Source organism: Geotrypetes seraphini, chromosome 1 (genome assembly GCF_902459505.1).
Source record: "Geotrypetes seraphini chromosome 1, aGeoSer1.1, whole genome shotgun sequence".
Lineage (NCBI taxonomy): Eukaryota > Metazoa > Chordata > Amphibia > Gymnophiona > Dermophiidae > Geotrypetes > Geotrypetes seraphini.
In genome coordinates, this window is record NC_047084.1 from 14,323,265 (window position 1) to 14,467,443 (window position 144,179).

The 144,179-nt window shown below is 42.2% G+C and overlaps 1 long non-coding RNA gene across 1 annotated transcript; it reads right to left on the reverse strand.

Moving 5' to 3' along the window:
- Positions 1 to 23,028: 23,028 nt before the first annotated feature.
- LOC117368174 lies at positions 23,029 to 54,949 on the reverse strand. The gene is made up of 4 exons (XR_004540918.1): positions 54,895 to 54,949; positions 53,408 to 53,505; positions 52,214 to 52,369; positions 23,029 to 23,402 (listed from the first exon to the last, which is right to left on the reverse strand). It is a non-coding gene; the product is annotated as an uncharacterized LOC117368174 (long non-coding RNA).
- Between the last annotated feature and the right edge of the window lie 89,230 nt (positions 54,950 to 144,179).

Below are 144,179 nucleotides of genomic sequence, written 5' to 3' on the forward strand. Positions count from 1 at the left end.
AGAGCAATGTCATCCATTCAAGCTCCGCATTGAGCCCAAAAGGTTCCACATTGTTCAAACAAAAAATCCAGTTCTGTTCTTTATAGTTTATATATTGAAAAGTAGCACTGATAATGCAGATCCATGAGGTACACCTCTCCCAACCGGAGACTCCTCTGATGCTGTACAATCATCATACACTCTAAAAGTATGGTCAAATGAGTATGATTTAACCCATTGTAAAACACTACCTCTCATTCCTAAATTTTCCGGTTTTCTCAATAACAAATTTAAATCAGTGGAGTCAAAAGCACCAGAAACATCAATTGAAACCATGCAGTATGTCACATGTTCATGCATGCCCTGTCTCAAAGCATCCACAACAGACATTAACAACAGTTCTACACTATGGGCCTTTCGAAACCCGAACTGATGATGATTTAAGCCCTCATTCTGATCAACAAATTTGACTAACTGGCTTAACACTATTTTTTCAAAACTTTTCCTAAGAAAGAGATTGTAGATATTGGGCGATAATTAGTCATCTGGTTAACACTTACACCTTTTTTCTTCATTAGTGGCTTAATCGTGGATTGTTTGCATCCTTCTGGATATACTCCTTCTTCTAGAGATTTATTCACTAATTTCAGAACAAAACGAGCTACTGAATAGGCATCCATCAGAGTTCGCATTGATGTGCACCCTTTAATAACCTTCAATATCTCACCCTGCACCACATGATCAAACACACTCCATGATTCATTCACTGACCCCCTTGTAAATCAATAAGGAAAAATATTTTAAACTGTCATTGACATGCTTCAATATATTTTTCAGAAATTCCATGTAACAGTTATCATCAGGGCGACTACTACCCTCTTGGTCATCCCTCCCTTTTATCAAATAATGAACAATGTGATATAATGCTCTCGGTTTATTAATCACATTTTTTATTTGAGTTTGGAAGAAATTATTTTTCTCCTTTTCACATAGATTCAAATATTCCAACAGCATGATCTTATAGCTGTCATAATCATCTATGTCCCTAGTTTTTCTCCATTGCTATTCTGCCTTCCTCACTGTTTGACGGACCTTACAGGTCACCTCTGTTCTCCATGATTGAGGCATATAAACTTCCTTCACGTTGATATACTTTTCTGGAACAACTATATTCAATACCTTAATCAAAGTTGCATTCCAGTGTTCTATCATTTACAGAGGCTGCAGTTTCACATTCAAGTAATGGAATCCATTCTTTTGCTAACTGTATTATATCAAAAGTCAGGCGAACAACTATATACCGGTAATTCACTTCCATTCTCTTTTCCAATCCTGGTGTTAGATGGAAAGTCAGTAGTGAGTGATCAGACCATGTAACTTCCTTCACCTCAACATATACATCTAACAGTTCCAATAGACCAGCAGCTAAAAAAATTAAATCCAACATAAGTGCTATTTAACTTATTTATAAATGATCTGGAAATTGGGACGACGAGTGAGATGATTAAATTTGCAGATGACACTAAACTGTTCAAAGTTGTTAAAACGCATGCGGATTGTGAAAAATTGCAGGCAGACCTTAGGAAATTGGAAGACTGGGCGTCCAAATGGCAGATGAAATTTAATGTGGACAGATGCAAAGTGATGCACATTGGGATGAATAACTTGAATCACAGTTACTGGATGCTAGGGTCAACCTTGGGGATTAGCGCCCAAGAAAAGGATCTGGGTATCATCATAGACAATACAATGAAATCTTTCACTTAATGTGCAGCGGCAGCCAAAAAAGCAAACAGGATGCTAGGAATTATTAAAGAAGGGATGGTTAACAAGACTAAGAATGTTATAATGCCCCTGTATCGCTCCATGGTGCAACCTCATCTGGAGTATTGCATTCAGTTCTGGTTTCCTTATCTCAAGAAAGATATAGTAGTGCTAGAAAAGGTTCAAAGAAGAGCGACCAAGATGGTAAAGTGGATGGAACTCCTCTCATATGAAGAAAGACTAAAGCAGTTAGGGCTCTTCAACTTGGAAAAGAGACGGCTGAGGGGAGATATGACTGAAGTCTACAAAATCCTGAGTGGAGTAGAATGGGTACAAGTGGATCGATTTTTCACTCCGTTAAAAATTACAAAGACTAGGGGACACTCTAAGTTACAGGGAAATACTTTTAAAATCAATAGGAGGAAATTTTTTTTCACTCAGAGAATAGTTAAGCTCTGGATTGCGTTGCCAGAATGTGGTAAGGGTGGATAGCGTAGTTGGTTTTAAGAAAGGTTTGGACAAGTTCCTAGAGGAAAAGTCCATAGTCTGTTTTTGAGAAAGACATGGGGGAAGCCACTGCTTGCCCTGTATCGGTAGCATGGGTTTTGGCCAGGTACTGGTGACCTGGATTAGCTGCTGTGAGAACAGGCTACTGGGTTTGATGGACCATTGGTCTGACCCAGTAAGGCTGTTCTTATGTTCTTATATGACCGGCTCTATGTGTACTTTGTTGTATTAACTGAGACATCCATAGCACAGATGTCATTGTAAACAATATATTATCTAGATCAACATCATCACTTGGATCTATGGGCACATTAAAATCTTCCATTAAGCATAGTCTATTAAAATAAACTGATAATGGCATTAAAAATTCTAAAAATGGAGAAACCATACTTTACAGCCAACCCTGGAGGTGGGTACACGACACACAACCTCATATACTTAGTCTTTATCACCAAACATTCACCCAACTTATTCACCAACTCACCCACATATCTAAACATAAGCAGTGCCTCTGCTGGGTCAGACCATTGGTCCATCATGCCCAGCAGCCCGCTCACGTGGCGGCCTATCAGGTCCAGGACCTGCATATTAATCCTCTATCTATACCCTTCAATCCCCTTTTCCTTCAGGAAAACATATAATCCTTTCTTGAAACCCAATACCGTACTCTGTCCTACCACACCCTCTGGAAGCGCATTCCAGGTGTCCACCACCCTCTGGGTGAAGAAGAACTTCCTAGCATTGGTTCTGAATCTGTCCCCTTTTAATTTATCCAAATGCCCTCTCGTTCTTGTAGTCTTCGAAGGTTTGAAGAAACTGTCCCTCTCCACTTTCTCTATGCCCTTCATTATCTGTAAGTCTCTATCATGTCCCCTCTAAGCCTCTGCTTTTCCAGGGAAAAGAGCCCCAGTTTCTCCGATCTTTCAGCATAGGAAAGGTTTCCCATACCTTTTATCAATCTCGCCGCTTAATATAGACCGATAAAATATTTGCTACTCCTCTACCTTGCTCCCTGCATTTATTTATCTGTTTCAATTCATTTATATTCCACTTGAATCTGAAGCAGATTGCAAGGCCCCAAAGTGTGGAATAACCTACCCTACCTATGTCAGATTGATTACAACCACTTCAGAAGAATGTTAGACTCATCTCTACTCTATGTTATTCACATGTTGCATATTTGCTCTTGCCTCCTAAATCCCTATTGTAACCCATGAACCACTCTTCTTTGTAATTGTAAACCATGATGAATCCTAGCTGAAAATCTGTGGGGTATAAGAAACTGTATGGTATAGTATGGTACAATAAAAATATACATAAAATTAACACAATCCAGTCATCCAATCTATAATCAATTAAGCATGTGCACAGGTGCTGGATTATTGGTCTCAGAGATTTGAATGATGCTTGTTTGTGTATTCCTTTGAGAAATTGGGAACAGACTATTGCATCTTTCTGAGCACAGTAAGGCACCACATGGTGGCACTGTTAAACAAAAAATCAAAACCAAAAGGGATGGAGTGCTGAAGTACATACGTTATTTTAGAATTCTAATTAATTAGGCTGCAATCAACTTTGGAATTCTACCAAGAGGGGAACTTCAGTAGTTTCTGCTATTCAAGAGAAAGAAACCTTTAAAATGCAAGATATGAATCTTCTTATATAGTATAAGAGGCAATTTGAAAAAATTGGGTCAGGTGCAGCTGCTTATCCTGTCAGGATAGCACAGTGAATTTTTTTGGCACCAAGTAGTGATGGTGGTGGTGGGGGTATGATAAGGAGTGTTCCAGATTATAGTACCATAGCTATGAATATTCCAGATTAAAGTACCATAGCTATGAATATTTTTTCTGTGATATTAGAGAATGACACAGGCACCAAATTTCCCTGACCCTGTGAGTTCTTTTCCTGTCCCTGCCCCATTCCTGCAAGCTCCATTTTCATTTGCATAACCCTGAAACACTTAAAATCATAAGTGTTCGAGGCTTGCACAGTTAAGGCAGAGTTTACAGGAAAGGGATAGGAACAGCGAAAGCAACAAAACTCACAGGTACGGGATGGAGAAATTGAATTCCTGTGGAGACAGGGACAAATTTGTCCCCATGTCATTCTCTATGTGGTATAGTGTTTTTGTGTGTGTATGGGAAAGAAAATCTGGAAGTCTTTAAGCAGATATGTTATCTAGAGCCAGAACAAACTCATAAGTCAGTTTCTTCATGCCTGGCACTGAGTATATGTTGTTTGGCAGTGATGATATCTGATGTGATATTAGCTCCCACCACTACCATTGTCAGCTCATGCTGATACTAGTCAGATTGCCAAAGACTGTAGGGAAGAAGAAGGTGTAGTAATGCTGGATTAATACAGCTTTGGAACAGAACCCAAAGTACAAGTTGTTGCTTTTTATATTCGTTTGGCTCCAAGGCAACTTGAATGCCAAATACAGTATAAGACTAGAATTATAGAAGGAGGGGAAGGCTGAAAGCTGACCCCCTACAAAGTGATTTCTAGTAAGCTGATCTATATATATATATATATATATATATATATAAAATATCTATCTTTTGGTAAAACGTCTTGTACCATTATTCAAAACAAGTAATGCATTCACTGGTGGGCAGCAAAAACATACCCATAGCTTGCTTATCTATGCATTTTAAGGTTTATTGACTTGATTAATTGCCTTCCATCAAAGTCAACAAGTAAGTTCAGAGGGGAGAGAGATGCAGTACAAGAGGCATAAGACTGAATACAAACACAAAACGAGAAACACAAGGGCAACTAATGCAGCCAGTATAAACCTATTATGGTAAGTAACTGTGCTTTATCCCAGGACAAACAGGCAGCATATTCTCAAGTAAGGGTGACCTCCAAGCTAACAGAAAAGGGATGGTGGGAGTATTGGCCTTTAGGAAAATAAATTTTGTAATACAGATTGGCTGAAGTGCCCATCCCATCTGGAGAAGAACTCCAGACAGTAATGAGAAGTGAAGGTATGAACTGAAGACCAAGTGGCAGCTTTACAGATTTCCTCAATGGGAGTAGATCTGAGGGAAGCCACAGAAGCTGCCATAGCTTTAATTTTGTGGGCTGTGACACGACTCTCCAGTGCCAGCCTAGTCTGAGCATAACAGAAAGAGATGCAGTCAGCCAGCCAGTTGGAAATCGTTGTCTTGGAAACAGGGTGCCCCAATTTGTTTGGATCAAAAGAGATGAACAGTTGGAGAGATGTTCGATATGGCTTTGTCCGGTCAATGTAATAGGCCAAAGCCCGTTTACAGTCCAAATATGCAAAGCAGTTTCTCCAGCATGAGAATGAGGCATAGGAAAACACACTGGTAGAACAATTGACTAATTAAGATGAAATTCAGTGACAACTTTTGGAAGAAACTTTGTATGTGTACGCAAAACCACCTTGTCACGATGAAAAACTGTGAAGGGTGGATCTGCTACCAAGCCTTGCAACTCACTGACCCTCCTGGGAGAAGTGAGAACAATAAGAAAGACAACTTTCCAGGTAAGAAACTTGAGATGAGCTGTGGCCATTGGTTCAAATGGTGGCTTCATCAAGCTGGAAAGTACACATTAAGGTCCCTGATGACAAGTGGAGGCTTGAGAGGTGGTTTCACATTGAAAAGTCCTTTCATAAATCTGGAGACCAAAGGATGAGTAGTAAGAGATTTTCCCTCTACTGGCATGTGAAAAGCTGTAATAGCACTAAGATGGACTCTGATAGATGTAGATTTGAGCCCAGTCAGACAGCGAAAGTAGATAATCCAAGACTAATTCCACTGACAAGAAAGTTGGATCATGATGATGAAGAAGACACCAGGAAGAAAACCTACTCCACTTTTTTTGGTAACACTGCTGAGTGGCTGGTTTCCTAGAAGTATCAATAATATGTTTAACAGGCTGAGAGAGGCGTAATTCAGAGGAACTCAGCCCGAGAAGAACCAAGCTGTCAGCTGGAGCGATTGCAGGTTGGGATGTAGAAGTGATTCCTGATTCTGAGTAAGCAGAGTAGGAAATACTGGAAGAGGTATGGGCTCCCTGGAACTAAGCTGAAGTAGAAGGGAGAACCAATGTTGCCTGGACCACCGTGGAGCAATGTGAATCATAGTGACTGCTTCTTGCTTGAGCTTGAACAGGGTTCTCAACATGAGAGGAATATAGAAACAGACCCTCCAATCAAGGAGAAAAACATCTGCCTCCAGACGGAGAGGAGAGTAAAGCCTGGAGCAAAACTGGGGCAACTGATGATTGTGAGGAGCCGCAAACAAGCCCATTTGTTGGGTGCCCCATTGAGTAAATATGGACTGGAGAGTTGCAGAGTTGAGAGTCTATTCGTGAGGTTGTCTGCTAGGGAATTCTTCCCCCCTTGAATATAGACAGCCTTTAGGAAAAGGTTGCGAGCTGTTGCACAAGTCCAGATGTTTTGGGCTTCCTGACATAACAGGAGAGAGCCTGTGTCTCCTTGCTTGTTAATGTAATACATTGCTACTTGATTGTCCGTGCAAAGGAGGAGAACTTGGGGACAGAGAAGATGATAGAAGGCCTTGAGGGCATAGAACATGGCTCTGAGTTCCAGGAAACTGATGTGAAATTTCTGCTCCTTGGCAGACCCTGAGTCTGAAGATCATCCATATGAGCCCCCCAGGCAGAAGGGGACGCTTCCCTTCGTGATTACCTTGTGATGAGGGGGTAAGTGAAAAAGAAGACATCTGGATAGATTGGAAGAGGTAATCCACCATTGAAGTGACTGTAGAAGAGATGATGTTACAGATATATGCTGTGAGAGACAATCTGTCACTTGAGAGCACTGAGAGGCAAGGGTCCACTGAGAAATGCGTAGGTGCAGTCTTGCCAGTGGTGTCATATGGACAGCGGAAGCTATGTGGCCCAGCAGAACCATCATATGCCTTGCTGAAATGGAATGAAGAGGAAGCAGTTGCTGACATAGGCGGATGAGAGCCTGAAGGCGATCTTGAGGAAAAAACGCTCTCATGAAAGTGGTGTCTAGGATTGCCCCAATGAACTGCAGATGTTGAGTTTGAAGAAGATGTGATTTGGGGAAGTTGACTTCAAATCCTAGAACCTGAAGAAAAGAAATGGTCTGAGATGTTGCTTGGACCACTTCTGGAAAGGATACCACCTTGAACAACCAGTCGTCCAGGTAAGGAAAGACTTGAAGGCCATGTGATTGGAGAGATGCAGCCATTACAATCAGGCACTTCGTGAAGACTCTGGAAGAAGATGCCAGGCCGAAGGGAAGAACCTTGTACTGGTAATGACATCGATTGATCTGAAAATGGAAGTACTTCCTGGAAGTCGGATAAATTGGGAAATGTGTGTAGGCTTCCTTGAGATCCAGAGAGCAAAGCCAGGCATTCTGATTTAGAAGAGGATAAAGCAAGGTGAAGGAGAACATCCTGAATTTTTCCTTGACTAGAAATTTGTTGAGAGCTCTGAGATCCAGAATGGGTCTCACTCCTCCCGTCTTCTTTGGAACTAAGAAGTAATGGGAGTAGAATTCCTGCTGCTGCTGATCGAGAGGAACTTCCTTGATGGCATTCAGCAAGAGAAGGGATTGAATCTCCTGGAGAAGAAGGGAGGACTGTGCAGGGTCCAAAGTAGACTCTCTTGGAGGATGGTCTGGTAACAGAGTGTGAAAATTGAGAGTGTAACCCTAGCGAATGATGGTGAGGACCCAGAGATCTGATGTTATGAGCTTCCAGAGAGCTATGAAAAGTTGGAGATGGCTGAGGCAAAGTCTGCAGAATGGCGACGTTGGCTATGCTCTGAAGAAACACGTCAAAAAGGCTAGGTTGGTTTTCGGGGGCAGCCTGTGGTTTTTGCTGCCAATGTGGTTGCTGTTGTCTCTGTCTCCTGGGTTGAGACTGAGCAGGAGTCGCCGGTTTTGCAGCAAACCTTCTCTGACAGAAGAAGCTGGTCTGAAGGGACTAGAAGGTGGAGGCTTCTTTTTTGTCTTGATCAGAGTGTCCCATCTGGTCTCATGAGCAGACAACTTCTTGGACCAAAAAACTCGTCTCCTAGACAAGGTGCATTCGCGAGCCTGTCTTGATAGTTGACATTTAGCTCAGAAATCCGAACATTTAGCTCAGGCCAGGCGCCTCATGGCTACCGACATTGCTGCAGCACGTGAAGTGAGCTCAAAGGTATTGTAGGTGGAACGAACCATATACTTTCTAAGCTGGAACAGGTCAGAAATAAAATGCTGGAAGGCAGGAAGCTTGCGTTCTGGAAGACATTTCTGGAAAGTAGCAACTTGTTTGACTAAATGCTTCATGTAGAAGGAGAAATGAAAATTGTAATTGCCAGACCGGTTGGCTAACATAACATTTTGGTATAATCATTTACCAATCTGATCTATGGCCTTTCCCTCTCTGCCAGGAGGTACAGAGGCATACACACTAGCCCCCAAGGACTTCTTCAAGGTAGATTCTACCAGGACAAACTCGTGTGGAAGTTGGGGTTTGTCAAACCAAGGAATAGGTACCACCCTATATAAAGAGTCCAACTTGCGAGGAGCCACAGGAATAGTGAGTGGCGTCTCCAAATTTTTGTAAAAAGTTTCTCGCAAGATATCATGAAGTGGAAGCTTGAGGAGTTCCTTGGATGGTTGATAGTAATCCAAGGCATCCAGGAACTGTTTAGATCTTTTAGAATCAGCTTCCAGAGGGATGGACAAAGTCTCAGACATCTCCCGAAGAAACTTGGAGAAAGAAGACTTTGCCGCAATTAGGTCTCTGGAGTCCCATTTCTCCTCCTTCCTCTTCAGGCCAAGTTCGACCCAAACCCCCATACGTGTTGGCATGACATCACAACATACATATGTGTGATGATGTCATACGCATGCACCAGGGCCAGGCATCAGAATCCGGTTCCTCCCATGGCCCAACACATGCCTCCTTCCCTAGGGCCATAGTCCAGGCCCCCCAATTTGACTCCTGGTGGCTGCCCAACACTCCAGCCCTTAAATCTACATGACTTGAATGCAATGACTCCCAGATCTAGCGTGAATGCTGGATCTATTGCTGGACCTTTGGTTACAATAACTCACTTATCTTTTCTAGTTTGATTTTTTACACTTTAAACTGCATCATATAGCTGCTGCTTTCTGAGCAATTCTCATCAGAGAGTCTATCAAGCTAGTAGTAAAAGTCATCCCTCCCTCAGGATTACTGTATGTTTCTAAAAGGCAATGCCATTTTGCCAAGAGCAATTTGTATAGTAAGGATAATTAGCATCCAAGCTTTCAGTCCTAAAGACTATTAGAAAGTTAAAATAATAATTAAAACATAATTAATTCCACTGAAGCAAAAATGCTTTAGACTTATCTGTCGAACATTACACTTAATAGTCTAATTAAGAGAAAAATAGTTTTATAGATGCTCATTTGGTAACCAATAAATAATGAAGATCAGTTACTAAATCGTTTTATTTCAGTAATATAGGGAATGGTAATGTTCATGCTTTAATTGGCTCAAGAGTTGATAAATTGCATAATTTAAATTATGCACAAAGTGAAAATGCTTACTTTGGATGCCATTAGCAAGAGACAACTAACAATTTTAAATGCTCATAAATTATTAATGTACTAATTACTAATCATAATATGAAGCAGCAGGACCAAGAGAGACCTCAATGTCATGTGAATAAAACTCAAATTACTGTAATCTTTCATTATTTCTGGTACATATGGACTAACAGTAATAAATTCTGCAGTGCTATTGAAGTTTTGAAATTCACATCATTTCTTTTCCCTGAAATGCAATAATCCTTATTGTTCAAGGATTTTCACCCCAGAATGGTGATGGCCAGTTAGTGGTGATGAGCTGCAGTGCACCAACTAGTTTTCTGTAGTCCATGGTTTTTAGAGCTGGGAGTGGCTCCAGAAGAATGGAGAAGGTTGGATTATGTCCCTTTCCACAAAAGTGGAAATAAGGAGAAGGTTGGAACTTGGGAACTCAAGGCCAGTTAGTCTGACTTCTGTGGTAATTAAATTAAAGGATATACATCTAAAACAGGACAATAAGGTTTCTGGAATCCAATGGATTGTAGGAACAGAGGCAGCATGATTTTACTAGAGAAAATATGATAACATAAGAATTGCCACTGCTGGGTCAAACCAGTGGTCCATCGTTGTGGTAATAGCGGATAGCGTAGCTGGTTTCAAGAAAGGTTTGGACAATTTCCTCGAGAAAAAGTCCATAGTCTGCTATTGAGACAGACATGGGGGAAGCTATTGCATGCCCTGGATCGGTAGCATGTAATGTTGCTACTATTTGAGTTTTTGCCAGGTACTAGTGACCTGGATTGGCAACCATGAGGACGGGCTACTGGGCTAGATGGACCATTGGTCTGACCCAGTAAGGCTATTCTTATGTTCTTATGGATTGAGGGAAAACCCAAAATGTGATGTATCGGTACTTAAGTTTCAGCAAAGCTTTTGACATAGTTCCACTTGGACAACTTATAAATGAAATGAGCACCTTTGGTATGGGCCTCAAGTGATTGACTAGGATATAAATAGTTGAGCGTTTTTTAGCGCCAGCCATGGTGGTCAGAGCTGTTACAACTGTGACTAAAATCCACACTACAGTTTTGTAAAAGGGGGAGGGATTAGTTTGTGATGACATTCCATACTAGGCAAAGGTGTTTTCTGTGTTTTGTGTGTTCAAAAGACATGGTTTTCTGTTAGGATTGATCTGTACTAGTCTGGCTTGTTTAGTTTTACAATGGGTGTATTGCTGTTGTACTTCTCACTGCAGTATGTAAGATGCTGCCTTTTCCTAGGTACTCATGTGTGACTGTGTGACGTGTGGCTTGTTACTAAAAATCATGTTTTTTGTATAAATAGGGGGAGGGGGGTGCCAAAAAATGATGGGCCCCGGGTGTCACACATGCTAGGCATGCCACTGCCTTTTACTAAGCTGTGATATAAAGTGGCCTTGGCGTATCCATCCGTAGGTCTTTTCCATGCATTAGGGCAATTTTTACTGCAGGTGGAAAATGGCCACTATTTTCTACTTTTTGCATTAAAGGCCATGTACTAATTTTGCCATTAGTGCATTGCCATGAAAAAATATTAGTGTGTGAGCACTTATCAACATTTTACCCCCCCCCCTTTTACAAAACCATAGAACAGTTTTTAGCACGGCGGTAACAGCATCGGATCTGTTACCACCACAGCTGGCACTAAAACCCACGCTACGATTTTGTAAAAAAAAAAAAAAAGGAGGGGGGGAGGGTAATTTGTTGTTGGTAAGGGCTTATGCACTAATCCTGTGTTAATCAGTTAGCACACAAAAATATAGAGGCACTAACTTATTAGCACAGAAATGACTGCTCTCTGCTGTCAGACATATTCCCTCCGCACTAAAGAATAAAATATTTTTAGTATGTGGTTTGAGTGCAAAGATCCAAAAATTACCACAGGATGCGGGAACGCATCCAACAGTAAGCCTTTTTGGGTCAGATTCAATAAACAGTGTCTAATTCAGTAGGTGCCTAGTAAAGCAGAACCTACCACATGTCAATCAAAGTTAGGCACTATTTGTAGAATCACACCTAGGGGTGCCTAAATTTGCTTAGACACCAGTATATTAAACCGGGATTTTCTTGGCCTAAAATACTGGCACTTACCTCAATCCACACCCAAACTCTGCTCCTTATCCACTCCTAATCATGCCTACTTGCTGGTAGGTGCCTCATTGTAGATGCCTACATCAAAGTAGTAAGTGCCTACTGGCAAATTAACCCCCTCACCCCCCCCCCCCCCCCCGTTTACAAAATCGCACTAGCGTTTTTTATTGCTGGTCGCGTCAGTAATAGCTCCAATGCTCATAGAATTCCTGTGAGAGTCAGAGCTGTTATCATTACGGACAACGCTATAAAACGCTAGTGTGGTTTTGTAAAATGGTGTGTATGTGTAATTTTTTAAATCATTTTTTGTTTTTTTAAATAGTATTTTCAATTATCAGTGTCAATTAAAGAAATAAAATTAGGCGCCTAAATTGGCTAGGCACACCAATTTAGGTGCCTAACAGTAGGCATCTTTTATAGAATCAGGGTCTTTAAGCTGTGGTAGATTAGTAAAAGGATCCCAAAGTTAGCATTACTATATTATTCAATGTTAACATCCAAAACTTTCTATATTACATATTGTAAAGATCTTTGTCTTAGAATTTTTTTTTAAGCTAATAGAATTAAATTCCACTCTGGTCCCTGAGGAACATTAACAATTAAACCACATTCTGTTTTGTTTCGTTTTCTTCCATAAACAGTAAATATTAAGAATATTGCTACACTCATTAGTACTAATGGAAAACATTCATTCTTCCTACTTGTGCTGTACAGATTTGCAAATGGGTCAAATGCTAGAAAATGATTTGCATATTTTCATTGTATGGATGAGTTCATTGTGATGTGGATCATATTCTAATCAGTTCACTTATCCTTAAGTTGTTAAAACACAGAACTGTATGCCCATGCATAAAAAAATAAATATTTTCTATTTTTAGTGCATAAACCATTCCAGCCTAGAGTTATTTTATTTTTAATAAATCTACCTGGCTAGCTGCTATTTGGTCAGAAAATTGACATGTGACAATCTTGAACTGGTACTGTAAATACTGTGACTGGGTAAGACCTGGACTGGAGTAGCCTGGACTGGATGACCTGGGTCATCTAAGCCTCAGCTGAGTGGTTGAATGCGGTATGGAGGGGTAGAGGGATATCTGCATCAAAATAAAAAAGGTCTAGTACAGGTGTTTAGTGTGAATTTTATGGTGACTTTATTTTCTGGTCTTATATTGTAGTGCAATTCAAAAACATACAAAACAAAAACTCTCATTGGTGGCTAAAAAGCTTGCTAGCCCACCATGCTTTATTCACTAATAAAGTTCAAGAGAAAAAACACAAAAATAACTTTTTAATTTGAAGTCCTGGAACCTGCAAGCTGCTTATACTACTTGGTCAGGTTCCCCACAGTTCTCCTGTGATTATGAAAATTCAGAAACAGTGATTCTTAACTCTTCTGTTATTCTTTATTACATCAGAAGCAGTAGTTCCTGATCCTTCTGGTATTCTTAATTCAATCAGAGGCAGTAATTCTTAACTCTTCTGGTATTCCTAGTTTTGTGAGGCAACACCATCTTATCTGAAACAGCATTTTTACTTTCCCCAAACTCTACTTTGTATTCATACTCTCAAATAAGCATGACTCCTCAGGTTCCATTTCAACATCATTTGCAAGCATTTATTCTGGCATTTCTGTATCAAATTTATCATTATCTTCTGTCTATTCTTGAGTAATACGTTGTACGTTTATTATTTGCATTTTGTAATTTGCTGATTGTCCAGCTCTCTTCAGTGTGAAACACCTAGAAATCATCTGATCATGGCGGTATAGAAGAATAAAGTTATGTTATGTTAAAGAAGTTTCAGTCCTGAGGTTTACTCCTTGCCTTCCGTGGGGAATGCTGTCTTCTGTCTTCTGAATCCTTGCTAGCACAGGTCTGCTTCTTTCCAAGGATTCAGGTATCCTGTAAGCTTGTGGCTGCCTCTCCCTCTGCTTCCTTTGGCCTAGAGAACATACTCTTTTCCCTAGCATGGGCTGATTGCCCCTCAAAACACCTGTGATTCTCTGGTGCTTTGCTAATGAGCCTGGATAGCTTCCCTGCTCATTAACCCTGCCCCCAGCAGAGCTGATTGCAGGAGCTAATCCCTTTGTGGGTTTTGCTATCACCTGCCTGGTGCATGCTGGTCCTTGTAGTTCTTTGATTTTAGCACTTCCTACACTAGAACCGGGCAAGTATAATCGGATCACTTATGGGTTATCTTTCACTGGGGATAAATTCTGCAGGGCAGTTTCCCTAACCTGAAAGATTCTAGGGATAGTTTTAGAGAACTGCAGGGCTTCTTCCAGTGTGACAGGACTTTCCCTGTCACAATACTCAAATATAAACCAAGATTTTTGGGCTCAAAAATTGGCCCAAAAATGGAAGTCTCAGTTTATATTCGGGCCAGCACCCAGCACCCACCCATCCACCTCCCAGACTTGTTGCAGGCCTTCACCGGGCCACTAGGCTCTGTAGCCTGCATGCCGCGTGCCTTCCGTACAACCTGCATACCTGGAATCCTTGTGGTCCTTAGGTATTGTAGGCAGGAGTGAGCTTTCCACGATCCTGCCTCACTGTTGAGCTGATCGCTACTGTGAGTTCTGGCGGTTCAGCTTTACTGTGCAGGAACACGCTTCTCGCACTGCTGCTCAAAAATGGGGGTCTCAACTTATATTCGAGTATATAAGGAAGTTATTCATCAGTGAGACTCATAAGAACATAAGCAATGCCTCTGCTGGGTCAGACCTGAGGTCCATCATGGCCAGCAGTCTTCTCACGCTGCGGTCCAACAGGTCCAGAACCTATGCAGTAATCCTCTATCTATACCCCTCTATCCCCTTTTCCAGCAGGAAATTGTCCAATCCTTTCTTGAACCCCAGTACCGTACTCTGCCCTATTACGCTCTCTGGAAGCGCATTCCAGGTGTCCACCACACGTTTGGTAAAGAAGAACTTCCTAGCATTTGTTTTGAATCTGTCCCCTTTCAACTTTTCTGCATGCCCTCTTTTATTATTCGAAAGTTTGAAGAATCTGTCCCTCTCTACTCTCTCAATGCCCTTCATAATCTTGTAAGTCTCTATCATATCCCCTCTAAGTCTCCTCTTCTTCAGGGAAAAGAGACCCAATTTCTCCAATCTCTCAGCGTATGAAAGGTTTTCCATCCCCTTTATCAGACGCGTCGCTCTCCTCTGAACCCTCTCGAGTGTCCTTCTTAAGGTACGGCAACCAATATTGGACCAATATCCTCCCGATACAATGGCAGGATAACTTATTTCGTTCTGGTTGTAATACCCTTCTTGATTATGCCTAGCAAATCACCTAGCAAATCACAAAATACTCTCTGTCATTTTAGTGGTGTGTTTAGTATAAATGAATTCTTCATTTGTGTGCATACTGGACTGTGGCAATGTGTGAAAAAAGTCTCTTTGCACAGTAGTATTAAACATTTTAAAGGGCCCTCTGGTCTTTCCAAAAACATCTCCTAGATACTTTTCTCCCCTAATCCAGGCACAAGGCAGGACTAAACTTTTAAAACCTTCACCTGTGAAGCCCCACCATTATCAGAAATCCTGCCCCTTCCCAGTGTAAAGAGCTGACCTAGCACCTCCTGATTGCCTCAGTACCCCGACTCAGCTCGAAAGGTCAATGGGGTGATGGTGGAAGGATCAATCCTTACTCCTGCTCTGGTAGCTGCCTATCTCAAAATGGTGCTGGTTGACCATAAGCAATATTCTCATATCACTCTCATTAAGGATCAGATTGCCAAATAAGGCTGTACACTAGGGATCAGTTGGGGCCATGCTAAGATAGGTAGCCACCAGAGCAGGAGTGAACGAGGGTGAGAGATGCTCCTCCCTTGTCTCCCCCCCCCCCGCTCCTTCCCTGATCCCCCTGCTGCATGCGCGCCCACCTTCCCTTCCCGTATCTCTAGTTGTTTGCTGGGGCAAGCAACAGGAACTTCAATGTGCGCCTCGCGACCCTGTCGTGCTGCACATAGGAAGTGATGTCAGCTGGAGAGACGACATGTCTCGAGCACATTAAAGTTGTTGCTCACAGCGGTGAACAACTAGAGGTATGGGGGAAGGGGGCACGCATGTGGTGAGGAGAGGAGTGAGAAAAGGCGGGGTGGAGATGAGGAAGGAAGGGTGCCAGTGCCCCCACGAACATGGTGACCGGGGAGGACTGCCCCCCTGCCCCCCCCCCTATAATCTGCCACTGACTACCTGGACATCTTGGAATGATTCGTGGTGCCGGGCCATTCTTTTACATCAAGGGGTTTCTGAAAGGATTAGGGCCTCTCCAGGAGCTGGAAGTGTCTTTTGCAGCTAGTACCTTGGAATCCAATTTGCAGAGTAGAGCGCCTTTGGAGGGTTTCCTGCTGTAGCTTCTTCATCCTGTGAATGGAGTGAGAGGGTGGTTACCGTCAGTGGCGTAGCGAGGGTGAGACATGCCCGGGGAAGAGGTACCCCTCCCCCACCCTCTTCTACGCCCCCCTCCACACACTCCTTTCCCACCCCCTCCTGCTGCACACATGCTGTTTCCCTTCTCCCATACCTCTTTAATGTTCCTGGCATGAACAGCAAACCCAACCTACTGCTCGTACCAATGTTGTCTCTTCTTCTGATGTCACTTACTGGACCCATGCCTAGGAAATGACATCAGAGGAAAATCCAACCCTGGCACGAGCAGCAGGTTGGTGTTGTTTATGTTTATTAAAAATCTTTATATACTGTTATACGGCCAAAAAGCATCAAAAGCAGTTTACAATGTAACTTTCCAAATATATAAAAGAACTCCATTTTAAATAGGAAAAAAAAGACAAAAAAACAAAAAACACAATTTCTAAACATAATAAAATTAAAAACTAAGGTATTAATACTAGTTTAAAACATGCACTTTAAAATCATATGAATGATCGAATAAATGCTAGGAATGCTAAAGAGGTACGGAGAAAGGGAATGGGCGTACGCAAGCAGGAGAGGGCAGGGAATGTGCGGATGGGTGTGGAGGCGGAGAAGAGGGTGGGGGAGGGGTGTCACCACCCTGGGTGCTTTTCACCCTCACTAAGCCACTGGAGTCAGTCCAGAGAGCTGCTACAAAATTTGTTAGTGGTCATTGTCATAAAGCTTATGAGAACAGACTTAGGTACTTCAATATGTATACACTAGAAGAAAGGTGGGAGCAGTGGCGTACCTAGCATATGTGACACCCGGGGCCAATCATTTTTTGACCCCCCCCTATATGAAAAATATGTTTTTTAGTAACAATCCACATATCACACAACAGGAGTGTACCTAGGAAAAGACAGAATCTTAAACACTGCAGTGAGCACCAACACATACATTGTAAAACTAAACAAGCCAGATCCTTAACAGTCAATTGATCCTGTACAGTTGATGCTATCAGAAAACCATGTCCCTTTCATACACACAGACAGATACACCCTCACCCAATATGGAATAATCACAAACTAAAAATAGAAATATGTAGACAAAAGTTAAACTGAACTGCTAAGAAACCAGACTCTGCATAGAATGCAACACCACAACACCACAAAAACAGTAATACATGTCCTCTAATACTGTGCAAAATATAAAGACAGTAGATGTAAATTTGAAAAAACTGATATATAACAATCACCACTTTACAAAGTAACAAATAAAAATAAAACAAATAATGAGAAATAAGAAAATACCATTTTATTGGACTAATCCCCGTAAACTCGGTCCCCATCTCCACAAACCACCTGATTCCATCCGCACAAGCCTTGAATTGTTTTATATTGAACTTATGATATTAAAGTATAAAAAGAAACAATATTCTGTACAATTGTCAATTTATAAATCAGCGTCTTCTCCCCACTCTCTCTTTCCCATTTCCCTTCAGCATCCTCAGCCCACTATCTCTCCACTTTTCTTCAGCGCACGCACATAAAAACAAGCAAGTAATTTTATATCATTTTCATTCTATTCATTCATAGAAATTAAAGTCTAAATAATGCCAGTCATATAACAAAACATGATTTTACAAAAATAATTCCCTGCACAGTCAAGCCTGCAAGGATTACTAGATGTCTTTCAGCAGCTCCCCTCCCTCCCTCCCCCTTACCTTCATGGCCAAGTCAAAATGATCTACCAACAATAAAATTTTAAAAATACAAAGCACACTGTAAGCAGAGAAAATGTTAATTATCATTTATATTCCGCGGGTTTTCAAAGAGGTCATGACAGATGACTTTATGCAATGTCACCTCAGTAACAAATATACAAAAATAGACAAATATACCCCTTCCTTTATACTAAACCGCGATAGCGTTTTTTAGCGCAGGGAGCTGCACTGAATACCTCATGCTGCTCTCAACGCTCATAGGCTCCCTGCGCTAAAAACCACTATTGCGGTTTAGTAAAAGGGGGCCATAGTGCAAAATATAGACAGCATATATAAATTCTCAAAACGGACACATTTTGATCACTAAATTAAAAATAAAATAATTTTTCCTACCTTTGTTTGGTAATTTCATCAGTCTCTGGTTGCACTTTATTCTTCTGATTGTGCATCCAATCTTTCTTCCCTTCTTTCAGCCTCCTGTATGCTTCCTCTCCTCCAAACCTCATTCCCTCCCCCAACTTTTTCTTTGTTTCATCCTTCCCCCTTCTTTCTCTCTCCATTCCCCCTTTCTTTCTGTATGTCTGTCTTTCTCTCTCTCTCTCTCTCCGTGCCCCATTTTTTTCTTTCTTTCACCCTGCCCCCTTCTTTCTTTCTCTCTCCATGCCCCCTTTCTTTCTCTATGTCTGTCTCTGTCTCTGCCTCTCCGTGCCCCATTTCTTTCTTTCACCATGACCCCTTCTTTCTTTTTCTCTCCCCATGCTCCCTTTCTTTCTCTATGTTTGTCTTTCTCTCTCTCTCTCTCCGTGCCCCATTTCTTTCTTTCTTTCTTTCTCTCTTTCTTTCTTTCACTCTGCCCCCTTCTTTCTCTCCATGACCCCTTTCTTTCTCTGTCTGTCTTTCTCTCTCTCTCCGTGCCCCATTTCTTTCTTTCACCCTGCCCCCTTCTTTCTTTCTCTCTCCCCATGCACACTTTCTTTCTCTGTTTGTTTGTCTTTCTCTCTCTCTCTGTGCCCCATTTCTTTCTTTCTTTCACCCTGCCCCCTTCTTTCTTTCTCTCTCCATGCCCCCTTTCTTTCTCTGTCTGTCTTTCTCTCTCTCTCCGTGCCCCATTTCTTTCTTTCTTTCACCCTGCCCCCTTCTTTCTTTCTCTCTCTCTCCCCATGCCCCCTTTCTTTCTCTGTTTGTCTTTCTCTCTCTGTGCCCTATTTCTTTCTTTCTTTCACCCTGCCCCCTTCTTTCTTTCTCTCTCCATGCCCCCTTTCTTTCTCTCTCTCCCCATGCCCCATTTTTTTCTTTCTTTCTTTGTTTCACCCTGCCCCCTTTCTTTCTTTCTGGCTCCCTGTCTCCTCCCTTTCTTTCTTTCTTTCTTTCTTTCTTTCTTTCTTTCTTTCTTTCTTTCTTTCTTTCTTTCTTTCTTTCTTTCTTTCTTTCTTTCTTTCTCCCTGCCCTCCCCCATGCCACTGCCATTGGGAAACATACTGCTGCCACCGCCGCCAGGGAAAGGCTGCCACTGGCCATCGGGAACAGGCCGGCGCTGAGTTCATCCTGCTTCTCTTCCCCGCGGGGCCGACCAACTCTCATCACTCAACGTCAGTTCTAACGTTGGAGAGGACGTTCCGGGCCAGCCAGGCAGCAATTGGCTGGCCCAGAACGTCCTCTCCGACGTCAGAATTGATGTCGGGCAGCGAGAGTTGGTCGGTCCACGGGGAAGAGAAGCAGGGAGGGAGAACTCGGTGCCGGCCTGTTCCCAGTGGCGGCAATGGCAGCCTTTCCCCGGCGGCAGCCTATTCCCCGGTGGGTGGCCAGCTGAGCACCCCCTTGGGGTGTGCACCCGGGGTGGACATCCCCCCCCTTGGTACGCCACTGGGTGGGAGAGAGGGGATATGATAGATACGTTTAAATATCTCTGTGGCATTAATGTACAGGAGGGTGAGCCTTTTTTCAAATAAAGGAAAACTCCTGCATGAGAAAGGATACAAGAGGTCATAGGTTCAGGAGTAATCTATGGAAATACTTTTTTACAGAAAGGATGGTAGTTGTGTGGAATAGTCTCCCAGTAGAGGTGGTGGAGACAAAAACTATGAATTTAAGAAAGCATGGGGCAGGCACGTGAGATCTCTTCGGAAAAGGAGATATTGGATGTTATGGATGGGCCATTTGGTCTTTATCTGCCATTATGTTTCTATGTTTTTAAAAGAGGATAGTATAATTTCTGGAATCCAATGGTTTACAACAGGGGTGCCCAAATGGTCAATTGCGATCAACCAATAGATTGCAAAGGCAAAGCGAGTTGATCGTGTTGCCTTTGTGATCTTGTTCTTCCTTCCTCCCCGAGCCAGGCCAGGCATGTACAAGCACCGGACCCACAAGACTTCATCTCCGATGTCAATTCTGATGTTGGAGAGGAAGTTCTGGGCCAGCCAATCACTGCCTGGCTGGCCTGGAAATTCCTCTCCGATGTCTGAATTGATGTCGGAGGTGAAGGCTTGTGGGCTCAGTGCTTGTACGCGCCAGGCCAGGCTTGGTGAAGCAGGGAGAAATTGGTGTGGTGGCTTAGGAGGAGAGGGGGGGGGTGCAGAGAGAGAGGAAAAATAATCGGGGAAGTGGAGAAATTGGCATGATGGCTTTGGGGGGGAGGTGGAAAGGGAGATAGAAAGAAAGGCAGGCAGGGGGAGAGAGAAAGAAAGAGAGACAGAAAGAAAAGGGGAGGGGGCATAAAGAAAGAAATATTGTATTTATAGAAGAAGGAAGTAAAAAGGTAGGAAAAATGATTTTATTTTCAATTTAGTGATCAAAATGTATCCGTTTTGAGAATTTATATCTGCTGTCTATATTTTGCACTATGCTCTCCTTTTTCTAAACCATGATAGTGTTTTTTAGCATCAGGAGCTGCGAGGGACATTCAGTGTAGCTCCCTGCGCTAAAAACCGCTATCACGGTTTAGTAAAAGGGGAGGGGGTATATTTGTCTATTTCTGTATAGTTGTTACTGAGGTGGCATTGCATATTTTAAAGTCATCTGCTTTGACCTCTGAAAAAAACCCTGAATACAAATGATAATTAACATTTTCTCTGTGTACAATGTGCTTTGTGTTTTTTAAAATTTCATTGTTGTTCAATCATTTTGACTTGGTCATTTTAAAAGTAGTTCGTAAGCCAAAAAAGTGTGGGCACCCCTGGTTTATAAGATCCAAGGTAGCATGGTTTTGCCATAGGTAGGCTTTATCAAACAAATCTGATCAATTTCTTTCATTGGGTGACCAGAGAGTTGAATCAAGGGAGAGTGCTAGATGTGGTGCGTATCATGGCCTTTGACGCTGTTCTGCATAAATAAACATAAATAAACTTGGTATGGAATCTGTCTGACTGGCCTAGAAAACTGGTTGAATGGGAAGTAACAAACGGTAAATGGAGTGTACTTTGAAGATAAGGCATTATTAGTGGTATGTTAAGAGATTAAAAAATGAAAAAGTCCAACAGAATAAAATCCCACAAAACACACAACAGACAGAAACAGTGGGATTGGACAAAAGTCTTTCCTAATGAAGGAATGCGTAAAAGGATTATATAAAAAGGTTTATTGTATAGATCCATGTAAATGATGACCCAACACAGCATTGTGTTTTGGTGAATAGTATACATGCCTCATGGGTCAAAAATACACTAAAACATACAAACAAAATAACATGAATAAAACATAATATGTGGAAAGTTAATAAAATATACAAAAATTATCACCAAAGTAAATATAGAGTAGTAAAAAAATATAGTACTAAAAACCATATAGTGAACACCAAAGCAATAAACCTTTTTAAAGAATCATTTTTGGCTCTTCTTCATTAGGAAAGACTTTTGTCCAGTCCTACTGTTTCTGTCTGTTGTATGTTTAGAGACTAGTCTTTGCTTTAGCTCTTTTTAATATTTTTGTAGGTGATAGTGCATTGTAAAATACATCCTTTTATTGCACATGCAAGAAAAATATTTTTGACTAATTGTAGAAAATCATATTACTTTTACTACTGAATTCTACATCTGAGATTCAAATCCTATTAGATTCTGCCTAAGCCCCTTTTACTACCGTTTATGTTCGATGTCGAAGGCTGAGGCACCAGTGAGACTCACTCCTCCTCATTCTGTAATGTGAGAACCTAAATGTTGTGTGCTCACATTATAGAATACTACTTATGTGCATGGTAATATTACAGACTCATGTGTAAGTGTTCGCTGGGCAGCGTTGAGCAATAATATATTACTGGCAATATATTATTTTTAAAAAGTAACGAGTAATTGTAATGGTTACTTTCATGCAAAAGTAATGAGTAACTGTAATATATTATATTTTTCAGGCTAGTGCTGTTGAGTTACTTGCATGCCTGTTTAATGCTGTTCTGAATAATCCTTTGGTCTTGCACTTTTGAGAATAAGATCCTCTAATTCAGACCTCAAACCAATGTAATAACAACTCTGACTTTTATTTCCTTCTGCACCACTTTCCCATAGGCAGTGTACCAAGAGCAACATTTTTCTATGCACTGCTTTTGTTCATTTCTACCTCCACCTCCACAAATTCATTCCCAGACATTTGCCTCATATAAAAGGATCTGTTTATACCTTCTCAGTGCTATGCTTTATATATATGCATATATACTTTATATATGATACATACATGCTTTATATTTATTTATTTATTCATTCAATTTTCTATACTGTTCTCCCAAGGGAGCTTAGAATGGTTTACATGAGTTGAATCAGGTACTCAAGAGCATTTTGCCCTGTCTGTCCTTGTGGGCTCACAATCTATCTAATGTACCTGGGGCGAATTGGGGGGGGGGGGATTAAGTGACTTGCCCAGAGTCACAAGGAGCAGTGTGTGTTTGAACTCACATCCTCAGGGTGCTGAGACTGTTGCTTTAACCACTCTGCCACACTCTCCCACATACATACTTACAAGAGGTGCTTGGATTTAAAATTTACTTTATTTAGTTCAAATCAAAAGTAACATAGATCAACAATCTTAATTAAGGTCAGATTTAAAGAATATGTATAAAACTTGCAATCTGTGTCTCAATAACATGTTATGTTTCCATACAGTCAATATTATACATTTACTCTAGCTTATCCCATGTTTAGTGAATGGACTTGAACTTTGCCAGTTGCTGTCAGGCTAGTGCAGCTCCAAAAAGAGTTTGACTTAAAATAGAATTTCACTGTAGCAGCATATCTGATGTAAGCTCAGATTGAATCAAAATTTCTCGCCTCTGCCCTGGAAGAGGTTGTCGTTCTCCTCCTTCCTGGGAAGGCATCCTTCTCCATGGCACATTTTTCCGGTTCCTTTACAGCAGTGGTCTCAAACGCAAACCCTTTGCAGGGCCACATTTTGGATTTGTTGGTACTTGGAGGGCTGCAGAAAAAAATAGTTAATGTCTTATTAAAGAAATGACAATTTTGCATGAGGTAAAACTCTTTATAGTTTATAAATCTTTCCTTTTGGCTAAGTCTTACTAATAATATTGTAATTTATAGCTAAAGAGACATATGATCAAGAAACTGTTTTATTTTACTTTTGTGATTATGATAAACAAACCAAGGGCCTCAAAATAGTACCTGGCGGGCCGCATGTGGCCCCCGGGCCGCGAGTTTGAGACCACTGCTTTACAGGGATTGAAGCCACCAATTCTCTCTTACATTCTGTCATGCTCTCACTCTCTCATTCTACCTCTCACTCATACTCAGATCTCTTGCATTCTTATTCTCCTTCTATCCATTGTTATATAGAATTTGTCTCCATATCCATTAATGGTGAGTCCAATCATTGGTTGTTGCCAGGCTAACATGGAAGTAGTGGAGCTTGACAATTCATGATTGGTACAGCTTATTAAGGATTAAGTCATGAGAATTGTTCTTATGATACAAAGGTCTAGTCAATTTAAGCATATACAACCATTATCTGATAGGCCCATGAAAAGGGAGGAGGGGGTGTCACAACCTTCTGACCACCTTCATAGGTGGGCATAATTGTCACAGATCATCATGACCTAAATGACCTTCCACCATAGTTCTTCTGTCCCATGATCTCACTTAGAATAACCAAGCCAGTTCCATGTTGCAATGTTTTTCAATATACCAGCTTGGATTAATAATGCTAACAGCTTAATTCTCTTTTAAAAAATGTACAGTTTAGGCCTGGTCTGGACAGTTATGTAGCAAAGACTAAATTTAGGCCCAAAACCACATCAGGTCCAAAACCACTTCAAGACTAACGTTAACAGGAGACTGTTTTAGTTATATTTAACAGCAAAATTAAAAACAATTAAAAATATAAATCTGACTCATGCATTCAGTATCAAGGCTTAAGAAACATATCTTTAACACTGTGAATACTCAGGAAAAGAATATGGAAAAATGATTTTATGTTTATGAATTAGAAGTAGCTTCTGGTATAATACCCTTTCTTTCTTGAAATGCTAGATCCAATGTCTAAAAACATAAAAAGGGGGGGGGGCATTTTCAACAGGATGTCTAAGTATGACTGGATGATTTGAGAAAAACGCTTAAAAATAGGGTGGAGAAATTGTCCATTTTCGAACCCACAAGATGTCTATATATATATATATGTCTATATATATATATATATATATATTTATATCTATATCTATATCTATATATATATATTTTTTTTTTAAATTGCCCCGCTAAATGTTTTGCCCAGCTAGATGTCTAATTTTTTTTTTTTTGGCCATTATTGGAAAAAAAATGTCCAAATAAAAACATTCAAAACAATCCATTTGCTTGGCGGAAGGGCCAGCATGTTTAATGGACTGGCCACACAGACATGCCAGCAGAGCAGCTGGGCACCTAGGGGTCATTGCTGTGAACTTACATTATAGATGCCAGGTACACCTCTCATCATAACCCTGTTCATTATATGGTAAGCCTTCCAAGACTCCCTAAAATCTATTGGACCCACCTGTCTACCACCCAAATAGCCCTTATGCCTGCAGGTGTCATTTATATGGCAGTACAGTGGGTTTTTGGTAGGCTCACACTTTCCACCACAAATGTTCTAGTTAGAGTGGTATATGGTCCTTGGTCCCCTACTCTGCAATCCATTCCACTGCCTACCAGGTTACTCTAGAGACCTGCTTGCGGTTGTATTAGCAGCTGTCATAAAGAAAAGTATGTACCATTTCATGCAGATATTTGGGGAGTGGGAGAGTTCAGTGACCATTGGGAGAGTGTGTGGGAGCCATATTTCCATCTCTTCAGTGGTCATCTGGTCAGTTTGGGTATCTTTTTGGCCCTTATTCATTTTAAAAACTGGTCTAGTCTCACCCTGACATAAAAATTACTGAAGACCCTTGATCAAGATACAGTGGAACCTCAGTTTGCGAGTATCCCGGTTTGCGAGTGTTATGCAAGATGAGCAAAACACTCAGCAAACTTTTGACTCGCAAACCGAGCACTGCCCTAATAAACGAGCACTTACAGTCCAGGAAGCGCCGCTTCGGGGGATTCCTCTTCCGTCTTCCAGCCAGCCTTCCATGTCGGGTGCCTTCCGCAGGTTGGAGGACCTATGTCTGGGCCTGCGCGGCCAGGTGCCGTCCCGCCTACGCGTTGCATGTGATGCACACAGCGTCAATCATCGGCGTTGTGCATGTCGTGCAGGTGGGGCAGCGCTCGGCTGCGTGGGCTCGGGTGGAGGCTCTCCAGCATGCGGCGGCATCCGACGTGGAGGGCTGGCCGGCGGATGGAGGAGGCATCCCTCTGAAGTGGCACTGCGGGGTTCTCTGGCGGCTGGCAGACATTAGAGGCATCCCCCCGAAGCGGCACTGTGGGGTTCTTCTTTGATGACGGACGGAGGTGGACAGAGGAGACGGCGCTGCAGCACCTGGCACCCGACAGGTACAGACCCCGGGTTCTGGAACGAATCTTCGGTGTTGCCATTATTTTCTAAGGGGAACTTTGCTTTAATAAACACATTTTGGATTACGAGCATGCTACTGGAACGGATATGCTCGTAATCCAAGGTACCACTGTAATTATTTTACCTATCTTTGCTCTTCCCTGAAACCAGCCTGCAAATATACAGATATGGAGTATCTTTTGGGGTGGGGGATAGGTTGTGGTATAGGGGAGAATACAGTATTATTATTTTGGGAGATGTTTTGATTATGTGTATTTTTATTGTGCTGTGCTTCAAATAGAGGTGGCATATATTACCATTAAATGGCTATTTAATCATTGAAACAGTTCAATATTAACTGCATATTTTTGGAAAATGTGACCCATATAATGTACGTAGTTGACTAATGCCTAGTTTTCATGTAGGGATATGGTCGGGTTTGTTTTTTCCAATGGGAACTATATCAGTGTTCTAGGGCTTGGCCTAATATTTGCAGTGCTGCCTTTTCATAGGTGGGGTTATGGCTTTCTGTGCCCTTGGAATTAGCAATTTTGTAGTATAGCAGGTTGGCTTCATAGATTCTCAATATCTTTATTTATTGTTTTGCATGAAGTGGAGGGGCATTTTTGATATGATGTCTAAACCTGAGTGTAGACTTATTGCGGAATATGCACAAAACTCCAGTAGCGAACATGACCATTTTCCAAACAGAAAAATGTCCATAGTTTTTTTCAAAAATGATCATGTCTCAGAAGTTTGTCCTCAGTGCATCTGTCTTTTTGAATCATTTTTGAAAAAAACAAAACAAAACCATGTCCAAAAGAAAAGCGCACAAACAAGCTTTTGGGATGTAGGAAGGATCAGCATCCCAGATATCCCAGCAGAGCACCATAGGGCACTTAGGGGCACCTTAGGGGGCACTGCAGTGAACTTCACACAATAGGCCCTAGGTACACATCTCAACATTACCCTCTTATATTATACTAGTCTTTAAGCCCATTACATTAAAGGGTGCTAGAATAGATGTATCTGTCTGTCTGTCTTTCTTTCTTTCTCTCTCCTTGACCGCTTTCTGTCTGTCTGTCTGTCTGTCTTTCTTTCTGTCTCTCTCTCCTTGGCCGCTGTCTGTCTGTCTTTCTTTCTTTCTCTCTCTCTTCTTGACCGCTTTCTGTCTGTCTGTCTGTCTGTCTTTCTTTCTTTCTGTCTTTCTCTCCTTGGCCGCTGTCTGTATGTCTTTCTTTCTTTCTGTCTCTCTCCTCGGCTGTCCACCACCACTCCTCCACCACCCCTTGCCTGTTCCTCCTGTCCAGCAGCAGCCCTTCTCCCTTCCTTTTACCTCCCCACTGTCCATAATATCTGACGCTTTCATACAAGCAGGTATGCACTGTTTCATTCACATCTTAGAAGGGTGGGAGGGGGTCATGCCTTCATTCTTCCTCTGATTATCTGGTCAGTATGAACACTTTTTGGCACTTATTTATTATTAAAACAGATCTAGCCTCAAAAGTCCAAATTGTGCTCTGGATGTAGTCTACAATGTTCCATTATTGCAGAATGTCCAGATCAGAAGCCCACCCAAAACACACCTTCAACATGCCCCCTTGAGATTTATACGCATTGCTGACATATAGCATAGAAATCTGTTTACAAAATGGATTTGGAAAATAGTGATTTGGAAGGTTTGTCGACAAAAACGTCCATCTGCCCGTTTATGCCACTTTTTGGATGCTTTTCTTTTTTGAAAGTGAGCCCGTTTTTGACAGTTCACAAAGTGAGTAATCTTTAAACACATTTCACAGTGCTGCTTATGTCTAGTAGTGCTATAGAAATGATAAGTAGTAGTCAACGAGTAAAACACTATTTTACTCACAGAAATAAACTTTTATAAAGTTGTACAGTCTATATAGGGTTAATTCTGTCACTGAATGTCTATAAATAGATGTGCCTCAAAAAAATATCCAATTAACAAAAAATCTAGGGAGGGTAAGACACTAATACTTAATAGTAAATCCAAAAACACTAAAATGTCTCCCAACTCTTTGTGTCAAGTGGTCAGTTGAACTAAACCAAAAGGCTATAAAGTGGACCTCGAAATCCAGAAGGATCAATGCTCTAGGACGCAGGTGTCAAACTCAAGGCTTGCCTGGCCGTTTTATGTGGCCCACGGTGCGATGTGGCGTTTTCATTGCCACCCCCGATGTTATCTTCTGGCCGGCTCCCTCCTCCTCGCTGCCGCAGTGTGCACAAAAGCCGTGGGCGGTGGCTCCTACACCTGAACCGGAAGCTTTCTCTCTGACATCGCAACATCAGAGGGAATGCTTCTGAATGAGGTGCAGGACGCACGAGGAGCTGCCGCCTGCCGCTTTTCTGCACACTATGGCAGCGAGGAGGAGGGAGCTGGCCAGAAGATATCACCGGGGGTGGCAATGATAATACTTCATTGCACCTGGCCGCATAAAATGGCCAGGTGGGAGCCGGCCAGAAGGTAAGATACCCTCCGGAGGGAGGCACCTAGTTGAAACACAGAATGGAGGGAGGGAAACAATAAAGGTAAGGGGAATTATTTTATTTTCAATTTAGTGATTGCATTGTGTCATTTTTGAGAATTTACATCTGCTGTCTATATTTTGCACTGTTCAGGAAGAAATGCATTTGTTTCTATTTCTTTGGGGTTGTACTGCACGCAGAGTCTTGAATCTTAGGGTTTTGTTTGTATATATTAGTACTTTTAGTTTGTGGTCCCGTATTTACATAGGGGTTATCTGTAGGAATGAATGTTGAGAAGCATACAGTGTGCTTTGTGTAGTTTAATTTTGTAGTTAACCATTATGTGTTGTTAATAAGATTATATTGTGTGTGTATATATGAAAAATGAATGGAACATAAGAATTGCCACTGCTGAGTCAGACCAGTGGTCCATCATGCCCAGCAGTCCGCTCACGCGGCGGCCCTCTGGTCAAAGACCAGCGTCCTAACTGAGACTAGCCCTACCTGCGTACGTTCCAGTTCAGCAGGAACTTGTCTAACTTTGTCTTGAATCCCTGGAGGGTGTTTTCCCCTATGACAGACTCCGGAAGAGCGTTCCAGTTTTCTACCACTCTCAGAGTGAAGAAGAACTTCCTTATGTTCATATGGAATCTATCCCCTTTCAATTTTAGAGAGTGCCCTCTCGTTCTCCCTACCTTGGAGAGGGTGAACAACCTGTCCTTATCTACTAAGTCTATTCCCTTCAGTACCTTGAATGTTTTGATCATGTCCCCTCTCAATCTCCTCTGTTTGAGGGAGAAGAGGCCCAGTTTCTCTAATTTTTTGCTGTATGGCAACTCCTCTAGCCCCTTAACCATCTTAGTCACTCTTCTCTGGACCCTTTCGAGTAGTACCGTGTCTTTCTTCATGTATTGCGACCAGTGCTGTACGCAGTACTCCATGTGATCCCCTTGTTTATCATTCCTAGCATTCTGTTCGCCCTTTTCGCCGCCGTCGCACATTGCGTGGACGGCTTCATCAGTATTCAACAGCACTGCCTGGTTAAGTGCTGCAGAATATCAGTGGCTGGCCCACTGTGTGCAATTTAAGCAGGCAGCAGTGCTTTCTGCCCACTTAAATTGCTTTGAATATTGGAATCTTCATTTTGATCTAATAATGCACGGAATGCAGTCATACTAAAACTGAGGTTTGACCTCATATGCTCAAATGGCCCAAAGTTAAAGGTTAGTTACTACAGGGACCTCTTGAGGAGGTAGGGGAGTGGAGACAAGGAAGCAAGGACTGAATATTTTTGGTCAGAAATATATGTGGAGGTATCTTACCTTGGTGGGAAAGGAGGTCCAAGATACCATATTCATGCTTTTAGTTAGCAGATACAGTACAAAGCTGGTGAACGTTCAAGTTAATCATACATACTTAGGAGAGTAGCCTAGTTAGTGCAGTGAACTGATATCCTGGGGAATTGGGCTCAATTCCCACTGAAGCTCCTTGTGACCTTGGGCAAGTCACAAGCACCCCATTGCCCCAGGTACAACCTCCCCCCCCTTAAATGGTAAGTCCACTGGGGGCAGTACCTTCTTATAATATGTATAGCACTGTGTATGTCTAGTAGTACGTCTACAGTAAACTTATCAAAAATGGTTTGAATATGCCATTCAAGTCTTTATCTACCGTCATTTATATCATTTAATTTCATTTCATTTACTATGTCACATTAAAAGGTAAAGGGGGATGAGACTTTATATACCGCTTTTCTGTGTAGTTTGCATAATCAATGTGGTTTACATGGGGCAATAAAGTGTTAAGTAACTTACCCAGAGCACAAGGAGCTGCAGTGGGAATTAAACTCACAACCTCAGTGTGTTAAGGCAGTTGCTCTAACCACTAGGCCACTCCTCCACTACGAAATACAAATTAATTCAGAATGCTGTTTTCAGGTAAAATAGATCTTTTCTTTAAGAAAGATAGATATTTCTGCCCACTTGATGGCATTGTTGTTCCATGAAAACATCTCTATAACTGGCTCTATGTAGACTGTAGGGAAAACAACACTGTAAACCAAGGGAGTTAGTTAAAAGTATAATTATCCTTAAGTCATAACTTTTCTCTGTGGACAAGCAGGAAGAATCAGCCTGGCACAGGTGATATCATCCAGTTCCAAGGATGGATTAGTTGACTTTAGAAGTCAGAAAAACCTGGAACCCCTATCTTGCAGGCACAGAGGTCATTGTAATTAATTCTCCACCCCTTCTCATCAATGGACATTGCCATGGAATTCTGGGGTTCTGGCACAGAGGTACAGCGCTGAGCTATTGGTATTGCAAAGAGTGTTATCTTATTTCGTTAAATGCCAATTTGCTGAAACAAAATTCTATGTTTTCACATTGTTTCAGATCATTGATTTTCACAGAGCCATCTGAGCCCTGGATAGCAGAGCAGAAGGGCACTCTAAGGGGTACTGCAGTGACTGTCACATTTCAAATTCCCAGGTACACGTCACTATAAATTGCTTACATGCACGATGGACCACTGGTCTGACCTATCAGCGGCAATTCATATGTTCTTATGTGAGCCATCTAAAACCCACCCAAAATCTGCTGTACCTACATAAAGATGACACCAGGAGGTATAAGAACTATTGTGGTGTACAGGTGGCTACAGTAAGTTTTGGATGGGTTTTGGAAGGCTCACTATACAGTGTAAGCAGGTTATAGGGACTTTGAAATGTAACATTCACTGCAGTACCCCCTAGAGTGCTCAGCTCTCTGTGAATAGTTTGCTAAGAATGCTGGCTGCTTTGAGGACTGAAAAACTTTCTTTTGTGCGTTTTTCATGTAGACATCTTTATATTTGAGAATGGCCCAAAAAGATGTATTAAGGACCAAAATATCTAGATAGATCATTAAAAAAAAGAAAAGATGTCTTGCTGTTTTGAAAATGGACATTTTCTCTACTGGATTTCTGGACGTCTTTCCCAAAACGTCCAAACTCAGACTTAGATGTCCTATCAAAAATGCCCCTCTATATGGCATTATCTTTGGTGGTTAACAATAGTAAAGGACTTTTCTCTTTGTTCACTGCAATGCAAGATGCTTGGAAGTGCCCTCAGATATTTGCAGTTTACCACATATTAGTTTTGTTAGCTTCGATGCAGTAATTGCAAAATCTCACCATAGTTTAGTAAATAGGCCTCATAGGATTTTTGTCTTTTTTTTTTCCAATGAAGCAGCAGAATCCCTAGGAAAACCTTTAACCATATGCATTAAATGAAGGGCCTGCAGCTAGTCAGAGCTGGCCCAGTCTTTAGGCAGACTTGGGGCAGCAAACAGCAATTGCAGTAAAGAAAAACAATAGAGATAACAAGAAACCCTAATAAATTAAGTGGAGACAAAGGGCTCATCCTAAACATAGCATGGCAACTGCTCATCCAAAAGGAATGTAGTGTAAAACATAAGAACATAAGAATTGCTGCTGCTGAGTCAGACCAGTGGTCCATCGTGCCCAGCAGTCTGCTTCCGCAGCGGCCCGTAGGTCAAAGACCAGTGCCTTGAGTCTAGCCTTACCTGCATACGTTCTGGTTCAGCAGGAACTTATCTAACTTTGTCTTGAATCCCTAGAGGGTGTTTTCCCCTTTAACAGCCTCTGGAAGAGCGTTCCAGTTTTCTACCACTCTTTGGGTGAAGAAGAACTTCCTTACGTTTGTACGGAATCTATTCCCTTTTAACTTTAGAGAGTGCCCTCTCGTTCTCTCCACTTTGGAGAGGGTGAACAACCTATCTTTATCTACTAAGTTTATTTCCTTCATTATCTTGAAGCCAAATGTCTTCTCCCCCCCTAAATTTTAAAATATGACCTACAGAACTTCCCCCCCTCCAGGATCGGAACTGTTCCAAAGAACTGGTTGAGTGGAAGGCGACAGAGGGTAGTGATCAATGGAGATCACTCTGAGGAAAGGGATGTTACCAGTAGTGTGCCTCAAGGTTCTGTTCTTGGGCCTGTTCTTTTTAACATTTTTATAAACGATATTGCTGAAGGGTTGTCAGGTAAAATGTGTCTCTTTGTGGATGATACCAATATCTGCAATAGAGTAGACCCACAGGATGGTGTGAATAATATGAAGAAAGATCTGGTGAAGCTTGAAGAATGGTCTGAAATTTGGCAGCTAAAATTTAATGCTAAGAAATGCAGGGTCATGCATTTATGCTGCAGAAACCAGAGGGAATGGTACAGTTTAGGGGGTGAAGAACTTATGTGAACGACGGAAGAGCGGGACTTGGGAGCAATTGTATGTGATGATCTTAAGGTGGCCAAACAGGTTAAAAAGTTAACGGCGAAATCTAGAAGGATGCTATGTTGCATAGGGAGGGGTATGGCCAGTAGAAAAAAGAGGTATTGATGTCCCTGTATAAGACTTTGGTGAGACCTCATTTAGAACATTGTGTACAATTCTGGAGGCCGCACCTTCAAAAAGATATAAAAAGGATGGAGTCGATCCAGAGGAAGGCTACTAAAATAGGATGTGGTCTTCATCATAAGGCATATGGGACAGACTTTTGTATACTTTTGAGGAAAGGAGGGAGAGGGGAGATATGATAGAGATGTTTAAATACCTACACAATGTAAATGAGTGTGAGTCGAGTCTCTTTCTTTTGAAAGTACACTCTGCTATAAGAGGGCATAGGATGAAGTTAAGAGGTGATAGGCTACAGAGTAATCTAAGGAAATACTTTTTTACAGAAAGGGTGGTAGATGCATATAACAGTCTCCCGGAAGAAGTGGTTGAGACGGAGACTGTCTGAATTCAAAAGGGCCTGGGATAGGCACGTGGGATCTCTCAGAGAGAGAAAGAGATAATGGTTATTGTGGATGGGCAGACTAGACGGGCCATTTGGCCTTTATCTGCCATCATGTTTCTATGAATTTCCAGCCTCATTCCCAAAAGAATTTAAAATTGTGACTATCTTATTTTCCTGTCAAAATTCTAATTTGTGACCAGTGGACTCTCCCACCTCTATGTCCATTGAAAATCAATTCAAAACCCAGCCAATCGGATTTGAGAACTCACTGTATACTGCATACTGTATATACAAAGACAAACTGCAGCCCTTACAGTTAACCCTGGAGAAAGCCCCATGATGGCTGAAAAGGTTCCATTTACTCGGACACAGCAAGCCCTGGACAACTGCAACAATCATGATGCCAGCTGGGAAAGCCTAAGAGAATAGGTCTTGATTCGCACAAAAAACTATCAGCACATACATTTAGCGGTATTTTTATAGGATTTTTGTGTGGTGTTTATGATTATTGAGTTTAAGTATCAAAATTTTTAAAAAAGGCTGTAGGTAGGTGTCTGAAAGTTAACTGAGCAGGATGTAAGACTGAAGATTCACCTAGGAGGCGTTTGACTGGCTCTGCTTGTAGTGTCTTGTACAAGTGGTAGTGATTTCAAGAAGTGAAAAATTTCTAGACACAAACTTGGGTGCTCATTAACACCCCTCTTTATGAAGCTGTGTTAGGCTTTTTTATTGCTGACCATGGCAGTATTTTAGCTCCGACACTCATAGGAATTCTATGAGTGTCAGAGCTTTTACTGCCACAGCCAGCGATAAAAAAAAGCTTAACGCGGCTTCATAAAGGGGGCCTAAAATATTAGGGTGCTTTCTGCTTTGGTTCTGTTTTCTTCCTTTATCCAAAATCATAAGTTATTACAAAATGTCCCATGTAGTTGAACTGTGCTTTTTTTCTGGCCCAGTGTTAGAACCAAAGCTTAGCCTATCACAATTGAGTAACAACAGTAGATGAGCCATGAAAGAAGGATAAACATTTCCCTGCACATTATTATTATCCCATTAAACTCAGAAAAACAGCCCAAACATATTCCTTTATAAACAAAATGGGCATTTATTAAGAGTCTGTTTAGTTTGCTGAGCTCCATGGATATTTATTCATTAAGATGTGCTTATATAAGTGTATTTTAGTAGTGTATTATGTTTCCAGCTCTTTAGAAATGCTGTATAACCTATCCTTATCTAATGAGACTGACTTAATTATATAAATGAGCTCTTTCCTGGCTTTAGTGAAATTGGCCAGCTGCCACTGGAAAAGCTTAGTTTTCCCTGTTCAGTATATTTTGAGTGTAATTGTTTGGCACAAACTATTGTTTTTTATGGATGCTGTACCAAACTGAGTCAGAGACAGAACTTAGGACTCTGTACCAAGTTCGGGGTCAAGTACTCTATAATAAGGGGAAAAGAACAAAAATAATGAAGGAAAGAAAAAAGAATAATATTTTTTATCTTATTCTGGCATTATACCACATAGAGGGCTATTTTCGAAAAGGCCATCTAAGTCTGATTTGGACATTTCCCACTAAATATCCAAAGTCGAAAACTGCTACTTTTTAAAAATAGTCTACTTGGAGGTCTAGGTTAACAGGACATCCAATTCTTAGAACACCTAACTTTATACCCCATTTTTGACCAAAGAAACGTCCAAGTTGAAAACATCTAAATCCAGACCAATTGGATGTGAGAGTGGCCATCATTGTGATGGACTGGGCACACAGACATGCCATCAGAACAGCGGGACACCATAGGAAGGCACTGCTGTGAACTTCACATAAAGTTTGCCAGAGGTTGAAAGAATGTTTTATTTTCATTTTTCCCTTTTCTACTAATTATCTGAATTTCTATGGATACTGTTGATTTTAATATGATTGTTGTATATCATAAAAAATGTGAAATTCAAGAAAGAATAAAGTATAATAATAATAATAATAATAATAAAAGTTTGCCAGAAATACATCTCAGCATATACCCATTATAATTTAGGCTGAGCCCTGAGGAGATCAATCAAAGATGGCGTCGGAAGTGAACACCTGAGAAGGAAGCTCCGTACCATGTTCTGCTGCAACTTCTTAACAGCCTTCTCCTGCCTGATGACATGGGGAAGAGGAAGGAAGCCCTTCGCGCTAACCCTCCAGCGACAGTACCCCAGCAGCAGTTAGTGCAGATGACGATAACGGATGTCTTTTCCGGACTAGGCTAGTCTGCACTGCATAATACGGGGGAGAGCCTTATTCTCTTGGGCAAACCCGTGCAAGTGGAAAGGGCGTCACTGAGCCCGGAGCAGCAGATGACACCACCCCAACCCAGAAGCATTCTAGTAGCAAGAGAGCTGGAGACGCCGTCGTCCAGGATGGAAACTGCGGCCCCCAGCTTAGGAGGGATTCCAGCGTCGGCCTCGATAGTAGAGGAAGAGCAGGGCAGAGGTGAGAGCAGTTTCGGAAGGGACTAACATACAATATGGGGTGTTGGAGAAACCTGCTAAAATAGATATGGAGGTACTATGGCAAGCCATATCTGTTATGGATGCTAACTTAAAATTATCTTTTACTACATTATCTACTAACTGTGGGACTATCTTCTCTAAAGTTCACCAACAGGATTTGGCTGTTACTCAAATAAAAGAAAAAATGGAGATACAGGAAACAAAACTCTCTGAAATGAAGCAGGTGGAATTTGAATTGTTAAAAGAAAGAACATATATGGCATGAAAGATGGAGAGTTTTGAAAATCAACTAAGAAGAAATAATTTGAGACTTTTGAATTTTCCTAAATCCCCATTGATCTCTCTTATTGAGAAGGTTAGGAAATATCTTATTCTGCCGGATAATTTACTTCCTATTGTTAGAGTTAATTACCTTCAGATGAAAAGTTCTGTGGGAGTACAGTCAAACCTTGGTTTGTGAGTGACGCGGTTTGTGAGTGTTTTGCAAGACGAGCAAAACATTCCTGCAAATCGTGCCTCGCAAACTGAGCATTGAGTCAATATGCGAGCCCCCATCCAGCATCTCCCCCGCGTCGCCCCTCCCTCCCCCCCCTGCAATCTGGCATCCCCCGCCTGCACGCCCAAACACAATGCACAGGACGTGCTGATGCCCGAAGATGCTCCCTATTTCCTGGGCTGGGCCTTGAACAGCTGCTCATGCTCAAGGCCTTCTGGTTCTCGCTATCTCTGAGATTCTCGGAGATCTTCCGGAATCTTTCTTGATTTGATCGACAGATTGGCTATTAGTTGAAGCAGTTCAGCTATGATCCCTTTCAGTTCCTTGATGACCCTCGGATGGATGCCATTTGGTCCCGGGAATTTATCGCTCTTAAGCCTATCAATCCGCCTACACACCTCCTATAGACTGACCGTCAATCCTATCAGCTTTCCATCTTCGTTTCCAGCATATACCTGATGGGTTCCGGCATGCTGTGTAAATCTTCTTCAGTAAATACAGACGCAAAAAATGTGTTCAGTTTGTCGGCGATTGCTTTGTCCTCCTTTAGCGCTCCCTTTATTCCACGGTCATCCAACGGTCCCACTGCTTCCTTCGTGGGTCATTTCCCCTTGATAAGCTGCAGGGGAAACAGGACCAGTAGCTTAGGAGACACCAACCTTCCATCCTGCTTTTCCCTGAAGTCCATTAGTTAGGCATTCCTTAGCCAGTCATTAGGCTGCATGGAAAAGCGGAAGTAGAAGCAGCAAAGTCACAGCCTTTCTTCCTGCTTTCTTCTGCAGCTCTAAACTAAACTAAACTAAACTAAGCCTTAAGTTTATATACCGCATCATCTCCACGGAAGCAGAGCTCGACACGGTTTACAAAGCTTAAAAATACAAGAAGAGAGGGGAGAGAGAGTTTACAAGAGCATATGAAAAAGGGGGGAAGTAAGCAGGAGATGTTATATATTAGAGAAAAGCCAGGTTTTCAGTTGTTTTCGGAACAGTTGGAGGGAGCCCAGATTCCGCAGCGGGATAGTGAGATCGTTCCAAAGGCCCGTGATTTTGGAGAGGAGAGATCTTCCCAGTTTGCCTGCGTGGGGGATGCCATGTAAAATCGCCGGAGCGGGGCATGCCAGTAAAATCGGCAAAGGGAACCCGGGACAAGCCCTCTCTCACCCCCTCCAAAATGGCGGCGGAACATTCAGAAAATTCCAACTGTGATGTCTGGGCAGTGCTGCAAAGAATATTGGGGTTGCTCTAGCACCCACAGTACCTTCAGAACTGGCACCTTTGAAGATATTTAAATGTCTCTATCTTATTTAGCTTAAACCACTAAGGGCTCCTTTTACTAAGCTGCGATAGCGTTTTTAGCGCGCGCTAAACCCGCTCTACGTGGCTAGAACTAACACCAGCTCAATGCTGGCGTTAGCGTCTAGCGCGTGCAGCAATGAAGCGTGCGCTAAAACCTCTATCGCAGCTTAGTAAAAGGAGTCCTAAAAATAACGCCAAAAGCTGGAGAAAATGATATGTTATCAATCTTCACTAAGCACAGTGCAATGATCACAGTTCAAGTTTCTTATTAAATATACCTAGTAACAAAGTTTCAGAGAAAAGCCTCCACATACAGTTGTGTCTTCAACATTTTTCTAAACTGTAAATCAGGGCTGTCCAACCTTTTGGCTTCCCTGGGCCGCATTGGCCGAAATAATGTTTATGGGGCTGCGCAAACGCTGCAGCAAGACAGAGGAGGGAGCTGGCAAGATGGTAAACACTGCATCGCCCTCGACTGGGGCCGCACAAAATACTTCACGGGGCCGCAGATTAGACACCCTTGCTGTAAATGGTCAGAACAGATCCTCAGAATGCCAGGGAGGGAATTCCATAATTTTACTCCCACCACGGACATCATTGCTATTCATGTTCTTCCTCATATTATCATGTTATCTAATACTCATTTAAAAAAAAAAAAAAATCAAGTTTGAAAAAAAAAAAAAATCATACTAGAATGTGCAGAGCACAAATTAAGGCCTCTCTCTCTCTCTCTTTAAAAAAGAAACCTCAAAACTCTAGGACTGTTACTTCAAATATGATTGCTGTCCACATCAGAGTCCAATATTACCACTGGATTCTCAGCTGAAAACTCTCTTTTGAGTAAAAGATCATCTTTTCTGTCTACACGCTTTCGTAATTTTTCCCAATTTATAATGAACTTTGTAAGATTTATTTGGTATTTACAATTAAAAAGCTACTTTGCTGTGGCAGAAATAGGTAATAAGTCTTGTTCAGATGTTTGGAGTAAAAGTTCCTGAGCTCCTCTGGGTCTTATGGATCTGGCTATACACAATTTTCGCCCTTCAGGATGTAGAGCAATTAGAACAAATGCTCATTTTGTACATCAAAATTTGTCTAAACAGCAATGAGCTGCAATAAATAAGGTGAGTGCTGAAATATCTGTAGTGATTCGGAGGGCTGATAAAGGAGGCGTGGTAGTGGTATGGAATAAAAGATTATATATGGGAAATTTATTGTCAGCTTAATGATGTATCTATCTGTTCTCTTAGGCTTCTGTGGCTGGCGTCATGATTGTTGCTGTTTTCCAGCGGGTTCCGCCCATCCCCACTTAATCTAAGGCCAATCAGGCCTTAGATTAAGTGGGGATGGGCGGACCCGCTATGCCGAAGGCCTGATTGGTCCAGGCTTCTAAAGCCTGGGCCAATCAGGCCTTAGGCTTCGGCGGGATGGGCCGGGAAGGGGCAGGCCCGCCTCATTTCGACGAGGCATGCCTGCCGGCTGGACGTGCAAGACCCATCTGGCCGTAAGAACAGGTTTGGTGGAGTGGAGGTTTGGGGGTTGTTAGCGCCGGGGGGGGGTGCGTCTTCGGGCAGGAGGGATTAGGCACCCTCCTGCCAGCGATCAATATTGTCGGGGGGGGGAGATCGGTAATGTCGGGGGGGCGGTCGGTAGTGTCGGGGAGGGCATCTTCTGGCAGGAGGGTTTGGGCACCCTCCTGCTAGCGATCGGTCAGGGGGCTGCAGCCCGCTATACTTATAGCGGCAGAGAGATCCCTTGCCGCGATAAGTGTAGCGGGCCGTGTCTAATCTAACCCGATTCTCTAACCAGCGTCTGTAACGCCTCTTCCGGGCGTCCTATACAGAATCAGGGCCTAGGTGTCTTGCGGGCCTCGCCTTCAATATAGGTGGCCTGCCTGGGGAGCATTTTTTTAAAAAAACGTGCATCCCGATTGGCTGATTAGACAGCTGTAGGACGCCTACAGCTGCCTAAAATCGGGACGCACTTTTGGAGAATCAGGGCCTGAGTGTCCCCTAGCCTTTGTAATTTTTGATAATCATTTTGTTATTGATGAAAAAAAAAATTTTCAATTAGTGGATATCGTTCAGGAGCCTATTTTGCTCGTACAGGAGAGGGGGCAACACACACAGCTGTAGTCTATATAAATATGGTGGAGGAAAAGCCTCAGAAACATTCAGTGCCTTAAAACAATTCAGTTTCAAATGCCACCATTCACATAATCAAAGGCATAAAATACTCCACCAATCAGCAAAAAACAAGCAGTGTAGAACAAGTCTCCCACCTGTTGTTTTGTCACCATTGGATAGATCTACTGATTTGAAAGCCCTCAAATCATTCCTAGGATTTTGTAGCTAATACACAAGGTTCATATATAATTATTCAGCAATAGTATGTTCACTTACTGAGCTCACGAAAAGTTACCTGCCTGAAAAGAAAGGAGGAGGCAAAACCTAAAAGTCAGGGCTACCATACTTTTCAAACCATCAAAGCATTTTGGATCCAGATAGACACAGGAGTGTGAAGAGGCTTTCAAGAAGATTATCCACTGTTTGAAGAATGCTCCACTGTTGACTTTTGCTTTCAGTTGACTGCCCTACATTCTGCATACAGATGATAGCTAAGAAGGGTTAGGTGCAGTGTTGTACTGGGAGAATCCAGAGGGTACGAGGCCTGTCTCTTTTGCCAGTTGAGAATTATCTGAACCTGAAAAGAAGTATTCAGCTCACCAGCTGGAATTCCTGGCATTAAAGTGGACTGTAGTAGACAAAGTCCATCACTATCTATATAGTGCCAAATTCACAGTATGCGTTGACAATCCACTTACATAATAATAATAATAATAATTTTATTTTTTATATACCGCTATACCCTAAGTTTAAAGCGGTTTACAATGGGAGTCGTTCCGAGAGAGAGTGCAGTGTTTACAGCTAGAGACAAATGTTTACAACAAGATACATATGTTTAGAATAAGAATAAGTGCTGACTCCCGCCAGGCTCAATGCTACTATTCACAGGTGGCTTGCTGCACTAGCTACATATGACTTCAGTTTGAAATACTTCCCAGGAAAAGTAAGCATTGATGCTAATGCACTATCAAGGAGAATGTACAGCAGTAATTCTGACCCATGGGTGCAAGTACCAGAAGATAGGGTACGAACCTACTAGTGAGGGTGAAGCAGTTACCTCACTGGGAGTGTCTGCTACCATCCTACCTGTGGCTTATACCAGTGGTCTCAAACTGAAACCCTTTGCAGTGCCACATTTTGGATTTGTAGGTATTTGGAGGGCCTCAGAAAAAATAGTTAATGTCTTATTAAAAAAATGACAATTTTGCATGAGGTAAAAAACTCTTTATAGTTTATAAATCTTTCCTTTTAGCTAAGTCTTAATAATAATACTGTAATTTATAGCTAAAGAGACATATGATCAATAAACTGTTTTATTTTAGTTTTGTGATTATGATAAACATACTGAGGGCCTCAAAATAGTACCTGGCGGGCCGCATGTGGCCTCCTAGGCCACGAGTTTGAGACCACTTGCTTATACCAATGTCGCCAGACTAAGTGAAGACAGTTTACCTTCTTTAAGTAAATCTGACCTACAGAAGGCCCAGAGAAATGATCCAGGTTTAGAGCCAGTGTGGAAAGCAAAGACGTACCGCAAACCTATTGAGTCTATAATGCGAAATCACCCAGAAGTACCTCTTCTACTTCGTGAATGGGACTGTCTGGTTATGTCAGATGATTTGATATATCGAACTACCCAAGATGCCACTAACTGCCCCAAAAAACAGTTGGTGCTGCCACAAAAATTTTGGTTCTGTATTAAGAAGTTTACATGATGAGACAGGCCATATGAGTGTGGATTGCACTACTGAGCTGATCAAAGCAGGTTCTTCTGGCCCAGATTGTCTGTTAAGAAATGTGGGAAGTATATTATGAGAAAGACATTGCCCACTCGAGCTGCACCTTTAATGCAAAATACCAGCAAAGGACCACTAGACCTAGTGTGCATTAATTTCCTGTGTTTGGAAAACAACAGCTGAAACATTGGTAATATTTTGGTGGTCACTGATCATTTTACCTAGTATGCCTAAGTCTACCCTACAAAAAAATCAATGAGCAGACATAGCTGCAAAAGTGTTATGGGAGAAATATTTTGTACACTATGGGGCTCATAATAATTTAAAAAATGTCCATAAAGGGGCCTAAATCGGTATTTGGATGATCAAAAAGCCAGATCGTCCAAGTACCGATAATCAAAGCTTAGGCCTTTCCCCTGCCTCTAAACGCCTAGAGCATAAAGAGACATTTATAGAGGAGGGGAAAGGGTGGGAGGTGGGCCGACCTAGACTTAGTTGTACAGCAAGTATAACCAAAAACTTGAGCAGGGTACCCAGTTGGAACTTGTACGTTTTGACTTAAACCAAATCATAACAGGTATAAGTTTTGAAAAGGGGCTGCGATCAGCTCAGTGGCCCTTGCAACCTGCCCACCCTCCTCACCCCCTTGATCGCCCCATCCCCGAACTGCTGTGACCCACGGCAGGAGAGTTGCCCAATCTCTCTAGGGCAATGCTAGGAAGTTCTTCTTTACCCAACGTGTGGTGGACACCTGGAATGCGCTTCCAGAGGACGTTATAAGGCAGAGTACGGTACTGGGGTTCAAGAAAGGATTGGACAAATTCCTACTGGAAATGGGGATAGAGGGGTATAGATAGAAGATTACTGCACAGGTCCTGGACCTGTTGGGCCGCCGCGTGAGCGGACTGCTGGGCACGATGGACCTCGGGTCTGACCCAGCAGAGGCATTTCTTATGTTTCTTATGTCTCTCTTGCCACTGTTCGTAGCAGTTGTGGGAAAGGGGTGATCATGATCGCGGCAGGAGAGATGCCTAATCTCTCCTGCCACAATCTACCCCCCACCCCCGAACCAATACTGGCAGGAGCCCAACCCCTCCTGCCGAGGCGCGAGCCCCACAACCCCCCACCCCCCCTTTAAAATATGGGCAGGAGGGATCCCAGGCCCTCCTGCCCACAACACCCCTCCCCATGACCACCCCCCAAACCCCTGATCAGCCCCCCAACCCTCCTGGTCACCTCGGAACCCTGCGACTCCCGACACTCCCCGAACCCCCCTTCACATACATAAGTTGGCTGGACAGATGGGTCCCAAGCCTGTCCAGCCGGCAGGCTTGCCATCCTCCGAATGGTGGGCCTTAGGGCATGATTGGGAGGGGTGCCCCCAGGAGGGGGCACCTAAGGCCCCACCCACAGGGGACAGGGCAATCCGGGGTTCATGGGGGGGTCTATCGGGGGTTTGGGGGGGAAGTTGTGGGGGGGTGCATTGTGAGCAGGAAGGCCTGTGATCCCTCCTGCCCATATTTTAAGGGGGATGGGGGCTGCCCTGGGCGCAGGAGGGGTTGTGCTCCCTCCTGCCCGTATTTTGGGGGGGGGGGGTCACGCGGCTCGCACCTTGGCAGGAGGGGTTGAGCTCCCTCCTGCCGGTATTGGTTCGGTGGTGCTGGGTGGATCGCAATCGTGGCAGGAGAGATTGGGCATCTCTCCTTCCGCGGGTCATGGCAGTTCGTGGTAGGGGGTGGGGCGATTGTGATTGCAGCAGGGGAGATAAGCCATCTCTCCTGCCTCGATCGTTGTGGGTGTGTGTGTATGTGGATTCTGTAACCAGTGTTGTTTTTGACAGATGCCGGTTACAGAATCCAGCTTTTAGGCGAAGGACTGGCCCCTCCTTCACCTAAAAGGTCTTGTTTTGGACGTTTGGGACTTAGGCTAGTTTTGAGTTGATAATGTGTTGTTAGACGTAGTGGTGGTCTGGGCGTTTAAATTGCTGAACGTAGAATTAGGCCATTCTCAAAAAAAACTCATTTTGGATGGTTTTTTTGAGAATGAACATTTTCAGCGTTTAGGGCCTTAGGCCAAAAGGGGTCTTAGAAGATTTTTTTTATTATGCCTCTCCACAGATTTTCCAACAGAATCCACTCTACAAGCTGACACCTGGATAAATTTTTTGAAAAGTAGGGTTTTGATTTCTTTTCGAAAAGTTTTAAAGTCGCCCGTTGCCGTCAATAGGTTGGAGATGGAGTGGTTAAGTTTTGCTGCTTGCGTTGCCAGAAGGTTATCAAACATCTTTTTGCGCTGAGTGCCCTTGAGTGGAGGGAAGGCAAAAGGGTTCGGAGTTCTTCTTTGTCTTGAGGTGAGGATCTGGTTTAGGCGGTTGTTTAGATAGGGGGGGGCGGAGCCGTTTAGTGTTTTGAATAATAGACAGTAGAATTTGAATTGAATTCGTGCTTGCATAGGTAGCCAGTGAGAGTCTAGGAAGGCAGTTGTAATATGATCATATTTTCTCAGGGAGTAGATCAGTCTGAGGGCAGTGTTTTGTATAGTCTGAAGTTTGTTTTATCATGTTGGCAGGACAAGGTAGATAGAGGGAATTGCAATAGTCCAGTAGACCTAAGACTAGGGATTGGACAATTAGCCTGAATTGTGCTAGGTCGAAGAATTTTCTTATTTTACGTAGATTTCTCATAATTAAAAAAGCTTTCTGGGATGTTTTATTGATTTGGGACTGCATTGTGCAGCATCTGTCTATCGTTACTCCTAGGAGTTTAAGTTTCGGCTGTATTGGGTATTTGGTGTTTTTAATTTTCAGTTCTGTAATGGTGGGAGTTTTGGCCTTTTCAAGCAGAAGGAATTTTGTTTTATCTGAGTTTAGTTTCAGTTTGTGGTCTACCATCCATTTTTCCACTGCATCTAGGGTTATTTCCAGTTTTGCTGTAGTGGTGGGCTCTGATGGGTCGAAGGGGAGGAGTATGGTGATGTCGTCTGCATAGCATGCACTGCTTTCAATGCATATGCATTGGGGAAATCCTGAAAACCCAACTGGAATACGGCTCTCGAGGATCGAAGTTCCCTACCCTTGACTTAGGCGATTAAGTATGATACTCGGCACTTAACCGCATAAGTTAAACTGAAAAAATATATGCTTGATGTGGTCCTATTTATCTTGTTAACTTTTGTGATTAAGTGATAAATATTGGCACTTAATTGCATAAGTACCGATTCTGATCCTGGACTACCCACAAAATTGCCCACTATGAGTTTGGTGATTAGAGCAGATAACCCTATACAAGCAATTTAACCAGGCAGAATCCTTTCCTGCTCGCTTATACCACTTCATATACTGACCCCTTAGGGCCAGATTTTATAAACAGTGCCCTTGTTAGGTTCCCTAATTGCAGTCGTCTAGCAATGCCTAACTAAACTCCATGCACAACCTAAATTGTTTCAGTTAGCTTAAATGATGGGGTAACTGACCGAGCCATTGAAGTTAATTGATAAATAAATAATAATAAAAAACATAATAACCAATTAAGAGTGCCGTGTGGAACTCAGAGCAGTGCCTAGTAACACCTAAGTCAAGGCGCCCTCTGATAAATAATTATGCCTACCTGAAAATTAGGCATGGTTAGAATAGGCATGGCTGACTTAGGCATCATTAGGTGTCTGAGACTGAGTTAGACACTGGTAAATTAGGCCCAGTAAAACTTGGCCTAATGTACTGGTGCCTACTAGAGAGTTGCGCAGGGACAGCAATCCCACCCATCCCCCACCAGAATCCTGCCCGTCCCCATCTGTACCCGGCAGAATCCTGCCCATCTGTGCCCTTTCCCACCAGAATCTCCTCCATTCCTACCCATCCCTGCAAGGAATCCCCTCCGTCCCTCCATAAAAATTTCCTGTCCCCAAAAAAGGCAGCAATTACTTCTGATAGTTTTGATTTTAGTTTTAATTGAGTTTTACAGAAAATTCAAAACAAAGTCAGACATCTGCCAGAACAGGCATAAAACCAATACCCCTTCTCCCTCCCTCTCCTCAGTCGAGTGGGGTTGGCATATCAACAAAATGCTATCCCAAAGAAGTAGATTTAAGGCAGAATTTGATGAACAGAAAGAAGATGCCAGGTGCAGCAATTCTCTTCTCCTCCGCTCTTTTTTTTATTTTATTTTTTTATAGTTACATATTTAATGTTGGAACCTGCTGGTCTGAAGCAGTTTAATGCAGGGTAGTCTAGTTCCGGAGCTGCACAGTTATGCTACCCAGTCTCTCCCTTGCTCCTCTGCACAGCCACAGTGAGTGGTTGGAAGCTTGAGCCAACGAGATTCTTGAGGGGAGGTCTTATGCCAAGGCTCACTACATGGAGAGCTCTGCACATCCACCAATCTGGGAACACTTCTACAAGGAAGTGCTCATGATTGGCTATCAAGCTCCAGCTCTGTCTCCTTGGTGCGCTGAGTGATTGAAGAATCTTAGAGGGAACATTGGAAGAAAGGTAGACTGGCATTTCCGTGGGAGTCCCGGACAACCAGCGTCCATCCCCATGGGAGTCCCATGGACCTGGGGGGTATTCCTGTGTGGTAATCCCTGTTCCCATGCAGACCTCTAGTACCTGCCTCTATTGTGCCCTGCAACCCTTTCACTTAGGCACCGCTAGACATGATTCTATAAGTGATGCCTAGCAATTCTTTGACAACCATGTGGAGTGGAACCTACAATGTAGGTGCGCTTAGATGCTGTTTATAGAATCTGGCCCTTAAAATCTAAGTAAAAAAACCCTCCAATGAAGATTTTGATGCTGCTTTATTGCATGAGATTGCTAGTTTGCACAGATTAGGAAATAATCATCAAACTTTAATAGACTCTGCTGGTATGCACAGGACATTCTTCATTCATTTCTGTTTTTACCTATACTGTATACCGTATTTTCACGCATATAACGCGCGCGTTATACGCGTTTTTACCTACCGCGCATACCCCTCGCGCGTTATATGCATGAGCGCGGTATACCAAAGTTTTAAAACATAGTTCCCACCCCGCCCGACGCCCGATTCACCCCCCCAGCAGGACCGCTCGCACCCCCACCCCGAACGACCGCTCGCACGCGCTCCCATCCGCACCCGCATCCACGATCGGAGCAAGAGGGAGCCCAAGCCCTCTTGCCCGGCCGACTCCCCGACGTCCGATACATCCCCCCCCCCGGCAGGACCACTCGCACCCCCACCCCGAACGACCGCTCGCACGCGCTCCCACCCGCACCCGCATCCACGATCGGAGCAAGAGGGAGCCCAAGCCCTCTTGCCCGGCCGACTCCCCGACGTCCGATACATCCCCCCCCCCCCGGCAGGACCACTCGCACCCCCACCCCGAACGACCGCTCGCACGCGCTCCCACCCGCACCCGCATCCACGATCGGAGCAAGAGGGAGCCCAAGCCCTCTTGCCCGGCCGACTCCCCGACGTCCGATACATCCCCCCCCCCGGCAGGACCACTCGCACCCCCACCCCGAACGACCGCCGACTTCCCGACAATATCGGGCCAGAAGGGAGCCCAAACCCTCCTGGCCACGGCGACCCCCTAACCCCACCCCGCACTACATTACGGGCAGGAGGGATCCCAGGCCCTCCTGCCCTCGACGCAACCCCCCCTCCCCCCCAAGAACCTCCGACCGCCCCCCAGCCGACCCGCGATCCCCCTGGCGACCCCAACGACCCCCCCACCCCCCTTCCCCGTACCTTTAGTAGTTGGCCGGACAGACGGGAGCCAAACCCGCCTGTCCGGCAGGCAGCCAACGAAGGAATGAGGCCGGATTGGCCCATCCATCCTAAAGCTCCGCCTACTGGTGGGGCCTAAGGCGCGTGGGCCAATCAGAATAGGCCCTGGAGCCTTAGGTCCCACCTGGGGGCGCGGCCTGAGGCACATGGGCCCAACCCGACCATGTGCCTCAGGCCGCGCCCCCAGGTGGGACCTAAGGCTCCAGGGCCTATTCTGATTGGCCCACGCGCCTTAGGTCCCACCAGTAGGCGGAGCTTTAGGATGGATGGGCCAATCCGGCCTCATTCCTTCGTTGGCTGCCTGCCGGACAGGCGGGTTTGGCTCCCGTCTGTCCGGCCAACTACTAAAGGTACGGGGAAGGGGGGTGGGGGGGTCGTGGGGGTCGCCAGGGGGATCGCGGGTCGGCTGGGGGGCGGTCGGAGGTTCTTGGGGGGGAGGGGGGTTTGCGTCGAGGGCAGGAGGGCCTGGGATCCCTCCTGCCCGTAATGTAGTGCGGGGTGGGGTTAGGGGGTCGCCGTGGCCAGGAGGGTTTGGGCTCCCTTCTGGCCCAACTACCAAAGGTACGGGGAAGGGGGGTGGGGGGGTCGTGGGGGTCGCCAGGGGGATCGCGGGTCGGCTGGGGGGCGGTCGGAGGTTCTTGGGGGGGAGGGGGGTTTGCGTCGAGGGCAGGAGGGCCTGGGATCCCTCCTGCCCGTAATGTAGTGCGGGGTGGGGTTAGGGGGTCGCCGTGGCCAGGAGGATTTGGGCTCCCTCCTGGCCCGATATTGTTGGGGAGTCGGCGGTCCTTCGGGGGGGGGGGGAGGGATGTATCGGACGTCGGGGGGGGCATCAGGCTTTCAGGATGGGGACAGACCTTCAAGGGGGGACAGTGCACGGAAGTCAGGGGGGGTGAACGGAGAGTCGGGACAGCGCACGGAAAGTCAGGGCGGGCGAAAGGAGCGTCGGGCAGCATGCGCGGTATACCCGTGAGCGCGGTATATCAAAGTTTTTGTGCAAATCATCGTGATTTCTGCGCGCTATATCCGTGTGCGCGTTTTATACGGGTGCGTGTTATTTGCGTGAAAATACGGTAATTAAGCCTGATTTGGCATCAAACATTTTTGAAAGTGAAGTGATCAATGAAGCCCTATGAATAGACTGATTTCAGATATGGAGTATTTCAGAAACTTACCCTGCAAAAATGAATGCAAATTACTGCGATGTTCCTACGTATGGATAGTACCACTAGATGTCAGTATTAGATAATATATACATTTTGCAAAAGTCATGAATGTTGTGTGGTCTTTAAATGGCACAGCTGTAATGTTCTATGGCATTTTTCTTAAAGGGAAAAGCTATATTAAAAGCTCTCCAGAAGTATAGTGTAGTTAGACTATGTAAAAATACTTTTAAGATGATAATGTTGCTCATTCTGACATATTTCCCCTCTTTTACGAACGGATAGCACGGGTTTTAGTGCCGGCAGTGGCGGTAACTGCTCTGATGCATATAGAATTCCTATGAGCGTGGGAGCACTTACCGCTGCTGCTGGCGCTAAAACCTGCGCTATCTGTTCATATAAGAGAGGGATATTTCTTAAAAAATTTATTGGAAATTGTTTTGAATGAAAAGACTTTCAGAACAAAGCAAAAAATCAAAACAAAACAAAACACTTTTTGGGACAAAGAATTGTGATTTCTGTATAAACCTGCCCTTGGTATCTCACTCTTAGCAAGTTTAAACTTTGTTCAATCCCATGGTGAACTTGTGATGGTTTTTGACAATACAGTACTGGATACACTGAGGACAAATTCAACTAGACTCATTGGGGTTGGGAAGTAAAAGCCCTGAGCTAGGTGAAACATTAAATGCCTCTAAAGAAATGGGGAAAAACAAGAAACATCTGGAAAGCAATGTATACCAATGTTTATAATTTAGGAAATAAGGCTCTGGATCTAGAGGTTAGGATGGAAGAAGCTGATGGATTTAGTGGTGGCCAAAGAGATGTAATTCATGGAGAACCATGACTAGGACATAGTTTTTTATTCATTTATTCACATGAAGTTTTTACAACACTTTTCAATGGACATTTGAACTTGTTAAATACATTGTTGAAACAAGAAACAAACTTCTAACTAACTCTAAAAAGGAGCAATGATAGACATTGAAACACGATTGAGGGCTTGTACCCGTTTGTGATTTCTATACCTTCAATGGTTCTGAGCTCCTTTGTTAGTTATTTGAAATAGATTGTGTGTTCCTTTATTGTTATATACTAGGACATAGTTATACCAGGCTATAATCTATTTAAAAAGGATAGGGTAGGAAGAAAGGGAGAAGGAGTGGCATTACATGTTAAAGAAAATATCAAAATGACAGAATAAGTATGATATACAGGCCTCCTTCACAGAAAGAAGTAGTGGACAGAGATTTAATTTAAGAAATTAAAAATATAATTGTGAAATGGGAAGTATTATTAACAGTTGATTTTAATATGCCAAATGTCACTTGGGGTCGTCCTTTTGCTGGATCATCTAGAAGCAGGGAGATCCTGGATTCTCTATACAGTTCCATATAGACAACATATAAACTAAGGAGGAAATTCTATAATCAGTGCCAGTATCGGTGGCTGCCCAAGAAGCACATGTCAATCACAAATCAGCACCGATTATAGAATTTCAGGTTTTTGAAAAAAAATTTTACACTAGCACCTTAAATGTAGGTCAGCATTGTGGTGCAATGGTTAGAGCTACAGCCTCAGCACCCTGAGGTTGTGGGTTCAAACCCTGTATAGCTCCTTGAGACCCTGGGCAAGTTATTTAATCCTTCACTGTCCCAGGGCCATCAGATAGACTGCGAGTCCGCCAGGACAAATAGGGAAAATACTTGAGTACCTGATATGTAACCCATTCTGCACTCCTTTGAGAAGACAGGCTAAAAAAATCAAATAAATAAATAAGGCACCAGTGTCACATTTACAGAAGCACCTAAGGATACTTAAGGCCACAAGCCACACCGACCCCTAAGCACTTCTGTAAGCACAACACCAGTGCTATAAATGAAGGCACTATTCAGCACTAGAGAATGACACGGGGACTATTTACTGTGGTAAACCATGGTCACCGCAGTAAATCCGCAGGAATGGGGACAAGACCTTTCACCACCCCGCAGGAATGGGGACAAGACCTTTCACCGCCCCATGGAAGCGGTGAAAAGTCTTGCTCCTGTGGTAAAAAAAATTGCACCTTTGTCAGACTCGGCATCTCCTCCCCAGCTCCTCTTGGGCCTATTTTACCTTCAGAAGCCAGCCATGCCATGATGAAGACAGAAGGAACCCAGAACCAAAGCCTGAGACCAATGTGATTTGAAGAATAAAATTACCAGACAACAAAAGGTAGACAAAAAAAAAACAACTTTATATTTTGTGATTAGAATATTTCAAATCTGAAATATGTATTCTGCTAGAGCTGGTATTAGACTGGTATTAGCTGGTATTAACTGGGAACTGTAAAGCCCAGGCTGTGCTTCTTTAGCTTCCAGTTGGCTTAGTGCTCTCTCTCTGACCAGGGGGAAGTTGCTTTAGTTGCTCTCCCCAGTCCTGTACCAAGGGGGGGCGGGGGAGGGAACGCTCCGCCCCGGGTGCACGCTCCAAGGGGGTGCACAGCCAGCCGGATCCGGAACCTCCCGTGCTGCTGCAAACGGCACCTCAGCACGACTGCCGTAAGAGCAGAGTCGGCAGCTGCGCTGAAGTGAATGAAGGTCCCGCGATGACTGCGCCGTCTACCGCCTCTGTTCCAGAAGAGGTATGTGATGTTGGGGGTGGACCGGCAGCCGCAGTCATCGTGGGATCTTGCCGCAACTGCATCTGCCGGCCCAGGCCCCTACGACATCACTTATCTCTTCAATCCAGAGCAGAAGCACTCATCGTGGGACCTTACGGATGGAGAAAGAAAGGCTTTAACATACACTGAAGGTTTTTTGCCAATGAGGTGACCGCTCGACCACCTTTAACAAACCACTTCGGTTGAGGTGGGAAGGCCCTTTCTGAGGCTTTTTCCTTCATTTTTGAGTTATTTTATAGCCTATGTTGTTCTCATATCATAATATTGGACATCACAGCAATCACTATTGAAAGTGTTTATTTCTTTACATATGCTAGGTACACCACTGGCTCTCCCCTAACACTATTTATGCCATGTGTGACTAAAGTATTCTGTTAGCTTGATTTTTCTAAGTAGCATTCTGTAGTAATTTGGTTTGTTCAGTTTTCACAATTGTGAAAGGGAGAGGAGACAGGGGTTTTGTTGATCCTTGCTCTGTATTATTTGTGTTTATAAAATGACAATTGTACAAAATAATCTCTTTTTATACTTTAATAAAATAAGTTCAGTATAAAATCATAACTATTCGAGGCTTGTGCGGGTGGGATCTGACAGTTTGCAGGGCGGGGACAGGGACTGAGCTCGCAGGGACAGGGCAGGGATGGGGACCGAGCTCGCGGGGATGGGGATGAGCTCATAGGGATGGGGCGGGAACGGTGATTAATTTTTTCCCCGTGCCATTCTCTATTCAGCACTCTGAATGTGCTGAGCAGTCATCTCCCATCACATCACCAGCATATGTAGGGCTCCTAGCCAGGTTTTCTAACAACCTGTGGTGTGTACTTACATACATGTATACACGCTGGACACTCTTGGAAGTATAATGAAACACTTGTATTTGTTCCTATACCAGTTAGATAAGCAATGAGAAGCTTTTGAATGCATTAAAATTGCTTTTTTCGCAGTTTCCTTTGACATCTTTTGGTGATCACTGTTTCTTTCTTTCTGCCTTTCCTTTGGACTATAGATTTATATCTAATAAAGGGTAAGAGACCACAAATCAGAACAAGCTCCGATCCCGTATAGGGAGGAGCGAGGCCAAATCGGCCCGAAGCCGGAGCGAATAGATAGGAGGGGGGGGAAGGGAGGAGGATAGGAAACGCCAATCAGCGAGGGAGGGGGGAGGGGAGGGAGGGTTAGGAGATGAGGGGGAAGCGGAAGGGAGGTCGCCCCTTTTCCCGACGGCGGTCCAGGGAGATCGACGCGACTTCCCTTCCGCTCACCCACTACAGAAATGTGGGTTTTTTTCTCACCTTGCTGGAGTGCTCCCGCGGAGCCAGAAGTCGGCAGGGCATCAACAAGGCGCCTCCGGCTCCAGTATCCGTGAGCCATGTGTGGGCTGGGACGTTGGGCCGCTGCACACGCGGCCAGGAGCATTTCCTCACCCAAACTCTATGTCAATATTCAGTCTTGGTGACAGCAGAATTATGCATCGTGTTGAGAAATGGTTGAAAAATCATATGTTAGTTTTGAATAAGGATAAATCAGTTGTATGTTCGTTTACCGGTTCCTTACTCCAGCCTACCATTCCACTTAAGTTTTTTCATACTATTATTACCCCAGTTGTAATCTTTTGGTATCTATGGGTAATTCTTGACTCCAATTTTATCCTTTCTGCCACAGATTTCTAACCTTACAAAACTCAGGGCTCCTTTTACGAAGGTGCGCTATTGTTTTTAGCGCACGTACAAGATTAGTGCACGCTATAGCGCACGCTAGCCGAAAAACTACCACCACGCTAGCCGAAAAACTAAAAGGAGGCGGTAGCGGCTAGCGTGCTATAACCACTAGCGCACTTTTGTAAAAGGAGCCCTCAGTTTCTATGTCTTTTGCCAGCTGCTTGCTGCTTGTTATCTTTCTGAGCATGACCACTGCCATGCTCTCATCCTATCATTCTTTGTCTCTCAGCTTGACTATTGCAATGTTACTTATGCTGGTCTTTTTTGTACCTACCTAAAAATCTTCAGTCATTCCAATATACAGCCATACTTTATTGTGCTGAGCATTAGAGAATGACATGGGGTCAGATTTGTCCCCGTCCACACAGGAACTCAATTTTCCCAATCCATCCCGGTGAGTTTTGTCGCTGTCCCTGTCCCATTCTTTTAAGCTCTACCTTAACCGCGCAAGCTTCGAACACTTACGATTTTTAAATGTTTGAAGCTTGTGTAGATGAAGATGGAGTTTGCAGGAATGGGGCAAGGATAGGAAAATAACTCATGGGGATGGGAAAATGAGTTCCCGCGGGAACGGGGAAAACTTTGTCCCCATGCCATTCTCTACTCAGCATTATGATGTTATTCATCTTATGAAACAGGTTACCAGTCAAACAAAGATAATTTACAAACTTGTAGTACTTATATTTAAGGCACTTAGATTTGGTGTTCCTGGCTTATATCTCTCCAAAGAAAATAGAATAGAACAAAGTGTGGAAATGTCCAATAAACCTGGTGGATTCAATCTTCTTTAAAAAGTCCTTTATTCATCCAGAAAATCAATGACCCGACATGTACATGTTTCGGCCAGAACAGCCTGCTTCAGGAGTCTATACACATAGACAAAAATAAATATACAGACAATAATCATCATCATATAAAAATCATCATATAGAGAACACACAAATGACACACAACGGCAAAATATGAAAGATGATAATATATAGCAAATAACATAACAGATAATAATATATAACAAATAATAATATATAGCAGTGAGGAATTCTAATTAACCTAATATAGCCCCTACTGATACATACATAAACACATTTGATATACATAAACATAAAAAACACCAATCCCCAAAATCAATAAATGTAATTCATGTGATAAAAGATCATATGATTCATAAACTAAAATAAACACATTAATAAACATAATCTCATTTCAAAATAATTTATTTAAAAAATATATGCATATAGGGCTCCTTTTACGAAGGTGCGCTAAGTGTTTTTAGCGCATGCTATAGCGCGCGCTAGCTGAAAATCTACCACCTGCTCAAAAGGAGGCAGTAGCGGCTAGCATGTGGGGCAATTTAGCGCGCGCTATTCCGCACGTTAAGGCCCTAATGCGCTTTCATAAAAGGAGCCCATAATCTCATAGGAAACTTCACACAATCTCATATAGACATCTATAAGTCAAACAGGTATAAAAAAAAGCCATATACCATTTTCTATATCTGACATACCTCAAATTCTTCTGAATGTGGGAATATATATATATACCTTAAAAAAACAGTAACCGTAAACAGGCTACTGATGGTAAAAAAAATTGATGTGCAATTATTAGTGTTTAATAATTTAAAAACAAATGCTACTCATTGACCCACAAGGGCGGGAGGAGTAAAGTTCACACCAATGGCTATGCAAGTCTTATACACGCTGAAGACACTGAGAGGAACCCAATATTTATCCAACCGCTACCAAAAAAAGCATTTCAATATACCTAAAAGCTAAAAATAAAACACAAAACTTTAAAAGAAAGTGCAAAAGGAAGCAAGAATAAGCTTACTTATATCAACCTGCAGAAAAAGACTGCTGATATAGAACATATGCGTTGCTCGTTTGTTAAAAATGAATGCCCGCAATCTGACACATTTATGCTATGTGAGGTATCGAGAACCACCCCGAGCGGCGTAATGACGTCACTCCGTATTCATGTAATAAAAAGTATTGATAAATACCACATCTTAAAACACATAAAAGTTAATATAACCAATGAAAACTGCTGTCCTCATTTTAAAAAAGGAATGTAGTATGGAAAGGTGCATACAGAAAAACAAACAAGAAAGTATAATGACTGAGCAATTTTGGCTTAAAGTTTGTTCAAACTGTAACTTTTCCAAAGTTTGTCAAGCTGCTGACAAAAAAACATTTCAAAAGTACTTAACAAACTAACAATACTAAACAGGTTTGGAAGAATGGGAATGACAAACTTACTTGTGGCTATTTGTAGAAGAAATAGCTACTGTCAAAAAGACGTGCACGTTGCTTGTTTATTCAAAATGAATGCTCGTAATCTGATGCATTTATACAATGTGGTATCCAATGAACTCCCCCCAGGTGACGTAAATGATGTCACTCCGTAATCGTATTTGAAGATGAATTACTGAAAAACACACCCTGACACAAATAAAAACTAATATACTCAATAAAAAACAGTGCTCATTTAAAAAGTAGGGTACTCTCAGTATGCGATATTATAAAACAACACATGCTGGATGATGTGATGACGTCACTTAAGACTCAAAAACACATGTGATGCAGTGTAAAGATCACACCACACTAAGAAGAAATAAAGAAAAAATGTGTATAAAAAGGGGTTGCAAAGAAAATATTGTCCAACCCTGAATTTTATAAAAAAAAGTAGCTACATAGTGTGACCATATGGCTCCAGAAAAAAGGGGACGGATTGAGACATCTGGGTTTTACTTCCATTGAAAGCAACCAAGATGTCTCAATCTGTTCTCCTTACTTCCATTGCTTTCAATGGAAGTAAAACCCGGATGTCTCAAGCCGTTCCCTTTCTTCTGGAGCCATATGGTCACACTATACTTAGCATATATCTCATATGCTCTCTTCACTACTGGTTGTATGTTCACTTCGCAATTGCTAATATATTAAAAAAAAAAAATCCCAGAGGAAGTAGAAACAAAATGTTTCTTTAAAATATATAATATCTTTGAGATACGTCAGACATTTTTCTACTGAATACAAAATTTAAAAAGCACATTAAACTACAGGATAGATGTAATAAATATAAAAGAATATCATATGCAAAAAATGATTATGACCAAAAAGTGTCAAACAGCTGGAGAGAACAAAGAGGGTTGGGGTGAGTAAATAGGCTACAATAATAAATCTGCCAGGACATTTGGAAAAAAAAGCCCTATTGGGAGGGAAAAGTGAATTGAATCAAATGGAAAAATCAATTCAATGGACCAAATCGAATAATTTTTCCCTGAATTGGGCAGCACTAGTACTGTCTGGTTAAATCTGGTTAGGTGGTCACAAGCAATTTAACCAGGCAGGAACCCCTAGAACAGGGGTAGGGAACTCTGGTCCTCGAGAGCTGTATTCCAGTCGGGTTTTCAGGATTTCCTCAATGAATATGCATTGAAAGCAGTGCATGCAAATAGATCTCATGCATATTCATTGGGGAAATCCTGAAAACCCAAATGGAATATGGCTCTTGAGGACCGGAGTTCCCTACCCCTGCCCTAGAATATTGACATCCCCCCCCCAGACTCTATCAGTGGTGCAAAACTGAAAGAAGAGAAAAAAATGCATTTCCTTTTATACTGTGCAAAATGCAAAAATGGAAAGGATGCATATTTCCTAAAGAATTCACATTTCAATCATTAAATATCTAAATCAGGGGTGTCCAATGTTGGTCCTCGAGGGCCGAAGTCCAGTCGGATTTTCAGGATTTCCCCAATGAATATACATGAGGTCTATTTACATGCACTGCTTTCATTGTATGCTAATAGATCTCATGCATATTCATTGGGGAAATCCTGAAAACCCGACTGGATTGCGGCCCTCGAGGACCAACATTGGACACCCCTGATCTAAATACATTATTTTTGCCTATTCTATCTTTGTCTGGGCATTTTAGCTTTGTAGTCAGATTGGTTGCAGTTTCTTTTTTATACTTTTTTGGTCTCAATTTTCTCCTAAGCTCTTCCTAAAAAGTTCCAGTGAAGATTTGATTCTATTTTGAAACCTTCGTAAATGTCTCTCTACCTTCTACCAAAATGAGCTTCTGTGCTATGCACATCTTAAGCAGTCTGGAAAACTTAACAGCATCAGAGGGCACTGTGAGGTCTCTACTGTAGAGTGCAGGAAGTTCAGTGCTTGAAAATGTTTCAGAGCAAAATTCAGGGTCCCTGTGGAAGAAAGACTATAGGAAAGGAAAGGAATGGATAAGAATAAAAACAAACAAACATAAAAAAACTCCAGACATCCCACAGAGCACAGAAAGTTATCTGTGTTATGTACATCTCCTGACTCAGCTCATGGGTGGCCCTCAGCGCATTGAGAAACAGCAACGCTTTACTAGGGTTACCATATGGCTTCAGAAAAAGGAGGACAGATGGATACATCCAGGTTTTACTTCCATTGCTTTCAATGAAGTAAAAACCTGGATGTCTCAAGCCATCCTCTTTTTTCTGGAGCCATATGGTAACCCTACTTTAGTTCCACATCAGTTCATATCTAGAAGTTTCCAAGGAGGAACATTGCCAGGGCCGCCATCAGGGCAGTACTACCAGTCCTGCATTCAGGGGCCCGGAGGTGACAGGGGGCCCGGGCTCCCCCAGGGTCCTAGGCAGTATTCCCTCTAAGGCAGCGGTCTCAAACACACGGCCCGCTTGTGGCTCTCCAGGTTTTATTTGTGGCCCGCGGTCTGGAGGCGATCATTCTTCTTTTGGAGCAGCAGCCGGCTCGTTCGTTCAAAGCCGCGGGTTGGCGGCTCCTTGCGCTATCCACTCCTGCATCGGAAGCCTCTCTGACGTCACACCATCAGAGAGGCTTCAGACGCAGGCACGGATCTCGCAAGAAGCCGCCACCCGCGGCTTTGAACGAATGAGCCGGCCAGACACGCTGCTGCTCCAGTGGCGTACCAAGGGGGGGGGGCGGTCAACTGTTCTCCTTAGCGTACGGCTCGCGGCTCGTCTAGAGCAGTGGTTCCCAACCCTGTCCTGGAGGAACACCAGGCCAATTGGGTTTTCAGGCTAGCCCTAATGAATATGCATGAAGCAAATTTGCATGCCTATAACTTCCATCATATGCAAATCTCTCTCATGCATATTCATTAGGGCTAGCCTGAAAACCCGATTGGCCTGGTGTTCCTCCAGGACAGGGTTGGGAATCACTGGTCTAGAGCAGTGGTGCCCAACCTGCTTCCCTTCCCTTCTCACTGCTGCCATCGGGGATCAGGCCGGCACCGTGTCTTTGATCTCCCTGCTGGGCCGACCAACTCTCGCGGCGGCCCGACGTCAATTCTGACGTCGAGAGGACGTTCTGGCTAGCCAATCGCTGCCTGGCTGCCCGGAATGTCCTTTCCGAAGTTAGAATTGACGTCGGGCGAGGAGAAGCAGGGACATTTCGGCCTGTTCCCATTTGCGGCAGCGGCAGCAGCCCATTCCGCGGCGGTGGTGGCATGGGGGAGGCAGGAAGGAAGAAAGAAAGAAGGTGGGGGGGACAGGGAGCCAGAAAAAAAAGCAAAAAATGGGGCACGAAGGAAGGAAGAAAGAAAGAAAGAAGGGGGGGGACAGGGAACCAGAAACAAAGCAAAAAAATGGGGCACAGAATCAGAGAAAGACAGACAAAGAGAAAGAAAGAAAAAGTTGGGGGAGGGAATGAGGTCTGGAGGAGAGGAAGCATACAGGAGGCTGAAAGAAGGGAAGAAATATTGGATGCACAGTCAGAAGAATAAAGTGCAACCAGATGAAATTACCAAACAAAGGTAGGAAAATGATTTTATTTTCAATTTAGTGATCAAAATGTGTCTGAATTTATATATGCTGTCTATATTTTGCACTATGGCCCCCTTTTACTAAATCGCAATAGTGTTTTTTAGTGCAGGGAGACTATGAGCGTCGAGAGCAGCGCTGGGCATTTAGCGCAGTTCCCTGCGCTAAAAACTGCTATTGTGGTTTAATAAAAAGGATGGGGGGTATATTTGTCTATTTTTGTATGGTTGTTACTGAGGTGACAATGCATAGAGTCATCTGCCTTGATCTCTTTGAAAAAACCCAGAATAGGAATGATAATTAACATTTTCTCAGCGTATAGTGTGTTTTGTGTTTTTTTATTTTATTTTTGGTAGATCATTTTGACTTGGTCATTTTAAAGTAGCTCGCAAGCCCAAAAAGTTTGGGCATCTCTGAGCTAGAGCATTGAAACTGTGTATTTCTATTTTATCCCCCCTTTTACAAAACTGTGGAGCGTTTTTTAGCACCAGCCGTGGTGGTAGCAGCTCTGATGCTCAGAATTCTATGAGCGTCAGGGCTGTTACCACCGTGGCTAAAATCCACACTACAGTTTTGTAAAAGGGGGAGGGGTTCGTTTGTGATGACATATTCCATACTAAGCGAAGGTGTTTTCTGTGTTCTTTGTGTTTGAAAGACATGGTTTTCTGTTAGGATTGACGATGTAGGATTGATCTGTGCTGGTCTGGCTTGTTTAGTTTTACAATGGGTGTATTGATGTACTGCTCACTGCAGTATGTAAGATGCTGCCTTTTCCTAGGTACTCATGTGTGACATGTGGTTTGTTACTAAAAATCATGTTTTTCTTACAGATGGGGGGGGGGGGGTGCCAAAAAATGATGGGCCCCGGGTGTTACATATGCTAGGTACACCACTGTTTGTAAAGATACCAGAAAGCTGGCGTAGCAAAAACTTTAAGTAAATTGTTATTCTTCTAAGTTTTGAGTATTTAACCCTCCCACAATCTCACGGGCACTCATTTCAAGTTTCAAGTTTATTGAGATTTTGATTTAAACGCAATATCAAATATTTTCAATGCGTATAACAAAAATAAATTTGGGGAAATAAATAAAACCATTTGAACAATAAACATACAAACATATCCATAGATGATTAAAAATACATAAGGAGTACAAGGATAAACTACATTTGTTTAAAAATGCGTCCTCCGTGCCTGCTCATAAATTTGTGGAGTATGTAACTTGTCGCTCATGCATATTTTTTTTTGCACACACCTCATCAATCCTTAGAGGAAACATTGGTCCTAGGCCACCATAGCACAAATTCCTGTATTATGCTTCTGCTGTGCACAACAATAAACAATAAACACTGCTGTCATACTTTTTTTTGTCCCCTGCCGATTTCCTGATAGCACCCCCCCCCGGACAAAAGGGGGGGGAAGGGGTGCATGGGGGGGGGCCCAATAGGATTGCTCAGTAAGGGGCCCAGAAATTTCTGATGGCGGCCCTGAACATTGCTGATAGAGCTGGGCAAGAACAGCCCAAGATAGGAATGATGGCAGGTTGAAACCATGATGGGGGCGGAGGGGGGGGGGGGTGCTCTCCTAGGACGCTTACCCTGGAGAAATAGGAAGAAGAAAAAGAACATGAGATACTTTCCATCAAATCAGCCCCAGCCCATCATAATAACTGCTGTCAGCATGTTGCATACATCCTGCTGCAGCTGGGCATATGTACATGATTCCCACCTTTCCACAATTCACAGAAAGTCTGTGCAAGTGGTTAATCTGTCCACTCCTCCATCTTCCCACATTTGTCCATAGCAGTTCAAGCAGTCCCTCTCTGTGCTCCTCTGCATTCTTATAATCATCCAGGGCCTGGTATGAACAGTCCCTTTCCATACTATAAGTAGTTCCAGCTGCTGGCTGTACTTTTTTCAGTCCTTTAGGGCAGTGGTTCCCAATTCTGTCCTGGAGGACCACCAGGCCAATCGGGTTTTCAGGCTAGCCCTAATGAATATGCATGAGAGAGATTTGCATATAATGGAAGTGATAGGCATGCACATCTGCCCCATGCATATTCATAAGGGCTAGCCCAAAAACCCAATTGGCCTGGTGGTCCTCCAGGACAGTGTTGGGAACCACTGCTTTAGGGAGCTAATGACCTATGGAAATGATTTATACCTCTTTTGTCTCAGGATCAGATTATTGTCTGGCAATAAGAAGACTGAGCACTAGTATTTTGAAAATATATTTATTGGAGCATAATAAATATAGAAAACAAAAGCATATTTGGCAATATAATTCTTATTAGCATATTCATTGCAAATTATCTCCCTCTTTTTTAAAGTTGCGCTAGAGGTTTTTTAGCATGGGTCAGCGAGGTAAGTGCTCTGATGCTCATTGGAATTCTATGAGCAATGAAGTATTTACTGCGCTAAAAACCTCTAGTACAGCTTGGTAAAAAACAGCCTATAACTGTTAGCAACTAATGACAGTTTCCTACAACGAGTAGGTTTACCAAATCAAAATGAAATCAGATTACCAGCTCGTCCCTAAGTGCACTTTTGGAACTATAGAAACCTTATCTAGCTAACCCCTGAACTATAGGAAGATAAACCTAATCAAAAATTTAGATCATGTGTGGATGTTATTCAAAAATACCATCTTGGAAGCCCAGCCTAAATATTCCAGGTATTAAAAAAAGGAGGAAGGAAGAACAAATGGCATCTGGCATGGTTGACAAGTGAGGTGAAGGAAGCTATTAGAGCTAAAAGAAAATCCTTTTTTACGCCATCAAAAATTACAAAGACTAGAGGACATCAAATGAAGTTACAGGGAGATACTTTTAAAACCAATAGGAGGAAATATTTTTTTCACTTAGAGAATAGTTAAGCTCCAGAATGCATTGCCAGAAGATGTGGTATGAGCAGTTAATGTAGCTGGTTTTAAAAAAGGTTTGGACAAGTTCCTGGAGAAAAGTTCATAGTCTTCTATTAAGAGAGACATGGGGGAAGTCACTGCTTTCCCTGGATCAGTAGCATGTAATGTTGACACCATTTGGGTTTTTGCCAGGTACTTGTGACCTGAATTGGCCACTGTGAAGATCAGATACTGGGCTAGATAGACCATTGCTATGACCCAGTAAGACTATTCTTATGTTCTTGTCTTCAAAAAGTGGAAGAAGGATCCGACTAAAAAACAAAACAAAACAAAACAGCACAAAGAATGGCAAGTCAAATGCAAGGTGCTGATAAGAAATGCAGAGAGAGACCTTGAAAAGAGGATTAAACTGGAAACAAAAACATATAGTAAAATCTTTTTTTAGATACTATATATTAAAAGCAAGAAGCCAGGAAAAGAATCATTTGGACCGCTAGATCAGTGTTTCTCAACTTCTTCAAGCCAAGTACCCCCTAAGCCAGGGGTGTCCAATGTCGGTCCTCGAGGGCCGCAGTCCAGTCGGATTTTCAGGATTTCCAGGATTTCCCCAATGAATATACATGAGGTCTATTTGCATGCACTGCTTTCATTGTATGCTAATAGATCTCATGCATATTCATTGGGGAAATCCTGAAAACCTGACTGGATTGCGGCACTCGAGGACCGACATTGGACACCCCTGCCCTAAGCCTAACAAATACCAACTGAGTACCCCTGCCCAAGCTCTACTCCAGACCTGCTCAAACTCTACCTGACTCCACCCCCATAATAATAGTATTAATTGTAATGCAATTTCTTCCATTCATTTTTCATATACATACAATATAATCTTGTTAATATACAATGGTAACCACAAAATTTAAAAAAAAATACAAAGCACACTGTACGCAGCAAAAATGTTAATTATCATTTATATTCAGGGTTTTTTTCAAAGAGGTCAAGGCAGATGACTTTAAATATGCAATGTCACCTCAGTAACAACTATAGAAAAATAGACAAATATAGTGTAAAATATATACAACAGATATAAATTCTCAAAACTGACACATCACTAAATTTTAGTGTCCACTTCTTCTCTCCATTCTGCGTCCCATGTTCATGCCCCCTTTCTTTCTGTGTCGAGTTCATGCCCCTTCCCACTCCCTGCCTTCCAGCCTTTGTTCCATTAAGTTGCACCACCCCACACCCCTTCCTCCCTCCCTCCCCCGAAGCCGACCTGTCCAAAGAAGCTGCAGGCACCGAAGCCTGCCTGCCCCCCCAATAAAGCCTCCCTGCCTCTCCGCCCGCTGCACCTTCCCCCACCCCCGAAGCCGACCCTACCGACATGCTCCATTCCCTCGCTGCCGCAGCAGCAACAACAACTCCACATAGGGATGAGCCAGGCATGTTCAGCGATTGCATGCGGCTGGCCCATAAGCCTTCCCCCCCAACATCAACAAGTTCATGATATAACTGATTACCTCAATCTATCTCCAGACCCTAAACATTCCAACCAAATAGCTGTCTTGTAATCTGCTGGATATGACTAGAATCTCCTCTTTTTGTAATGTGCCTAGAATTGCAAAGTATTGGTGAAATAAAAGACACCAATGTAATGTAATCTCTCCCCTTCTCTTCCCTGTCCTTCTGTGGTCTGGCATCTCTTCCCTTCCCTTTCCTGCCCTTCCCTCGTCTGGCATCTTCCCTTTTCTTGATCTGGCATCTCTCTCCTGCCCTTCCCTGGTCTGGCATCTCTCCCCTTTCCTGGACAGGCATCTCTTTCCTTTCCTTCCCTCTCCATGCCCCTCACCCCTTTCCTGCTATTTCTCTCCTCTTCTTCCCAGACCTACCTTAAAAATACTGGTGGTCTAATGACCTCTTCAGGGGCAGGATAGATCCCACTCTTTCCTGCCTGTTGCTGCCTCTAGACTCGCTGATAATACATTTTCAAAATGGCTGCCAAGACTTCATGCTGTAGCCTCACAAGATTCACAGAAGTATTGCAAGGCTGCCGCATGAAGTCTCAGTAGCCATTTTGAAAATGTATTAGTGGAGAGTGTAGTGGTATCAGTGGGCAGGAAAGAGTGGGGATCTTTCCTGCCCCTGAATGGACCACTAGACCACCAGGATTTTTAAGGTAGGATTTTAAGGTAGGGCCCCATTACCATGGGATGATTGAAGTATTGGTTCTTGTTCCTGCAGCAATACCATAGAACGGTCTATCAGTACTGTGGTAATACCGAGAAATTTCCTGAAGTAATGGCTACCATGTCATTTTCTAGCCTATGCCATTGTTATTTCTGATTTTTATTGGTTCAGAAATCCAGGACTGGCCTGGCCTGCATGAAAAATATGGAGAGTATGGATCCATAGTGGTAATAGTCCCCAAGTGAATGCCTATCCTGACCTGGATCTACCAACAAATACAGAATTTTTGTTAAGTAACTTTTGCCTAAGGCTTAACGGTTAAAAAAAAAAAAGAGTTAATTATACTTTGAAAAAAGGCAGGAGAGGGGAGTTAGGATACAGAAATTTAAATATCTCCTTTATATAAATGCACAAGAGACGGGCCTTTTTCAATTGAACGGTAGTTCTGCAACTAGGGGGCATAAGTTGAAGGTGGAAGAGGATAGACTTAAGAGTAATCTAAGGAAATAATTCTTTAGAGAAAGGGTAGTGGATGTATAGAATGGTCACCCAGTGTAGATGGGGGAGACTAAGATTGCATTTGACTTCATGAAATCATGTGATGAGCACAGAGGATCTCTAAGGGAAAGGAAGGAAGATAATAGATGATTATGGATGAGCAACAGGATAGATCATATTGTTTATATCTGCTGTCATTTTCTCTATTTCTCTGTTTCTAGTGCCTTTTTTTCCCCACCACTAACTTTGTTTAGCCAGGGGAAGACAGCTGCATTAATTTTAGCTGGTCAAATTTTGACCAGGTAGAATAACATTTTTTTTTTCAGCTGGAACTCTAGCTGGTTAGGTTCTGCTAAAAATTTGCCCAAAAATAATTGACTAAAATTAGCCAATTATCTCTGCTTAGCAACTCTTTGGAAATGGACCTTTGTGTTACACAAATTGCTCCATATGCATGTTAAGGTTCAAGGTTTTATTTATTTCATAACTCATTTTACAGAATGATAGAGATACATATCACTCTTATTCTCAAAATGAGTGAAACAGCTCCAAGTTTTCGAGACCAGTGCGTCATTAAGGACCTAGAAGGCAGTACTTTATCTGAAAGCCCTTTCCTCCTAATGGTTCTATTTTGCATTGATGTGTTTAGGAAAGGAATAAAGAATTCAGTGTCAAAGAATAATAAGGGCGAAAGAACCTATTTAGCTTAATGAGAAACCTGGAAATTCCACCAGCCTTATGGTTTGAGGATAGTTTTAGAATCTCTTGGGAGGTTTTTAAAATATTGGGATATGTGCTTTATGAAGATAATAATTCAGACAACCAAGGTTGAAAAGCAGAATAGCCTCATGTATCAAATAGATACTTTTCACCCCAAAGTACTGATACTCTCAGGAAAACTGCTTCACTAATACTGTAATAACAATAATTTAAAAAAAAGTGTTATAGAATTGGTTTTACCTTAAGCACTTCAGTTCAGTGTGTCAAAAAACCACGCATGGTTTCCAACTGAATACAGAACTATTCCCTTATCTAATAACAAGAGCCGTATGAATAACTGCATCAAGGTATATGAAATCCTGTATAGTTATTTGCTAGACAGATCAGGAGAGATTTACAGTTATTACAGTTACTTGGTTTTGTACATTTTCTCGCACAGTGCCAACATAGGGCAATCTAGTGTGGACTGTTTTGGGCATTCTGTCTCCTGTTGGAACCAGTTCTAGAATCCAGGTCTCTCCTCTGAAAGCAAGTTGTACAGGGGGTAATTTTATAGAGCTTCGTTCATGTGGAAAGGGCTCTTATAAAACTGTACATGGGTAAACTCATGTAAACAGTAGAGCATGAAAAGAGCATCTGCTTTTATGTGGATCAAGCACTGGCATTCCCAGGACATAGCTGGACAGAATTGTGATATATATATCTAAAATACCCAAGTGTGTGGTGCAATGGGTTAGGAGCTACAGCCTTAGCACCCTGAAGTTGTGGGTTCAAATCCCACACTGCTCCTTGTGACCCTGGACAAGTCACTTAATCCCCCATTACCCCAGGTACAGTAGGTAGCGTGTGAGCCCACAAGGAGAGATAGGGAAAAATGCTTGAGTATCTGAATGTAAACCACTTAGGCCATATGTGATATATAAATATTAAAATACATGCACACATTTTCAGCTGACTCAAAATAGATGCAAATTTGTGCAAGAGGATTTCTGCTTTACTGGGCTAGTTCTTAGAGCCTATTTTATAATGGCACACTAAAGTATGTTGCCTTTATAAAATACAAATCTAAATTCACCTTAGAAATAATTATGAGTGGTAGTAATAATGTGGCCATATTATCAGAGGCTTCAAATTTATTCATATGCCCATCACATTAGAACCACCATCTACAATCACCACTCCTATATTTAAGCAAAATTATTTTCTTAACAACTGTTTTTTAAAATTATAATGCATAGATGTGTGCAAAATGAACAAGCCAAAGTGACAAAAATTCTTTGATATTATCAAAAAATGTGCATTCTTTGGATGATATTAGATAGTATGTGATAGATAGTATTCCTGCATTGCACAGGAATGGCAACTGTGAACAAATTTTAACTTATTGATATAGATATTAAAGGCTATCTAACCAGGAAGACTGCATGAAACCACTGAATGGTTAACTCTTTTATGACTGGTGAAATGGCTGTCATAGGAGTGATTTAAATTGGCAGATTCATCTGTACGTTTGTGTATGTGCTTGTGCATCATTTTGTTCTGGATTCTCTGAAGTCACTGGGTTGAAGATAGTGGAATCATTTAGTTACAAGTATGAGTTTTTGGGGTCGGTGTGCTTTTGAATACTGATTTTTTAATGCATGAATTTGATTTTATATTTTACGCATATCGGTTAATCATGAATAAGCCACTCTGTGGAATGCAACACCCTGAAGCAGACCAGTGCTCAAAATGTGATTGCATTGGTATTTTTTGTTTGCTGTAAAGTTAAGCACTTTCTATATATTTTTGGGACAATGAAGAATTTTTGTCAGAATGGCTTTTTCATTTTGCACATATCTATGTGTTATTTCTGAAAACGTTGTTAGGGAAAGAATTTGGCTAAAACATGGGGCTGACGATTATACTTGCAGACGATAGTTCAAATATGATGGACATGTGAATGAATTTTGAAGTCTACTACGACAGTCCCATTATTACTGTCACTCATATGAAATAATTCTACCCAATAAGTCATTGCACGATTTGATAAGGAGTATTTGGATTATTTTTTTAATTCAATTTTCTATACTGTTCTCCCAGGGGAGCTCAGAACGGTTTACTTGCATTTATTCAGGTACTCAAGCAGTTTTCCCTCTCTGTTCCAGCAGGCTCACAATCTATCTAACATACCTAGGGTAATGGGGGGATTAAGTGACTTGCCCAGGGTCACAAGGAGCAGTGTGGGTTTGAACCCACAACCTCAGGGTGCTGAGGCTGTAGCTTTAACCACTGCACCACACTCTCCCATCACCATTAATAATTTTTCTGAGTTCTTTCTTAAGTGCCTTTATGAATAAATAGATGCCTTTTTGGATATTCCACATAGGTGCCTTATTATAAAATCAAGCCCAAAGTGCTCTGTGCAACACTTTCTTTTTTTTTCCTCGCTTTAAAATATTTGCTTTTGGAATGCTTTCAACTATTGCTGGAAGGAGTTATTGCTCAGTAAACAATTCTTTTACTGCGGCAATAACTTTATTCCATGAAAAGAAACCAAAATGGAAATGAGCATGCAAATGAATGAACATCGTAAGTGCCTGTACATTAATGCCCTGCTACATTGCGCAGAATGCAAATGGCATGCAAATGTGGCGAGAGCACAAAACTGAGTAAGCAGGTGCTATTAATTAAAATGAGATAAGTTGTGAAAAGGCACGCACTGAAAATAATGTCAGGAAATTATCACCAGCTGCAAGCCGAAAATACAGCCTGAATAACCTGCTTTATAAAAGCGATAGGCCAGAGAAAGTTCCCTTTTGCCACTTCAGAGCCATCTGTTGGATGTTGTGTGCTCTTAGAGAAAGAAAGAGAGCAAACAAATAAAGGAGCCTAAGGGAAAGAGAGAAGAAAAGATTGACAGGCCTAGTCTTGGCAGAAATGGATGAGGGGAGTCTTCTGAAAAAATTTAGAGCCAGTTTTCCAAATGTCTGGATAGTTACAGCAGTGGTCTCAAACACGCGGCCCGGAGGCCACATGCGGCCCGCCAGGTACTATTTTGAGGCCCTCGGTATGTTTATCATAATCACAAAAGTAAAATAAAACAATTTCTTGGATCATATGTCTCTTTAGCTATAAATTACAATATTATTATTAAAACTTAGCCAAAAGGAAAGATTTATAAACTATTGAGTTTTACCTCATGCAAAATTGTCATGCAAAATTGACATTAACTATTTTTTTCTGAGGCCCTCCAAGTACCTACAAATCCAAAATGTGGCCCTACAAAGGGTTTGAGTTTGAGACCACTGGTTTACAGGATCAGCAAACTTTGACGGTTTTAGAGCTAGTGAAAAGGGTAAGTTAAGTACATGTAGACTCTGCAGCTGCTTTTCCTATGAATTGCTTTGCTTTCCTCGTGTTAATCCTGCCACATCCCTTTAACCTGCAGTAGGTGTGCTATGAAACAGCATAAGCACGATTGCTTGCCAAAAGAAGATACATTTTTGGTTTGAGGGATTCATCTGGAAAACTTTTTTGTTATCCACATAAATTCCTCAGGAAGAGTTGTGAAGGCTGTACCAGCTGGTTGATACCTTAGAGGGGGTACATAAAGAGTGTCTGGGTAGGAGGGAAGTGAGGTTGGAGCTGGAGGAGGCCCATATATGCCTTAGGGAGAGAGAAATGGAGGAGTTTCAATATCATCTAAAGTTGCTGCGTCAAACTTCTTTTGAGTTTAGCAACAAGGCTAGTAAGTTGTTGGCTCATAGGTTACAAGTTTGAAAAATAAAGAATATTTTATGAATTTGAAAGGTAGATGGGAGCTTTATGTAGAGCGAGCATGATATTTGTGTTCATTTTGTGGAGTTCTATAAGACTCTTTATACACCAGAAACATCGGTGGCTGCAGGAGAGATGCACCTTATTTAAACACTGTTCATTTACATCAGATAGATCTGAACAAGGCTGAACTTTTGGACAGGCTAATCACTGGTAATGAAATTCAACAAATGTTATGCTCTATGTGGTCGGGGAAGTCCCTGGGACTTGACAGGTTTATGATCAAGTTTATAAAAGATTTCAGGACTTTCTTTTTCTATCTATATTGTGACTTTTTAATTCCTTGGAGAGGGGAAATAGACTCCCATATTTTATGAGACTGACTGGTGTTATGGTAATCCCTAAAGAGGGGAAGGATCTGGCTTTTTGTGAGTCTTATGGAACAATTTCCCTCCGGGTGGTGGTACTCGCAGTTCGGCTAATTAGTGTGCTTCTCAGATTAGCATATCCGGATCAATCCGGTTTAATACAGGGTCGACAGACTAGTGATAACCTCCAGAGGGTATTGAACTTGGTTGGGAGGGCTAGGTCTTTATGGCAGGACCTGTATTCCTCTCTATAGATGCAGAGAAGGTCCTTAACAGGGTCTCCTAGTAATTTTGGTTTAAAGCATTGGGCATGATGGGCCTGGGACCCCGTTCGCTAGAATGGATTCAGGTTCTTTATTCTACACCTGTAGCTTGTATTAAGATCAAGGGTAGCTATTCTAACACTTTTGAATTATTTTGTGGGATGTGGCAGAAGTGTCCCCTCTTGCCTCTCCTGTTTGCTCTGGCTATTGAAGCTCTTGCAGGGACTGTGAGGGAGCAGCCTTCCAGCAGGGGCATTAGAATTTATGAGCATGAATATAAATTCAGCATGTTTGCAGATGATCTTCTTTTTACTTTATCTCAGCCAGAGGATTCTTTCCCAATGTGTATGCATGAATTGGAATGCTTTGGGCATGTTTCTGGGTTTAAGATCAATGTGCATAAGTCTGAGATACTTAATGTGACTTTATCTGAGTATCAATTGGTAGATATGCAGGCTAGGTTTCTGTTTTGTTGGGTAACATCCTCTATTCATTATTTAAATCAGTGTTTTTCAATCTTTTTACATCCGTGGAACGGCAGAAATAAAAGAATTATTTTGTGGACCAGCAAACTACTAAGACTGAAATAAAAAAAAAATATTTCCGCCTCATCTCCGTGAGCTCGGTCCCCGCAAACCATCTGATCCCATCTGCACAAGCCGCAGTTATGATTTTATATTGAATGTATTTTATTAAAGTATAAAAAGAAACAATATTCTGTTCAATTGTGATTTTATAAATACAAATATATACAGAACAAGGACCAACAAAACCCCTGTCTCCCCTCCCCTTCACATATATCCCCTCTACTATCAAGAAAACTGAACAAGCCAAGTTATTACAGAATGCTACCCAGAAATATCATGCTAACAGAATACTGCAGTCACACAGGAATAGTGTTAGGGGAGTGTCCACTGATCCAAGAGAGCCCTAAGCCAGCTGGAAGCTAAAGAAGCACTGCCTGGGCTTTGCAGTCCCCAGTTATGTCTCTAGCAGGATATATATTTCAAATCTGATATATTCTAATGACAAAATAGAAATAAAATTATTTTTTCTACCTTTTGTTGTCTCTGGTTTCTGCTTTCATCTTCTTTTCACTCTTTTCCTTCCAGCGTCTGCCCTGTCTCTTCAATCCAGCATCTGCCCGTTCCATCTACTGTCTGCCCTCTCCCCCTTCCATATGTATCTGACTTCTTTCTATGCCCCTCTCCCCTTTCCTTCCAGCCTGTGCCTCCTCTCTCATTTTTACATGATTCATTCCAGCTTCACTGCTTTCTTCATTTTTATCTCTCCTACACCAGATCTAGCATCTTTATCCCTCTCTCATTTCTCTGCTGACTCCCTTTCCAGCATCAATCTCTCTCTACTTTCTCATTCCTCTCTCTCCCCTTTCCCTCATCTGATCTCTCCATTCCATCCTGACCCCTTCCCCCCTCTAACCTCCCTGCCAGCTGTTTCCTTCCATTTTTCCTTCTCCCTTCCCCCCTCTCCCTATCCAACAGTAACTCTCTTCCCATCCCTTTCCCTCCTCCTCTCACAGCAACATCTCTCCTTCTACCTCCCTCCAGGTCCAGTAGCAGCTTCCCAAACTCCAACAATGGCTTCCTCCCCTTCCAACAGCTCTCAGTACTTGCCTGTAGCAGTGATTTACTTAGGCAGCCTTGGGTCCATTGCTGCCCCTGAGGAAAGAGGAAGTTGCCGATGAATCACTGCCCTGGCAAGTACGAGAGTTGCTGGGAGGGGAGACAGCCACTGTCGAAGGCTCCCCAGGATCTTGCTCCCGCACATGCTGACCATCTCCCTTCCACCTGCACCTGTAGCTCTCTCCCATACTCCTGCACCTTCCCCGCGGCCCTCTTCAGCAACTCAGCAGGGGCGACGATCAAGACAGGCTGCTGACATTGGGACCTTCACTCTCTGAGTCCCGCCTATTTTGTTTCAACTTCCTGTTTCTGAACAGGTGAGACTCACAGAGGGAAGGCCCCGACGTCGGCAGCCTGTCTTGGTCACCCGAGGCTGGGATGAATAGCAGCCTTCCAACACTACCGCAGTCGGCAAGAAATTTAACTGCTGACTCAATCTCGCCGGCCCTGTGCGGACTGGCAGAAATTTTCTGCAGACCGGCACAAGTCCATGGACCGGCGGTTGAAGAACAGTGATTTAGATGTTAATATAGGTGGTCCTGGCACCAGCCTTTATGATCTTAATTATGGCCCCCTTCTAGGTAAGATTAAGAAGACATTGGATAGGTGGAGTGTTTTTTGTATTTCTTGGATGGGATGGATTGCTACAGTTAAAATGATGACCTTGCCCCAATTGCTCTCTCTGTTTCACACCCTGTTTATTAAGATACCTGTTAAAAACTTGATGCTCCTTCAGCAGCTTACATCAAGATTCATATGAGCAGGCTGCCTCCCTAGGGTGCACACTATATTATATGTTTAAGTAAGGTGGAAGGGAGCTTGCAGTTTCCAGTATTAGAAAATATAATCATCAGCTCAGTTGAGGGATATTTTAGAGTGGTAGGTACAGGAGGTCAAACAGTGGGTAGATATTGAGCAGGCAGAAGGTTTAGACATACCTCTGATGCATTTACCCTGACTACCTGGTAGAAGGGAGACTGTAAAGCAGAAAGTAAGGGATTCCATTACTATTTTTACCAGGTCTATCTGGGCAGCAACTACATCTTGGCTGCTAGAGGGGAAACAATACTCATAGTAAACACCTCTCCGTTTTAATGCTGAGCTTAATCCAGGGAGGTAGCAGGATGTTTTTTTGACAGTGGGAAAATCAAGGGATAGTATGTGTGGGACAGGTGTGGAACCCAGTAGGTAAAAGGATATTTGGTTTTAGAGAGTTGCAATAGAAACTTGGATTGCCTTCTAGGATTCTGTTTCCTTATCTTCAACTCAAACACTATTTGCAAAGTAAGGAGGTCTTGAGAGTTCAACTTTGCTGAAAGGGGAAACTTCAAAAATTTATTGCTGTCTTAACATGGTGAGACGGTCCTCTCTTAAATATATGTATGATTGGGAAGTTGATTTGGGGAAAACGTTCCCTAGGAAGGTGTCAAAGGTGATAGAGTTCTGTTTCGGTGGTATATGATGCCAATAAAGTTATGTAAAATTCAAGGGATGGGGGATGGTTATTCTGGCAAGAGTATGGAATGCCTGGTTCATATATGCATATGTGATGGGGATTCCCCTTGGTTTACTGCTTTTGAGAGAGGATATTTTGCTTCATCTCTTGGATCTTGCATCAGCAAATTGCTATCTTCCTGGAGGTGGCACTCCTGAATGTCCCTATACCTGGACTGGACAAAAGTGAGGACTTACTCTTGTGTTTGACTATGGTAACTGCAAGACTGACTTTGACAGCTTCCTGGAAGCAGCCAATTAACCCTCCTATAGTGCCCAAACTAATTATATGCTATGAGATGTATTAAATGACTACACTTAAGTACAATAAAGTCCCGCTCTTTGAAAGGCAATGGAAAATATTTCAACAGTGATGCATGCATTCTTTATAGATGTCTAGTTTTGTTTCTTTAGGGGGGAGGGGTTCATATTCTGGGGAGATGGATTGGTGCATCAAAGGACAAACAAGCACTGATCATTGGTTTGGGGGAGTGTGTGGCACAGTGGTTAAAGCTACAGCTTCAGCAGCCTAAGATTGTAGGTTCAAATCCCACATTGCTCCTTGGGATCCTGGCCAAGTCACTTAATCCTCTTTTGCCCCAGGTACATTAGGTAGAGTGTGTGCCCACTAGGACAGATAGGGGAAAATGCTTGAGAACTTGAATATAATAACCACTTAGGCTATAAGTAGTATATAAATATTGTGAGGATCATTTTACCAAAAAATCAATATAGGATAGAGTAGTAATCAAACACTTAAATCAACCTAAAACCTACTCTCTTCTTTCATAAGGAAGGTCTTAAATATCAATCAACACTTTAAAATGGAGAAAAAAGGCCTCAGAATCATCACTTAGCCCTACCGTTATAAGCAAAGCTCATTTCAAACAGTAGGCAACAATTAATTCACAGGTCATAAAACCTCCACTCTTCCAAAATATCAAATATCAAATGTGGAAACCCAAAAATCAACTCATTAGGTCCTCCCAAACGACAGGAAAAAGTTCACAAAGGACTCCTCAAAAAATATAATGATTTGGACTGCACTTCTGCAACATGTTGGCTCCAAAAATCTGAAGTAAAGAATTGATAAAAGTCCCCAATAGACTCTCTCAGTCCCCGATGATAAAAAATCAATCAGTCCCAACATTCACAGCCATGCTGAAGTATCAAAAACAATGTCCATCCAAGATCATGTAGCACTGTAGCAACAAATAGTCCATCACAAGCACAGTCATTCATGCAAAAAACTGTATACTGTGTTTGTGATGGACTGTTTGTGCTGCAGTGCTACATGATCTTGGCACAGTTGTTAGACCTACAACCTCAACACCCCGAGGAGGTGGGTTCAAACCTCTCGCTGCTCCTTATGACCCTGGACAAGTCACTTAATCTTCCACTGCCCCAGGTACATTAGATCATGTGACCCTCCTACTATATAAAGCTCATTGGTTACCCATCAAACAGAGGATTTCTTATAAAATCACCATATTAACCTTTAAAACACAACAAACAAAATCTCCCCAATTTATTAACATAGTAACATAGTAGATGACGGCAGATAAAGACCCGAATGGTCCATCCAGTCTGCCCAAACTGATTCAGTTTAAATTTTTCTCTTCTTAGCTATTTCTGGGCAAGAATCCAAAGCTCTACCCAGTACTGTGCTTGGTTCCAACTGCCGAAATCTCTGTTAAAACCTACTCCAGCCCATCTACACCCTCCCAGCCATTGAAGCCCTCTCCAGCCCATCCTCCCCCAAACGGCCATATATAGACACAGACCGTGCAAGTCTGCCCAGTACTAGCCTTAGTTCAATATTTAATATTATTTTCTAATTTTAGATCCTCTGTGTTCATCCCACGCTTCTTTGAACTCAGTCACTGTTTTCATCTCCACCACCTCTCACGGGAGCACATTCCAGGCATCCACCACCCTCTCCATAAAGTAGAATTTCCTAACATTGCTCTTGAATCTACCACCCCTCAACCTCAAATTATGTCCTCTGGTTTTACCATTTCCTTTCTTTGGAAAAGATTTTGTTCTACGTTAATTGTCTCTCACTCTACTTCCTTTTGTTTTGCTTCTTTTATGTTCTCTATCCTATTTTGATTGTATTTCTACCCCTATTCCCTCTATATCTTGTTAGTCCTGTTTAGTGTCTTCTTTTGGTTACGCCATTTACTAGTATTGTTGTATTCTTTTGATTTGTACTGTCTCAGGTGTTTTTTAAAAATTTTTTTATTTGTTCCCCCATTTTTATCTGTAAATCGCTTAGAAATTGTATAAGCGATAGCATCGAATTTTAATAAAAACTTGAGGAAAACTTGAAACTTGAGATAGACCGTGAGACCACTGGGACAGACAGGGAGAATGCTTGAAGTACCTGTATGTAAAATGCTAGGAATAATAAAGAAGGGGATCACAAACAGATCGGAGAAGGTTATCATGCCGCTGTACTGGGCAATGGTGCGCCCTCACCTGGAGTACTGCGTCCAGCACTGGTCGCCGTACATGAAGAAGAACACGGTACTACTTGAAAAAGTCCAGAGAAGAGCGACTAAGATAGTTAAGGGGTTGGAGGAGCTGCCGTACAGCGAAAGATTAGAGAAACTGGGCCTCTTCTCTCTCGAACAGAGGAGATTGAGAGGGGACATGATCAAAACATTCAAGGTACTGAAGGGGATAGACTTAGTAGATAAAGACAGGTTGTTCACCCTCTCCAAGATAGGGAGAACGAGAGGGCACTCTCTAAAGTTGAAAGGGGACAGATTTTGCACAAACGTAAGGAAGTTCTTCTTCACCCAGAGGGTGGATGAAAACTGGAAGGCTCTTCCGGAGTCTGTCATAGGGGAAAACACCCTCCAGGGATTCAAGACTAAGTTAGACAAGTTCCTGCTGAACAAGGACGTATGCTGGTAGGGCTAGTGTCAGTTAGGGCGCTGGTCTTTGACCAGAGGGCTGCCGTGTGAGCGGACTGCTGGGCATGATGGACCACTGGTCTGACCCAGAAGCGGCAATTCTTATGTTCTTTATGTGGCTGTAAAATCTACAGAAAGGCGGTATACAAATCTCTATCCCTATCATCAAGTTTCAAGTTTTAAGTTTTAATAAAAGTTGATGGATCGCATAATCATAATACAAAGCGATGAACAAGTTTAAAAACATGTAATACAAATCTCATTACAGGGAGACAACCTCATTAACGTAGGCCAACCAACAAACAAAACAGACCCTAAGGGAAAATGAGGGAATAAATACAATATTTTGACAGTAAAGGAAACGAGTAAGGAAAAAATGAAAGGAGGGAAAAGACAATGCTAAAAATCTGATAAAAATTAATTAAAATAGTGATGGAGTTAAAAAAAAAAATTAGCAGTTAAAAGCATCTTTAAAAAGAAAGCATTTCAACTTGCTTTTGAATTTGTCTATAAGACGCTCTTCCCTTATATATATTGGGAGCACAACAGAGAAAATATATTGCCTCCGGGTATTAATAGCTTTCAGAGAAGGGATGACCAACAAGTCAAAAGAAAGAAGGAGACTCCAAATTGTCCAAAACACGGCTATAAAACTTATCTACAATGCCAAAAAATTTGACCATGTATCCCCATTGATGATAGACGCGCATTGGTTACCAATTAACCATAGGATTATGTACAAACTGATGTTTTTAATCTTCAAGACTCTAATATCTAGTGAACCACAATTCATATCTAAATCACTGATCCCATACAAACCCCAACGATCTTTACGTTCATCCGAATTAAATTTACTATCTGTCCCTTCTTTAAAAATCATCGGAACGAGAAGAGCAGATATTTTCACTGTCGCAGGTCCACAATGGTGGAACTCCCTTCCCCAGTACATTAGAATAGAACAAGATATCTCAGCTTTTAAAAATTTCTTAAAAACTTATCTGTTTAAGGATGCTTATGACCTTTAAAAATTCTAAAATTATTTATTTTGTTTTAATTAACATCCACAAAGAGTGCCTTGAAATTATTTACCCAACCTTTTGTTTTTCCCTTTTTTTCTGTGCCCTTATTGTAACTTTACCCCCTTTCCTTGTTTTCATGTTAGTTATTACTGGAATTTGATGTTATTATGTTTAAAATTGTTTTATTATATTATGTACATCGCTTAGAAAATTCGAAATAGGTGATTCATCAAGAGCTAAATAAACTTGAAACTTGTTGTATGACCAACAGGTGTTGGTTATTAGATCCAAGTGATCATGTGAGAGGATGCGGTAATAATATGCGCTCAATAAAAGCCGGGGTTTTATGTAAAATTGACTTAAAAGTTAAAAGACAGATCTTATAGGTTATTCGATGTGCTACCGGGAGCTAATGCGATTTGTCAAAAAGTGGGGTAACGTGATCAGATATCTTTGCTTTCCACATAAGTTTGATTGAAGCGTTTTGAATGAGCTGTAACCGTCTGATTTCTTTCTGGGGGATTCCTATGAACAAGGCATTGCAGTAATCAATTCTTGATATGACCAAAGAGTGAATTAAAATATTGAGATTTGGGCTCCAACCATTTAGATACTGAACAAATTTGTCTCAGCCTGAAGAATGTGGATTTGACTACACTGCTAATGTGTTCGTGAAAAGGTTGATGATGACCCCCAATATCTTGATAGAAGTAACTGCTTGTAGAATGGTACCGACTAAAGTGATAGGATCGATGAGGTTAATTCCTTCTTTACAAGGAAAAAGCATTACGTTAGTTTTATTGATATTGAGCGCCAACCTATTTGTATCGAGCTAGTGATGAATTTGACGGAGTTTTTCATTGATGGAATAGATTTCTGCATGGTTATTGGGATCAAGGGGGTGTAGCACTGCAGCACAAACAGTCCATCACAAACACGGTATACAGTTTTTTGCATGAATGACTGTGTTTGTGATGGACTGTTTGCGCTACAGTGCTACTTGATAGGGATAGAGATTTGTATATTGCCTTTCTGTAGTTTTTACAGCCACACTCAAAGCGGTTAACATACAGGTACTTCAATCATTTTCCCTGTCTGTCCTGGTGGGCTTACGATCTATCGCTTACAGAAATAAAGAAAAAATTAAATACAGGAAATATAATCTAAACAATATTGCATTAAATCAAGCCCACATTAACAGGACTGCTTTGATAAGTAACAAATATATCAAGGATGGATATTGTTTTTGATACTTCAGTAAGGCTGTGAATGTTGGGACTGATTTGTTTTTTTCATCTGGAACTGAGAGAGTCTATTGGGGACTTTTATTGATCCTTTACTTCATATTTTTTTGAGCCAGCATGTTGCCAATTAAACTAATTAAACAATTTTGAGTTCTGTGCAGAACTCAGCTAGGCATCTCCGATCTAGTCACCACTTATAGAATCAGAACCATTGTGCTAATGCTGCCTTGTATAGGGTTACTAGACATCTGGGGAAACCCGGACATGTCCTCTCTTTAGAGGTCTTTCTGGGTACCCGGATGGACTTTTCAAAACCCAGCAGTTTGTCTGGGTTTTGGAAAACTCTGGCCACATCTGGAGGGCCTCTGAGAATGCGTGGATGACGTCACACATGTCTGCGCATGATTGGAGGCCCTCAGGTGCAGCCCTGAGGTCAGAATGGGGTGTGGCCATATGCCTGGAAGTTTACATTGAAAAATATGGTAACCCTAGCCATATGGAAGGGAATTACTATGCCCAAAGAAGAATGAAAAGTCTATATTAGTCAGTCAAATACATATTGAATTCTGTAGCCATCTTCCCAGGTTCATTCTATAATGCCCATATCTTGCAATACTCCTCAGTGTTCTAAGATTGTGAGGCAGTGAGTGATATTCAGAAACAGATGGCTGCTGAGTGAGCAAGAGCTGCGTCTAATAGATAACATATAACATGTTAATGTGAACTGTGAATATAAGCAAGAAAGAATTAAACAGGAACAAATCTGGCAAAACAGCTGCTTTAAATCACAGACAACAGGATGTGCAAGTTGCTGTCGGCTTCCATATGGGCTGTTCGCTTATTCCCAAAGTAACTACAATTGGACAGACGACATGGTGCTGTCAGAGCTCAACATGGCTTAAGACTATCCTAATATTGCATATGGGGAACTCAAGCAGTTAATATTCTGGATGTTTGCTCTATATGTGGTCTCTTGCAGTAAAAATGTTTTCTGATTTGATCTAGACCAACTATGGCTTGGATTCTCTGGGTTATTAATTTGAACAATAGCAATAAGCACCTTATAATGAAAGTGGAGTGCTACTAACTTTCTTTTTACCAAGTAAAACACTTAATTGGCTACCTGTTAAATTTCGGATCATTTTAAAAATCCTTATGTTGGTACTTAAAGTGATTCATTATAACATCCCTTGGTATCTAACACAAGTGATGAAATTTTATTGGCCTTCTAGATTTTTAAGGTCAGATTCAGCAATGCGCTTATCACTGAATAAGTTTTCACAGGTACATTATGAAAATACACGGGTATCTGCAATTTCAATAGTAGGGATGTCATTGTGGAATAAATTAACAGGAGCATTAAGAGCACTTTTGGATTTACAAAAGTTTAAGAAAGTACTGGAAAACTACTTTGTTTGTGGAAGCTTTTAAATGAATGAATAGTAACATTTTTATGGAGACAATGAGATTATTGTATGCTATATGTAAGTATATTTTAACATTATGATTATATTTTGTGAGCCGCTTAGGTATAAGAGGGTAAGATATTTTTTAAATAAATAAATAATTGTAAACCACTTTAACCTGTATGTCAGATAAGATCTAGAAAATTCCCAATAAATGATCAATGGCATATAACAATGTGCCTATAACTGGAAGCTTCTATTGCATAAAGCAGGGGTGTCCAACCTGCAGCCTGAGGGCCGCATGCAGCCCCGTGAAGTATTTTGAGCGGCCCCGGAACTCTATGAGCGTCGGGATTCTTTCTATATTCGGGCACGGGCCACTCAGCACGGCTTTCTGCGCTAAAAACTGCTGGCGCAGTTTAATAGAAGAGAGGGATAGTATACAGTTAACAGGTTACGATTTACACTGGATTTGCCATAATTTCAGTTTACGATACAAGTTTTTATCCTACCTAGATGCCTTATGGAACACTGTCAAAGGCTTTCCCTCTATCCAATTCTGTGGTCACTTAGTCAAGGAAATTGATCAGATTTGGCTGACAAGACCTGCCTCATAACCTGTAATCCACCGGATTCCAGAAACTGCACCTTACTCTGTTTTGAAAGCATTTCCATTAATTTACTTACCACAGAATCCAGACTTAATCGCTTGTAGTTCTCTACTTTTTCCTTTCTTCCTTACTGCTACTAGTCTTAACTTCTCACATTAAAATACAGCTAAGCTTAGGTAGGCAGACTGTACTAATTCAATTTGATGTTTCTGCAGATTTTGGTGCTGTTCATCATGCCCTGATGATGGAAAGATTGAGTGAAATTGATATATCAAGTCCATTTGCTTTTAATATATCGAGGCGCCCTTCACGTATTTCTTCTTTTTTTTGTTTTCTTTTCTACTGTAAGGGGCTTCTCTAAAATGAAATACAATATGTGGAAAAGATGTTGGTTTTTCTGGCTGTTAGTTGGGAGAGAAAACTATAGTTGGGAGAGAAAACTATAATACAAGTATCTGTATCATGATTATTATAGGAAAATGTTAAAATCTTACTTATTTAAATATATTTTTTTGGGGGGGAGGGATAATAAGGATGTAATATATGTTTCCACAGTTGTTTTGTAATTCTCTGTGAATGCACAGTTCTCTTTATGTTAACTGCATAGAACTGTGAGATGTTTGTGGTATACAAATGGAGTGTTATGTTATGTTTTTAGCTGGTTTTAAGACTTTTTAGTTAATCAAATCCTGCTAGGGGATGTTTTTGGGGGGTGGTGGCAGGAGGAATTGGGCACTCCTTCTGCTACAGACATTTAAGGGTGGGGTCAGCTTCAGTGGTCCCAGCAGGAGGGATTGGACATCCCTCCTACTCGTCGTCTTTGCGGGAGGGATGGGTTCCCTGCTGTGGCCGCTAAACTGATCACAGCAGGGAGATTCCCTTGCTGCAATCAGTTCAGCGGCCACATCTATTTGAAATGTAGGGCAACATTTCAGGGGCCTACTGCGGGCCTACGGAGGCACCTAGGTCTGCCTAAGCTCACCTAAGGCCACTTCCGGGTGAAACCATACCCACACCTAGCCTTAGGCAGCCCTGCACACTTTCCTTGGCTTGTGGAGGTACCTACAATGTAGGTGATCTGCCTCAGGATATTTTAAAAAAAAAAATGTGCATCCCAATTGGCTGATAGACAGTGGTAGGCCATCTAAAATCAGGATGCCGTTTATAGAATTTGCCCCTAAAAGCATAATACAATAACTTTCATGATCTTCTCTCTTATTAGTCTATCTCCACAATCTTTCAGCTTTTCTAACTTCACATCTAACCTCAATTATTGCAGTTGATCTCCACTGGCAAGGAACATAATTTTTTCGAACCTGCACTGTTTTTTCTTGCACTATCACATCTAGTGCTGCTGTTAAATATAGTAACATAGTAGATGATGGCAGATAAAGACCCAAATGGTCCATCCAGTCTGCCCAACCTGATTCAATCTAACAATTTGTTGGGGGGGGGGTTCCTTCTTCTTAGCTATATCTGAGAAAGAATCCAAAGCTCTGCTCGGTACTGTTCTTAGGTTACAACTACTGAAGTCTCTGTCAAAGCTCACTCTAGTCCATCTACACCCTCCCCGCCATTGAAGCCCTCTCTAGCCCATCCTCCACCAAACAGCCATATACAGACACAGACCGTGCAAGTCTGCCCAGTACAGGCCTTAGTTCTTCAATATTTACCATTATTTTCTGATTCAAGATCCTCTGTGTTCATCCCACAATTTTTTGAACTCCATACACTGTTTTCATCTCCACCTATCTCGGGAGTGCATTACGGCATCCATCATCCTATCCGTAAAGAAGAACTTCCTTACATTGCTCTTGAGTCTACCACCCCTAAACCTCAAATTATGTCCTCTGGTTTTACCATTTTCCTTTCTCTGGAAAAGATTTTGTTCTACATTAATACCTTTCAAGTATTTGGACGTCTGAATCATATCTCCCCTGTCCCTCCTTTCCTCTAAAGTATACATATTCAGGGCTTCCATTCTCTCCTCATATGTCTTTTGGCACAAACCTCCTATCATTTTCGTCACCCTTCTTTGGACCACTTCAAGCCTTTTTGGGTCCTTTGCCAGATACGGTCTCTAAAACTGAACACAATACTCCAAGTGGGGTCTCACCAATGACCTGTACAGGGGTATCAACACCTTCGTTCTTCTACTGGTTACGCCTCTCTTTATACAGCCCAGCATCCTTCTGGCAGCAGCCACTGCCTTGTCGCACTGTTTTTTCGCCTTTAGATCTTCGGACACTATCACCCCAAGGTCCCTCTCACCATCCGTGCATATCAGCTTCTCACCTCCCAGCATATACGGCTCCTTCTGATTATTAATCCCCAAATGCATTACTCTGTATTTCCTTGCATTGAATTTTAGTTGCCAGATATTAGACCATTCCTCTAACTTTTGTAGATCCTTTTTCATGTTCTCCACTCCCTCTTCGGTGTCTATTCTGTAAACGTTGAAATCCAATGATCAGGTATCATCTACTGACCTCCTTTCATCAATGGACAAATTTGGTTGTCATATGTTTAATAGCTCCTGAACCTCAAATCTCGGCCTTATCATCATATTCTCCTTATCCCTTTTAGCTTTATATACTGAACATAACACAAAGGTCAACAAACAATGATCTGACTATACAACCTGATCAACAGTTACCCCTCTTTGTAACTCGTCAACAACTGACCTGCTAAAAATATTAAATCTAAGACATGACCCATTTTGTGTGTACTATCTAAGACCACTTGAGACGGGGATAATCCATGTAACATATAAAAAAGTTCACATTCACACTTACCATCCATCATCATCTCTGGTTTCAAGGGCATATTAAAATCCAAAAGAAATTCTAAAAAGGGGAAAACATGTTCTTTTACCACCCTTGGTGGACAATACACACACACAGTACCATACTCACATTCTGTAAAACCAAACATTCACCCAACTCACAAACCATTGATGATAGTTTATAAAAGACCATCACTCCTCCACCCACATTTTTCTGGTTCTACATGCCCAAAACCAATCAAACCCAGGACAACATTTGCATGCTAAACCCACCTTAGACCTTAAGATTCGGATATACATAAAATATCAAATCATAACTTTCTTTATCTAATACATCATAAATTAACTCTACCTTATTTCTAATAGACCTTGCATTTATGTAACTACATTTACAGGCTTTAGAAATCAAATCTTGACTTGATAATACCTGCACATGTGTTAAACGACTTGTTACACCTGGCATATCCCTATTACAAGATCTAATTGATGTCAACCATCCATATCTGCCTTTCCCCATCACAACTTCAGTCACAAATGGCTGTTCTATGTCAACCTCCTTATTTCCAATATGATTAAAGTTCTTCCCAAACAAAAAACAAAACTGTGGAATTGATGATCTTATCTAAAAGTTTACTAATAAAAAGTCTTCACAAATAAAAGTGATGTAGATCAATTGGTGAATCCATATAATACACAGTGGAGAATTCAGTGATGTGGACCTGACATGGTCCGTGTTTCGGTTATAAATAATCTGTAAAAGTATGTAAACGTATGAATATGTAAATCAAATGGTATGAATAAAAACCCTGCTATTCAAGAAATCCATCAAGACAAACTAACTCCGCAGGAAGCATTTCAATCCCCCAAAGTAACCCGCTCAACTCTGTAACTGTTCTGGAAATGTCCAGTTAACCTCTTATGTAATCCGCCTTGAACCGCAAGGTAATGGCAGAATAAAAGTCACTAATGTAATGCAATGTAATAGTGAAATCAGAATGAAGTGTGAAGTGTAAGTGTACCAAAATCAAGTGAATGTGTTAAGTATACAAATGATTTTATGATTATGAGCATACCAAATACAAGATCTGAATGAAGGTGAATGTTTTAAGTATACGAGTGAAACATAAAATAATGCGAATAGTGAGCATTCCATTGATGTGATGAAAAGGAGATGTGACTGAAATGTGAAATAAGTATAAATTGTGGTTATATAGCTAGAAAGTTAAATGTATGTGAAAAAGCATAGTGGTAATGTTAATCAGAGTTAGACATACCGATCTAATTCTACCACAAGATTCAAATATGCTAGAAAGCATCCAAATGACTGTGAATTGAAAGAAAGATGTATTGAATATAAATAAAAAAATGTCCTACAAATGAAGCCCTATTCTAATAATAAACAAAGTATGACCAATTACTGAGGATTAAAAAAACACAGAGGTATCTGAAAGAATTAAAAAATGAAAATAAAAATGTGAAAACGCCCCATACTAATCAGGGCAAAAGTGTGACTAATGAAATTAAATTGTGTGAAAGAAAAGAAAGGTGAACCGGAACCACAAAAATGGCAAGGGGGAAAAAAAACTAGAAGACTGGGCGTGTGTTGCTAAAACAAAAGAGTGTGCATAAATGAATTGAATGAATGGGACACAAAATAGTGTAAAGTGCCACGATGGGCACTGTGTGTGAAATGGACCGAAAGGTGACGGAGCCACCATTCTCTTCTTGGTTGGGCTGAGAACTTCTCAGAGATGCAGTCTCAGAGGATCCAGCGCAAATTCATGTTTCATCAAACTGGCGGTTTCAAGGGAATTACTCCCTCCACTTCAATTTTCAGTATGATAACGCATTGCACCAGTCTCATCGCTTCTGTTCTTTCCATAGCTTCCTCTGAGATTGCATCTCTGCATAAGTTCACAGTTTCTCGTACGCTTTGTGGCATATTTAAACGTTGTGGTACAATTGGATAGGACCCCAGAAGAAGGTTATTATTAGCTGAAACACGGACCCTGTCACGGACCCATACCACACTCATTGCTGTACAGTGCTCCCCTGCGAATTTGCGGTCGGAGGTTTGCGGTCCCGGTCATTCGCGGTATTTTCCAACCGCGAATGACCAGGCAGGGGAGGCAGAAGAGGGCAGCCAGAGTGCCAGCGAGTGAAGAAAATCACTCACTGTATGCTTCGACCGCCTCTTCCTGTACTAAAGTCGGGCCTCAAAAATAAGGAGCTGTGTGTCAAAGCAGCTCCTGATTGGTGAGGCCCGACTTTAGTACAGGAAGAGGCAGTTGGAGCATACAGCAAGTGATTTCCTTCACTTTCCGGCGCTCTGGCTGCCCTCTCTTGTCTCCCCTGCCTAAAAACTGTATTCGCAGTTTTTCAAAATTCACGGGGGTTCCTGGAACGGAACCCCCGTGAATTTTGGGGGAGTACTGTATTTCATATAGATTAACCTATTGATTTGCATCTGTTTTCATTATAGTCTTGCTATGATTCATAATGTCTATGTTGCTAACTTTATTAATCTTAGGTAAGCCGCAATGATTCCCAGTTGACATTTGCAGGGTATAAGAAACAATATGGTATGGTATGGTACTTGTTCGGTTGCCCTGAAAACTACTTATGCAGTTCAAGCATTGCCCTTTTGTTATGCTACATTTTGTGCTGGAGGTTTCTTTTGAAACTGAAAATGTATTTCTTACATAACTGGCAGTTGAGATATAAAGATAGTTTAATAATTCATTACTCTGGAAAAGGCGATTTGCTCAACAAGTATAAATAATGCAAACAGAAAGGGAACGAGAGGTAAAGCTGTTCAAAAATTAATATGCCGCATTCTGAGTCTCAACCCTGTCTGGGACATTTGCTTGTTTAGTTTTAAAGTTCTGTTTTATCAGCTCTTGACTATGAAAACAATCTTAAGTCTTGATCTGATAATCTAAAATGAACACTCAAAGCTGTATTATGGTATCCTGGCTGGTTTTGGAAGCTGACTGAGATATGTAGAATTATATCCATGGCGTGTTATAGCTACAGGAAACCCCCCCCCCCAAAAAAAAAACTAAAAAGGAAGGGATAGTGAAGGAGGAGAAAGAAGTCGCGGAAAGACTTAACATGTTCTTTTCGTCTGTATTTATGAACGAAGACACAACCAACATATCAGAACCTGAGCAATTCTTCAATGGAAATCAAGCAGAAAAATTAACATCCATGGAAGTGAGCCTTGAAGATGTGCGCAGGCAGATAGAAAAACTAAAAACTGACAAATCCCCGGGTCCGGACGGAATCCATCCAAGGGTTCTGAAAGAATTAAAGGAGGAGATAGCGGAACTACTGCAGCAAATTTGCAACCTATCCCTTAAAACAGGCGTGATTCCGGAGGATTGGAAGATAGCCAACGTCACGCCCATCTTTAAAAAGGGATAAAGAGGTGACCTGGGAAACTACAGACCAGTGAGTCTGACCTTGGTTCCGGGGAAAATGGCGGAAGCACTGATAAAAGAAAACATTGATGAACATTTGGAAAGAAACGAACTTCTGAAAACAAGCCAACATGGTTTCTGCAGGGGGAGATCGTGCCTAACTAACTTATTGCACTTCTTCGAAGGAATTAACAAACAGGATGGATAGAGGAGACCCCATAGACATCATATACCTGGATTTCCAAAATGCCTTTGACAAGGTGCCTCATGAGCGTCTACTCCGGAAACTGAAGAACCATGGGGTGGACGGAGACGTACATAGATGGATCAGAAACTGGTTTGTGGGTAGGAAACAGAGGGTAGGGGTGAAGGGCCACTACTCGGACTGGAAGAGGGTCACAAGTGGTGTTCCGCAGGGCTCGGTGCTCGGGCCACTACTATTTAATATATTCATAAATGATCTAGAAACAGGGACGAAGTGTGAGATAATAAAATTTGCGGACGACACCAAACTATTTAGTGGAGCTCGGACTACAGAGGACTGTGAAGAATTGCAAAGGGACCTGAACAAACTAGGGGAATGGGCGACGAGATGGCAGATGAAGTTCAACGTTGAGAAATGTAAAGTATTGCATCTGGGAAGCAGAAACCCGAGATACAACTATACAATGGGAGGGATATTAGTGAATGAGAGTACCCAAGAAAGGGACTTGGGGGTAATGGTGGACATGACAATGAAGCCGACGGCACAGTGCAGAGCGGCCGCTAAGAGAGCAAATAGAATACTAGGTATAATCAAGAAGGGTATTACAACCAGGACGAAAGAAGTTATCCTGCTGTTGTATCGGGTGATGGTGCGCCCGCATCTGGAATACTGCGTCCAATATTGGTCGCCGCACCTTAAGAAGGATATGGCGTTACTCGAGAGGGTTCAGAGGAGAGCGACACATCTGATAAAAGGGATGGAAAACCTTTCATACGCTGAGAGATTGGAAAAACTGGGTCTCTTTTCCCTGGAGAAGAGGAGACTTAGAGGGGATATGATAGAGCCTTATAAGATCATGAGGGGCATAGAGAGAGTAGAGAGGGACAGATTCTTCAAACTTTCAAAAAATAAAAGAACAAGAGGGCATTCGGAAAAGTTGAAAGGGGACAGATTCAAAACAAATGCGAGGAAGTTCTTCTTTACCCAGCGTGTGTTGGACACCTGCAATGCACTTCCAGAGGACGTAATAGGGCAGAGTACGGTATTGGGGTTTAAGAAAGGATTGGACAATTTCCTGCTGGAAAGGGGGATAGAAGGGTATAAATAGAGGATCACTGCATAGGTCCTGGATCTGTTGGGCCGCCGCGTGAGTGGGATGCTGGGCACGATGGACCTCAGGTCTGACCCAGCAGAGGCATTGCTTATGTTCTTATGTTAAATCAGTTATTTCAGATAAATCACTGAAACGACAGGTAAATGTTACAGAAAGATACAGAAAATGTCCCGTTCTTTATTATCCCAGCAGGCCAGTCCAGACACTTGATTTGTGCCATCCTAGCAGCAGATGGAGACTGAAAATACTAACGAGTTGTTATGCCATAGCATTGGAACTCTGTGTAGCAGTTTGGCTAGCCAGGATTTCTCAGTGTCCAGCAGGTGGTAGTTCTGGCAATCCTGTGCGGTGAGTTTAAACAAAAATAAAATATATAAAAGGGGTCTTAAGTTGAGAAACATTTAAAAATGAAAGTACTAAGCGCTCCTTTTACTAAGATGCACTAGTGTTTTTAACGCACGCAGGAAATTATCGCGCGCTATACCACGCGCTACTCTTCCAAAAACTAACACCAGCTCAATGCTGGTGTTAAGGTCTAGTGCTCGTGGCAATGTAGCGTGCGCTATTCTGCGTGTTAAAGCCCTAGTAAAAGGAGCCCTAAGTTTCAAAGTTTTATTAAAATTTGTTATTCCGCTTATTCATTTTCTAAGCGGTTTACAGAGGTAAAATTATATAAAAATTAAAATAAGGGGGTAATACAAACCAAGAGTCATTAACAGACAATGTACATGATAGATATTACGGACTGACAGCAGTTACAAGATGGTAAAGGGGAAGAAATACAATTTTAAATAGGATAGGGAGACATAGAAGGATAACACATATAGGAGGGGGAGATTACGTCTGTTGTAGAAGATAGGTATTTAGCTTTTATAGGTCAAATGCATCTTTAAATAAGAAGGTCTTTAAATTTGATTTGAATCTTTCAAGGTTGAGTTCTTCCTGAAGGTGATTAGGCATTGAGTTCCATAGTTGAGGGGCTGTAATGGAATATATATATATACATATATATATTTTTTAAAATATATTTATTCATTTTAAAGCCATAAATAAGTACAACATATTATACAATCATATTACACTATAAAAGCACTTAAATTCAATCAAAATTGTAATCTATGACAAATAAATATATCAGCCCCCATACTCATATTCAAAAATTGCACTCAAATTAAAGAATTAAAAATATTTTCCAATCTCCCCTCCCACCCACCCTGGACGTGCATGATCAAAGGGCAAAATCAACAATCACTCTTTGCAAAATTTTGTCAATGGCTCCTAAATCTTCAGAAACTTCTTATAATGTCCCTGTTGTATAGCCATAATACATTCCATTTTAAAGACGTGACAGAGAGATTCCCAACCAAAGGTATACATTGATCCCAGTTTTTCCAATTCTTTAAAATAAGCTGTATGGCAACCCCTGTCATAATAAAGAGAAGTTTGTTATTGTGAGATGATATTTGGCTTTTAGCGCTCATCAAAGTGCCAAATAGCACAGTGTCTTATGTTAGTGCCATTGGATTTTCCATTACTTTGTTCACCTGATCCCAAATGGATCTCCAAAATTGAAGTATCAAGGGACAATAAAATAATAAATGATCTAATATCCCAGGCTCAAGATGACAGTGCCAACACCTATTAGATTTGGAACTATCTAATTTCTGTAATCTAACCGGAGTCCAAAATACTCTATGTAACAAAAAAACAAACAAACACGTTTGTCTCATAGATGCAGACACCGTACATCTCATCCTCCAAGTCCAGATTCGTGGCCATTGAGACACAATAATCTGATGCTTTATCTCAATGCTCCAAATGTCACGAAGACCAGACTATGGTTTCTTATTTAAAAGTCCAGATATTAATTTATACCACTGAGCGGCCTGGTGACCCAGGAAATCCATCTGGAAGCACAGGAACGGCAAAATATTGATGAGCGTGTGGTATCATGAATTACCTGTTGTGGCGATGGTATGACTAGTAGATGCTGATTTTGAGATCGAAGCGCTCTGATAGGTGTATAGGGAATAAGTAATCTATTTATGAATTCCGGTTTGTTGAAGATTTTGGTTTTAAATGTCAGTAACAGGATTTTAAAAGTAATTCTATAAGAGATTGGTAGCCAGTGAGCTTTTATCATGCATCCTGAGGGGCTCAATAAATGGAATGGTGTGCTTTTCTATAATTAATCAGTACTGAACGGATCCTGCACTATTTAGAGGAAATCATTTTTTACATTTTTTGAATTTATCGTTTGTATTCATAGTTTTGCAATGACTGTCAGTTTCTACAATCTTTAGGGGAAGCCAGTGGCGTACCAAGGGGGGGGAGGTCCGCCCTGGGTGCACGCTTCAAGGGGGTGCACAGCTGTTTGGGTCCGGAATCTCCCACGCTGCTCAAAACGGCACCTCAATGTGGCTGCCGACTCTTCTCTGAAATATGAGTCGATAGCCACGCTGAAGTGCAGCAAGGTCCCGCGATGACTACTTCTGCTGCCTCTGCTCCAGAAGAGGTAAGTGACATCGGGGGTGGGGGGGGGGGGGGGGGGGGGGGCGGGACCTTGCTGATTTCGATGCAGAGAGAAAGGAGCATAGCAGGGTTGTAGAAGGAGAAAAAGGGGGTCACGGTGGTATGGAAGGGTGGTGAAGGGTGAGAAAGGGGGTCAGGGTGGTATGGAAGCGTGGTGAAGAGTGAGAAAGGGGGTCAGGGTGATAAGGAAGGGTGTGGAGGGTGAGAAAGGGGGTCAGGGTGGTATGGAAGCATGGTGAAGGGTGAGAAAGGGGGTCAGGGTGGTATGGAAGAGGGGGGGAAGGGAGAGGAGAGAGTGAAATACCAGACCATGGGGGTGTGGGAGAGGGAAGGAGAGGAGAGAGATGCCAGACCATTGGAGGAGGGAAGGGAATTAGATGGATGCCAGACCAATGAGGGTGAAGGGAGAGATGGAAGGGGGAGGCATAAGGTTTCTGGAAGGGGAATAGGAGAGAAGATGCCATATAGAAGGAGCAGAGAGAGGGTAGACAGTGGATTAAAGGAAGAGAGTGACAAGAAGATAAGGAAAGCAGAAACCAGAGAAGACAAGGTAGAAAAATATTCTATTTTTTTGTTTTTGCTTTAGGGGACATGCATCGCTGTTTCTTTGGTGTTGCATTGTATGTAGAGTCCAGCTTCTTGGTGCTTCAGTTTAACCTTTGTCTACGTATTTTTATTCTATCTCCCCATTTACAAAACTGTAGAGTGTTTTTTTTAGCATTGGCTGTTATCACCATGACTAAAAACCACACTACAGTTTTGTAAAAGGGGGAGGGGTTAGTTTGTGATTACATACTAAGCGAAGGTGTTTTCTGTGTTCTGTGTGTTCGAAAAGACATGGTTTTCTGTTAGGATTGACTGTGTAAGATTGATCTGTACTAGTCTGACTTGTTTAGTTTTATAATGGGTTTATTGATGTACTGCTCACTGCAGTATGTAAGATGCTGCCTTTTCCTAGGTACACTCTTGTGTGACGTATGGATTGTTACTAAAAATTATGATTTTCATACAGATGGGGGGGTGTCAAAAAATGATGGGCCTCGGGTGTCACCTATGCCACTGGGGGAAGCCAATCTTACAGCACCCCTTCTGACAGGTTTTTGTACCATGATGTTTTCAGAGTAGCCTTTTTCAGCCTCACTCTGATGCCAGTTTTTCCTGGGACGTCTTTTTGATCCAACGAGTGTCAGAGTCAAAGGACTTAGGTACCTGCCTGCTAGTCATGCTAAATGTGAATTTATTTTGAGTTAAGAAAGTATTATTAGACTTGAAAAAGTATTTAAGTTGGTGTACGTTTTTCACTGCACATTTGAGTCTTCACAGGCACCGCACTAAAGCAAAAGAAAAACACAACTAAAACATGACTTCCAATTCGGCTTCCTGAAGTAGCTCTGCGAAACACAGACTGTGATACAATATTTCAGATAAGTGCTCAGTTTTAAAAATCTGATAGAGCTATATGAATACAATACAATTGAATAACATACAATTGAAGATGTAACGTTGATACGTTGTGCTGTGATTAAGAACCCAATCACTGTGTCAGTGACTCCGTATCGCTGTTTGGTGCCCTGCTGAAGTATTTTATGAAACTGAAAATTAATTACAAAACTAGTTGTGGAAAACCTTTCTTCTAAATCGCTGAATTAAGACTTTGTGCCGGAAAAGGGTTTTTTGTATTTGCTCTATAAAGATGGATATAGAGCAGAAAATGAAGGAGAGAAAAACAGTAGTTGGATAAGAAGGCCATGGAAACAGTTAAGAGCACAGACAGAAGGAAGTGAAACAAGAGACTGGGAAAAGTTGAGTAGAAAAATAAAATCACCAGACAACAAAGGTAGGAAAAGTGATTTTATTTTCAATTTAGTGACTGAAATGTGTCAGTTTTCAGAATTTCCATCTGTTGTCTATATTTTCCACTGTTCAGGATGAAATGTACCATGTCCCTCCTGCAATACTGAAGGAGTGGTTTGTAATCTACCACCCACAAAGAAGTCTGAGATCTGAAAAAAGCATGCAATTAAATTCCAATAAAAGTCAGAACGGGGTAGGACTAGGGGGTGGAACAGGGTAGGGCCAAGTGTCTTCTTTTTTAAAAGAGGAAATCTGCTAACCCCACCTTTGACCTATCCCACTAAGGCATTACCTTACTTCTTGCCTTTTCATTCACTGTTCCTGTTAATCCTCCTGGGCCTTTAATTCTGTTATAGGTCCTACAACTTGATCAAATCATTGGTAACTGCAGCCTCCAATGATAATATTGCAGACAATAGTCTTAAGTTTACTCCAGGTACAGTAGCCTTTAGCCCAGAAAAGTTACCTACCTTCGCAGCCAAGTTGCTTGAGTTAAATCTACTGTGTGCTACACCACATTGTAGCAACAGTACTCTCCTGTAGGCAAGAACTGCCCCTCGCCTCCCTCCCAGAGCTCAGCTGCTTCATTCTGGGCTCTTCCCCAAAGATTCACCCATTTCAAGTTTCAAGTTTATTAGGTTTTTATATACCGCCTATCAAGGTTATCTAAGCGGTTTTTACAATCGGGTACTCAAGCATTTTCCCTATCTGTCCCGGTGGGCTCACAATCTATCTAACGTACCTGGGGCTATGGAGGACTAAGTGACTTGCCCAGGGTCACAAGGAGCAGTGCCCATTTGCCCTAGGGTGCCTCAGTCCCAAGTGGTAAGAGCCTATTTTATAACAGCCTCTGGGTGCCTAAAATCTAGGTGTATGCAGTTACACCAGCCATAGACCGAATGGTGATTGTGAAGTGGTTTATTGATAAAAATAAACCTGACAGGGTTCGTGCTTTGGCTCAAAGGCCTGCTTCAGGGGTACATATAAAATCTAAGAAACAAAACTAAAAAAGATGATAGGAGAGTGTGTAGTACAGTGGTTAAAGCTACAGCCTCTACACCCTGAGGTTATGGGTTCAAACCCATACTGTTCCTTGTGACCCTGGGCAAGTCACCCAATCCTCCCCTCTGCCCCAGGTATATTTGATAGATTGTGAGCCCACTGGAACAGACAGGGAAAAATGCTTGAGTACCTGCATAAATTCATGTAAACCTTTCTGAGCTCCCCTGGGAGAACAGTATAGAAAATTGAAGAAATAAATAAATGAACATAAAAATTAATGTTGGGTCTATTTGTATCAATAAATTGTTTCGTGGTTGGTCAGCGGTTGATGTGATCAGTTCTATCCCCGCTCCTTTTGCCCTGAATTTCTAGATATGGGCATTACTACTGCCGTGGACACCTAAATGGAATATGTAACCTACTGTACTCAGTAAGTTGTGTGTCTAAACGCCAGCTCTGCAACATGTCCCTCTATGCTCCTCCCATGTGAACGCCCCCTTGCATTTATGCACTAGTGCTCAGCTGATTTGCCGCAACTTACATACTCGTGTGTAAATGACAGTGCAACTTTAAGCACCCTGTTGTAGAGCTGCCCTTCACATGGCATTCAGCACAACATTATAAAGGGGAAAGTCCTGGAAACACAGGGCTCAGAGAGGTCTTCACCTCTCCCGCAGCTAGCATCCTGCTCACAATGCCAGCTTTCGTTCTTAAATTTTCTACAGCATGTCAAATTGTACAGATGCAGTTTTTCAAGAAGAAAATCAGGGTTAGGTCTAATTTGTGGTGTATGTGTTTTCAATAAAACTGAATGATTCAGAAGCAAATGGTACAATAAAACATCTATATTATCTGGAAAAATCCCAGTTAAACCGCATACTGCTTTGTAAACCGCAATCGTACTTCATTCCTTCTTTGTGACTATAAGTGCACAAAACAGATAAAGTCAATGAAAATATAATTAATCTCCCCAGCCAAAGCTGAGAAGGAAAAAGAAAAAAAACCCTCAAAACATCATAAATAAAGCAGAGGCAACACTAGTGCAATTCATCTGCCTCCATTCGCACATAACCGCTGTAAATAGGAATACAAATCATATTATATACAAGACATAATTCCAGTCTCAATGATGGTCAAAGGAGCCTGGAAATACAGATCTCACAATTCAAAAGCATGATTTACAATATAAGAACTTTAAAAAAAAAAAAAAAAAAAGCAGATAACTGTTCTGGGCATAAAAATATGACTTCTGATCAAATATAATTTGATATTTACAGGGGCAATATTTTTACCAAGAAACAATGACAACCTAACCGGGTCCTGTCTTTGTGGAAATAGGAAGTAGGTAGGACCCGGCAGAGAGGAAGGCCCGACGCCGGCAAAAGCAACGTGTTATGAAGGCTGCGCTGTCAACGGTTGGTGTGTTTGTGCGTGTGTGTATGATGGTGGTGGTGGTAGTGGGGGGGAGGGGGTTGATTAAGAAAGAGAGCAAGTGAGGGAGGGAGGGAAGGAAAAAGATGCCTTACTACAGGGCAGGCAGAGAAAGAGACTGCCTGGAGACAAAAGAGAGATTAGATAAGGCAGTGGGGAAGAGTGGGAGAGGCTAGAGATTGAAGTCAAAGAGAGAGATGCTGGGACAGGGGAGCTGGAAGAGCAGAGGAAAGGGAGAGAGAGAGAGAAAGAGAGAGAAGAGTGGGAAAGATGCTAAATCCTCAAATGGAGAGAAAAATGAGAGAGATGCTTGCCCTGGGGATGAGTGGTGTAAGAAGAGAAAGGGAACAGAGGGGAGAAAGCTAGACAGAAGAGGCAAGGCCACAGTGGGAGGGATGGGACACAGTGGATGGAAGACGCAGATAAAGAGAGGGTAGATGAATTGAAGGGAGAGAGAAGACAGATGCTGGATGGAAAGAAGAGAGTAAAGAGGATGATTAAAGCAGAAACTACAAATGGTAGAAAAATGTTTTTTTTTAAATTGTTGCTTTATTGTAGCTGTATCGATAAATGTTTTAAAACAGAAAATGGAAATAAAGTCATCTTTTTATTAGACTAATTTTAATAGATTTGTTACTAACAAGGTCAGGACAGGATACCATAACAGCAATACAGTGCAGGAAGAGGCAGTCGGAGTGTACCGCGAGTGATTTCCTGCACTTGCGGTGCTCCGGCTGCTCTCTCCTGCCTCTCCCGCTGCCCTCTCCTTGTCGGCGGTTCACAGTCAGAAAATACCGTGAATGACCAGGACCGCGAATCACCGGGGGAACACTGTATACTGTAGTGACCTGAAGAATGAGGTTATGGACTCTGAAAGCTAATTTAAAAATGGATTAGTTCAATAAAATGGTATTTTCTTATTTTCCATTTTTGTTTTATTTCTATTTGTTAATTTATAAAGTGGTGATTTTTATTTGTCATTTTTTTTTAATTTCCATCTATCTTTATATTTTGTACAGTATTAGGGGACATGTGTTACTGTTTCTGTGGTGTTGCATTGTATGCAGAGTTTGGCTTCTTGGCTGTTTAGTTTAACTTTTGTCTACATATTTCTATCTTTAGTTTGTGATTACATATTCCATACTGGGCGAGGGTGTATCTGAGTTCTGTGTGTATGAAAAAGACATGTTTTTTGTTAGCTTGACTGTGCAGGATTGATCTGTATTAATCTGGCTTGTTTAATTTTACAATAAAAATTGATTCAATTTTAAACTTGAAGATGTGTCATTAAAAGTGAATCAAATTAAAAAATCGATTAGCCCAAATTGAATCAAATCAAAATTTTTTTCCCCTGAATTGGGCAGCTGAAGTGCAGAGACCCAAATAACAAAAGGTTGTTCCCTAAACCAGAGAGCAAGATGTTATTTGTCTGTGTCATCTGACACTGTATGGGGAGGAGAGAGACTGAAAGGATTATATAGGAAGCTTCAGATCTATCTTCCCCTTTTACAAAACCGTGAAAACAGTTTTTAGCATAGGCTGGCTTGATGAAAGCTCTGCACTGTCCCAACGCTCATAGGAACTCTGTGCATTGGCCTGCACTAAAAACTGCTTTCAAGGTTTTGTAAAAGGTGGGGTATATTAGGTCCTCAGCCTACTCTTCTTGTCTGCTAACCAAGATCCCAGATAACACCAGAACAAAAGTACCTTGAATGTAGCTACTTATAGCTTCTAAGTCTGCTACTGCTTTGCAGAAAGTGATTTGGGTTTAGGAATACAAGAAACATGATGCAGCCGCTCTAGGTTTTGGTTCCAGAGTAGTTCTGATCCAGAGTATTGTTTGAGACTACAAGCTAAAAGATCTACAGCAGAATCAAATTAGACAGCAGAGTTGCGCTCAAGAATTTATCTGTGAATAGAAAGAAGGAGAAAATTAATATATAGAAAGAGATTTCCAGCATAGGTTTCAAAGTAGCTGTACCTAAGCAAAATATAATGAAACAGAAAAACAAAGATAAATGAAGGTAGATGAAGACCATAGACCATAGGCCTATCTAGTCTGCCTAACCATGCCGTGTACTATCTCTTGTCTCCCTTAGAGATATAAAGTACTTGTTCCAAGCTTTTTAGAATTCATATAGACTTTTTGACTCCAGCCCTCCACCAAGAGGCTATTCCAAGCATTCATCACCCTTTCTGTGAAAACGTATTTTCTGAGGTTACTTTTAAATCTGTCCTCTTTCACCTTCATCCCATGCCCCCCTCATTCCAAAGTTTCCTTTCAATTAAAAGAGACTTGCCGCCATGTACATTTATGCTATGTAGGTATTTAAATATATCCTACAAGATTGAACAAGTAGTGACAGTAAAACCAAAAAAATTCCAAAAAATGTCACTCACCAGCAATGGGCTACTTCTCTAAGATCCAAAATTGAAATGCAAAAACAGGTGGAGAAAAAGCCTCAAAAAAGTTTTTAACATGCAGCTGGTGAGTGACATTTTTTGGAATTTTTTGGATTTAAATATATCCATCATATCTCCCCTCTCCTGCCTTCCCTCCAAAGTATACATATTGATATCTTTAAGTCTGTCCTCATAAGCCTTGTGATGAAGACTACTGACTATTTAATAGCCTTCCTGTGGACCATCTCCATATTGTTTATATCTTTTTGAAAGTGCGGTCTCCAGAATTGTATACTATATTCTAAATGAGGTCTCACCAGAGTCTTATACAGGGCATCAATACCTCTTTTTTCCTACTGGCAATTCCGCTCCCTATGCAATCATGCATCTTTCTAGCTTTCATTGCCACCTTTTCAACCTGTTTGGCCACCTTAAGATCATCACATACTATCACACAAGTCCTACCCCTCTTTCTTGCTCACCTCCTAAACTGTACCATTTCTTCGGGTTCCCAAAGTGACCAGAAAACTACTGCAGGAACAAAGTAAAGACCCCCCCCCCCATGTTTACTGACCCTGTTGCACCCCCCACAATGTTGAGAATATAAACAAACATACCTACCTCTGGAACATCAGCACCTGTTATGGGAAAGTCTAGTAGAGCTGCACAGAGGTGGCTTAAGTAGTCTGGAGGTGGGGGTGGACTAGTGAACCATAGAGGAGGACCTAGGCCTATAAGCCAATCTATCCACTACATTCATGGTGGAAAATGTGAGCCCACCAAAAAAACCCCAAACCATACTGTACTGCCATATAGGTACCATCTGGAATATTGTGTTCAATTTTGGAGGCCACATTATCAGAAGGACGTGCTGAGAATGGAGTCGGTTCAGCGAATGGCCACTAGGATGGTCCCAGGACTCATGGATCTCCCATATGAAGAACGTCTAGGTAAGTTGCAGCTATACTCTCTTGAGGAACGCAGAGAGAGGGGAAACATGATAGAGACGTTCAAATATGTTACTGGCCATATTGAGGTAGAAGAAGACATCTTTTTCCTTACAGGTCCTACGGCAACAAGAGGGCATCCGTTAAAAATCAAGGGTGGGAGATTTCATGGTGACACTAGGAAGTATTTCTTCACCGAAAGGGTGGTTGATCATTGGAATGATCTTCCACTTCAGGTAATTGAGGCCAGCAACGTGCTCGATTTTAAGAAAAAATGGGATAAGCATGTGGGTTCACTTCGAGGAAGTGCTTAGGGGGGAGGGTTCTTAGAGTGGGCAGACTTGTTGGGCCGATGGCCCTTTTCTGCCGTCATATTCTATGTTTCTATGTTACAGCCATAAGGGCTATTGGGGTTGTAGATAGGTGGGTATAATGGGTTTTGGGGGGATCACCATAACTTATAAGGGAGTTCTGGTGTGATATTTATATGGCACCCTTTTTGTGAAGTTCACAGCAGTGCCCTATAGGGTGCTCCTCTGCTCTCTTGCCATGTCTAGGTGGCCAGTCCATCACAATGCTGGCCCCTCCCACAGCCAAAAGGTCTTGTTCTGGGCGTTTGGGACTTGGATGAATTTTTGGTCGAGAATGTGGTATAAAGATAGACTTAGTGGTGGTCTGGATGATCAAATGCCTGGACATACAGAGAGATGATTTTTGAAAAAAAAATATTTTAGACGTACTTTTTGAGAATGGACATTTTGCCACTGCTGACTTTGGGTGACTAGCACCCTACGTCCAAATCGAACTTAGACGTTTCTTTTGATTATGGCCCTCTATGTATTTTGGCTATCTATTACCAGTTATATAGTCACTTCTTGGGCATTTGCTTCTGGTAACATAACATAACATAGCATTTATCCTTGTGGTTAACAATTAGTAAAAGAAAAGCTGAACATCAATCAGCAAACTATAAAAAAATTTACTTAGATTTCCAATTATAAGAATTTGCCATGTAAGTAAGTTATTAACAGTTTTCTAAATTTCACATAAGATGTGGAAGTGGAAAATAATTGACGAATGTCAGAATCCCAAGTAGCAGCTTGACATGAGAGCAGTCAATTATATCGTTTGTAATGACATCCCCTGGCCAAAGGAAAATCAGATATTGTTGATATTCTTGAAGAATATTTAAAATGAGAAAAATTAAAGTGGTTGACTAAATAACCTGGGTTATTTGTTTGTGATAGTTGTATATGTTACCAGAATTTGCAGAATGGTTTATCTTACATTAAAGAGAAGACTACTTTTTCACTTAGCTACTTGCAGACTTTCTGTTCCTATTCAATGATACAGCAGCTAACTTTTGCATAGGCTCCATGTTAGTTAAATTAATGTACTTCTCATGAGTGCACAAGCATTTTATTGCTAAATGATAGAACTAACTGCAGTAGGATACCTTTATAATTAAATTAAATAGACCATTTTGACTCAGCGCACAGCTAGTTAGAACATTCATGGCTTTTGTTCTAGGAAATGTATCTTTCAATTTTAATCTGAGTATCAACCTATAGAGCTCCTGTAAACAATGAAAGGAAAAAAGGGAACCTGTAATTTTACGTGAGTTATTATGTATCTCAGTGTCTCTCAAACTGTGTGCCGCGAGAGATTCTCTAATTTTATTTTATTTTAAAAAATTTACGAGAATATTCAGGAGTCTGTTGATGTTATGAATGTCTATGTGCGTAAGGATACAACCACCCAGACAAACATCATTCTTTGACGTGGTTTGTCCTTGAAAATTAATGGCAAGTAAATTTATTTTTATTTTTTATGCAGTAGTTAGCCTAACTTGAGCAACAAAGCAATCAAGGCTTTGTTACCATTTGGATCTTCTTATCTTTCCGAACTTGGACCGAAATTGAATTAAAAAAAAAAAGATTGACTGCAGATGGTGGATGATGAAATGTGTTTGATTGTCAACTATTGAGCCACGTTTTGAGTTCATTTGCACTCAAAAACAAGCACATCCATCGTATTGATGAGAAATTCTATTCTATCTATTTAATTTCTCCACTGTTACAATTACCCATACATAGGGCTTTACTAAGGTGCACTAGTGTTTTTAGCGTGCACTAAAGATTAGCGCGTGCAAACCACACGCTAAACAAAAAATACTAACGTAAGCTCTATGAAGGCATTAGCATTTAGCGCGTGCGATATTGTAGCGTGCGCTAAGCGCGCACTAAAACCGCTAGCGCACCTTAGTAAAAGGAGCCCATAGCTTAAAGAACATTAAATAAATAACTCTTAAATTTAATTTTTTGTTTGTTTTGCAATTTTATAATTTCAGTTATAATGTGCTGCGAAAAACATATGTTCTGTTTAGTGTGCTGGAGCTAAAAAAAAGTATGAGAACATAAGAAAGTAAGAACATAAGAACTGCCATCACTGGATCAACCCTGAGTCCATCAAGTCTGGTGATCCACTCACGCAGAGGCCCAGCCAGCTTAGTCACCGGTACCCCTCTATTTGCCTTCCGAGGAGATGTGCATCTAACTTGCCCTTAAATCCTAGAATGGTGTACCTATTTAAATCAAATTTTCAGTAGATATGCAGAAATGTATTGAAAACAAGGTAACAACAATACATGTTACTATATCTTAATCCTGTTGTCAAATACTTCGTAAAATACAAGACTCAAAAAGGTGAATGAAATATAACAGCTGTCCAATATACATTATGTAAAAATTTACACTCACTTTTACAAAGCCACGGTAGAGGTTTCTATCACGGGCCAGCGAGGTAAATGCTCTGACACTCATAAAATTCCTATGAGTGTTGGAGCATTTACCTCACCATCATAGAAACATAGAAATATAGAAAGTGACGGCAGAAAAAGGCTGAGGCTCATTGAGTCTGCCCACTCCATTGACCCACCCCCCTAGTTAATCGCTCTCTGATGACCTTTCCCTCGTAGAGATCCGCGGTAGAAACCTGTAACACGGCTTTGCAAAAAAGGGCCTTAATATGATTGTTTTTGATTACCGTATTTTCACACATATAACGCGCGCGTTATACGTGTTTTTACAAACCGTGCATACCCTTGCGCGGTATACGCGTGAGCGCGTTGTACAAAATTTTTTTTACATAGTTCCCCCCCCGACGTCCGATTCACCCCCCGCAGGATCGCTCGCACGCACCCGCACCCCCACCCCGAAGGACCGCCGACTCCCCGACATGATCGGGGCAAGAGGGAGCTCAAGCCCTCTTGCCCCCCCGACTCCCCAATACGATCGGGGCAAAAAGGAGCCCAAGCCCTCTTGCCCCGCCGATTCCCCAACTCCCCGACAATATCGGGCCAGGAGGGAGCCCAAGTCCTCCTGGCCCTGGCGACCCCCCCCCGCTAGTTTTTCGGGCCAGGAGGGAGCCCAAACCCTCCTGGCCACGGCGACCCCCTAACCCCCCCCCGCACTACATTACGGGCAGGAGGGATCCCAGGCCCTCCTGCCCTCGACGCAAACCCCCCTCCCCCCAACGACCGCCCCCCCAAGAACCTCCGACCGTCCCCCCCAGCCGACCCGCGACACCCCTGGCCGACCCCCACGACACCCCCACCCCCCTTCCCCGTACCTTTCTGTAGTTGGCCGGACAGACGGGAGCCAAACCCGCCTGTCCGGCAGGCAGCCAACGACGGAATGAGGCCGGATTGGCCCATCCGTCCCAAAGCTCCGCCTACTGGTGGGGCCTAAGGTGCCTGGGCCAATCAGAATAGGCCCGGGAGCCTTAGGTCCCACCTGGGGGCGGGGCCTGAGGCACATGGGCCCAACCCGACCAGCCAATCAGGGACTTCTATAGGGAGGAGTCTAAGGAAGTCCCTGATTAGCCCGATTTAAAAAAAAAAAAAAAAGCCAGCAGAAGCCCTGACAGCAGTGACAGGAGGCTGCTTCTCCTGTCACTACTGCTAGGGCTCTAGCGATCCGTGCAGTTGGTTGGGGCGTGTCAACAATCGTCCCCATTTGCATGAAGGCCTTTTGTGAATTTGTCAGCCTGCATGCAATCAGGCACGGATTGGACACGGAATCGGGCCTTAGTGAATCTAGCCCTATGTGGTTTTGCACCATCATGCTTACTTTGTCACATAAACTTCATAACAACTTATCTTCTTCAGAAAACACCATTTTCACAGTTGGGGTCATTTTACTAAGCTATGGTAAGTACTAATGTGTGTTTACCACAGCTTAAAAGGGTTTATCATAAAACAGTATTTCTCAACTCAGTCCTGGAATTCCCCCTTTCCAGTCAGGTTTTCATGATATCCACATTGAATATCATAAACATGATCTCATCACCTCTCACCTGGATTACTGCAACTTAATTCTCTCGTGTCTTCCTCTTAGCCATCTCTTTCTCCTTCAATCAGTTCCGAATTCTGCTACACGCCTCATATTCCACCAGTGTTATTATGCTCACATTACCGTTTCTCCTCAAGTCACTCCATTGGCTCTCTGTCCGCGCCCACATACAGGTCAATCTCCTCTTACTGACTTACAAGTGGATTCACTCTGCAGCGCCTCAATATTTCTCCTCTCTTATCTCTCCCTATACTCCACCCTGGGAACTCCGTTCATCAGGCCAGTCTCTCTTGTCTGTTCCCTTCTCCTCTCCTGCCAACTCCTGGCGCTGTCCCTAATGTCTTACTGCGCCGTATGCCTGGAACAACATGCCTGACTCAGCACATTGGGCTCCGTCTCTGGTGGTATTCAAATCCAGGCAAAAAGCCTATTTTTTTTAAAGTGATGTTTAAGTCTTAACCACACTGACTAGTAAAGTACTAAATTTGTCTATCATCCTCACTATAGCCCCACCCCTTCTACCTCTTCATCTCTTTGCATTTCCCTACATGAACTGTATATATTTATTCACCAATGTTGCTACTCTTTGGGTTTTGGCCAGGTACTAGTGACCTGGATTGGCCACCGTGAAAACGGGCTTCTAGCCTTGATGGACCTTTGATCTGAACCAGTATGGCTATTCTTATGTTCCTATGTTAGAAATGTGGCACACATGCACACAGGTTGCAGATAAAAAGTCAAAAGTGCTGCATTTATGTACACCAAAAAGGCTGCAGTGAGTTCTATTATGTCATAGGTTTAGTTCTTTTGAGCAGAGTCTCTCTGTATCTCTCTCTCACAATATAGTCCCAATCAATATTCTTCATAAGGGCTGGCAATAATGCAGGTGTTACCTATATTTTGCACTTGCACTCTTGGAGGAGAACAGGTGAATCCCTGAAAGCCTATTTCCACCTAGGACTTATAGAGGGGTATTTTGATATGACATCCAAATCCGAGTTTGGCCATGTTTTGGAAGATGCACAAAAATCCAGTGGCGAACATGACTATTTTCAAAATTGCAAAATGTCTATTTTGCTTTTTCAAAAATGGCCATTTTTCAGATGTGCATCTATCTTTTAGAACCATTTTTGAAAAAAAGAAAAGAAAAAGCCCACATCCAAAAGAAAAACGCTCAAAACAAGTCTTTGGGATGTAGGGGGGGCCAAAGAGACATCCCAACAGAGCAATGGGATATATGAACATAAAAACATATTTTAAAGAATGGAAAAAGGATCTGAATGAAGAAAATAAGAAGAAACACAAGCACTGGCAAGTTAGATGCAAAGCATTGATAAAGACAGCTAAGAAAGAATATGAAGAGAAACTTGCAAAAGAGGCAAAAACTCATAGCAATGTTTTTAGATACATCAGAAGCAGAAAACCTGTGAGGGAATCTGTGAGACCGTTGGATGATCAAAGAGCATAAGGGGCGCTCAGGGTGGATAAAGCCATAGCGGAAAGACTGAATGAATTCTTTGCTTCGGTCTTTACGGAAGAAGATGCAAGAGAGAATCTGGAAGATGTACTGAGCCAAATCGACAAGTTAAAAAGTGATAAATTTCCAGGACTGGATGGTATACATCCCAGGGTACTAAAAGAACTCAAATATGAAATTGCTGACATGCTGTTAGTGATCTGTAACCTGTCGCTAAAATTGTCTGTAGTACCTGAAGATTGGAGGGTGGCCAATGTTACGCCAATTTTTAAAAAGGGCTCCAGGGGAGATCTGGGAAATTACAGACCAGTAAGCCTCACTTCAGTGCCAGGCAAAATGGTAGAAACGATTATAAAAAATAAATTTGTGGAACATGTAGACAAACATGATTTAATGAGATGGAGTCAGTATGGATTCAGCTAAGGGAGATCTTGCCTCACAAATTTGCTTGACTTCTTTGAAGGTGTGAATAAACATGTGGATAAAGGGGCTACTAGGCTTGATGGACCTTTGATCTGAACCAGTATGGCTATTCTTATGTTCCCCTAGGCACCTCCTATGGGGGGGGGGGGGTGGCCTAAGGGATCTGACCAATTGGAATCTTAGGCCACTCTAAGTGCATCCCAGAATGCAATGGGAGATGGGCCTAACATTTCGGTTGACCCACATACTTAAGTCCCCTCCTACAGGAAAGACCTTAAGTGCCTGGGCCAATCAGGCCCTTAGGCCCCTTCCCAGGGCATCCCAAGATGCACCTGGAAGGGGCAGGCCCATCATTCCTTCGAAAGCAGGAGCCAATGAAACAAGGTTAGAGGGTGGTCCAGTTGGGGGTCCAAGGGGGGTGGGGGTGTCCAGGTGGGGGTAGGGTGAGCTATCAGGGAGGTGGGGGGGTCTGGGGGTGGTGGTGGAGATATCAGAGGGTGGGAGTGTGTGGGGTGGCAAGCGTTTGGGGGGTTCACAGGGTGTTGCAGGAGGGATTAGACATCCCTTCTGCCGGGAAACATTGGCAGGGGGGTCATGGGGGTATCGACAGGAGAGATTGGGAACATTGGTGGGGGTGTCACGGGGTGTCAGCAGGAGGGATTGGGCATCCTTCCTGCCGGGGACCATTGGGGGAAGGTTCGGGGGATCGTGGCAGGAGAGATTGGGCATCCCTCCTGCTGAGGAACATTGGCGGGGGTGTCGTGGGGTGTTGGCAGGAGAGATTAGACATCCGTTCTGCCAGGGAACAATGGTGGGGTGTCACGGTGTATCAGCAGGAGGGATTGGGCATCTTTCCTGCTGGGGAATATTGGGGGAGGGTTCAGGGGATCAGCATCTCTCCTGCCGGGGAATATTCTTTTTTTGGGGGTGGGTTTACAGCAGCTTCAGGCAGGAGAGATTGGACATCCCTCCTGCAGTGATCATTGTAGGAGAGGTGGGGGGGAGGGGGGAATGGTTCCACGATTCTCTAACCGGTACTTATGACAGACAGTGGTTAGAGAATCGTGCTTTTAGGTGAAGGACTGGTCCCTCCCACGCCTAAAAAGTCTTGTTATGGGTGTTTGGGACTTAGGTGATTTTTTTTTTTTGAGAATAGGGCTTAAAGGTAGATGTAGTGGCAGTTTGGGCGATTAAACTCCTGAATGTACAGATAGGCTATTCTCGAAAAAATCCACATTTTGGACGTTTTTTTTTTTGAGAATGGACATTTCCCCGCTGCCTACTTTGTGCATCTAGGGCCTTTTGATTATGCCCCTCCAAGTCTCTCACACTCCCTTGCAATTCAGATGAACTGCAGATGATCACCATGGATATCCATCTAGAAAATAGGTTTTGAAAATAGTGAATTGGAAGGGTTTGGCGAGAAAAACTTACATCTGCTCCTTTAGGACACTTTTTTTGGACTTTTTTGTTTATGAAAATGAACCCCATAGGAGAATAAAGGAAGAGGCAGGTGAAAAATGTTGAGAGAGAGGTGTTTATGAGTAGAGACCATTATTAAATTTTAACAAACAATGCAATTGTAACTTTCCCCTTCCCTCCTACCTAATCATGTTTGTCCAAATTGTTTTGTCAATTGTATAACTTAGATAAATTATATGTATTACCACAATCTGTTGGTTTTTAAATTGTACATCGCTTAGATATTTTTTATAAGCGATACATCAAATCTAAATAAAACTTGAAACTTGAAACTTGATTAAAGGAGATTCTGGAGAAGAACTTTGAATGACCAATAATATTATTGTCTACTCTATTTATATTTGGTATATACTCGTATTTCACTTCTTATCTTTGCAATTTAAACCCTAAGCTTAATCTTCTGTCCAGGAGGACTCTGATTTTGACAATGGCCTGCTTTGCTATGTTTACACATTTTTTATGCAGTATCTACCCTCATTTCCTTAGTAAGAGCCAGCTACATAAAAAAAAGATTACATTAAAATGCAATGCAAGATTTATGATATAAATATGATTTCAAGATAGAAACTGCTTCTCCAGTGGTAGACATCACACTGTAAAAAAAAAAAAAAAATTAAATGCTCTGGTAACCTGTGCAACAGATCATGCTCTGTGACTTTGAAGCCAATTCTGCTCAGTTTAGTTGTCCAGCTAGAATAATTTGAACAGTAAAACTTATTAGGAAGCCCAGGGATGATTCGTTCAACAACTGGCATCATCAGATAGTAGCCTTCCATTGATCTGATTATGTTAGCTTTGGAAGGAATCCTCTTGTGTCCTGTGTTCCATTGCACTGGCTTTTATTACTGTAGGGTAAATTGAAGTAAAGGACAGATCCTGACCATTATTAGAGGAAAAAAAAAAGCCAGGCTGTAAGTATTGTTTTATTGATAGTCTTATAAGTGCTTTAGTGGCATCATGATCCAAAGTGATATAGAATGAGCATTAAAAAGGCTTATTATAAGAAACATTCTTTCTGAGATAATAAAAATACTGGAACTAAGAGCTTTAGTACAAAATATATAGAGAATTTGGAAATGTCCTACCTAAGCAAGTATGTATAGAATATGGAATAGGATAATGCCAAAATCAATGTAAAATGTAGTATAATAATACTAACTGAAAGTCATAGGAACCACTAATTACTTGTAAAGCATCCATAATTTCATGACCAAGCAAAACGATAGAGAAATTGCAGCATTAATATGCATTGTTGGTTACAGGATAATTTTCAAAGATTTTAGATATCTGTGTTAGGTAGTTACCCTCCCTTTTACAAAACCGTAGCGTGATTTTTAGCGCCAGCCATGCCGGTAACAGCTCCAATGCTATTAGCATTAGATTACATTACATTAGTGATTTTTATCCTGCCATAACTTGGGGTTCAAGGCGGATTACAGAAGAGGATTTCTGGACATGTCCAGAGGTGTCGCAGAGTAGAGCAGGTTGCTTCAGCAGGGCTGCTCAAGTCCAGGTTTTCAGGATATCCACAATGAACATGCATGAGAGAGATTTGCATACCAAGAAGGAAGTAGATCTTGAGGACTGGACTTGGGCAGCCCTGCTTCAGAGGATTGTAATGTTTCATGTGGCGTTAGTTAGTCTTCATGGATTTCTTGAATAGCAGGGTTTTTATTTCTTTTCTGAAAGTTTTGTAGTCTGGGGTCGCGATTAGTAGATTGGAGAGTTGGTGGTCTAGTTTTGCTGCCTGTGTTGCTAGAAGGCCATCGTACAGTTTTTTTCTGTTTGATGTCTTTGATTGGAGGGTATGAGAATGGAGTCTGGGTTCTCCTGTGTCTGGTTGTAGTAGTTTGGATTAGATGGTTGTTCAAATAGGCTGGGTTGTCACCATTTATGGATTTAAATAATAGACAATAGAATTTAAATAGTATTCTTTCTTGAATTGGGAGCCAGTGTGAGTCGAGGTATGCCTCAGTGATGTGGTTGTGTTTTAGTCTCAGGGCTGTGTTTTGTACTGTTTGTAGTTGTTTTATCATTGTTGCGGGGCAGGTGAGATATAGGATTTTGCAGTAGTCAAGGAGACCTAGGACTAGGGACTGGACCATGAGCTGGAATTGTTTTCTGTCAAAGAATTTTCGAACTTAGGTTTCTCATGACCAAGAATTATTTCTGTATTGTTTTGTTGATTTGTGGTTGCATGGTGCAGCATCTGTCTATCGTCATTCCCAGAAGTGGGTTGAATAGGGTATGTGATTGAGTTTATTACTAGTTTGTTATGGTTGGGGTTTTATTTTTTTTCGAGAAGTATGAATTTTGTTTTGTCTGGGTTCAGTTTTAATTTGTGGTCTTTCATCCATGTTGCCATAGTTTCTAGAGCTCTGTGCAGTGTGTCTGTCATGGTGGGCGTTGGCTGATCAAAAGGCAGGAGAATGGTGATGTGGTCTGCATAGCTATAGGAGGTTAAGCCTATTTTATCTAGGCAGGTGCTGAGGGATGCAAAGTAGAGATTGAAGAGTGTTGGGGTTAATGGTGATCCTTGGGGTACACCACAGGGGTTGGACCATGGTTCTGATTTTTCTTTGTTTGTCTTTACTCTGTAGGTCCTGCTGTTACTGCTACAGTCGGCGCTAAAAACCGCGCTACAGGTTTGTAAAAAGGGGAATTAGTCCTTTTAAAACTGACTGGGACTGTGTCAAAATGTAACCCAGGCTTTTTACTAAGCGGGCAATAGAGCATTTTACCGCGGGCTGGTGTTGGATAGTTACCCTCCCTTTTACAAAACCGTAGCGTGATTTTTAGCGCCAACCACGGTGGTAACAGCTCTGATGCTCATAGGAATTCTATGAGCATTGGAGCTGTTACTGCTACGGTCGGCGCTAAAAACCGTGTTACAGTTTCGTAAATGGGGTCGAATTAGTCCTTTTAAAACTGACTGGGGCTATGTTAAAATGTAGTTGTCTATTTCCAATAAAATTAACCCAGGCTTTTTACTAAGCGGGCATTAAGGCATTTTACCGCGGGCTGGTAAGGTATATGCTCTGATGCTTATAGGAATTCAATGAGCGCTGGAGCATTTAACTCGCCGGCCCAAGGTAAATTGCTCTAACGCCACTTAGTAAAAGGAGCCATAGGTTAGTGAAGGACTGACAAGCGTACATTATGCAAAAATGAGGGTTTCAATAATCTCAGGGCAGGGGTGCTGCTATGGAATAATCTGATAAGGTCTCGTAGGATGCTTTCTGACATTCAGAGATTTAAAAAGTTGTTAAAAATGACTTTATTTATAGAGGCCTTTTCTTGAAAGCTATGGGACAGAGTTAGGACTAGGATAAAAAGGTACAAGCTTAGTACTGATTTTCAGTTTAAGGTATCTAACTAGATACCTAGAGTAAACTAGGAACTCTAATCCTAAACTAGGAACCAACATATAGGAGCAATAAAAGTCTAAAGCTTTCTTTTACTGGTAGATTCCTATTTCTTCAGGTCTCTTTGCTTTGGTTTTTATTTGTGGTGCTGTATCTATTCCTCTATTGTCCTAATCCTAAACTCAGGGAAATTTTCAGCCATAAGCTTAGGTTTGTAATTTGTAGGGTTACCATATGGCTCCAGAAAAAGGGTGGATGGATTGAGACAATGGAAGTTAAACCCAGATGTGTAACCCATCCTCCTTTATCTAGAGCCATGTGGTAACCCTAGTAATTTGGCAGGAAATCAATACAATACAACACAAATTTTTTAAATGATGATTTGAAAGAGGTGAGTGCCTTGTTTTGCTTAATTGTATGGCAAGGTGTATTTATATGAAGATCATTTTTTCAAACAGGATATCTGTTTGGAGATTTGATGTGTAGAATATGTGACCCGTTGAGCAAATAGGTACCAAAAGTGGGGAATGTGTAGGATTACCATATGACTCCAGAAAAAGAAGGACAGATTGTGACATTCAGGTTTTACTCCCATTGCGTTCAGTGAAAGTAAAACCCGGATGTCTCAATCTGTCCTCCTTTTTCTGGAGCCAGGGGTAGGCAATTCCGGTGCTCTAGAGCCGGAGCCAGGTCAAGTTTTCAGGATATCCACAATAAATATGCATGAGATAGATTTGCATCTCAAGGAGGCAGTGCATGCAAATCCATCTCATACATATTCATTGTGGATATCCTGAAAACCTGACCTGGCTCCAGCTCTCGAGGACTGGAATTGCCTACCCCTGCTGTAGCGTATGTGACTTATTTATACCACAAGATACAGGGAGGGGCTTTGGGGGAAGAGAATTACAAAAAAATCCTGGCTCAAGTTCAACTAAGGGAGATACAAGAAGTTCCTTTGAGCTGCCAGTTGAATGAAGCCAGAGGAGGGAAGCCTATGGAATCACAAGAACCTACTTTCTTAAAGGTTGGGAGTTAAAGCAAAAGACAGATTGGATGAGATGGATCCGAATTAAGTTAAAGAAATTACTTAAGGACAGTGTAATACAAATTCTGGGAGGATTTCAGTATAACAGTTGATCTACAAAGAGTATTTTCTGTATGGATTAAAAAGAGACCCACCCTTTTTACAAAACTGTGCATGAAGTTTTAGCATCAACCGGCACACTGAATGATCTGCGCTGCTCCACTGCTTATAGGAACTCTATGATCATCAGAGCAGCGCAGAGCATTCAGCGTGCCAGCCGGCACTAAAAACCTCATGCGCAGTTTTGTAAAAAGGGGAAGAAGTAGGAGAAGTTCTCAGTCTTGTTGGGTTGTTGTTGTTTTTTTTTTTTTACTTTAACTTGAAGCCTGCTCTATGGCTCTGTCAGGAGAGAAGACATTCATGGACATTGTAATTAATTTTGGTTAGGCCAGCCAGACAACATTACAAGACTCCTTTGTTACCACATGTCTCTGTCTGATCTGTCATTGATATTTTAATTATGACATACCCCCCTCTTTTTTTCTTTCTTTTAAATTTAGTATTGTAAACCGTCTAGGAAACCATCGATAGACATTATATTAAGTATGAAATGAACTTGGAAAACTTGAAACTTGGAAACTTGTTCAGTTTGTCAAAGATTCCATGTAACAGAAATAGCTGGAGAAGAGGCAGGAAGAATATAGGCAAGATGGAAACTGAGTCCTATGTTACTTACCGGCAGTGGCGTACCAAGGGTAAAGTTAAACAAATTTGTCAAATAAATAGGTCTTAACTCATCTTCTAAAGGTTTGATAAGAAAAAACTTTTACAATAAAGTTACTCAGATTTTTGTTCCATTTGCCAGCTTGAAAGGATAAAGTCCTGTCTAGGAATCTCTTATAAATTCAGGGTTGGGAAGGTAAACAAGTAAGTTACATAGAAACATAAAAACATAGAGTATGATGACAGAAAAGGGCCGACGACCCAATAAGTCTGCCCACTCGAATAACCCATCCCCCCTAAGCACTTCCTCGAAGTGAACCCACATGTTTATCCCATTTATTCTTAAAATTGAGCACGTTGCTACCTGAAGTGGAAGATTATTCCAATGATCAACCACCCTTTTGGTGAAGAAATACTTCCTAATGTCCCCATGAAATCTCCCATCCCTGATTTTTATTGGATGCTCTCTTGTCGCCGTAGGTCCTGTAAGGAAAAAAATGTCTTCTTCCATCTTCATACGGCCAGTAACATATTTGAACATCTCTATCATGTCTCCCCTCTCTCTGTGTTCCTCAAGAGAGTATAACTGCAACCTACCTAGATGTTCTTCATATGGGAGATCCTTGAGTCCTGAGACCATCCTAGTGGCCAATCTTTGAACCGACTCTATTCTCAGCACATCCTTTCGATAATGTGGCCTCCAAATTTGAACACAGTATTCCAGATGCGGTCTCACCATGGACCTGTAAAGCGGCATCATCACTTCGGGCTTTCGGCTGACGAAACTTTGGATGCAACCCAGCATTTGTCTAGCCTTGGATGAAGCTTTCTCCACTTGATTGGCAGCCTTCATATCTTCACTAATGATTACTCCAAGGTCCCGTTCTGTAACAGTTCTAGTTAAGGTCTCACCGTTCAGAGTGTAGGTTCTGCAAGGGTTTCCACTACCAAGATGCATAACTTTACACTTCTTGGCATTAAAGCTCAGCTGCCAAATAGTAGACCATTTTTTCAGTAAAAGTAGGTCCTGTGTTATACTGTCGGGTATGATACCTCCGCCCACTACATTGCATAATTTAGCGTCATCGGCAAATAATGCAATTTTACCCTGAAGTCCCTGAGGCAGATCTCGCACGAGTATGACCAGTAGTGCTAGCTAAGTCAAAGGGCTTCTTTTACAAAGGTGTGCTAGGGCTTTAACGCGCGGAATAGCGCACGCTACATTGAGCTGGCGTTAGTTCTAGAAGCGTAGCACGCGGTAATTCCCTGCGTGCGCTGAAAACGCTAGCGCACCTTAGTAAAAGGAGCCCAAAATTATTTAAGAGATAGCATGTAGCAGAACCTGTCAGCGTTTTATAACATAAGCATGCAAATTTGAACATAATTCTAGCCTCCACTGGCAACCAGTGTAGTTTTTTTGTAATAAGGTCTTACATGATCCAATTTTTTTCAAACCAAAGATGAGACGAACTGCCGCATTTTGGACAATATGGAAGAACTGAAAGAAATCTCGGTGAATTTGAAAGACATACTGAGTGAAATTGACAAGTTAAAGAGTGGTAAGTCACCTGGAGAAGATGGTAAACATCCAAGGGTACTGAAAGAACTCAAATATGAAATTGCTAATCTCCTGTTAGTGATCTGTAACCCAGTGTTCTTCAACCACCGGTCCATGGACCGGTGCCGGTCCACAGAAATTTCCTGCCGGTCCATAGGGCCAGCACGTGCATCAGGCCCAAAACAGTGTTCTTCAACTGCCGGTCCACGGTGCGATCGATGCGGCGTTATCTTCGAGCCAGCTCCCTCTTCCTAACTGATTCAGTGCACAAAGCCACGGGCAGCGGCTCCTACGGGCATCCTGCGCCTGAACCGGAAGCCTTCTCTCTGACATTGCAACGTTAGATGGAAGGCTTCCAAATGAGGCACAGGACATGCAAGGTGCAATTAGTACTATTATGGAGGCGGGGTCGGGTGGAAATTGGGTAGAGATAGGCGGGGTCTGGACCACGACTTAGCCCCGTGTTCTTCAACCGTCGGTCCATGGACTGATGCCGGTCCACAGAATAATTATTTTATTTCTGCCGGTCCATAGGTGTAAAAAGGTTGAAAAACACTGCTGTAACCTATCGCTAAAATTGTCTGTAGTACCTGAAGATTGGAGGGTGGCTAATGTTATGCCAATTTTTGAAAAGGGTTCCAGGAGTGATCTGGGAATTACAGTCTGATGAGCCTGACTTCAGTGCTGGTAAAAATAGTTGAAACCATTATAAAAAATAAAATTACAGAACACAATGTGGTTTAATGGGACAGAGTCAGCATGGGTTGACCAAGCGAGATTTTGCTTGACCAATTTGCTGCATTTCTTTGAAGGTATGAATAAACATGTGGATAAAGGAGAGTATTTAGATTTTCAGAAAGCTTTCAACAAAATTTCTCATGAGAGGTTCATGAGAAAATTAAAGTGTCATGGGATAGGAGGTAATGTTTTGCTGTGGAATAGGAATTGGTTATTGGACAGAAAACCAAGGGTAAGATTAAATGGTTATTTTTCTCAATGGAGGAGGGTAAGTAGTGGAGTGCCACAGGGATCTGTACTGGGATCGGTGCTACTTAACATATTTATAAATGATCTGAAAATTGGAAAGTCATGTGAGATAATTAAATTTGCAGATGACACCAAACTGTTCAAAATTGTTAAAATGCATGCAGACTATGAAAAATTGCAGGCAGACCTATACCTACTGTATCATTTCCTCTACCATAATCTTCCCAACCCTGAAATGTCCTTTCTAAATTAGAATGTAAGCTCTTCTGAGCAGGGACCATCTATTGTATGTTAAAATGTACAGCGCAGCGTACACCTTTCAGTGCTTTAGAAATAATAAATAGTAGTAGGAAATTGGAAAACTGGGCATCCAAATGGAAGATAGAATTGAATGTGGACAAATGCAAAGTGATGCATATTGGAAAGAATAACCCAAATCATAGTTACCAGATGCTAAGGTCCACCTAGGGGGTTAGTGCCCAAGAAAAGGATCTGGGTGTTACTGTAGACAATATCATGCAACCTTCTGCCCAATGTGTGGCAGCAGCCAAAAAAGCAAACAAGATGCTAGGAATTATTTTTTTTCCTCCAATTCTTTATTCTTTATTCATTTTTTCATCCTACATCAAGTACACAATATTACATCAATTGATCATACACATCACTTGAAATTATTTCTATTGTCATCTTAAATACATAAAATATCTTCCTCCCCCACCCACCCTTTTCACAGGAATTATTTAAAAAGGGATGGTTAACAAGACTAAGAATATTATAATGTTACCTGGAGTATTGCACTCTATTCTGGTTTCCTTATCTCAAGAAAAATATAGTTGCATTAGAAAAGGTTCAAAGAATAGTGACCAAGATGATAAAGGGGATGGAACTCCTCTCATATGATGAAAGACTAAAAAAGTTAGGGCACTTCAGCTTGGAAAAGAGACAGCTGAGGGGAGATATGATTGAAGTCTACAAAATCCTGAGTGGAGCAGAATGGGTACAAGTGGATTGATTTTTCACTCTGTCAAAAATTACAAAGACTAGGAGGACACTTAATGAAGTTACAGGGAAATACATTTAAAACCAATAGGAAGAAATATTTTTTCACTCAGAGAATAGTTAAGGCCTGAAACGCATTGCCAGAGGGTATGGTAAGAGCAGATAGTGTAGCTGGTTGCCGAGTGCTTATTGATTAATGTGGAGTTAGTTCATGGGCCCTTACCACCTATAAAATAGGTGTTGGTAGGGGCTCATGTGGCAACTTTTTAAAATGGCTGTTCTCCATTGGCAAAATTAGTATGTACCCATTGGGAAAATGGAACTGTCAGCCATTTTCTAGCTGTGGCATAAGTGGCCTTAGCGGGCTAGAAAGACACGTGTAAGCAGAGCGCTAAGGCCACTTTTACCATGGGTTTAGTAAAAGGTCCCCTTTGTAATATTGCTAGATATGAACTCTTTCTCCTCAAGAGAAAGGGGTCCTCGTTTCCAACAAAAAAAAAAATTTTTGAACAATCAACCCATAGAAGAAAAAGCTGTGTATTTAAGTCACAGCAGCTAAACAAAGGGGCCTAGATACTTTGATGCAACCTGAATGTTAAAAGGAGCATTTGTACAAGGAAAGACTGAAGCTGACTGCTTGACATAACACAGCTGTTCATTTTCAGGAAGGTTTGGTACAATACTGTTGTAAGCTGAAAGTGGAGCACAGCATTACCTCCTTGGAGGAGATCAAAGGTCTCTCCAGTATTTACTTTGGCCTGAACTGTTTGCCTGCATTAATGAATGGATACTGTTGTTTGAACAGTGGCACACCATGTTTCTTTATGTTTGCAACATTTTTTGAAACATCTGATTCTGTTCTTGACATATGCATCTGCTTTATTTTATCTCATCACCTCAGATCAGTTCTTGTGTCCATTCCCTTTGATGTTACTGGAGTGTGTACTTTCTGTTTGGTCCAGAGAAACATACTGAAATGACAGATGAGAGAATTTTGCATTTCAGTTAGTCAACTGGGACGTATTTCTAAACGACCTAAGCCTTCATATTGCTGCTGAACGACCAAAGCTAAACGGGGCGTTTCAGGAGGAGTGTTGAGGGTGGGAGTTGGGCCGGTTTAGACTTGGTCGTACAGCATGTATAAAGTTATACAGCCCAGGATCGACGGAACTTAGACCTTGTGACTTAGACCAGTGGTTCCCAACCCTGTCCTGGAGGACCCCCAGGCCAGTCGGGTTTTCAGGACAGCCCTAATGAATATGCATGAGAGAGACCTTTGTACATCGCTTAGAATTTTGAGTAAGCGATTAATCAAATCCATAATAAACTTGAAACTTGATATACTGGAGGTGCCAGGCATGCAGATCCACTCCATGCATATTCATTAGGGCTATCCTGAAAACCCGACTGGCCTGGGGGTCCTCCAGGACAGGGTTGGGAACCACTGACTTAGACCATGTAAAACATGGTCTAAGACACAAAAACCCACCTAAAGTCACCAGATAAGCACTGCAAACACATAAAACAGACCCCCACACACTACCCCAGTGATCACCGACCCCCCCACCCCCATAAAAATATTAATCACACCTTTAAAATTCAGCCTCCAGACCATCATAGGAAAGCCTAATCGTCCAGCACAGAAGCGGCTTAAGCTGTCTTGAGGGTGGGTTAGGGACTCATAGAGAGGAGGACCCTTACCCTGTAATCACTGCATTGATATTTAAACATGTGCACTCCCCTATACACCCCCAAAACCCATTTTTTACTGGCATATAAGTGGTTCCTGCAGCCATAAGGGCTTTTAGGGTGGTAGATAAGTGGGTCTAGGGGATTGTGGAGGTGGTTTGGGGGGCTCACCATGACCTATTAGGGAGCTGTAGTGAGGAGAAGACTTGGCACCCTTTTTGTGAAGTTCAAAGCAGTGCCCTGTAAGGTACTCCACTATTTAGGTGCCATGTCTGGGTGTTCAGTCCATCACTTTGCAGACCCCTCCCACGTCCAACAGGACTGGTTCTAGGCATTTTTGACTTTGATGAAAAGTTGGACGAAAATGTGGTATAAAGATGGACGATTTAGCGACTTGGATGATCAGATTGGCAGGACATATACTTAGACGATTTTCGAAACAAAAAAAATTTTGGATGTATTTTTCAAAAATGTTTTTTACTTTGGACGACTTGCGACTTAGATGAAAACGGACTTAGACGTCCCTTTTGATTATGCTCCTCCATTTGTTTGAGGCTTGAGAGGTTAAGGCAGAACTTACAGGAAAGGCACAGGGACAGCAACATAACTCACGGGGATGGGACGGGGGACAATTGAGTTCCTGCGAGGATGGGGAAAAATTTGTCCCTGTGTCATTCTCTACTTTGAGCTTTAAGTTTCTTTAAATATTTGTGGCTAAGTAAGTTCTCTTCTGGCCCAGGTAAGATAAGAAATTAACACACTATCGGCAGTATTCATGGAACCGGCATAACAAAGGGGAAAATACCTTGATAAAGCCCCCTGGGAGCCCCTGCTATGCTTTTCTAAAAGAGATGAGTACCTTTCTAACTTATTTATAACTAAAATATTAAAATAAGAAAAATATTAAAAAAAATATATAAAATATCAAGACCGATGAAGACTTTAGTGCAAACAATTCTGTGAATGAAATGCTCTCACAGCTTGCACCGAGGTCCTAAACGGGAATAATACTTTAATCTAAGGTTGTGTGTATGTGATATTACGACTAAAATTACGCCAGGTTTACACCTGGCTGGGCCTCCGCGTGTGCGGATCGCCGGACTTGATGGACCGAAAGTCTGATCCGGAGATGGCAGTTCGTAGCCCTTTCAGGACCAAGGGACATATTTGTCCCATAACTTTAAAATCCTATAAATTTTGATTGGGATAGTCTACAGTTTCCATATGATACTGCCTTTATGTAAACAAACTGGTTCCGACATTCATTCATTAGCGTCGTTGCCAGATTGACGAGAAGATTCACTTGCCACACTGTCCATAAGCCAGAAGTGTGATTTTTTAAATAAAAATAATGATATTTCACAAAAAAAAAATCAAATTTTTGGCATCTGCAAGCCCTTTTTACCATAAAAATGTCGTCAAAACCACAAAAATTGGCCTACGATCCTTATGGTCCTGAAAGGGTTAAGTTCTTATGTTCTTAACAGAATCAGAACAGAATCAGCAATGTGAATTATTGAAAGAAGATTTCTATAGGAATGTTGCATTTCTGTGTGATATCATGTCAAATCATAACAACTTGAATATTTCTCTACAAGATAAAACTAATGGCCTCTTTTACAAAGCCGCGCTTGCAGCTGCCACGTGGCAACAGCTCCGAAGTCCTTTAAATCTCTATGGGCTTCGGGGCCATTAGTGCAGTGCAACTGCTAGTGTGGCTTTGTAAAAGAGGCCATAAGTCTATATATGATATGTAGCAAAAAAATAAAATCGAAGCATTTAAAAAAAAAATTGAAATGAAAAAATTGAATTGAAAAAAAAATTTTACAAAACACTTCTTCAAAAAGAAATTTCAGATGAATATTTTCCACAATTAGCAAAGGTCATTGTTGAGTGGGATGATAAAAGTTCCAGGACAGTTTGAATAGCGCACCAATGGGAAGTTCTTTTGAGATGCGCTAGGTGGTGTTGAGTATTTTGAAACCTCCTTTTTTTCTGTTTGTTTATATCTGTTTTTGTCTCCGAGCTACAGCAGTTTTTATGCATCCTCAATGAGCAGCCCTACAGCGTGAAGTTCTGTTTTAAATTGGGTAAGACCATTACAGAAACATGAAATGTTGAAAGTGGCTTATGGGGAACATGTCATGAGTCGTGGAAGATGTTTTGAATGGTATTCATCCTTCAAAAGTGGTCACGAATCAGTGAAATACAAATAGTTTTCATTTTTTGAAATTAAGTGCATAGTAGTTAGGTTTTTATAAAATAATGTACATTTTTAAGCATATCTAATTGAAGTTTCTTGAATGCAGCCTTATATGATTACAGCTAAATTAATGCAGCCTTCCAATATGAAAAAGTTCCCCACCCCTGGCTTAGTTCGTCTGTGCTTTAAACTTGCCCTAGGTAAAAGTAAATGAAGCAAATAGAAGGAAGACATGTGTGGCTGGAAATATTTTATGATACATCCTAAGAGCATCACTTAGAACCTAGACTTCACAAATTGTGCTAGCATATGTGTAGTTTGTTGTGAGAATGGGGTCGGCATCCTCCCATATAATTATGGGTGCTAATACTGAATTGATCACTCTACCTCCACAGCCACTATGACTTCCTTATCCTTTGCCCCCAGCGTATACCAGAAATGTTTTTCTTTAGAGACGGCCAGGTCTAGCTAATTCCAGTGCTAGGTTCATAGCTGGTGGAAATAGACCTTGCGTTATCATTCCCTGTTATTTTCTGTTTGTTGCATTTCATATTTAAACAACACCAGTCACCAGTCAAGTCAATTTAGTGTGACAAAATGCTAGCACAAAACTCCTTTGGACTGATCCACACAAATCCAAAACTGGGAAGCAGGAAAGGAAACTAGTTGGATATACCAGAGAATAAAATTAAATTATGTTCAATGCTGCAGCAAGGACTTAACAAGGGGCTGAATAACAGTGAACTGGGTTATAAATGAACATACAAATGGAGCATCTGAGGTGCATCCAGCTGCATGACTCATTATAATATACAGGAACTTGATTAGCTCTTCTCAGACATGGCCTTTTTTAAAAAGGGGAGTCTCCGGAATGGCTGAAAAGGATATTTGGGTCCACACAGAGGGAAATGAGGTAGCTAATGCATTCTGTGATTGGCAGCACCCTGGGCTCAAAATGCTTCATTAAACACTAATGATCACCCAGCTCATTGCTATCTGATCCCTGATTCAGCTCTGAAGTGCATTTTTGACAGCCTTTCCAAATTGCCTTTGGTCTCATAGTACCCTAACAGATAAAGACAGCTAATGACTGAAATGGCCCATTTTGGGGCCCATGTAATTAAGTATACTGTGCTTTGTACAGAGATTAGCTCAGCTTTAGAGCACAATTTTGTGAGCATACAGTGAAAAAAGGAGTTTTGTGCATGAGGTGACAGTTCAAAGCCTCAGGTAGACATTGGTGTACGGCACATTTAACCCCCTTGGTAATGAAGGTATTAGGAATTCAGTGATGATGCAGAAAAGTGCACAGAAGACCTGAAGGCTAAATACAGGGTTCTCTAATACTGGGGTTTTAAGTTTAACACAAGCCCCAAGGAGGAGTAAAAGGTTAACTTGTTTTTCTGCATTCAGCACTATTGAGGATTTTATGCTTGTGTCTTTTCTTTATTGGCAAACATTCGGGATCCATAGCCTTTTCTAGTTGCCTTGAAGAGGAGAAGCTAAAACAAAGAATTGGACTGTGGCCTAAATTGCCCTCTTTCTCTACCCCTTCCATCCAGCATCTTCTCTCTCTGTCCTCTCCACTTCTACCCAGCGTCTGCCCCCTATCTCCATTTCCATTCAATGTCTGCTCCCCTATTTCTCTCCTCCCCACTTCCATCCAGTGTCTGTTCCCCTCTCTGTCTCTCATCCCCTCTTCCATCCAGCATCTGCTCCTACCCTTCCCTCCCCACAAACATCCAATGTCTGCCCCCTTCTCTCTCTCCATCCACCCTACTTCCATCAGCATCTGCCCCTTCTCTCTCTCCATCCACCCCACTTCCCTATTCCTCCACTACCATTCATACCAGCATCCTGCTCCATTCTCTTTTTCCCTTCACCCCACTTCCATCAACATCTGCCCCCTCTGTCATTCCTACCCAGTTCCATCCAGTACCTTTCCCCCTTCTGTTTCTGTCTGTCTGTCTGTCTCCCTCAACCTGTACCCCAATTACATCAGCATCTTCCCCCCTCTCTCTCTACCCCACATTCCTCTCCCTCCATCACCCTCCCATACCAGTCTTCTGCTCCCTTCTCTCTCCCTCTACCCCAATGCCATCCAGTATCCTGCCTCCTCACTGCCATACCACTACTGTATGATTCCTGAACCAGCAGCAGTGGCTGTAAACGTAAATGTAGCCTTTATAGGACCTTCCTACACCTCCCTCAGTTGCCCGCTCTCCTCTGGACTAGAAAGTGACGTAGGAGTGGGTGGACTGTCAGATGTGGGGAGGTGCAGGAAGGTCCTATAATGGACCACTGCTGCTGGTTCTGAAAAACAGCAGAGTAGAGTGGGAGGTCTTGGAACTGGCTGTGCACCCCCTTAGAGCATGCACCTGGGGTGGACTGCCCCCCCCCCCAGTACACCACTGATCTGGGTTTTACTTCCATTGAAAGCAATGGAAGTAAAACATGGATGTCTTGATCTGTCCTCCTTTTTCTGGGGCCATATGGTAACCCTGGAAGGGGGTGTGAGTGGGCCAAGGTTGTGCCTAGCACTTATGTGCATAGATTAAAGAATAATATAAGTAAAGCATCTAACTGACAGAGGCTTGGTATGAGCATTTACACTTTAACAGAACAACCCAGACAATTGTACTTTTGGCACAACACTAGCTGCAGGTTTATTCATTATCTCAACAGCAAGAACAATAACGTAGCTTTCATCTTCACCCCTTTCAGATTGGCCTTTCAACTTAAGTCATTCCCTACCATTTACATCAGACAAGTCAGTGATGACCTAGTTGCCTAACATATCCAAAATATGTCCCATGTAGAACTAAATTGCAGATTCCCAGAAAGATCTGTGTCCATGCTAAGTGCTTGCCATCACTCGTGGCAGTATCATTTAGGAGCAAACCACGTCTTAATCTCTTTCCAACATAAATCCCATCAAATCCTTAAATAATATTGCCCACTGTATCTTTTTGGAGCTGCGACCCCTATACCCCTCCCATCTATGCTGATGCCACCAGCTACTATAAAAAAACAAACAAACCCTTCCCACATTCTAATCCCACCCTTCACCTTCCAACTATTAGATGTCAAGAGCAAGGAGGAGGGTAAAACAAACAAATCATTCTTCTGAGTGACCTCACTACTCCCCTTCCTCTCAGCCATCCAAACATTCCAATAATGCTAGAAGCCTGCCAAAACAGCTTCTTATCAGTGCTCTCACTAAGAACATAAGAACATAAGAATAGCCTTTCTGGGTCAGAGCAATGGTCCATCACGCCCTGTAGCCTGTTCGCACGGTGGCCAATCCAGGTCACTAGTACCTGGCCAAAACCCAAGGTGTAGCAATATCCCATGCTACCAATATAGGGCAAGCAGTGGCTTCTCCCATGTCTTTCTCAATAACAGACTATGGACTTTTCCTCCAGGAACTTGTCCAAACCTTTCTTAAAACCAGCTATGCTATCCGCTCTTACCACATCCTCTGGCAATGCATTCCAGAGCTTAACTATTCTCTGAGTGAAAAAATTGCCTCCTCCTACAATCCCCCCATCCAGTAATCACAAATTCCTACTCAATGCTCTATCTTAACACATTTCTAGCAACTAATATTTATGCTCCCATCCCATATTTTATCCTTTCTAAACCTCATCCCTGAAACCCTAAGCCCCTTCTTCTTGCTTCCAACCACCACGCCTTCTCTGCAAATCAAGGAACGAAAATGACTTAATTGGCTCTGCTAGTGTTATTAAACCTAGTATAATGTTTGAGAGTTTTCTTGATACACTTTCATCACTGATTCATAGTACAAGGCTAATGTAAAGACACTCTGAAAAGTTTCTTCTCTGGTTCATCAATAAAAAAAATGAATTTGTTCCTCTTTTTTTTCAAAACGGGCATTGCAAATATCCAGCTTTGATAACATTCGGAATGCCAAAGACCATTCAAAAGAGCCTCTATAATGCTGATCTTAACCTGCTCTGTATTACACAGATCTAAAAATCTAAAGCAGGCTTCTGATCTTAAAAGTAATTTTGTACAAATGAGATTCTGTGTTGTCTATGTGAGTTTCTATGGCTTGAAGGACATCTCTTGCTCAGTTCAAAGATTTAAAATTGGGGTGGAGCGAACACTTTCAGATACTGCACAATAACAAGCCTTTACAATGATTCTTTCATGATCAGACATTATGGGGCAATAAAGTTCAGATTGATAACATCAACTCCTGAAGGAATTATCCTGAACTTTTCATTGCATTGCAATTTGCTTTTTTTTCCCCTTTCTTCAGAAGGGCCACTAAATTGCACTGAGCCTTTTACAGGCTTTACTTATTGTTCAACTTCAGCTCCTCTAGTTCTGTGGACAGGAGGGTGATAATGTAATATAGAACAGGTGATGAGGATTAGCTGTTAAGCGCTGATCTGAAAGAGGATATACTGCGCTGCATATAGATTAATTTCCTACTAAATCTCCTGTTCCTTGATTACAAAATGACAGTCAAGAAATAGACATAATGAAAAAAGATTTGCTTCTTAGTTGAAGTCGTTCAGTAAATTACTTCTAAGCCTACTCTTGTGCTGACACATCTAATGCATAAACAGTCTATACCCTATTTAAAATTAAAATATCCTAGTTATGATAGCAAAATATATTGAATGGTAACAGTCAAACTAAATTGAATTGCATAAGACAGGAGGAGGATTGACAAAGCTATTAGAAAAAAACACAGGAAAACTCTTTAAAGGGATTGGGGCTTGTATACTGCCTTTTTGGCTCCTGATCTGTTGTGGTGGGCATCTACCTGGGGCAATGGAGGATTAAGTGACTTGCCCAGGATCACAAGGAACAGCACAGGATTTGAACCCATGACCTCAGGGTGCTGAGGCCATAGCTTTATCCACTATGCCACACTCTTCTCCTTTAAATAAACAGAGGCTTGAACAGTGTCCCTCAAATCCCCGTGTGTTGTATGTGTTTTACAATCACACTAGAAAGGGAATTAACCTCACTGGCTCATGCTCCCCTCCTGCCCTGTTGTTAGTCAAAAATACTTATAGTTCTTAAAACAGGGACTTAACTTTTAGATTCACAAGCTCTGCCGTGGTGAGCTTGTGAATCATAGAGCCACAACATTATACTGGTCCACAGCCCTGACGCAGCCTGAGGGCGAAACAGACAGCTAGCTTAACGTTGGCAAAGGGACTAGCAGAGACAGCTGAAAAGACTGAGTAACAACGACTTTCACTGCCTATTTTCAACAAACCCTGCCCGGGATCTAGAAGTTAAGTCCCTGTTATAAGTATTTTTGATTAACAACAGGGCAGGAGGGGAGCATGAGCCAGTGAGGTTAATTCCCTTTCTAGTGTGATTGTAAAACACATACAACACACGGGGATTTGAGGCTCAGCCCCTCTGATAGTAACTAAAAAGGATTTAAGTTCAGGAGCTTTTCATAGTGGATTTATACCTCTGGATAACTTGGACTAAGAAAATTGAAATGACATTTGAGAAGGGTATTTTTTGAAATGGACTCATCGTTTTCCCCTTTGGTGCTTCATATTTATTTGCAGTGAGGAAGTTTGGAATTTCTATTTTTATTTATGGAGATGTTATACATTTGTTGTTAAAACAAGATAGCTTCTCTCAAATCAGCATTTTAAATTGGTGCTTGGCAAGGACTAAAATCCAGTTCGAACACAATGGGTTAAGTATTAATGGAGCAAAAAACATTTGCTTGTGTGTGGGTAGTATTGCTTGGGAGGATCTTAATTTTAGGCCACAGTTAGATGGCAGAGATTATCCCCTGTGTAGAATCAGTATGATGTCTGGAAGTTGTCATAGGACCATATGGTACAGGGCAGGAACAGATAGTACATGTTACTAAAAATGGTTATCTTAAAAATGATTAGACAACTGAAACCATATTTGAACAATAAAGCTACAGTGATTCAAGCTTTGCTTATCAGCATTTGGGTTTATTGCAGGGTTTTCTATGTTGATTTATTAGCCAAATTTGTGAAAAAGCTTCAGACGATCCAAATTACAGCAGCACCGTTATTGTTGGGTGGGGAGTGATGGGAAAGTGCTTGTCCTTTACTATATAAAAAAATTATATTGGTTACCAATTAAGGATCATTATCATGTTTAAATTGTTAGGTGTTTTGTTTTGTTTTTTATAAATCTTTATTAATTTCAAAACTAATGCAAGTGCCATGAATTTTACAAACATTAATGATCAACATAAGCACTTAAATTCCATCAATAATAATACAAAGAAAAATATCCCATCCCACCCTTTCAACAGTACAATGAAAAATAAACCAACAAAATATCCCCCCACCCACCCCATCCTGGATATGCATAAAAATAGACAGAAATAAAGATAATTATGTTGAATTAACAAAGGATGCCAATGGTCCCCATACCAATTTAAATACAATGGAACCTTGGTTTATGAGCAGAATTCGGTCCGGGGGGGGGGGGGGGGGCGCTCGTAAATCGAGTCAAGCTTGGTTTCCAAGGCGCCGATTTTGCGAATGTTTTGCTCGTCTTGCAAAACACTCGCAAACCGGTGCACTTGTAAACCGAGGTTTGACTGTACTTTGTTATTCCCCAACATATCCGCATTCATCTTTTCATATTTATATCCTAAACATAAACTAGCCCACCAAAACGCAAAGTGTTAGGGCTCCTTTTACAAGGCACGCTAGCATTTTTTAACGCACGCACCGGATTAGCATGCGCTAGCCAAAAATCTACTGCCTGCTCAAAAGGAGGCGGTAGCGGCTAGCGCGCGGGGCAATTTAGCGTGCGCTGTTCCCCACATTAAGGCCCTAGTGCGGCTAGGAGCCCTTAATGTTGTAGAAATAGGTATATTAAAATAAAGAACTTTTACTAAGCCACAGTAGAGGTTTCTACTGCAGCCTGGAGTGCTAAATGCTCAGACGCTCATAGAATTCCTATGAGCGTTGGAGCAGCATTGGAGCTTTTAGCATCCCGGGCCACGGTCAAAACCTCTACCATGGTTTAGTAAAAGAGGGCCTTTATGTTCCAGGTAGACCTTTAAGGCCATCCTGTGGAATTTCTTATTGTTAATATTTTTAGGACAGAGCAGTGGAAAAGGAGAACCTTCAGAGTTATTGTCCTTGAAATGTGAAATAAACTCCCTGCAGTACTGAAGACTCCACAAACCTCATTAAGGGTTCCTTTTATTAAGGTGCGGTTGGCAGTTAACGCACAGAATACCACGCGTTCAACCTCCTGCCGCGCTAGTCGCTAACGCCTTCATTGTCGAGGCGTTAGTTTTTTGGCTTGCCGCAGGGGTTAGCGCGTGATGAAATGTCCGACGCACTAACCCCTGTAGCGCACCTTGATAAAAGGAGACCTAAGTTTTAGGAAAGAGATAAAGGGTAAAGGGGATGGGACTTGATACACCACTTTTTCAAAACAGTTTACATATTTTAGACATGTACTTATTTTAGACCTGGGTAGAGTTACCATATTTAAAAAAAAACAGAAAACCCTGGACACATGACCCCACCCGGTTCTGCCTCCAGCCCCCTCCCCCCCCCTCTACGAAAGCTGCCTCTCTTTGCTACAAGCTCCGGCTGCGTCTGGAGGGTTTGGAGCTTGTGCAAATGTGTGTGACATCATCCACGCGTGCTCAGAGGCCCTCCAGATACGACCGGAGCTTGTAGGGGCTTTCCAAATCCCGGACAAATGCTGGGCTTTGGAAAGTCCATCCAGGAGCCCAGACAGTCCTCTAAAAAGAGAACATGTCTGGGTTTTCCAGGAGCAATACCTGTGGCAATAAAGCGCAGCAATACCTGAGCAATACTGGAGCAATATCTGGTGCAATGAAATGTTAAGGAAAGGTCTTAAGACTTTTTTATTTTCAAGTATTAGGAGATTTTACTATATTTTATTTGGTTGCTATGACTTGATACTTTAATTTACTTTTCATTTATCTTGCTGTCCTTATCTTGTATCCATCTGTTATTGTTTCATTCCTAGGCTGTAATCCCATACTTTTTGAGCTTGCGAGCTACTTTTAAAATGACCAAGTCAAAATGATCTACCAACAGTGAAATTAAAAAAACAAAAACCACAAAGCACACTGAAAGGCAGAGAAAATGTTAATTATCATTCATATTCTGGGTTTTTTTCAAAAAGGTCACGGCAGATGACTCTATGCAATGTCACCTTAGTAACAATCATACAAAAACAGACAAATATACCCCCTCCCTTTTTACTAAACCGCGATAGCAGTTTTTAGCATAGGGAGTTGCGCTGAATGCCCCGCGCTGCTCTCGATGCTCATAGGCTGTGATACAAATGAGAAACGAATGGAATGTGAGGAATATTGATATTGAGTGAGATTGCCTTGGATACGTGGCAGTTGTTACAGGGAAAACACAAGCACTATGAAAACAAGTCGTAAACACATACTGATTGGTGATCACAGAAGCACATCAGCTCAGCATGCGATTAGCACGAACCAGGCTAGGTGTTTTTAACACATACTGATTGGTAAACATCAGATCAGCATGCGTTTAGCACGCATCTGATTATCCAATCCACAATGAGGGGATGGGTAAAAAGTACAATATAAATGGTGCTTTCCCTGAAAAAAAGGTAGGGACTTTTCCACTGCTGATGAGCTGTGTGATGACATATTGAATAAGCCTCCTGATCGCGGTCCCCCGACGGAGTGATGATCCAATAACCGGTAACGTATTGATTCAAACTCTGTACTTAATTAATGATTATGGCTAGGAATACTATATTTATGTAATAAAACTTAATTTGTATACTATTTCGAACCCCTAGTATTCTTCCCAGTGAGGAAAAGTGACTGAAGGGTTTTTTTTGAAAACCCCTTTTAAATAGTAATACATAGGCTCCCTGCGCTAAAAAACGCTATTGCGGTTTAGTAAAAGGGAGCCCTAGTGCAAAATATTGATAGCAGATATAAATTCTCAAAACGGACACATTTTAATCACTAAATTGAAAATACAATCATTTTTCCTACCTTTGTTGTTTGGTAATTTCATGAGTCTCTGGTAGCACTTTCTTCTTCTGACTGTGCATCCAATCTTTCTTCCCTTCTTTCAGCCTCCTGTATGTTTCCTCTCCTCCAGACCTCATTCTCTCCCCCAACTTTTTCTTTCTGTCTCCCTGCCTCCCTTTCTTTCTGCCTCCCTGTTTCCCCTTCTTTCTGTCTCCATGCCTGCCCCCTTTCTTTCTTTCCCCCTGCCCTCTCCCAAGCCACTAGGTTTGCAGCCGCAGTCATCGGGGAACAGCCCCCAAACCACCGCCGCCCCAAGCTCTCCCTGCAGAAGTGTCACACTGATCAGCATTCCGCTCCCCGACGTCAATTCTGACGTAGGAGAGGAGCTCCGGGCCAACCAGGCATTTCTCCCCATTCCATCCAGCCATCTCTCCTTGATCCAGCATTTCCCTTTTGTGTCTGTCAGAATTACCATTCCACCTATTTTCCAGCATCACCCTTTGTGTCCATCTCACCTATATCCCTATCTCACCACTTTTTCAGAATCTTCATTTGTCTCTGTCCTTGTCTTTATCCCATGTTCACCATTTGCCCTTTCAATGTCTTTATCTCCCCCCCCCTTTTCAGCATTACTTCTATGTCTCTATTTCACCTCCTCTTCATGTCCCCTCTGTATCTCTATCCTTATTCAGTAGGTCCTGCTTACCCTTTCTCTTCTTTGTGTCACTATCTCCATTTTCAGCTTTTCCCCCTTTTCCTTTGTTACTGCACCCTGTAGCCAGAATCTTTCCACCCTCCCTCCACTCCGGCCCAGCCCAGTATGAAATATTTCCTTTTGTTTCCCTCCCCTCTCTCTTCTCCTCCTTCACCCACGAGTCCTGCATCTGGCCTTCTCCCTTCCACCTGCATCCAGCCACACACCCTGCCCTGCGGCCTCTTCAGCAACTCGTTAGCAACGGTGATCAAGACAGGCCGACATCGAGGCCTTCCCTCTGCGAGTCCTGCCTTTGTGGAAAAAGGAAGTTGAAACAAGCGGGACTTGCAGAAGCTTGTGTCGATCGCTGCTGCTGATGAGTTGCCGAAGAGAGCCGCAGAGCAGGGGATGTGGCCGGATGCAGGTAGAAGGGAGAGGGCCAGATAGGAAGGCTGCTGGAAGAGGTAGAAGCTCCGGAGCATGACACCGACCCCGGCCAGGATTTCTTTTTCAGGCTGCTGCTGCTGCCACCACCACCGCCCCATCCCCCAACCCCCCACCGAAATGACAAAAACCAAACTAAAGTAGATGCTCGGGGAGAGGAAGGCTGATCAGCCCGGTAGATTGGGACAGCAACACGAGTCTATCACGGAGCCCGGGATGGGCTCTGCGATCGACTCACGTTGTCTTCCCGATCTACCGGTCGATCGCGATCGACGTATTGGGCAATGCTACTAAAAACCATTTTGAATTGATTGCATAGAGAGAGGCATAACTACGAGAAGAAAAGAGGTATTGATGTCCCTGTACAAGTTATTGGTGAGACCCCACTTGGAGTTAAAAGAATTGAGGTGGTCCAGAGAAAGGTGACAAAATGGTACAGGGTTTCTGTCATAAGATATACGAGATAAGGCTGGAGGACTTGAAGATATACTGTATATGCTAGAGAAAAGGTATTAATATACAAAGAAACCTCTTCCAGAGATATAGGGGTGGTAGAACTAGAGAACATGGTTTGAGATAGAAGGGAGGAAGACCTAGGCCCTCTTTTACTAAGGTGTGCTAACTGATTAGCGTGCGCTAATCGATTTAGCACACGCTAAACGCTAACATGTGCATGTTAGTCTATGGAGCTAGGAGTAATGTCAGAAAATACTTTTATACAGAGAGGCTGGTGGATGCCTGGTACACATTACCAGGAAAGGTGGTAGAGACAAAAATCATGAGCAAATATTAAAATACAGTACAGTAATACCTTGATTTGCAAGCATAATTCGTTCAGAAAACATGCTTGTAATCCAAAACACTCGCATATCAAAGCAAATTTACCCATAAGAAATAATGAAAATTCTACAACCCATAATCTTTAAAATTTAATAAAATGTTTTGCTTGTCTTGCAAAACACTTGCATACCAAGCTACTTGCAATCCAAGGTTTTACTCTTTATGAGATAGAAATAGAACAGTGGTCTCAAACTCAAACCCTTTGCAGGGCCACATTTTGGATTTGTAGGTACTTAGAGGGCCTCCGAAAAAATAGTTCATGTCTTATTAAAGAAATGACAATTTTGCATGAGGTAAAACTTTATAGTTTATAAATCTTTCCTTTTGGCTAAGTCTTAATAATAATAATTTATAGCTAAAGAAACATATGATCAAGAAACTGTTGTATTTAACTTTTGTGATTATGATAAACATTCCAAGGGCCTCAAAATAATACCTGGCGGGCCACGAGTTTGAGACCACTGATATAGAGGATGGTTAAATAGAAAGAGGATGGAAACACAACGTGGCTGTTGAGATGTTATGTTGGCAAGAGTAGTGGGAACTAAGGGCTTGATTCTATAAATGGCACCTAGGTTAGGCACTGCTAGGCACCCTAATCATGGATGCCTAGCAACGCCTTAGTTCTGCGCACAACCTAATTGTTTTTAATTGGTTTAAATGGTGTAATAATTGACCACACCATTAAAAACTGATTAACACACATTATTTTAATGATAAATTTAGGTTGCATATGGATATTTGCATGGTGCCTAGCAATGCCTAATTTGAGATGCCTTTCGATGCCCAACAATGCCTACCTAAAAAGGAGGAGTGGTTAGGGGTAGAGAACAGATTGTGGTTGACTTAGGCATCTGAGGTAGGTACCAGTATATTAGGCCAGGATTTACCAGGCCTAATTTCCCAGCACCTATCTCTAGGATGCCTAGCAATGCCTATGTACGCTTAAGCACTGCTAGATGTGATTCTATAAAGGACACCCAGCGGTTGATTGATAACTACGCAGAGTAGCGCTTACAAGTTAGGCACCGTTTATAGAATCAGGCCCTAAGGCCACAGCCAGAAAGACTCCTAGGGTCTGTATCCTACACAAAAACTGAAAGAAGATTCACCAAACCCAGCACAGGGGAGCTAAGGCTGATGGCAGACAGATTTCTAAAGTCTGTGTGCTGCAAATGGCAAAAAAATGAAGAAGATTCGGCAACTCCAGCATTGGGGAATCTTGCCGTCTTTTTCCCTCAAATTGCAGAAGACCGGTGAAGCTTGTCATATACTGCAGCTCAGGGGGGCAGGGAAAGACATCTTGACTAGTAAGTTGAATAACTGTCAGCAATACTTGGGGATGATAAATAGTTATAACCAAGACTCTTGTCGTGCTTGTCTGCCTATATGTTTGGCAAGGTAGCAGACATAGCTCTGGCCACCTTTTTGGGCAGACTGGATGAACCAGATAGGTCTCTATTTGTCATCATTTACTGTATTACTGTGGCTTGTTTCACAAAAATGGTATCAACTTCATTAATAAATATGAGTGGCTCATAGCTACAGGATAGAGGAGGAAGAAACCTCTAGTGTAACCCTTAAGAAGTGTGCAGATTCAGTTTATCGTGAGTGCAGGATGTAATGTTAGAATCTGGACCCTTACTGTGTTTTTATTTTCCTGCATAGACTGTAGCCAGAGGACATGCACTCTCTGCCTGTTATTCATCTATAACAAGTTACTGAGTAAAGAATTTAGTGTTTGAACATCCTAAACTGGTGTGTTGTATTAGTATTTTTCTGAAGAAGGAATTGTGTTAAGACAACCTCTGTGAGCCTAAGGCCCTGAAAACTTTTCTTCCCTCTATTCATGAAAGCCTGGCATGCCTGCTTCTCCTATTCGCCTGAATATACCCTCAATTCAGCTAACCAGGTGAATAAGAACTAATAAATACAAGAGAATATTTTATCATTGTTCATCTTTATTGTGAATTTATTTTTGAAAATCACAGAAAATTGTTGGAAACAGCTGTTAAGGAAGATATTGCTTAAGGAAAGAACCATATTTGTAGATTACTCTTTGCCTGCCAGGACTCTTGGAATTAAGAATTCTGAAATAATTCAGAGCCACCATTAATCATGTGCTCTACCAACATCTTCATGCAGATATTAGACATTAAAGAGAAGGCTCTAAAGATAAAAAAGTTTCTTAAGCTTTAATCCTGATTGTTGGCTATTCAGGATTTGGAATTATCAAATTGATTATTCTCTCAGGCCTTGTGGGATAGTAAGAAGTTTGCTGACAGAAAAAGGATTCCTCATAGAAAGTTTCTATTGTGCAAACAATTTCACACTTCAAAAGGTAAGAAGAAGAAGGGAGAAAAAAAGGGGGAATAAAAGAACTTTTAAAAATAGTAGTCTATAACTACAATTTGGAATAATTTACTGGTTCAAATAAGGACTGAAGTTATTTCAGGTTCTTAATATTTACTTTAGGATGATATTTTAGTATTGATTGTCTTTGTATTTTCCTGTAGATTTTACAGCCTCTTTGGTTGTAAATTGCCTTGAACATTTTTGATACTGTGTGATTCATAAGTTGTGTATTAGATTAGATAACTCAAGTCACTGGCGGTCCACTCCAGAGATGGTCTTTGCAAAAGATGCAGGCTCCCGCCCTCCTGCCCCCCCCCTTTGTCATATGTGTGTGCCCCTTCCCTTGTACCTCTTTCATTTTTCCTACGTGAGCAGCATCACGAACTTGCTGGGCACCCAAATTCCATTATAGTATAGTAGCAGGCATGAGAGTACCTAAAATTTATGTGTTTGCAGTTACACCAGCGCTAGATAGTATGTTTATTAAATCTACTGATAGAAATACTTTTATACAATACAGCAGTTGTCATTCAAAAAAAAAATTAAAAGACAGTTTACCTATCTCTTAGCTCTTAAGAGTAAGGCAGAATTGCTCTAATGACATAAGAACATAAGAAGAGCCTTATTGGGTCAGCCCAATAGCCCAGTATCCCATCTTTATGGTGGTCAATTCAGGTCACTAGTACCTAGCAAAAATGCAAATAGTAACAACATTCCATGTTACTGACAGACTGGACTTTTCCTCCAGGAAATTGTCTAAACCTTTCTTAAAACCAGCTATGTTAATAACTGCTCTAACCATAATCTCTAGCAATATAATCTAGAACTTAACTATTCTCTGAGTGAAAAAATATTTCCTCATACTGGTTTTAAAGTTTTTCCCTGTAACTTCATCGCATAGCCCCTAGTCTGCAACTTTTGACAGAGTTAAAAAAAAAAATAAAAAAATCAATCCACTTGTACCTGTTCTATATCACTCAGGATTTTGTAGACTTCAATCATATCTCCCAAGCTGAAGAGCCCTAACCTTTTTAGTCTTTCCTCATATGACAGGAGTTCCATCTTGGTCGCTCTTCTTTGAACCTTTTCTAGTTCTACTATATCTTTTTTTAGATAAGGTGACCCAAATTTAACGCAATACTCAAAGTGAGGTCACACCATGGAGCGATACAGAGGCATTATAACATCCTTAGTCTTGTTAACCATCCCCCTTTTAGAATAATTCATAGTATCCTGTTTGCTTTTTTGGCCTCTGCCTCACATTGGGTAGAAGGTTTCAGCATATTGTCTACAACAGGGCTGCCCAAGTCCGGTCCTCCAGATCTACTGGCAGGTGTTTTCAGGATATCCACAATGAATATGCATGAGAGAGATTTGCAATGCCTTCTTGATATGCAAATCTCTCTCTCATGCATGTTCATTGTGGATATCCTGAAAACCTGGCCTGCCAGTAGATCTCAAGGACTGGACTTGGGCAGCCCTGGTCTACAATCTTTTTCTTGGGTGCTGACCCCCAAGGTGGACCCTAGCATCTGGTAACTATGATTTGGGTTATTCTTCCCAATGTGCATCACTATGTATTTGTCCACATTAAATGTGCAGTTTTTCGAGAATCACTCTGCTTTTTGAAATCATTACATTTACGGCCGTGATAGTGGCCTGTCGTATTTTATCAGCAATATTAGAGAATCTTCTCCTTAGTCCAGTGAGTTTCCAGTTTTTCATATCATAGGAAAAATAGCTTACGAAAAAACTGGAAATTCGCTGGATTAAGTGTAAAGCCCTTGATGGAAACTACATTTAACTTGCTTTTTTAACCAAACTTTTTTAAAGCACCCTCATAGCTGAGTGGTTTAATGAAGGACACAGTTTTTGCTTTTTCATATTATAGTGAAACAACTGCATCCTTGTATTTTCTATCTCCTTATTTTGGTATTTTCATGCCAATTTTCCAGTCAATAAATGGCATCAGACACTGGAAATAGATCTGAGATTTCTGGGTGTGACAGATTAAAATATAAAAGAAGGGTGAAAAAGATACAGTCTGAGATTCACTGCATAAAGCACAATTGATACTGAAATGGCCAGAACACTTGTCTTTGACATGCCTGCAGGTTTAGGGAACAGAGAGCTCACGATAAGAAAGGGCAAGGGGCCAAAAATTGAAAAGGTTTCAGTAGACATAAAAAGTTTGCTTCAGTTAAGAAAAACCCCTGCGGGCTGGATCTTGGCTGACATAAAATAAAGAATGACATTCTTTTTTTTAAAAAAACCAGGAGATAGAAGAAAACTAAGTCTAGAAAATCTCTTGGAAACTCTATGACATGACTTTAACCCACTGGACACTGAGGGCCTGATTCTGCAAACGCACATCCCGATTGTAGGCAGTGGTAGGCATCCTACTGCCGTCTCTCAGTCTATTGGGTCATACGCTCTTAAAAAAAGGGAAGGACACCTACATTATAGGCATGTGTCATGTGTCTACGGATACGCGCAGTGATACTTATGAACGCCTAAGACAGGACGTTGGTATGGTTTTGGCCAGAAGTGGCCTTGGGCATGCTTAAGCGGCTCTAAACGTCTCCATAGGCCTCCATTGGCCTCCATTTAAGGTGTCTGTTCAGTGATGTAGACGTGATTTTCATAAGGACACTAGCAGCTTGGAGCACAAATCAAAATCTATCACAGTTCTGAACACTGCAATCCAAATCTCCAGCATGTGGCTGTGTCTTTCAAGAAGGACTCTTAGTCCCCAGGCCCTTGGCCTGCTGGCTGGGCCAGATAGCAGTCCCTGCCAGCTGTGTTCTCATATCTCTCCAGGAAGGTAAGAAAAATTATTTCATTCCAAAACTTTACTTTAGGTAAAAAAAATTTCAGCACTGCTCTAATAGGCAGAAACAACCTGTATGGAAACATTCCTCCCATAATCAGTTGACCCTAACCAACCTGTCTGTTCTCTGTGTCATTACTTTCTGCGACTGGAATGGCAGCTCTCAGGGCTCCTGTTTCCCTGGCCTATGGTTACCAGACGTCCGGATTTCTCCGGACATGTCCTCCTTTTGAGGACATGTCCGGGGGTCCGGATGGCTTTTCAAAACCCGGTACTTTGTCTGGGTTTTGAAAAGCTGTGTCGTGCAGGGAGGAAGTCCAAGCATGCACGGCCGTCACGTGATGACATCACGCGCATGCGCGTGACGCCATCATGTAGCGTCCGCACATGCACAGATTTCTTCCCTGCCCAACAAAAGCAGGTAGCCGGGGGGGCTAGGGGAGCTTGGGGGCGAGAATAGGGTGGGATGGGCATAACTAGGCGGGCCTGGAAGCGGGGCTAGGGGTCCGGATTTTTCAAAAGGAAAATCTGGCAACCCTACCATGACCAATAGGACAAATATCCATTTTACTGGGGAAGCTTAACATCCAACCACACTCTTGCCCTTCCCCCCCCTTCCAGCACAACTTTTGCCTTCCCAGCACTGCTTGTCACACACACCAAACAGGGTTCTGTCAATATCATTCCACAGAACTCATTGGGTTGACTACAAAAATTATTTATCATGTCTTAAAGGATGTATAGTTACCCCATATATGTTTTTTAACATAATGTTCACCGCCTAGAAGGCCTATTGGGCAGTTTATAAAATTTTTGAATAAATTTGAAACTTGAGGATCAAATTCAAACACAAATTCTAGCAAATTATAAACCCTTTATATCATTCTTCCATACATTCCTCCTGCATAAAGTACCCTTGCTCAGTAGTGCAGTCTATCCTCTACTCTATATTACTGGGGATAAAATCATATTCATTTGTCTCCATACATTCTGCTTCCTCACTCTCTGGTTTCCACCCCCTATCTGTAGGTTAATGGGTTTCTTAGGACTGGTTTTTAATTCCCCTTCAGAGAAATATTCTTCTCTTTCAGAAGGTTTGAATTGCAAAGCTGAATACCTCACTTTCTGGAAGTTTTCTACCTGCCCTTTTCTTCCAGAAGCTAGGGGGAAAATCCCTGCTCTGTTAGGAGTTTGCTTGCCTGTTGCCAGTGGAAGCTGCACAGCTTGGAGGTTTGTGCAGGGTCTGCTTCCTCCTGCTCTGGGTAGCTGAGGTTAATTTATTCACCTCACCTGCTGATTTCTTCCCTGTGCAGGTCTGAGGCTTCCCTGGGGGGGGGAGGGGCTGCTGACTCATCCCCTTTTCTCAATCCTTTGTTTCTCAGGCTGCTCTGCTGGGGAAAGTGACTTCCTTCTCCCTCTAGACCTGGGAAAGGAATAATAATGGCCAAGGTTGGTTTTAGGAGCCCTCTCCACCTAAATTCCAAGTTGCAGTGTTTTAGTGTTCTCTCCCGTCCCAGGAACCTGCTTTGAAGTCCTGCTTCCCTCCTTTTGCCAAGGCATGTTTGTTGTTTTTTTTTTGTCTGTTCTGGTCTCAGAGCTATATTTCTAGATGTGGCAGGTATCTGCCTGCCACATACCCCCTTACTCAGGACACTATTATTTCTTTCTCCAGAGGGTTATTCTGGTTCCATCTCCCCCAGGTGCGACAGGACATCTGCTTTTTTATGTAAGGATCCGGGCCTGTGCACCACAATAAAACAGAATGGTTGGAGAGCCAAATACCACCTTGTTAACCTGGCATTAATGTCTTTCATTTTATCCAAACAATAAAATTAACAATGTGTCAGTGTTTCACAGTCATTGTGCATGCTGAGTATCCAACCTGAGCTTTAACAAAGGCTTTCAAGCTCAGATTCTCAAAACGTTAACGCCATCGCTACACTGTTTACTGATGGTTTAGCCTATACGCATTTTAGCGGTGGATTATCAAAATGGATTATCTCTTTCAATAGCGAAGCAGTGAACACCCCCCCCCCCCCCGGAACAGCGGTGACATCCCCCCTGCAGCAGAAGAGATGCCCACTCTCCCTGCTGCCGCTCAGCCTTTCTCACCCCCCGCAGTGGGAGAGATACCCACTCTCCCTGCTGCCAAGTGACTCCCCCTGACACTGTCCCCTCCCCACCTCCGATTCCCCCCTCCCATTTACAACGCCCCCTCCCCCTTACCTCAACATAGATGCACAGAGGGTGGATTCCTCCCTGCTGACCCGCCTGCATCATCCAAAATGGGCCTTCCCCTCTCCAGTGCATCTTGGGATGCACTGGGGAGGGGTCTGAGGCTCTGATTAGGAGGGGCCTTATACAAACTGGGCCAGTCATAGCCTCAGGCCCCTCCCCGGATGCACCGTGAAAATGTCTTGCTTTTTTTCAATTCACTAACAGACTGTTGCTTTTTAATGCGTTTTTTTGAGAATCCTGGCCTCAATTGCTTTGGGAAGTTCTTAACTGCCTTGTCAATGGGCCTCTGTGGCAGGCTGTCCCAGATAATCTGTTTACAGTGCTTCCTTGAATTCAGCGATTGTTTGTAGCTTTGGGTGGAGCTTGTGACAGGCCTTCAACATTGCTCCCCAGCCAGAAGTCTACATCAATGTGATGTCATTAACAGTAAGCTAGTATCCCAGGTTTTATTTTTCAAAATAATAGTAGTTTTATGTTTTGAATGTGTAAAAATCACTGGGTTTGTAACTTCGCCATGTTTAACGATAATCTTATTCTACTTGGTACTTAAATGTAGATAGTAACAATAAATAAAGCTTTAAAATTTTATGTTGAAATTCCAAGTGGTGGCTGAGAAAGCAACAAAAAAGCTTTGTTTTTCGGGGTTTATTTTTGCCTTACCCTTGTGTGCAAATTTATTTCATATACATACATTGCCAAGGACATCTTATAGCCTGCTCTCCTTTCATTTATTTGAAGGAATAAAGTAGCAGGATGAAGGCAATAAAACCCGCACCCACCATAACCAACCTGCCTCCAAAATATTCATAGTTAGCAACCAGCATTGCTGTCAATCCTGTGATTTTATTTTATTGTAATCCTTTTCTTAACCTCACATTAACAATTAAGAAGTATAATAGTGTTTCCTATAAATACTATTTTATGAAACAGTTAACAATAAACTCTTCTACCTATTGCTTGCTGATCTTAACTTCCCTCCACTAGCGCTCTCCCCCCTCAACGCAACCACCTATTGCAAATGATGAGGTATAATCCATTATGAGGGAGCCACAGAGCTCTAACCATGTATGAAGTATAAACCTGAGGCATTTATAGCAGTGTTTCTTGCTCTATGCAGAAAGGAGCATCCATAAAAAGCCCCAGATTGTTAAATTTTACAGCCATTCATGCTATGGATTCTGGGTAAGATTCTTACCATCGCCATCCAGCTGTGATGCACAAAGCACCACTTCATCAAGGAGGAAGTATACTTGTCCTCCAGTGAATAAGAATGCATTTTCATGACAGAAGAAAAAGCTTACTGAGAAACAGTTTCACCTACATGGGAGGTAATCTTATAACGTAGACTCTAACATTTAAGCACCTATTACCTGTGTAAATGTGTAGAATAATGACGCCTCATATATGGGCATATTTGAATATAATTGCCAAATATCTGCCTCAGCACTGCTCTGTAAATACCCACTTAACTTACATAGGGGCCTTTTTACTGAAGCTTATTGTATGCTAATGGAATTAATGCACGCTAAATGTTAAAATTCTTAGTATTTAGTGTGCATAAGCTTTAATAAAAGAGTCCCATGGTGTACAATTGTAAGAAAGTGTGCAAATGTCTGGACCTTGGGCAAATCATGGGTGGGGCTGAAATTGAAACACATACCACCTAATATTCAAAGTTAACTGTTTTATGTATTACTTGTGTATTTAATAGTGCGTTTTATGCAGTATTTTATATTCAATTAATTGTATTGCACTGTCGAAGTTTGAAAATCAATAAAGATTAAAAAAAAAAAAAAAAAACCAACAATTTAAGTGAGCAGGAGAGGTTATGGCCCACGTAAATTACTCCTGGCCACCCAAACGCTGATATTGAGAGGCGCTTAACTGTTCAGTGCCCCTGAATATTAACTCTGACTATCCATTCAAAAATGAGTAGGTCAGAGACAGTACAGGGGAAGGTTTTGGGGAAGAGCTGGCAGTTATGTGGATGCCTGCTCAAAAGCTGTCCTGAATTCAGCTGCTCAGGTATGTGGACGCTGGTACTTAATATTGGCCAGTACCTGTATAACTAACTTATGGGTTTCCTGGAGCCCTCCAAGCCCTCTCCCATCCCCTCAAACAGCCCCTCCTTCTCTTCCCTATCTCTTTAGCCAGCAGCAGTCAGAATCCCAACCCCCTTGGTCTAGATAGATTCATTGGGCCTACCTCAGTTACCTGGTGGTCTAGTAAGGGTGATGGGGACAAGAGTGAAGCCCACTCACTCCTGGCCCTTGCTGTTGCCTACAGAAAATGCTGTCACAATCTCTCATGGCAGCTTGCAATACTATACTCACCAGCACTGAATATTTGGGGCTAATTTAGCAGGCCATGGTTAATTGCTGACTGCCACCGGCTGAATATTAACCTCATAATTTATAAAATACTGTAAATTAAGTGTATATTTGCATCTAGTGGCCTGGTGAAGGAAGTTTGTGCCTGGAATGGAAGCACCTGGCATAGCCAAGTCATGCACCCCTGCACTCCCCCTGGCATCGCTGTACTGTGTGCCCCCCAATGTACCCTTTCCAGTGCCTCCCAACTAGTACCCCTTCAAATTTTCATACAAAATATTAGCCCTATTAAAAAAAGGAAAAAAGCCCCCCTCTTGACAAACTGCCCCTCCCTTTCCCTCCCCGAACCAGAAAAAAATGCTCCCCCCCGCCGATGCCCGTCACCATTGCAGCTTCAAAATATGGCAGGAGGGCGACAGCCCCCTGAAAAAAACAAACAGCATGAGGGATTCCTACTCCCTCCTGCCATCGGGCCAACACCCCCTGTAAAAAAAAATAAAAAATGGCAGTAGGGATTCCCACTCCCTCCTGCAATTGGGCCCACTCACTCCCCCCCAAAAAAACAAACAAACTGCAGGAGGTATGCCGACTCCCTCCTGCCACCAGACGCCCCATCCCCATTCCCTTGTAAGGGAGCAGGAGGAAAGCTCCCTTCTTCCTGCTCCTATGCCTCCAGTGACGCATCTGGACCTTAGGCCTCGCCCTGTTGCATCATGTGATACACAGGGAGGAGCCTAAGGCTTTGATTGGCTCAGGCTCCTCGGGCTCCTCCCTTTGGAGGGGCCTGAGGCGCCTAATCCATTCAGGGACTTCCTTAGTGAGTAGCCTAAGGAAGTCCCTGATTGGCCATTGCTTTGCCAAAGGCTCCTCCCACCCCACAAAGATCTGAAAGAACAGTGCATATCAGTCTCTAGAACAGCAGCACCTGGTATGGGAAAGCCTAGTAGAGCTGCATACAGGTGTCTTAAGCAGCCTAGTGGGTGGGTTAGTGAATCACAGAGAGGAGAACCCAGGCCCACAAGCCACTCTAAAAACTACATTTATGGTGGAAAGTGTGAGCTCATGTAAACTCACAAAAACCCTACTATACTGCCATATAGGTGCCAACTGCAGCTATAAGCGCTATTGGGATGGGAGACAGGTGGGTATAGTAGATTTGGGGGGAGTTTTTGAGGGTTCAGCATAAATTAAAAGGGGATTATGGTAAAATGTACATCCGCCACTATTTATGTGAAGTTCACAGCAGTGCCCTCTAAGGTGTCCCACTGCTCTGTTGGCATGTTTGTGTGGCCAGTCCATTAGAATGCTGGCTCCTCTCATGTCCAGATGGTCTGGATTTGGATGTTTTGAACTTGGAAGTTTTTGTGGTTGAAAATGGTGGCGTTTTTAGCGCAAGCTACATTGCCGTGCATGCTAACCCCGCACCAAAAACTAACACCAGCTCAATGAAGGCATTAGCGTCTAGCGCGCACGGCATTGCAGCATGCGCTAAGCACATGTTAAAACCGTTAGCACAGCTTAGTAAAATGTTTCATGTTTAAGAGCCTGTGCTGTGATTTTCGATTGCTCTCATTGTACTCATATACTCTTATTATTGTTTTTATTACTTTACTGTTTTTTGTTGTTATTTATCCCCCTCCTTTACAAAGCCGCGCTAGCATTTTTAGCACCAGCCACTGTGGTAACAGCTCCGATGCTTGTAGAATTCCTATGAGCGTTTGAGCTGTTACCATGGGAGCTGTCCAAAAAAAACGTGAGTGTGGCTTTACAAAGTAGGGGGTATATTTTTTATGTCAATAAACCGTTTTTTTTGAATACCAGATTTACCCCTCCTTTTACAAAACTGCGATAGTGTTTTTTAGCGCAGGCCGGCGCGCTGAATGCTCTGTGCTGCTCCCGACATTCATAGGAACTCTATGAGTGTCAGGAGCAGCGCACAGAATTCAGCACACCAGCCTGCGCAAAAAAACCAACGCTATTGTAGTTTTGTAAAAGGAGGTGGGGCTGTCTGTTGTTCCCCTTTTGTCCAGTGGAGTTTTGAGGTTTTTGTTTGTTTCTACCCTTGCTCATATTATAGCATTAGGCGCAGTGATTAAAACTACAGCCTCAGCACCTTGAGGTTGAGTGTTCAAACCCACGCTGCTTCTTGTGAACCTGGGCAAGTCATTTAATCCCCCCCATTGTCCCAGGTACATTAGATCGATTGTGAGCCTACTGGGACAGACAGGGAAAAATGCTCGAGTACCTGAATAAATTAATGTAAACCGTTCTGAGCTCCCCTGGGAGAACGGTATAGAAAAATTGAATAAATAAATAAATCTGTTCTGCCTTAACCTTACAGTTCTAGGTGGATTACAATAAGAGATATTTGGCCATTTCCAAAGAATTAAATTTTCAATCTAGTTTCCCAAATAGCTAAAGAAATGGGCATCTCAGCAGCTGTGACGTAGTGAGGGTAGGAGATTTCTAGGGCTCCCCGCAACCTCCTCTCCGCCCCTCCCCCTACACATTCCAATCATAAGGAGGCCTTGGAGATATGACCCCCCTCACTCTTTAGGCTTGGACCCCCTCCAAACCTGCACTGTACCCATTAAAGGCCTGATGGGGATGTCAAAGCCCCACCATAAGAACATAAGAACATAAGCAGTGCCTCCGCCGGGTCAGACCATAGGTCCATCCTGCCCGGCAGTCCGCTCCCGCGGCGGCCCAAACAGGTCACGACCTGTCTGAATCACCAGAAGGGGCTCCCTTGCCACCTTGGTTTCTCATTGAAGTCCTATCTTCCCATCGTAGTCCTAACCCTCCGGTCTTGCACATGCACGACCTGTTGGGTTTCTATACTTATTACCTGGTTAGCTTTCTATACCTGTGTTACATCCCAGCACCTCTCTCAGTATCCCACGATCCCTTTATCCCTCAGGAATCCGTCCAATCCCTGTTTGAATCCCTGTACCGTACTCTGCCTGATCACTTCCTCCGGTAGCGCATTCCAAGTGACAACGACCCTTTGGGTGAAAAAAAACTTCCTTGCATTTGTTTTGAACCTATCTCCCTTCAGTTTCTCCGAATGCCCCCTCGTACTTCTTGTCCCCTTCAGTCTGAAGAATCTGTCCCTATCCACCCTCTCTATGCCCCTCATAATCTTGAAGGTCTCTATCATATCTCCCCTGAGCCTCCTTTTTTCCAGAGAGAAGAGCCCCAGCCTATCCAACCTCTCGGCGTATGGGCAATGTTCCAGCCCTTTTACCAGTTTCGTTGCTCTCCTTTGGACTCTCTCAAGTACCGCCATGTCCTTCTTGAGGTGTGGCGACCAATACTGAACGCAGTATTCCAGATGTGGACGCACCATCGCTCGATACAATGGCATGATGACTTCCCGCGTCCTGGTTGTTATGCCCCTCTTTATGATGCCCAGCATCCTGTTGACTTTTTTCGAGGCTGCTGCGCACTGTGCAGATGGCTTCAGTGATGCATCCACCAGCACACCCAAGTCTCTCTCAAGTCTGCTGTCTCCCAACAATGCCCCCCCCAATTTGTAGTTGAACAACGGGTTCTTTTTCCCTATATGCATGACCTTGCATTTTTCCACGTTAAAGCGCATTTGCCATTTGTTTGCCCAGTCTTCCAGCTTGTCCAGGTCCCTTTGCAGGTCCTCACACTCCTCCCTGGACCTAACTCTACCGCACAGTTTGGTATCGTCTGCAAATTTTATAACCTCGCACTTTGCCTCCTTTTCCAGGTCATTGATAAATATGTTGAAGAGTAACGGCCCCAGCACCGATCCCTGTGGCACACCGCTCGTGACTCCCCGCCAGTCAGAATATTGGCCCTTCACTCCGACCCTCTGCAGTCTACCCGACAACCAGTGCTTGATCCATCTGTGCACATCCCCTCCCACCCCGTGGTTCCACAGCTTCCTAAGCAGCCTTTCATGTGGCACCTTGTCGAAAGCTGAATAAATTTCCTGTTGAGACACTCCACTCCTCCTCACACTGCTGCAGTAGCCCTCAAATCGATGGGGTGCCTATATCCGCTGATCCCAGGACTCCTTGTGCAGGCTCAGTTCATGCAAGTTTGGGGAGTTCCAGAGAAAAGTCAGATTCTATCAGCTATACAAGAACTGTATGAAAAGAAAACATTTTGGGTCATGATTGAGCCTTTAATGATTTTTTTCACTACAGCCAACAGATAGAGAGAGAGACAGAGAGAGATACAGCTCTGGAAGTGAAATTAAAAAGCCTAGATATCAAATGTCTGCTTTACACTGACAATCCAGTCATTGAAAAAAATCTTACCAGAGAGCATCTGCAAAATAACGTACATCTTTTTGAGATCTCCCGCAAAAGATGTATCCTACAAGTGAATCTAGAACATAGGAAAATTACATTTTTCCAAAGGATGATGCATAATAGAAAACATATAGAAAATTCAACATGTGAATTATGGCTCAGTGGGCATGGTATTCCTGTTTGAGTACAAGCTAAGTAAAAATGACAATAAGACAGGTGGTACCCAATATATACTAATTGATTAAGGCATGAACAAATAGGGACATTGCTCTAATATACAATGATAGTTTATATTACAGTGCAGGAAGAGCAAGTGAATGAGCCTTGATTGTTGAAGTTGACGTTGTTGGGTCCTGTAGTATTATTACCTGGGTGAACATGGGGATGAGGTTGACATCCTGAGTTGGTGTCATTGCCTTATAGTTTGTGGTTGCTGGTAAATATTCATTTGAAGTTATAATGTTCTTGGTAACCCAAGACAAGGCTTACCATACAAGGCCTATGAGAAAATGACATTACTGTCTTGATCTGTTATAGATCCTGGATATGTTTTAGTGGTTCCAGCTGGGAGCTGTAGGCGACAAAACAAGTTGTTCTGTTATTTCCTATTTTTCGCGCAGAGCTAGGGTTCACTCCTACTTCAACTAGCAGAAAAAGTTGTGATAAGAAGTACGGCATATTGTCCTCATCTCACCTTCAGCATTGGTATCATTTGTGCTTATGTGTATTATGAAAGCAACTATTACATCTGGAACATAATGCATGTCGGTAACAAAAATCTTATACATGAATACAGGATGTCCGGTGCAGGAAAGAGTCTTGGGAGTACTGGTCGACAAGTCAATAAAGCCATCCACGCAATGTGTGGCGGTAGCGAAAAGGGCAAACAAAATCCTAGGAATGATTAAGAAGGGGATCACGAACAGATCAGAGAAGGTTATCATGCTGCTGTACCGGGCCATGGTATGCCCCCACCTGGAATACTGCGTCCAGCACTGGTCGTCGTACATTAAGAAAAAGGACACAGTACTACTCGAAAGGGTCCCCAGAGAAAAGCGACTAAAATGGTAAAGGGGCTGGAGGAGTTGCTGTACAGAGAAACTGGGCCTCTTTTCCTTTGAAAAGAGGAGACTGAGAGGGGACATGATCGAAATCAAAACATTCAAGATAATGGACTGAGTAGATAAAGACAGGTTGTTCACCCTCTCCAAGGTAGAGAGAACGAGAGGGCACTCTCTAAACTTAAAAGGGGATAGATTCCGTACAAACGTATGGAAGTTCTTCTTCACCCAGAAAATGGTGGAAAACTGTAACGCTCTTCCGGAGGCTGTTATAGGGGAAAACACCCTCCAGGGATTCAAGACAAAGTTAGACAAGTTCCTGCCGAACCAGAACGTACGCAGGTAAGGCTAGTCTCAGTTAGGGCACTGGTCTTTGACCTAAGGGCCGCCACGGGAACGGACTGCTAGGCATGATGGACCTCTGGTCTGATACAGCAGTGGCAATTCTTAAGTTCTTATATTAAAATGTTGAGATTTTGGTGATCACAAACACTATTTCCCCCTTTTACGAAGCTGCGTTTGGCTTTTTTATAGCCAGCCGTGGTGGCATTAGCTTTAACGCTGATAGAATTCTTATGAACGTTGGAGCCAATACTGCCATGGCCGGTGACAAAAGAAGTCCAATGTGGCTTTGTAAAAGGGTAGGGGTGGGGGAGGGTGGGGGATAAACAGTAACAGTCAACTTAAT